A 144179-nucleotide genomic window follows, 5' to 3' on the forward strand; every position below is an offset into this window, starting at 1 on the left:
CTATTTCCAATTTTAATTGCTTCCCTCGAGATGTACAGACAACAGTTCAGAAAGGGAAGAATGATAAACAATGGAAACCATGGAACCTCTTCTCTGAATAATGACCTACTCTATGTGGAACAGGTAGCCAGGTGCTGGCAGGGGGAGCTGCAGGGCTGGGTCCTGTGGGATGCCGCCAGCGCTGCCCTGCAGGATGGTTTCAGACAGCTTCAAAATGGGCCCAGCACAGGACACAGCTGAGCACACACGGGCACAGCTGGTGGTACCTCTGTGGAAACATATTTAAGTTAGGGCACAGGCAAGAGGAGGGGACAGAAAGACTGAGAGGTAGCAGAGGAATGAGAGGAATAGCGGATTTGTCTTCATAAACAGGCTGTGGTTCTGCTGGTAGGTAAAACTGGGAGATAAAAGAAACAATGGGAAGGATTCCACTGATTGATGAATGGAAAAAGATATTTGCCTTTACAAATAAACAGTAAGTTTGCTGATAAATTAAATAAAACACTGAAAGATGAAAGAAACAATGGGGAAGAAAAACCCCTAAATTCTGTAAGAATTAAAAATTAAAAGGGAGGGTTATACATTAGAGGGAAATCTTTGGTATCAGGCATATTGGGAAGTCTGTACTCTCAAGTACCTCGGCCAATGGGGAAAGAGAAGGGAAATGCAGCTGGGAAATTAGGATAAAAAGGGAAGCTGCATCCTCCAAGAATTTGAGAGACCCCCAAAGGAATGCCCCATGGCTTCTCCCTTTATTCAAATAAAGCAAAAGGACTCCTCTGTCTCCTTTTTCGACATAAACCTCTGATGTTTGTGGATTCATTTTCCTAACAGGAACATCAAGGTTGGAGGAGGAGGAGGTGCTCCATTGTAGGGCAGCCCCCCCCCCCCCCTTCCCCAAAAGTCTGTTGTTTATTGTTATACAAATCAGTGCCCAAACGTTTATCTCAATTGGCAATAAATTAATTTCCCTGAGTAAAGTCTAGTTGTCTTCCAACAGTAATTGGGAATTGATCTCCCTGTCTTTATCTCTACTCATGAGCTTGTTTACTCTGGTCCTATTTATTTTCCCCCTATCCAGCTGGTTTCAGGGAAGAGAGTAGGAGTGAGCAAGCAGTTGGGTGGGAGTTTTTCTGCTCATCCAGGGTCAACCCACCACGCATTTTTAGTCTGAGATTATAAAATTTGCATGACTATTAGTCAATCCTAATTATTCTTGAGAGATAAGACTGTTTCTCACAAGAGGCATGAATTTCAAAGGAAGAGTAATAGGCATCTCAAAATCAAAACAAAGGTGTTCTGCCTAAAATAGGCACACTATAACTGCTGGATGTGTCATTACATGTATTTTCTCAAACATTGTGAAACTTTTTAGAAAAATACATCTACGGAGCTTGAAAATTGTGTTTAAAATTTTCTTTGAAATACGCCTGCAGCAATATGCTGTGTGAGAACTGAAAAGTAAACACGGTGATCTATTTAATGGACTAAGATAACTAAAATACAAGTCATTGCAATTAAAAATATGCAGTTGTCTAAAGTCTTCACTAGTTGTTATCTAGATATGACAAGTTGTTGAGTTTTTATTTCCCTTAGTCATATTCCTTTTAATACCAGTGGTATATTTAAGTTAATAAATGCCACTGGTAATTATTATTCCAAGTGCAGTTGGCCTTTGAAAACCAATAATCAGAGTGAAACACCATATAAAATGTTAATTTATATATAGGACAGGCAATCTAGTTATGCTCCCATTTCAATCTTCCCATTGCTCTCAGCGTGACAGTCGAGAGAAAAGCAGCCCAGCCATACCAAGAGGGACACAGAGCATGAACAGGTGTGATCAGCGTTCCTCTTTGTCTTCCTTGAAATCACCTCACAAGAGATTCTTCTTCAATTTTGATCAAAAGGGATTTTAAATCTTATTTTATTTTCTTGTCCTCACATCTCTTCAAAGTAGGATAGATGCAGGGAAGATTCATCTCCAAAGAGACAGCGAGAGAGTGATGAGTGTTTCTTGCTGCTGCTGTGAGGGTCAGGACTGCCAGCTGCAGCCAACTGTGTAGAGCTTTGTTCCTCCCAGCGATGACAAGAGCAGCTGCGGCTCCAAAGCCGCTGTCAGCTCAGAGATGATTTGTTATGGGTGATCTGTCATGGGCTGTCCCAGCTGTGCTTCTGTGCCACCTCTTCAAATAAACGAGAAGCTTTGCATCACAGTGAACACCGCCCTCCTGCCGAGCAGCGTCACCCTTCTGTCCCCAGCACGCTGCTGCGATCCTCTGCGTGCACAGCAAGGGCTGCGTGACAGCAGTTGAGTCACGTCATCGTCACATCGCTGGTTAGCTGTGACAAAGCAGTTTTCTGGCAGGAGAAGGCAGTCAAGCCATGATGGCCTGGGGCAAGACAAGGGTTATTCTCCTCCAGAGTTAAGGCAGAAGTGAACAACAGGGCAGGTGGACCAAAGTCACAAGTTTTCTGTGGGGCTCAGTATGGTTTCTACTCTGCGGTTTGGGGATACTCAGTGACAATGCCTGTATGTGGTGAGACTCAGGGGCATAAATGGAGCTGTGTAACAGCAGCACAGGTTCTCTTATCTTGGCCATCAGCGCAGATGTGTGCTTGTTTCTGTGTCATCTGATGTACCCATCCTTAATTGCACATGAAAGGAAAAAGGCAGTTGCTCCTTTCAGCCAGCAGCTGCCACTACTGCCTTTCTCTGTCTCAAAACAGTTTTGAGGGAGAAAGTGTTTGTTAAGCAGGAGGACTTCTGTTTGTTTGAAGGGTTTGTTCCTCTATTGGAATAAAAAAGGGGAAATAAGGGGACTTGAGCTGGCAGCATTTATTTCCTTAACTTCTCAGCTCCAGCTGCTATTGCTTCTGAAAGAGTCCAGAGCAATAACCCTGGTGCTTTTCCATGGACTGCTAAGCTTTGTATTTAAGCACTACCATAATAATACATGTGGCTGATGCTGCAAAAAGCTCACTATACACAGGGGGAGAACCAGGAAGAAAAATGAGAAAGGCGACTTCTGATAAGCTCCACCCTCAAAAATAAACTTTTTCCACATTATGTGATATGATGCAGTGCAGATGTTGATTACATCTTAGTCTTAGACTCCTGGGGCTTTTCTCTCCCTCATGAAGTCCAGAAGCACTCAGGAGATGAACTGAGTTCCAAATGCTTAAATTCTAATTGAGATTGTCAGACTCTCAGCAGTACTTTAGATCAGTTTGTTCTTAGATGTGGTTTGATGCTACCTCTCTTTTATCATGTGCTGTGAAGATCAGCAAAATCAGACAGAAGGTGCTGTGCTTGGATACATGAGCTGGGGTGCCCTGAAATGAGTGGGATAAGTCATGCCCCACTGCTGGTTATCTGCTGGTGACTCTTGCACCTTATTTGCAAATCTGTCTATGAAACCTTGGCCTCCCTTTGCTTTTACTTAAGTTGTGCTTCCTACAGAACCAAACACGTTTCTGTGCCAGCCCAGTCTGCGCTGTGACTGCACTGGACAGGAAAGATGGACAGCCAGTCATGGGAGAAGAATGATCTGTTAGGTCTGCAAGGCGGGGTAAGTGAGCAGCAAGCTGAAATGTTCCATCCATCAGATATCAGACCTTCACAGAAGAAAACAGATTGGCAGTTTTAATAGAAGTGTCTGTTCAATATTAAAAATATGTTTTAATGCTTCTCGTGTTTACTAAAATAAAGAAACCTGAAACTTCTTTGATGAAAAGGTTTTGATGCAAGCTAATTTTTTTTTTTTTACCTTAAAAATGTTACGTAGGAATTGCACACAACCCTTAGTACTGCTCTTTTGTTTATGCATTCTTGACCTCCTTAGAGTCTTTTGAGCATTTAATATGGACGACAATGTGAATATTGTGACACAATACACAGTTGCTTGTGTCTTCCCACAAGTTTTGCTATTCAGAAGCCTAATTTTAATCCTATAATATCTGATATTTGTTGGTTGAAACACTGGTCTTTTTGATAGCAGAAGTTGGTGGGTTAATATGTGGTCAATGCTAACACCTTCTCTGTGAATAACCTGCCAGCCTTCCATAGAAGGTGTGGAACTATCCCATGGCATTTGAGGTGTAGAGAGACAAACACCATTGGAAGCCAGCCTGGATAATGTTCAGCATAACAAAGAACATTGAGTGTCTGGAATGATGCTGCTCTGGGCTCTCAAAAAATGAACAAACCAACCAAAAAAACCCTTAGTCTCTGACTTAAATGTGCACATGGCTTTTATCTGCTGCTATGTCTTCTCAAGCTTAGAAATATTCATAGATAGGAAATACAAATTTTTGGTCAGAGATGAACCTTCCTTTCTCCCCCACCTGCTGGGAAAGATGAGTTGTCTGTCCCTCTCCCACTGCGCCACCAGGAGTAACCTTTTCCCAGCACACATTTGTGAGAGATCAAATTAAGTAAAAATGCATGTTCCAGTCTTAGTATGTGATAAAATACAGACTAAGGGCAAGGCTGGCAAATAACCCAGCCCAGCTTCCTGAATGTCAACAGGGAAGATATTTACATGAGAGGAGCAGTACAGAAGACTTTGATATTTATACCTTCTAGACACAATGATTGCATATCAAGAGTAACGGAATTTTTGCTTTTAATATGGATGTCATCACTGCCATTAGTTAGTAGAAATCAAGGCTTCAAGTGATTGAATAACTTAAATGAGTTTAAATGTGAATTTGTTTATGAAGGAAAGTTTAATATGAATGAAGCTAACATGGTGCTCAGTAAACTGACTAGAGTTTCAGTTCAGAGGTTCTAGATTTAGACAATGCAAACAGCATCATTCTTAGTTTTGGACCATTTACAGTGTCATGACCATGAAAAGTAGATTTAGCATAAGGCTTCTTTTACATACCTGCTACGTTGGGGAAAAGAAGCAATAAAAATCAGAGCATTTATTTTACATGGAGCTGGTATGTTTTTAAGGCAAAACCAGTTTTATTTAAAAAAAAGAAAAGAAAAAATAAAAGAGATATTTTTAGCAGAGGTAATGCGAGCTCGTTGCTTACTTCCCGGCACCGGCCGCCCCTCTCCGTGGTGCTGAAGCGCTCCCGCCGCCCCCGAGGGTGCGGGCCGCGCGCGGAGGGCCCGCCCTGCGTCCATCGCTCCTGCATCCCGCGCTGCTGCTGCATCCCCCATTCCTGCATCCTTCGTCCCTGCATCTCCCGCCCCTGCATCGGTGGCTCCTGCATTCGGCCCCTTCCCTGCATTCAGCCCCTTCCCTGCATCCCCCTTCCCTGCATCCCCCGCTCCTGCATCCGCTCCCCCCCGCATCCGCCGCCGCCGCTGCGGCTCCTGCGCCGCCCCCGCCCCGCGGCCGCGCAGCGCCGGGCGGGCTCCGGCGGGGCTCCATGGCGGAGCGCGGGGCCTGAGGCGGCGGCGTGGGCGGCATGGAGGCGGATTTCGCCGCTTTCGGGAGCCCGCTGTGCGGCGAGGTCAAGCGCTTCTGCCGGCGGGTGCGGGAGACGTACCGGGAGATCCAGGAGGACCTCACGCCCTACAAGGATGATCGCTACTACCGGTACTGCCGAGCGCGGCTCCGGCCGGCATCGGGGCCGAGCGGGGGGCGAGCGGGGGGTTGGGTGCCGGGCATCACACGAGGAGCCCCCGGGGCTGCTCCAGGCCCCGGGGCTGCTCCAGGCGAGCGCCCAGATCCCGCAGCCCGGCGGCGGAGGGGCCGCTGCTCCGCCCGGGAGATGTGCTCTGGCAGCGCCCCCCGATCTGACAGCCCCACGCCTCTCTTCCTGCCCTCACCTGTTAACACCCATACACAGGCAATTTCCATCTGCGTCCCTCCCGTGCTACCACTTTTCCACTGTCGTAGCAAGCAAGGATGTGTTGTAGAGGCAGCCGCGAAACAATCCTGAACGGGGTAAGAACAGATTAGGAAAATGAGAGTGGTTGGCAAAGGCTGAGGTCAGAAGGGACAGAGACACTGCGTGGGCTACACCCACATTTCTTCAGAACCTTGCCTTGTCTGCTGTTTCCGTGACTGACCAGTGATGGCTGGAGAGTATGGGTGGTTTGAGATTACACAAGGCTAGGAAGGGCTCCAAGGGTTGGATGCCTTGGTTATAAATGAAAGGAATTTTTGAATTGGAGGAAGTTTCTGAAAAAGTAGAATGAACATCAGGAGAAACAGGTGCCATTAATTTTGCAGAGAATGGATGCTGTTCAGCTACACAAATACAAGCTGGGGAACAGTTATATGACATTTTTGTCTTAAAAGGGTGTAGAAATTGTAATCTTTTATAAAATAGTCGCTTTCAACAATGACATTGTCTTATACACATGAGGAAGGTAAATGTACAGCAGAAGCATAAGATGTGAGAGTTACACCACCTACTTTAGTCAACACTCCAGACCTTAGTGCAACCTGTGTCCAGTTCTGAACACCATACTTCAAGGGCCTGTCAGTGGAAGAGAGGATAAGATAGGGATTTGGATAATCAGGAGACTTGAAAGCAGAGCTTTGAGGAAAATTTGAGATTACTCCCCCAAAAGAACAAACATTGAAGTTGGAGGAATATGAATTTCTGTAAAGAGAAACTTCATGTTCATCTTGGACAAAACAGTACAGAGTAATATTAACTGAAGCAATAAAAGTTCTTGTTAGACATCAAGAAGAAAAATCTGAATGGGAAGGATGGCAAAACACTACAAGAAAGGATTATCCAGAGAGACTCCAGCATCGCCATCATTGGAGGGTTTTAAAAACTTTTGACAAACATATCCCAGGAAAGTCTTAGATGTGGCAGATGCTGTCCTAAGACAGAGGGAAAGATGAGGTACCTTGTAAGGTCTCTTTCAGCTCTATTTTACTGTGCATCTGGGCAGTCTGCTTCTGCAAAGTACCCCAGCTGTTCTCCTGAAGTCATTTGACTTCACAATGTGTTTTTTCCCAGTGAAGGGGCAGGTGGTCCATTAGATTGAGTTTGTCTCATTATTCACAACATCAAAGACTACAAAGTAACAGAGCTTGGAAACACTGACAGCTTGGCCGAGTCTAATAAAACCATGGTCTTTCCTAGCAAAACAGTGGCTCCTTACACTTGAGCGTGGTGTGAGAAGCCATGGGAGGTGATAAAGAGTGATGGTGATGTACCTGTGTGCACCTGGCAGCGCAATGAGGAATACTGGCACTAGAATGGAGAAAGAGGGGTGGCATTAACTTGTTGAATTAACAAATAAGAGGTCCTGGGAGAGGCATTTGTTCAGCTTTATTTCTAGAAGAATCCTGAGCTCTCCAAGATAAACTATTATTAATTCATTTTTATGACCTTAAGAGTGTATGGAGGGACTTTCTGCATTGAAAAGAAAAGTTGCTACCTCAGTGAATCAAATGAGCTTGCAGAGTTAGTGCTAGATTACCCTTTCTTCAGTGACAATACCTGCAAGAGGTATCAGCTGCTGGTCATCTAGAATGAAATGGAGTAATACTGAACTCCTAACATGGAAATAATACTTTCTGACTTACAAGTTATGCTAGTAATTCTCTGCATTCACAAGATCTTAACCTAAGTGACCTGGTGTAAAGTGAGTTTCTGTTACTGCCACTGCATTCCTGCTGTTCTGGCGAGTGCTTCCCTTCAGTACTGTGGGTGGATGTAGCAATGGCACCTTGCTTTTTAGATTCCTGGTGTGGAGGAGGGTTCCTTGATGCTACCATGCATTCTTCTTACAGGCAACTCTCACTTATGGGAAGGAGAATTCGATTTTTGATCCTCTTGTCCCTCTTTGTTTTACTCAGGACATTTGGCCAGGTTATAAATGAGCACACTCTGGGATATAATGTAGATACTTACTGCTCTGACAGAAGATAACAACTCCCCTGCTTCTCTAAGCCATTTTGAGTACACTTTTGGTATGAAAAGAGCTTAGTACCAATTTTACTAAAACACATTTTTATCTCTTTGACATGCTAGCAGTGAGATACCAAAGCTTACCAGAAGACACCAGGCTTCCCAATCAGCTGACAGATATTTTTCAGTGGGAATTTCATAACTCTGTCACCTAGCTGGTGTTGAAGAGTTCAGCTTACTGGAAGCATTTTGATAGGAATTGAAGTGTCTATCTGATAGACAGAAGAGAGCAGAAGGATGGCCAAATTGTGGTCTGACATCAGAGTTGCATAACTGCAACATGACATTCCTGAAAAATCAATTTCTAGGTTAATGAATATGTACCACTGGCAAATCAGCTTCTACAGGGAAGCACAGTGTTGATGCTGAATTTAGTAATAATACCCAGACACTAAGATAAATGTCCTTCAATCTGCCCTGCTTTACACAAGGGATAAACTTTAAACTCCTATCATGTAATAATATGACATTTTGTACATCAAACGGAAAAGACTGTATATAGGACATCAGAAAAAATATTTTTTAACTTGCAGCTTTAATTAATGCTTGATGTTACATAGACAATCTTCAAACCATGTGGGGAAATTTCATTGACTGTGGTTCTGCTCCTCTGGCAAAAAGACCTGAGAATACTACATCATTTGACTCAGCAATAAAGAGAAGATGTTAATTTTTCCTTAGAGAACTGGTGCTTCTGAGGAGAAACCTGAAGTTGCCAGAGAAGGCTGTTATGATAAAATATACAATTCTTCACACCAATATGCATCTTCTACCCAGGCCAAAGTGCAAGTCTGTGAGAAGCCGTGGGGTCAACAAGACCTTGTTGGACATCTGCAGTCAAATTCCTGGAAGGTTCATACTGCCTTCGGCCTTGACCCAGGCAGGATCTTCAGGCTGATTTGATCACAGCTGGTACCCTTTTGTTCTTTCAGGGTCCTGGCAATTGGAAGAACCTGAATGCCCCCAATGGGAAGTATATAGCTAGGGCCAGAAGGCTTGAAACAGAAAGAAGAGGATGAGACTAATACTGTAGCTTTGTGATTGCTTTAAGCTGCCATAAGCTGGCTCTGTGGCTGGAAAAAGCCATCCTAGCTCTCATTTCCTTGGTCACACATTTCTGCTCTTTCCTCATCTGCCCCCAATTAATCCTTTATGTGCACACTGACTGAGCAACTAGTTCCTAAATGACCTTTAACTCGGATGATTTCCATTATTCCATTCACCAGTCCACTGCACTAACATGAGTGCTGGCAAAATTGGAAGAGCTCCAGCTAGAAAGAGGCTGGATTTCACCTGTTGTCACTGAAGGTGTGACTCTGTAGCTGTGAGCCATGAAAGTGTAAACTGGCCATGATTAGTGTGCTAAGGTGTTCAGTTTAAGTAGAATCCCAGCTGAGTGAGCATTCAGCCTCCTATTGATAGCTCAGTCTGGCTTCTCTTGCAAGCCTCATTCATCACACACTGTCCAGCTCCTATAACCGATGAGACAGACAGCAGCTTCTTGCACTATTTCATCCCAGAGCAGGTCAGACAAGGCACTCAGTGGCATCTTCTTGGAAGAAGCAGAGTGAGACTGACTGACTCTGTGAAGAGAGAGGAGTTTCACAGTGTCTTCCCTCCAAGTGTTTAGTTTGTGAACTCAAGTGCGAAAATTTTCACAAAAAATAGCACGAAATGTACATGTTTACAGTGTATTCACAACCCTTTGTAAATTGGTAGATGGCAAAGAGAAGTGTGGTCCCATGGCTAATTGAAGTGAGCTGGATTTCAAGCTCTGCCATCCTCACAGTTCCCCAAGCGACTTTTGGCAAGGCTCAGTCTCTCTGTGCTTCAAGTTTTCTACCTACCCAATGAGAAGAACATAGTTTTGGTTTGAGGATAATAAATGCACATTAGTGAGACACCTGAGTGACAGAAGGATTGGAACAGCTCAGTTGTGTGCGCATAAATACAGAGAGTCATAACTACACAACCACAGTTCCCAGAAGACTGGGAATGGTCACAGATGCTGTAAGTACCATTCCATCATCTTCTGGCCAGGGAGACTTGTTGGAGAAGCCAGAAGTGTGCTGGAAGCAACACAACGCATGTCATAGGCATCCATGACCTAATGGCCAATTGTGGCTCGGCAGTGATGATAACTTGTTCTGAGCAGATACACTTTGTTAAGTTGTCCTGATCACTCAAAGCTTTATTTTCTTTCCCCCAGTTAATTCTTGTCTACAGTTTTAACTCTCGTTGATTTAAAATGTGTGGACACCTTTTCTTCATCAGTTGGTACTATGTATTTCTCAAGGCAACTATTTTTATGAGATTACCAAGTGATCATCAGTGCTGTAAATCACTGATGGGATAAATACCAGTATCAATGACTAAATTAATTCCCAGCATGTTTTTAGGTTCAGTGTTGTTACGCAAAAGTGGTATACTGGGTCCCACAGGTCACAAGTAATGACATAACTGCCCCCAGAGTAATGGAATAAAATGAATAATATTATTAAACCTAAGTACTGTTAAAAAGGAAATGCAATAAGACCATTGTATCATTGAAGTAACCTCTTAATGAAATTATTTAACTGTTGAAGAGATAATTTTAAAATTATTTGTTGACTGATCTATCTAAGCATTTCTTTGGGGGTCATCCCGAAGTGGCTCTGCCTTCTGTATGTGACAAACACCAAAGCCAGCCAGTTACTCTGAATTTCATTCAAGATTACACATCAGGTATTCCCGCATGTTTTAGTAACTGCAGGGCTGACTTTCTATGAGCAGATGTTAGAACTATCAAAAATGAGTACAAAACATAGTTTGGCTAACCCCTATACCTTCCTACTCTTTACTATCACTACCCAGGTTGACAATCTTTGTTGCCCAGTCTTAGGACATTTAACAGAAATTCAGAACAGAAACTCAACTCTATGTTAAAATTGTGCAAGAACAGAACACTGTTGGGTGTGAACTAGACATTTTTATTACATAGTGTGTTTAAAGTAGTCGCTTACTCCTAGGATTTACTTTCTGTTGCTCGTGAGCTGACTCTGTTCTCTGCAAACATGATACATCAATCACATCCCTTGAATACCACAAAGCTTCGTGCAGATGACTGCAGTGACAGCATTTTAATTCCACTGAAAGAGCTGGTAAACAAATCATTTACGACCCAGGTGGCACTAAGCATGTGCGTGTTCAGCATGGATACGTCACACTGGGCCTTTTGCCTAAAATGGACGGGTTTAGACTGGATTCACAGCCACTTTTCTGTCCTAAGTATTTTCTGTTTATACCATTAAATTTCCCTCTGCTACCTGTGGTTGCTACTACTACAGCACAAGCTGATAAAACATACTAGAAATGTGGAAAATACTGCTGTTATCCTGGCACAATGACACATTTGGCCTTATAACCAACAGTATGAGGTTCAACTAGACCAAACGCTGGGCTCTACACTTTGGTCACAGCCCCAGGCAGTGCTACAGGCTGGGGAAGGGCAGCTGCAAAGTGTCCTGGCAGAAAAGGACCTGGGGGTGCTGGTCAGGAGCTGAACATGAGCCAGCTGTGCCCAGGTGGCCGAGAAGGCCGATGGCTCCCTGGCCTGGATCAGCAATGGTGTGGCCAGCAGGAGCAGGGCAGGGATGGCCTCCTGTCCTCAGCATGGGGAGGCTGCACCTCGAGGGCTGTGTCCAGCTCTGGGCCTGCACTGCAGGGAGGACTGAGGGGCTGGAGCGTGTCCAGAGAAGGGAGCTGGGGAAGGGTCTGGAGCAGCAGCAGTCCTGTGAGGAGCAGCTGAGGGAGCTGGGGGTGTTTAGTCTGGAGAAAAGGAGGCTCCGGGGAGACCTTGTCACTCTCTACAGCCAGGTGGGGTTCAGTCTCTTTTCCCAGGGAATACCAGGCACTGGACAAGAGGAAATGGCTTCACGCTGCAGAAGTTCAGGTTGGACATTAGGAGGAATATTTTCACAGAAAGGGTGATTCGGCATTGGAACGGGCTGTCCAGGGAGGTGGTGAAGTCACCATCTTTAAGGGTGTTTTAGGAAAGACTGACGTGGCACTGCGTGCCATGGTGTAGCAGACACGGTGGTGTTAGGTCAGAGGTTGGACGCGGTGATCTTGGGGATCTTTTCCAACCTAGCCTGTTCCCTGATTCAGTATAACTGGGATTTTGAACCCGCAGCGCTCGGCAGGCCAGGACCAGCTGTGTGCTGGCGCTGCAAGCCGGCTCACGACACATAAGCTGGCGCCGTATCGCACTCCCGCCCGAGAGGTCTCTCCCGCTCTCCCTCCCGCCGTCCCGGCGGAGCGCTGCCGCATGTCCCCTCGGGCTCGCCGTAGCTCCCCCGCCCTCCTCTCGCAGCTCCCCGGCGGCCGGGGCGCGGCGGGGCCCGTGACGTGTGTGGGGCCGCGTGGCGGCCGCGCGGTGACGCACGCGGAAGGCGCCGCGCGGCGCCGGCTGTGCCACGGCGGCGGCGCGCGGAGGAGGTGCCGGCAGCGCGCGCGCGGCGCCGCGATGGAGCCGTGAGTGGGGGCGGGGGGCGCGGGGGGTGCGTGAGCCTGAGGGGCGCCGGATCGCTGGGGTCCGGGTCCGGGAGAACAAACTCAACTCTGTGAGGGAGGAGCTGAGTGTTGTCATTGACAGAATCTCAGAACGGGCAGGCTTGGAACGGACCGCGGTCGTGGGGCGTGTGGTCCAGCCTGCCCGCTCCGGCAGGGTCAGTCCTAGAGCACGTGGCACGGGATTGTGTCCTGACGGGCCTTGAGTATCTCCAGGGAGAGAGACCCCTCGATCTGGAGGGGTCTCTCTCCCTGGGCGGTCTGAGTCTCATTCAGTTTATACGCCGGGTCCTCGTTAAGGAAATCAGCTCGCCGAGGGTTAAATGAATGTTTCTGAGGTTGTGGTTTGTCACTCAGGGCCCCGAGAGTGACTGTCCTTTTATTTAGGTGAACGCTGTGAGTTTGCCTTTTATATGGCGAATAAAACCTCCCCCCACCCCCGGTATCTTTACTCTCGGATTGTTTGTTAAAGGAAGAAATAAAACTTGTTTTCCCGGATGTTTCTTGGCATGGACAGAGCCATAGCCGTGATTAATTATTCAGACTTAAATGAATACAACGAACAACAACTAAAAAACCAAAAAAGCCAAGCCCACCCCGTGTACACATACAATGGTAAAGCATAGCCATGTTTATCTGTCAGTTGTCATGTTGAAGTTCAATATAGTACTGACAATGTTAATTTTATGCCTCTTTTTGTGTAGTCATGTGCTGCCTCATTAGCTGTTAACCCTTGGGGAATACATTTGCAAGAAGTTCAAGGTCTTCTGAGGGACACCAAAGCAGGCAATGTATTTAAACCATGAGCAAGTGCAGGGTGCATGGATAGCCCCAGTACTGTCAACGTAGGTAGAATATATAATTATTCAAATCAAAGTGGGTTTGATGGTTCTATTTAGGAGTGAGCCTAAAATAGAGAAGAGCAGTTGGAGGCAGAGATGTTAAGGCTGGGATTTCAGAAAAGCTGCTGTGCATAAAAGCGAGCTATTTCTGATTTTAATATCGACTCTGTGCCTGCATACTGCTTAATCTCAGTTTCACCACAGCTTTCCCTTCTTTAAAGTCAGTCTTTAGTGAAAACTTATATAACAGGCTCTGTTTTTCATGATGGTCTTCATTAAAGACTTTGTTGTGCAGTCATGAGAAGTGATTTGAAGATGAGGAATATCCTGAGGAACATTTTGCTGACCCTTTAGAGACAAAACTTTACTCCAAAAGCAAAACATAACCCACCTTTATATCTCATGTATGAATGGCTACTAAAAAATTGCAGTAGCTATGAGTGTGTGTTTCCAAAGTTAACTCTGTCACAGGCTGCACTAGAGCAGCTTAGTTTTACTGATTGCTGTTTGAGACGTGTAAGTATACTGTTTCTCTGTATCTCAGGGTTTTCTCCTCCTTTGCAGTCAGTTTCAGACATAAGTTAATTATAAACCACTCTGAATTAGGGTAAAGCTGAGTGTAGGTGGTAAAGGCTGCCTGAAATACCTGCAGACAGTTGGATGCCTAGTCTTGAGCTTTGGACTGCTGTGGTTGGGCTGATTAAAGTATCTTCCACTTTGTTTGGTAGAGGAAAGCACAGTTCTTGACTTGTCTGAACAGGTGCATCCGGAGGGAGTAATCTTTTTTGATTTTCCTATAAATGTGTTTACAACATTTCATTCTTTCTTGGGCCTTTCGAATGTAAGATAGAGGCTTCAGTGGGGCATCACCAACTTGCACTTACGTATATTCATAAACTTTATGTAATCTCTTTCCAAAAGACAGGTGTTGAACAATGAACTCAGGGGAAGGTGATTTTACCTGCTTTGTGTGTCAGCTGGTGGTAGGTGCAACAAGACACTTAAATCTACACAAGGAAGTTCTGTGGCTGTGGCGAGGGGCAGTGGAGCATGCATCACCTGATAGGAATGCTGTAAATTGTGGTTTGCCCTCATGAGAAATGCAGTTAAGATTTGGCTGAGTTCTTATATATGCTGTGAGTAAAAGTGTCCGTGTTGCTTTACTGACCTCTAAAGCAGCACATTCAGTCAGTGGCTTAGATGAGACTTGAGGGGTACAGGTGGGAATGAAAGGAAAACACGAAGTGTGTCCCTGCTCTCTGTGTCTCCACTCTTGGCTGGGTACAGCATCCCTGTTGGTAGGTAGGTGTACACCTACCCATTCCAACTACTAGGTGTTGCACCATCTGGAGAGCAGCTGGAATAAAGAATGAGCCAGTGTCTGGAATGTGTTCTTCAAAAGCTCACAAGCACATCTACTCTGGCCTATGTGTAAACCAAGGTGCTAGTTGCCAGTGGTTGTAGCAGTCTTGGCTGAGTGAGGAACTGGTGGCTTTCCTGCAAGGAGTGTGGGGAAGGAGCTGCTTGTCATGTCCACATCGTGCATTTTGCAATGTATGCAAAAACTTGGAAATTAGGAAACTTATCAAAAGAACCAAGAGCATGCACAGCAATTCAGAAGTATCCTGCAGCAGCCTGTAGCTGTGAAGTGGATGCCCAGATGTGAGCTGTTCAGACAGCACAAATGTTATGTTATGCTTTACTGCAAACATGATACCCTTCCACTTGTCAGCTATGCTCAAGCCATGGACTTTCCTGTGTTTGAGTGTTCCTCAGTATGTGCTCTGCCATGAAGCATTTGGTATCCACTTGAACTCCTACAGTTAATTTAGGCATCTCCACATTTTATGTACTGTTTTTATATGTCAGGGATTTTCTTGTTACGATTAATATTTTGGTATCTCAGGATAATATCCCATCTTGGTGTACTCAGGTAGACAGGGAATACCAGGTTATCTCTGGAACTGGAGGAGCCCCTGGAACTGATGGAAAAATGCACCTTAGTTAGCTGTTTTAGCACTAGTACAGATTTAATAGCTTTAACATGGTTTAAGTGCATGAATGCTGAGATTTTAAGACATTGATATAAGAAAAATCCCTGCAAAAGTTGAGCAGACAAGTTCTGGTTTGAAATGCTTCTATTAATTGGCACATTTAAAAGTCAGCTTAAAGCCCTATTTGTCTGTGAGCCTTCTGTGTGATGATCTGATATTGCTTCTTTGGTAATTACTTGGTTGTTTCATGTATGGTTTCCCTTTTTTGGCTGTACAGTCAGCTGTTCTGACCTCTAGACTGATGCAGAGTTTCTGCTGTGTGTAAAGGTGTGTGGCAAGTGTTTTGCAGGTGCTGTGCCTGGAGTCCTGCACAGCCAGTTTGTGCAGGCTCGTAACATTTGCAGCTACTTGCTTGCAGTTCTCATTACTTCAGTGGGGTTTTCCTCCCTTCCCCACCTCCTTTCTGTGTTAATAAATTAAGATTTGGATCTCTCAAACTTTACAGTAAAGAAATAATTCAAATTGGTTTTGGTAGTGCTTCATTTGGCGAAAATGCAGTGATTCTCAAAGAAAATAGAGGTTGTTATTATTAAATCCTTGTACTGGTTTAAAGTGAATTTTTTGCCTTGCTTTAAGGGCTGCCATGCGTGCAGCACATGGTACCTGGTCCCAGAGTTCAGGCTGGGCTTATGGGGAGGATTTCACCACCTCTTCTGCAATCCTTTGTTAATGTGGTGAACCAGTAAGAGCACCATTCAGCTGGTAAAAAGAAGAAAGAAGTTTTATTCCAAGCTAAAAGGGAGTGCTGTAATTCAAGTCTTAAGGTTTCATTTCTTTCCATGATGGTGCTCCTACAAATTTATTGGAAAACACCGCCATCAGCCCCCCAGTCCTGCAGCTTTCCCATATGAACTGTACAGATTCCTATGATCATACCTCCTGGAACAGCAGTAGAAAGTCAGGTATGTGGTGGCTCAGTTCTGGTGTATCTCAAGAGGAAATGTTTGCTGTATTTTGAAACGTGGTGGATTTGTCCACCTTATGTAAGATTAGTTACTTGCTCATATTTCCCTTAGGCTAACAGAACTGGAAGTTACCTGTTTTCCAGGGAATGCAGTTGGCATTTTCAATGCACACCCACCCCTACCCCCGTTTTGTCTTTAACCTAATGATAACCACCAATGCATAGTGCAGGAAATGTCATTGCTTGTATGTGTATTTTTATTTAGCAAACTTGAGTTCAGGTTTTTATTTCTCAAGCTTTGGTGGAGCTCAGACAAGAGTTCAAAGCCTGAGCATGCACATCTAGCAGATCTGGAGTTCTGCCCTACTCCTTGTTACGGATGCTCCTGCTAGGTTGAAATTTTTGTTTGCTGTATAGACAACTCATCAAGATCCCGTGCAGGTAGCTGAGTTGTTAGTGATGTCTGTCCCTTTTGATTAAGCTCTCATTGCAGGAGACATAGGGTCTTGGATGTTTAAGTTATTAATATATGAAATAACACAAACAACCTTTCCTCCCTTTAAGAAATGCTTTGTGTTGCACAAGTTTTAGGACAATAGAAAACCCTAACATTAAAAAATGGGCCAAGTTTATACATTTTGGAGCACAGATGTATGTGTATATACATGTGTTTAATAATTCCTGTTATCTTTGCTCTATGAAGCAGCATTAATATATTTTTTCTTAGTGTTACATGTTACCTCAGCATTTGGTTTAATTTTCTTTGTTGAAGAATGAATGGGGTTTATTTTCTGCCCCTTTAGAAATATGACAGACACTAATTCTGTGGTTTCTTTTGCTTCCTGTAGGCTGGCCCCGATGAGATTGTATACACTGTCCAAAAGGCATTTTGTTCTGGTCTTTGTAGTATTCTTTATTTGTTTTGGTCTGACAGTCTTCATAGGAATAGCAGGTAAGGATGTTCTCTTTTTAAAAGATTACAGTTTTCATATACTTTGTCTAAACCTGTTGATATTTACAGATGTATTTACATGCTAATGAGCTTACTGCTCCTGAGGTGTCTGAGGAGGCCTTTGTCTTGACAGGGAAGTTTTTCTTCCATGTCACTGTTTCATAAAAGTACTACCTACAAAAACTTGGTATTTGCAACTGCTTTGCAGGGGAGAGTTGATCAAATTAAACAAGCAGCTTCATTGTAACATAATTTTTCAGCATTATTTGGGGTTTTTTTCAACATTAATTGGGTTTTTTTGTACTTCTGTGTGCAAAATGGTAGTGCTAATACTTGATTTCCTGTGAGGAAACTCATAGCTGTATGTAAAGTCTTCTAAATGGTTGGGTGATAGATGCCACATAAATACAAAATATTTTAGTGTAAAAATATGAACTTCACTTGTCAAACGTATATGAGCTTAGGTCTCTGGTTTCAGAGATCTTTGTGAGACTCCTGACCTGACCTGGGAGGCTAAGCACATAAAGCCTGGGTACTCATCCTGGAGATCAGAGAGATTTGTGGTAGTCTGGTCAACAAAGATGCAGTGTCAATAGGGAGTTGAAAAGCATGGGACCCTTCTTTATTTTATTCCAGAGGGCTTTTCCAGGGCTAAAACATACTTGAAAAATAAGTCAGTGTGCTTTCCTAGCAGTGTTAAATATACTGATACTCTACTGTCAGAAGAGCTTTATCAATACAGAAGTCAAGTGACAGGGAGAAGGAAAGTGACTGATACTCATTAAGCAACCCACCCCCTATGTAAGAATTACTTTAGGTTGTTACCATCTTCCTCTGCTTTACTGCTGACTTCCACATCACTCGGCGTGTCCAGTGTGTTCTCCTGTGTCCCTCTCTGATGCCTTTTGACATGTTGGGTTGTCTCTACCTCTGCCCTGTCTTTCACCTCCTTTAGAGTGAGAAGGGCTCCCAGACCTTGGAGCCATCCAGTCCTCCCTGACTTGGAAAGAAGGGTGGGTTAATTGGATGCAGCTGTTCAGGCTTTTTATGCCCATCTGTGCCTTTTAGGCAGTACATTTTTCATAATAGCCTTCAATAATAAAATTTGTCTGTGAAATAAAACCTTCTTTCCTGCTGTTTGATTTATTATAGCAGCCAAAGGTCTAAACTGGCTTTGAGTTCATGAAGGTTAACCACTGATATTCCTGTGACTTGCTGCAGGATGCTGAAGGGCATTGGCCACTAAAATACTGCATCAACACGTTTGCAAAATTACATTTTATGATAAAGGGAGGAAAAATTGAATTATTTAATTTAATGTAATTGGGCTATTTGGTTTTAAAATTGAACTATATTTGTAGTTGTGTACTTACACTGCCAGGCTGCAAGAAATGAAAGAAAGTTGTTTTATGTAAGACTAGGCAAAGCTCCTGGAAGAGAAAACTGAGTGTATTGTTTCTAATCAGTATCAGAACCTGAGAGGGAGCTGTGGTGGTGTATTGTGTCTGCATGCAGAGTAATTTGGTGGTAGGGTTATATATATGTGAACACCTACTGAAACTCAGTTTTGCTTTTTAAAACAAAAAATGCCTTTCAAAAATCTGGTTTATATGTACTTGAGAGCTGAAAGGTTCAGTGTTGCAGAACTGACTTTATAGTGGGTGGCTGTTAGTGATGTTGCACTGCAATTCTGATATGAAATTCTGGCTGTGATGGCTGAAATTCTTAATTTTTCCTTTTAAGTATGGGTGGGATGGGTAGGGTGGGTGTAGGAGCCCAAGCAGTGCTGCATGTTTAGAGCTGTCATGACAGCTAACCTATCTTGGACAGAGTGATCCCTTGCTGCCCATTTATAAACTTCTTTTCCATTCTTCCTTTGTAGCAACTTTGAAATGCTTGGTCTGTGTGAGAAACTGCTTTTCTTGCATAATTTTATAGTACTGTGTTTGCAATTGAAAGAGCATATTTTGAGGGTTAAAAAATTCCATTAAATTGCCAGACCAAATATATACAGGGAGAGACCATTTGAACAGAAGGATCTTCCTGGCCCAAATACAGATGCGTATGTCTTGCTCATATCCCTACCTGCTGTACATCTTCTCTGTGTGTGTTCACAACCTGCTGTGTAGACACAGATGTTTTCCTACTCTTCCCTGTCAATTTCCTGGTTTAGTCGTTTTGTGTGCATCAAAACACAAACACACGTGCATTCCTCTTGTCCTCAGTACCCCATGCTCTTGCATGTCTAAAGAGAAATTGTACCGCTGTGTGGAACCACCTTATCAAGGATTATGCAGGAGATGGGGCTTTTCTCACAGGTGCAGCACAAGCTGGAGCAGAAGAAATTCCAGTTAGATATTAGGACATTTTTCTTTCTGTAATGGTGGTTAAATACTGGAACAGGTTTCCCAGACAGGTTGGGGGAGTCTTTGTCCTTAAAAGATGTTAGACTTAACTGGACATGGCCTTCAGCAGACTCATCTAATTAAACAAGGGGGTTCTGTAGCTGAGTGCTTTCATAACTGCATGCCCATAAAATCTTGGGAGATATATATACATATATAGATAGATAAAGGTAGAGGTATAGATGAGTAAAAAACTACTGCTAAAATTGTAGTAGTTTAGAGTACACATTCAGGGCTTTTGACGTGGAGTTCTTGATTTATAATTTACTTTATTTAATGATGTGTAGAAATACCATGGCAGAGATGCTTAAAGGAACATGAGATATCCAAGTGCTTTATCCTTTATCTGAAACAAAAGTGGAATACTATTTACCTGCTTTGCAGGGGGTATTTTGTACTATCTTTTGAAAACCTATATTTGCATCATCACTTATGTGTATACTTCAATATTATTTTTTTTCTTCCTTCTTATTTATTGTGTAGGTCCTAATGTAATTGAAACTTCTGTAGCAAGAACTGACTTAAATAACAGCCTAAAGGTAAGAGTTAATAAATATTGTTGGATTATATGAATGGCTTTATTTGATATTAGTAATGTTAAACATTTCTCTCCTTCTCCCCAGTTATTTTAAATATTTAAACTTTTACTGCAGAATGTCTTAGTGGTGCTTTCCAATTTGAAGCTGAACGTGCAGTATTGTACTACCACTGTGTTACTTCATGAATAGCCAGCAGCAATTTCTGGTCTCTTACTGTTGTGAGCAGGTCAGGCAGAGATTTCTAGGGTGTTTCTGCACAGCAGTTTCTGATAAAGAAGCACTTGAGTTTTTCCCTGGTGAATTAATGTTGGAGATTCTTGTAGGGGGTTCAGAAATAGAAATTGAGAACATACATTGAAAAACAATGCACTCAGTGGCAACTAATGCTATCCTTCTTGTGATTTCCCTTTCTGTCATCTGTAAAGAAATATTTCTTGTTAATTGTTCACTATCATGTGACCAAGACATGGGATCTGGCTTCCTAAGAGGAACATTCACATATTCTCAAGTGCTTTCAAATTTTGGTTCTTGGTTCTTGCATTTTTGTTTGTCTAGCTCTTCATTGTCAACCTAATATCCAAAGTATTTTTTGTGAAAGGGCTAAAAAGGTTTTGTTGTGGGTTTTTTCTTAAAGTGCATTTCCTTTAAATACAGTGGGACACTTTTTTTTAACCTACCAGTCACCTATATATATTTGGATTGATACAGTACTATGGGTGGGTTTTATTGTTTTTCAAGCACATCTTGATTTCAAATTAGAGAAGTCTTTCCTGCGTGTAGGTTTTATCTGTTAATGATACCTTTCATTCTTTTAAACTGAATGTGGAATTTTTAGAAAACCTAGTGGAAAACAGGGCTTTTTTGTAATTATAGTTAGAAAAGTTTAAAACTGTGTAGCAGATGAAGGCCCACAAATCTGACTTTTGATGTAAAGTGCTAAAAATTATTTCTTATATTCACGCTAGGCCTCAGGATTTTGTTTTTCACATCTGAACTTTTCTCTTTTATTGCTGCTGCTTTTATAAGGTTTAGGTAGTTGTACCTTTCCTTACTTCAGTGCTTTGCTAAACGCATGTGCTGTTTAAGCTACTTCTGTGGAAGACTTCTATGTGAGCTGCTTATCACGCTGTCCACAAAGTAGCACACACAAATCTCTTCTCAAAAACATTGTCCTAAACATAATTAACTTGCCTTTTATCGTTGTAACTACAGGTATGTCATGTAACAGTGTAAAGGCTGGTGCTAACCTTGTGGGGTTTTTTACAGCTGAAGCCATTTAATTTAAGTTCGCCACCACTATCAACTTACAACCAGCAGCTGTGGCTGACCTGTGTGGTTGAGTTGGATCAGCACGATGGTGAGAATCTGACCTAATTCTCAGAAAACTGCTATAGCAACCTGTCTATTGTACCTTTAATTCCATCTGTCACACACATGATCCTGTTGCTTTCTGGCTGTGCGTTTCTCCTCTGAGATGCTTTTCTTCCACCTCACCCCCCTCCCTTGGTAAAGACATGGACAGCACTGATTGAATTGTAAGCAACAGGAGTAGGGGACAAGTTGTTATTTTGTGAAAACAACAGTACGTAGATAATCTGTGTATTTCCTTCTTCATTTTGTGGGGAATTAGATGTGTAGCTTGTAATGATATTGATATTGATTTTTCAATACAGTTTCCCTGTATATATGTGAGAAATACTGTATTAGTAATTGTTAATCTGTCAAGATTCAGTACAGGGCTTGTGACTTACTGCCTGTGTATAAAAATACTGTGCCCTACTCCAGTAATGTATAGCTGGGTAAGTCTGAGTAGTATTTGGATAGCATATGTGTTTTAAATGATCTTGGAACTCTATTTGAGATTTAATTTCTGCACGTAGCAATAGCTTTCTGTTTTAATTCCAGTATCCCTCAAGAAGAATGTGACTATGACAGTCAAAGTGCTGGGAGTGGTGAAGGATGGAAGCACACCATACGTTAACAATCAAGTTCACAATCGGACGAGGTTACTCAGTTGTGCACAAGTGTGTACTTGTTTAAACAAAACTTTATTGTAGTGCATTTTCTTTAAATCTGTGTGCATGCTACTTTACATTGCAAATAAGAATGTACCTGTTAAACATGTCTCAGGAAAGACTGTATAGGATAGTTTTATTTATAATGGCAATGCAGGCAGTAATGCTGTCAAGACACCTTCCTGTCCATCATTTTTCTGTTTAGTTCTGTGACTTGTGTCTATTGCCTGTTAAAGACCCCTCTTGTATGAGTTGCTCTTTGTCAGGAAAGCAGTTGGTCCTGTTCAATCACCTAAACAGGTTTAGCAGTACTGAAGAAAGGGATGTTGTAGCAGAAGATTTGATATGGGGTTCCAGAGGAGAGAAAAATTCTTCTCCAACACCTTGCAGAATCTGCTTGAAATCAGCTGGCAACTGTGTTCTGAAAAAACCACATTTTTTGCCAGTGTGAAGAAACATTTGGAGATTCTAATGTAATTTTCACTGAAATTTTTAAGCTTGAAGACATTAAAAACAGCTTCTCCAGATGCAAATCCATTAGAAAGGACATAGCTGAAGTTTTTTATGATAAGCATGTATAGTAAATCAAGTGTTTTCTTTTTATGTAGATATATGCACATATCTATGAAATTTGCAGAAATAAATTAATACTGCTCCATTAGATTTAATTACACAGCCAAGAGAGCAATATATTTGGCTTTTCTCTTTTCTCCTGTTAACTTTTTAAATGGGTTAGTATAAGGTAGCCCCATCTCACCAGCTTGAGTTAGTGACAGAGTTATTTGTCCATCCTGGTGCTGCAAGCAGTTGCTGTCACTGGCTTAAGTGAAAAGCTGGCACTGTTTATTGTTCAGCCATTGATATACCTGACTGACTTTATCAGTTTCTTCTGCCCTCTCTAGTACCTTTCAAGAAAGTCTTGATTAGACTGACTGAGATTGGTGAGATATATAATAAATATAATCAATATTGGACCATTTAGGAATAAATTATCCAACCTATACTAACAGTGCATATTCTGGAATAATTTGAAGACTTCTGTGTTCTGTTCTCTGTGTGTGTTCACAGAAATGCAGTGAAATCATTGTTGCTCACCTGGGCTACCTGAACTACACTCAGTACAACATATTTGTTAGCTTTGAAGATCTGAACAAGTTAACATACACCATCCAGAATATTACTTTCACAGTAAGTATAAAGGTTTAGTCTAGTAAAAGAAGTCTCTTTAATGCTATAGAAGTGGGCTTTAACTGCAACAAAAAAGTATCAGATTTTTGAAGATAAATAAACAAATGCATCATAATTATTTGTTCTGTCACTACTGATGTCAGAGCTATTATAGCATTTAGTGTTGATAAGGGTCTAAACCAATCTTTTTAACTCTAAAAGGAAAAAAAAATCTCTCAGAACTACTGCTGCTGTATTCTGTAATAGATAAATGTAGTGTGAATGCTGGGAGATCTTTTTTACAATAGGCAAGCTGGATTAGAACATCCAGTTTTCTGCATGTGCTTATAGAGATACTGCCTGTCTGCAGGATGATATTTTTTTTCAGCCTCTCCAGGAGGTGAATTTGAATTAGCAAAATTTTCCAGACTTCATAAAAGTGTGAACTGGAAAGGTTTAAATAACTCAAAGGAAAATAAAGAGATTTTTTTGAGATTTTTTTTCCTCCCTGTGCTTATGAGGAAGAGAATTGGGTTTTTTTTCAGCTCACACAAGCAGGTTACTAAACTAATTCACTCAAATGCTCTCTAGTGGAATAACTATCTCAGTTAGCAGTGCTAAAGATTGCCTGTAAAGCACTGATATAATGTGTATTGATTGACTCAAGAGAGAAATTTAGAAATATTTGCACTGGGGAAAAAAAGGAACTAAACCATCTTTATAGTACAGGTTACTCTGGTATATTTACCTGTATACAGCATTCACTGTGTCAGAGCAGGTAGCAACCAAAAATCTTACTGTAAAGGAAAAAATATTTTTAATATACCAAATTAACTTTCTAAATATTAATATTTTTAATACTCCAGTGCATAAAGCATATAATTAAAAATAAGTTCTAAGGGGCAAAATCCCCTAGGCTTGCAAACCCTTTATTTAGTTCCAGATTTCAAACAGACCATAGTATTGGGGCATTTATAGTTGTACAGTTTTTATCTTCCTTTGCAGGCTGCCTTTAAGGCACACCTGTATGCAATCGCAAAAAAACTTCAACCCAAACTTTCCTGCAGCAACTAAAATTGTCACATTTATTTCATTATTGCAATTGTTTATGGTGATCTCAGTTGAAATCAATGGATTGCCTTTTGTATAATAGGTTTCTCTACATATAATTTTCGTTCTACATTTACAGTTTAAAAAGACAAGACAGAGGTTGACAGATTTAATACATTGAAAGGTAAAGCTTGTTCAGATGAGCAGAGCATGTGTTGTGCCAGGGAGCTTACATTTCAAAAATGGCTTCAGAAGCATGCCAGGTATGAGATAAATTGTCAACAGAGCAGAGTTTATGTAAACTGATATGTTATAATTAATATTTATGCCTTTTAATAATTAGAATAGAAGAAGGAGGCTTTCCCCCTTAACCTATGTAAAGATTTCTGTGTTTCTGGTAAGCTACTTATCCTTCCTTTACATGATTTCCTCTTTTTTAGCTTCTGAGATAAGTGAGTAAGCTTTAAGAAAATAGACTCCTGACAGGAAGTGCCCCTGTACCTTTCTGACTTCTTCATAATTTATGCATCTGATCCTGGTAGTACAGAACAACACACTGGATTTACTCATTTATTGGCAAACTTTGATTGAAAGTGCAGTTGAGATCAATGAAGACTATCCTATTTGTCCTGAGAGTGCTTTAACATATGACAGCAGTATGTTAGGAAGTGGCAGGATAAAAGAGAAGCAAGGCTATTAGGCTGCTTTTCTAATATTTTTATCAGATAGTCCTGTGATTACAAATTTGTCTTTAGTTTTCCATAGTGACACAGTGGAATTTTGTTATACCTTTAAATTTTGAAAAGGCACAGAACTTCTCAGTATCTGCAGTAAAGTGCTAATTATTGGTGTCATATGTAGTTTGTCAAAATATTACTCATTGGGCTCTTCTGTTTTCTTGTAGTGGAAGACCTATAATCCAACCTTTTCACAAGTGGAAATATGGTTCCGATTTGTCTTTGTAGTTCTTACCTTTATGGTCACGGTAAGATTTCTTTGCAGCTTTTCTGGAGTTTATTATGTAGGCAGCTGATAACAGTGCTCTGTAATGCTGTGTTGAGGAATTTAACCCCAGGCACCAAAGTTGACATGTCACTGAATGGGTGTAGAAATGTTTCTGAAATACTTATGTAGTTGCTGCTTTTATGTTTTTACAAGTGGTATTGAAGGGACATTAAGAAACTTGGATACATGGGAAAACTTGTTTTTCTAAACTCTGGGTTTGGAGTGATTAAACAGAAAAAAAAATTGCTTAGACAAAGGAAATTGTGATGAGATGCTAAAGAAAAGTATTATTTTGCAGTGTAGGTAGGCTCAGGAATAGGATGGCCGGAGTATGGGCTGCTTGACCTTGATCTAACATTAAAGATATCACTGCCTTGCATGTGAGCATGGGCCAGATGACCTCCTCCAGGGGTCCCTTGCAACCTAAATTATGCTATGATTTAGGTGATGTCTCCTCTCTAACCTGTCTTGGCTCCTGGAAAAGAAGCGTTTGGAAAAAAAGCCAACATAAAATCTAAAATCCTGAATTTTCAGAGTAGGGACACCAAAGTACTAGACGCTTCCATAGCATTTTTCTTGCAGATGGTGTTGCTCAGGTAATTGTGAATATAAAATGCAATCTGCTTTTTAAAAAAGTGAGTTCAAGTGGAAGTCATTGTTAGTGTGTGGCCAGTAATGAGGCAACATCTTTTTTTTCACATGTTGTTGATTTTCAGGTACTGGCTGATTTACTTCCCACTTTGCTTGAGAAATTAAGGAATTTGCATTGGAGTCAGCGAGCAAACTTGAAATAGAAACTAGGTGACCTGGTGCCCATTTTACAGCGTTCTCAGTGGCAAAGGCCTTGTGAAGTAGCCTCGGCAGTGTGCTGTGCTCTCTCTTAGCTCAGGTTAAACCATTGAAGGCTGTATTCCTTCCTTACAAATTGTTGTTGTTGTTTTATAGTGTCTGTTTGCACATTCCCTGCGGAAATTCTCCATGAGAGACTGGGGTATTGAACAGAAATGGATGTCCATCCTACTTCCTCTCTTGCTACTTTACAATGGTACTTGTATCCTTGAATTTTTGGAAAGGCACCTTTTTAAAATAGAAGTAGGAAAACAAAAGACAAAAAGAGAAGGCAAAATGGAATTTCTCCTTGAACTTAAAAGCAGTTGTTTATAAAGCTTCATAAACTAAATTAAAAAAAACCAAACAGCCCTTTCCAAGTGTAGCAAATTCAAGGGCATGAGTGGGTGGGTTTTGTTCTTCTCAGTCACGCGGATGTCAACTATTTATTGAAAGCTCTGATTGGAATAGGTGCCTGCCATACTTAACCTTTCAATTTCTGTTTGTCTGCTGTCTTCATTTTTCAGATATTCGCACTTTAGTTAAAAATGGAGGCTACTTTTAGTCCAGTAAAACGCAACAAATTCTAGCACTTTGTAGCAGTACCAAAAGAATATTTGCGTCTTAGTCATTATACTATAATTTTTTAGGTTGTCACCATTAATAGAGGTTTAGTAGAAAGTCCAATAAAACCAGAAATCCTCTAGAAATGTTGGCAACCATTCAAGATTATTCCTGCAGCAGAGTGGATTGCTGCTGGAGGCACTGGTTACTTTGTTAATTTATTTAAAATAAAGGAAGGTCCAGTTTCATTTGCTTGGGTAATTTGAAAAAAATCTAGGCTTTTTTTTTGTTCTGCTGAAGTTAGATTCTGCTTTGCTTTTCATACTGAAAGATTTTTTTCCTCTCTGTTTAACTTTTTTTTTTTCCTTGTTTTGTTACAGATCCATTTTTCCCCCTTTCTTTTCTGGTGAACAGCTGGTTTCCTGGAATGCTGGATGATCTATTCCAGTCTCTGTTTCTGTGTGCATTGTTGTTGTTCTGGCTTTGTGTTTACCATGGTATAAGAGTACAGGTAAGAGATGCAACAGTATCTTCTACTTACTGAGGAGATAGGACTTGTTTTGTTCAGTTCTCTCAAAAGGTGACAAAAATGAAATCAAATTCTTACAAAACAAACATTTATTTTATTCATAAAGTACAATGTGACATATGAAGCCTTGGAGTTAGAATGATTTATGTTGAAGTAGATTATTTTGAGTTAACCAAGCCTAAATGCAATAGATGGGACAGTCGTCAGGATTATGCTTCATTCTTGCTTGAAGGGTTTTGATGTGGTAATTGATTGGTTTTAACTACTTTAAAATACTGCATAAAAGAAATAGTAATTCTGAAGCCTATGCCTGTATTTGCATCATAAGTGAAATATGTGGGCCCTTATAAATAGAATGCTCCAACTCTACTTCATCTTATTAACACAAATGATGATACAACATAGTGTCTTCTCCAGTCACTTGTGCAGGATAAAAATGCAAAAGCTGAGTCTCTTAATCTGGTTCACGTTGAGTTAAACAAAGATGGCAGTTATTTTATTCTGTCAAGAACGAATGAAATCTCAAATGTGGATTTAACTCTTTCAACATACTATTGTTTTCTTAACAGGGGGAAAGGAAGTGCTTAACTTTCTATCTGCCCAAATTCTTTATTGTTGGACTGTTGTGGCTGGCCTCTGTTACACTGGGAATATGGCAAACGTAAGTAATTTTAAATGTATTGCACAGGTATGAGCTGAGAGTGTTCAAGAATACTGTGTGTACCTGGTGGTATCTATTTCTTAATGCTTGGATTGTGATACAGGAATGGAGTTAAAATTCTTAATCTTTCTGTTCTGCAAATTGTGACTGATTTGAAAACAGTTCTCCATGGACAACCTAGTAGTAAATAATTTCATAAATCTGAGTGTGATCTAGAAATCATTCTACTTTGTCAGTATGTTATGGCCCCCTACAAGAATCACTCTAGTGCTATGGCTCAATTAGCATTTAGTAGCTGAAGCAACAGTTTCTCTGTGGCCAATTATGACATAGTTTGACCAGACTTTCTTGACTATTAAACCTGCACAACTGGTACTGACATGGCTTAGTCAAGCTATGCTGTCTTAGAACTCTCTTATTTTGCTTGGTTTAGTGGTTCTCCTTTTTTTCCAGTTTGTTGTGTTAACATAAAGGTGTCACTCTTCCCCACCCAGAAAACTTCATCCATTTTAGTACATTTGTAGTTTTATGCTGTTTTAGTCTCAAGTCTTTGTCTCTTATTTTATCTCTCAGAGGGAAGATACCTTCTAGCCTTCTCCTTCTTGTTGTACACTTTTGAAAGCAGTGCAGTTGCAGGAAATGCTCATGCTATTAGGGAAGGGAATTGCTATGAGGGAAGGCCTCATGCCACAGTTTTCTAAGGATAAAATGTTGACACTTAATCATGAAGACTTGTAGGAATCCTGAAGGCTTGTAGGAATTTACATGATACACATCTAAAAAACAAGTGGGGAAATCAGATGTGATCCCAATTTAAATCCTCTGTGTTTCTTCAATTTTAGTTTGCTATATATGGTAAATTGTCATGACTCCATTGGAATTAATGGCATTGCACCAACTTACACAGCCAAACCCTTTTGTTATAAGCTGTACATTGTAACCTTAAACCTTTTCTTTGTGAGTGGGTTTCTTGGTCAGCATATCTTTTTAACCTTGTCTGGAATTGTGCATTTTTAATACCACTTCTTAATTTTGAATCTTTTCTAGCGTGAATGAAGTACATGATCCTACATATCAATACAGGGTTGACACAGGTAATTTCCAGGTAAGTCAAAAATTACTTCTTGCTGTCCAATTGTCAGGTACAGTTAGGCAATATAAGGAGATACAGGCCTGTTCTTTTATAAAAAGGTGTAATACAGTTTAGAAGACAGAAAATGCTGGTCAGACACTTGTTCTGATTAGACTACTTTTGTTTTTGCTTTAGATCAGAAATAGACCATATTATCTCTGTCCCATTGAGAAAAGTAAATTGTCTTGAAAATCTGGAGACTAGAGACCACAAGTTTGTTGGGATTGAAAGAAAAAATTTTTAGTCTGTTGTTCAGTTTTGTACATCTTAACATCCCGCCAAGGTCCCCTGCCCTAGTACATTTCAGACTTTCTTGTTGTAAAGGAATATTTGATGTACATGAGTCCTTGTATTGTTCTTGGGAGCTGGGTTTTTAGAGAATTACTGAGATTCAGCCAACTCTGAACTCGGTTAACAAAATCCTGGTTTCTGTTAAGCATCCTTTCTTGACATTCCCCAAAAACCTCCCTGAATGTATCACCATCCTTGTTTCATGAGCCTACTTCCCCTGTGTAAATGGATCATTCTGTGTTGTGCTTTTGGGAACTAATTATTTCTATTGACAGAAGAAGGAATAGATGAAATCTTATTAAATAATAAAACCTAACACTTTCCTTATAGGGAATGAAAATCTTCTTCCTTGTGGTGGCAACCACATACATTCTCTACCTTTTGTTCCTGATAGTGAGGGCATGCTCAGAACTTCGAAACATGCCTTATGTTGGTAAGGAATATTTCTTTTGATTCTTCCCAAACAGGCTTGCTTCTCCTAGATGTAGCTGTAAATTCACTGATAACCACTTTTCTTAATCTTTTTCAGATCTCAGGTTAAAATTCTTGACTGCATTAACCTTTGTAGTGCTTGTCATTAGGTAAGGCTTTTCAAAGTACTTTTGTCAGTACTCCAACTTTTCTAACCTTTTTTTCAGGGCTTTGAGTACATTTTGTTGTAATAAGTTAGTCAGTGAAACTGAAGAATGCCTTTTAATATTATGATGGCAAGCATTTCATAATTTTTTAACCCTTCTTGAGTCTTTTTGAGCTAACTGTATATTGTTTCGATTACCTGGCAATGCACAAGATTTAGAAGTCCACTTGGCAGAGCTCTTCTGGGGCTTTGTAGGCTTCACTTAGTCAAAGCAGAAATTCACTGTTAATTTCTTACATTACTGCTAATATTTGTTTTCCCCACACCAAGCTGTTATTTCAAATAGCTGTTGACTATTGGATTGTCTGCAGTGGATGAAATCTGAGGATTTCTGCTTTTCTCAGCTGAGTGCTAACTTTTAATCACAAAAGAATCATTCTTAATTTAGAACTAGCTAAGCAAATGTGTCTTAAAATAAATGGTCTGCATGTTAACATAATTACCCTCTCATATACTCTTCCATCAACCTACTGTTTCAATTTTGCAGCCTAAGGACACAATACACCTATATGCTTTATTTTTTTTCCCCGCAGCATTGTTATACTCTACCTACGCTTTGGAGCACAAGTTCTACAAGACAACTTTGTTGCTGAGCTGTCAACTCATTATCAGAACTATATCCTTGTGTTGTGATAGGGCTCAAGTAGGAATGTTAATCTGTTTTCATGCAGAAGGTGCTTTGAAGTGATATACCTAAGACTGAGACCTTGTACCTAAGACTGAGACCTTTGACTTCTAGGTGGACTCTTGTAGTTGAGTCTGTTTCATTTGGGATTTCCTGTTAGCATTTTGCCATGGCTCTTTGTAAAAGTTGTCTCAGTCTAGTGTGTCCACATCACAGGCATCACAACTGCTTGTGATACTCTCCAAGAGGAATGAAGTCTTAGATATGCATACCTTATGCATATCTAACTAATTTTAATGAGATATTGTGGCAAATTTTGCTGTATTTGCTACTTTAGTTGTTTGCTCTATACTCACCAGTTGTCATGGGGCATATTAAAATATGAGAAATTAATAGTTTTGATGTCAGTGAAAATGCATTTGTGTATTGGTCCAAGTGTACATGTGATACAGGTCACAACAGAGAATTCAAGTGGCTTGGGAGAGTTTATTTCTGATGTCTGTTGCCAGCAGGACTGTGACCTGTATTCCTAGCCCTGAACCATGAGATCCTTGCTCTGTGTGACTGCAGCTGCTCTGGTTGCTGATTAGCTTAGATATGAGTTGGGAGGTAGGAGAAAACAATATGTAAAACCTTTAGTATTCACCTAAAACAATGGCAAGAAACCATCTTCAGAATTCTATCCACATGTAGGCCTTTCTCCTTTCTTCTTCATCATTGTGCCAATGAAGAACTTTTTAAAAAATGAACCATACTAAACCCACCTGAACACCCAGCTTACTCTGCTTTCTTTCAGCATTCAAGGCAGAACTATTTGAGTGACCATGCACTCCACTGCTGAAGAGCAGACTGTGCCTCAGCAAATGTTACTTGTGTTAAAGCTGTTTCCAGTGGGAGCTTTACCTTGAAATAGGTTGAGTAGTAGTCATTAAATTTAGTAGCAGTAGTTATCATTGAATTTAAAACATGCAGTTTTATTTAGCCACTCATGCTCACAAACTTGAGTAACATTCTTTCAATTGAGACAGCCTGTGTATGGGTTGGGTCTTGTTTCCAAAGTTAATATGTATGGAACTATATTGAACAATATCCTTAACACTTAGTACCAGCAGAATTCTTATCATTCTATGGGTTATTGAACTTTTATCTCTACACATTAGCCTTTGTGTATTCCCCCTCGAAGAATGCACTGTATGGTAAGTGTGAGCCATTGTCTGGCAACATGCATGACAAAAGCTGCCATATTAGCAGATGCTGTGCAATGTCTTTGTATTCTCGTTGTCTCATTACTGTTCTGGTTTGCTTTGAGTTAACACAAGCAGAAGCTGCACTCACTGCTCCTGAGCAAATTAGTATTGGAAATATGAAGGAATGCATAAAATGTTATCAGCTGATCAGCTGGGCTTGAATTCTTGTGCACTTAGATCACAAGTGATTTACAGTCAGTATGATGTTTGCATGTAATGCACCAACCTTTGAAGTGACTCACAGACAACCCTTAAGGAACAACATCATTTGTACTTTGTTCTGACAAAAGTTAATACATCAGCATGCTGGCAAACTGGACTCTGAAATCCAAGTGGTGTTGGAAAAATAGGAGTGAAACTGATCTCTAATATGGGAGAAATTTTGGAGAGCTTGCTATGGGGAGGGCTGCACAACGCCCATGTAAGGAGGGACAAAGGATTGAGTCAGTGGCAATCCTGGTTTTGCTTTGTGATATAAAGGATACAGTCTGACTTACATGATGATTATGAAGCATTACCCCCACTAAAAGATAAAGATCATTAAAATAAATATTTTTACTGAGTAAATTCTCTGCTTTAACCATTCTGTTCAAGGTACAGAACCATAGAAGAGCCCAGGTTGAAAGAGACCTGGAAAGGTGATGTGGCCAAACCTTTCATGGGAAAGGAGGCCTAGCTGAGATTATCTAGCAACCTGTCCAGTCGTATTGTGTATGCTGAGAGCATGCTGGGGAAAGGCACTAAATAGTGGAGCTCCTTCTTTCTCTAATTTAGAGTTGAGATGGACAAAACTGTTCCAGGAAAATGCTATTTTTCCATCCAGAATGGAAAAATAACTGGCTGGATGCAGATAAAGTTGGAAGCCTTCTGCTGGGTTGCACAAGTATTTGTTTGTAGACAGAAGAAGGTAAAATGCTGCCAGGAAAAAGTTGCTATGACAAATTGCTAGATTGAATTTTACTTGCATATAATTATGAACTTGCAGCTAAGCAGCACAGATTATGCAAGAAATTAAGCCCTTAAAACAAGCTAGAGGGACTTGTCATTAATAGCAGTTGGTAAGTATGTGTTTCTTTTCATCTCACCATAAAGGTACAAGTTGTTCCTTCATTTCTTTCAAGAATAGAGAATAACTGGATAATCACCGACTTGCAGTCAAGGGATTCCAACTTTGGTCTACTATATTTTTAGTTTAGAAATAATCAAGAAGTCTGTGCTTTTTAAATACGTATGAAATTTTGATTAAGAATAATCAATTTATGTGCAGGTTGAAATACGACATAGGAAATTGCACAGGGGAGGAAATGAACTCAGACAACAGGGAGAATATCTAAAAATGAGATGTTGTCTCCTTAATTCTTAAGTACATTATGATTATGTGGCTGAAGGGTAGTGAATTTAAGGGAGAGAAATCCTGTTTAGATACAGTTTTGTTGAACTGTGGCTGTGACTGCCTTGGAAGGTTGTGTCTGTTGCTACAGTGTTGAGTTAGCACTACAGTCACATTTATTTAACACACTAAATTAACCCTTATTTGTGTTTTTCAGAATCACAGTTGAAAGACAATCCTGCTTTTTCTATGCTGAATGATTCAGATGACGATGTGATTTATGGGTAAGATTAAAAAATACCTATGGAGAATTACTTCTGATGTGTTATTTTTGTAACATTCTTTTACATATTAATTAAGTGAAGGGTTTGTTAGTGAAAGTTTTCTGCCTAAAGAATAGAAGTATAACCTTTTCTGAAACAGGAATACAATGAGAATGCGTGTTTTTTGGGTTTTTTTTGGTTTCTAAAAGGGATTGCCATGGCACTGAAACAAACAGGTAAAGTATTATGATGCTGGTAGCTCATGGAGTGAAGGCAGTAAGAGCTGTGAAGGGAAAGAGCTTCCTTTTTACATTGGGAAGGACTGCAGGAGTCAGATGGAATTAGCAAAGAACCATTTCATATGTAAATGCTTCAGGCAAGGAGAGTGGCCCATTTTAAGTCTCCAGCACTTACTGAACGAAGAATAATCAAGTCTAGCAAAACTTGACTTGGATGATTTTATGTAATATGAGAATTACAGTAGCACTTGACACCCATCCCAGTTAGGTGTCTCTGTGCTGGACACTGAAATACACCTCTGATGTTTTCACCTCTTACCAAAGATGCTGAAGTGGCTGGAGCAGTGAGGATGGGACCAACACTGCAGTAATCTGAACAAGTTCATGCTGGGATAGCTTGCTTTTGGTTAGTTAGATGAGTAGTGGTAGTGCCAGCTTGCTTCTTGCTATTCTGGGTGAAAAATGGCTTTCACTGGAATAACTTTTATTATGCATTATGCTCTGGAGAAAAATCATGTGCTGTTCATAGCTCCCACAAGGAAGAAAAACAGATACCAGCTTCTACCCAAGTAACAATTTGATGCCTCAATTCAGTTTAGAACTTTCCTCTTTATTTTCAACTTCCTCTCTGAACACCATGTTCAGAAGTTACAACACGTGTCTCTTTCACAGGAGTGACTATGAAGAGATGCCTCTTCAGAATGGCCAAGCTATTAGAGCCAAGTATAAAGAAGAGTCGGACAGTGATTGATTGACTGGTTTCAGTGCAGACAGACTTGTGCATCTGGAGTTCAGCCAGTTCTGAAGTTTTCCTAGGTGGACAACTTCTTTGGGTTCCTACAGTCTGCTGTCATCTGAACACCAACTCCCAGGGACATCCTGCTTCTGTTTCTGTTTACAAGGATAAAACTGAGAAAACAAATTATGGAAATGGTTGTGGTGAAAACTGAAGAAACCAAAATTTTTACATTTCTTATAAAATGCCTAAGAGCAAGATGTCTGTGGACTAAAATCTTCATCTATTTCCGTTTTAAAGTCTCACAGATTGTATACTGAGTTTCAAATTGCTTCCTTGCTGCTTGGTTTTGGTTTGTGTGTTTTTTGTGGTTGTTGTTGAGGTTTTTTTATTTGTTTGTTTGGTTGGGTTTTTTGTTTTTTTCTCTTTAGGCTGATGTACAGCATACTGCCATTCATCTGTTCCATTTTGCATTAGCTGTTTTGTATACTGTCCACCGTGGTATGAAGTGCCTCATTTCCCTTTCAATTTTCTACCTTAGCCTTTTGAGCTGGAGGCAGTGAATTAAGTGTTTTGTTTTGGTTTTTTTAATCAGTGCAAGAAGACACAAGCTTTCTATTCTTCCTTCAAATTAGTGATATAGACTTAAGGCCGTTTTTAAAATACATTTCAGTAAGTTTACCAGATTTGTAAGTGCAAGATACGGGCAAATAGGCAAGTTGTAGTGAGCTGAGCCAAAATAATCTCAGTGGTGCAAAATTATTTGTATAATTATGTGTTTCATGACATGCTTTACTGCCACAGCAGAAGTGTCGGTGTTGGTTTTTTTAAACAGCTCTTTCAAATGGAATTATTTCAGCCACAACAAATCTCAGAAGGAAGCCAGTATTGCCTTTTTACTGGTCTTCCTGTATGCTGGAGGAGATTGTTACTTGCAGAGAATAGAGTATGAAAGTTTTCTAAGGAATTACAGTTTTAAATTTCCAAACATTTCATTTTTAGAGTTTTTTTTCCTACATCAATTTTCCCTTAAGTTGTATTAATAGTTACTCTACATGCTAGGAACAGTTGTGGTTGCTCATGTGTTGAACGTGCCTGAGAGTCACGTTGTAAGCATGTTCTGTGCACAGTTCAGCTTCTTTGTCATACCAGTTGCCACCTGTATGATGGGAACTTTTACTAGCACATGTTGTGATTATCTGTATTCCAGTCTGTGCTGGAACAAAGTTATATGGGAATTAAGTATTCCTTGTACAATGCTGCTGCTTCTCTGTTTAGAAGTTGATTTTCTCCTACACCATTGTTCAGTTCTTTATTTAAGATGTTTGTTTGTAACTACTTTTGTTTTCAGATACTTGACCTGTCTAAAAGTATCTCCTTTTTTCATGTACTTACAACAGAGATTTACTCTTGTAAAATTTCTCTGCCCTGCTGTTTTAGAAGATTCCCAAAAGCACTGTTAATCTACTACATTATGGGTAGTGCTGGGTTGCACTAGGGAATTGTGTTCATCATTAAAGTAGTTTAAGCAGAATAGTGCAATGAAGTCCTGCTAGACTTGCTGAGTCATATTGGGGAAGAAGGAGATTTGTTCTGCTTTAATGCAGCAACTGCTCTAGACCGTGCCCATTGCCGTGACCTTCTGGTGGCTGTTCAAGATCATGAAGGGGAGGCTGCACAAGGCAGCAACTCGCTTAGAGAGGACCAAAGGAACTCCAGCTTCGTGTGGTTGTGTCCTTGCTGTCATAGCGTAGTTCAGATTAAATCAGTGCTCTGCCAAAGATGTGTTCTGAGGTTTTGTGTGCGTGTGAGAGAGAGAGGGAAAACTTTCTAAAATTATATGGAGCTGTGAAATTTTTGGAGAGTACCTGAAATTAGAACCTTTTTGTGCCAGGGATCATTTCTTTGTTAGAAGCCAAAGTACTGTTGTATGGCTAAAGCAAGGAAATTGCTGGGGAGGAAGAGCAGGTTTTCCCCTTTAACTTCTTAGTAGGTATTACTTTAGAAGAACATATAGGAAAACACTAAAGAAGTAATTCAAGTTAGTGCTGGTTTTCTTTCCAGAAAGTAAAATGTACTTTCAGCACTTCTTTTTAGACTATTTTGAAACAGTATGGGAGATACTCTTGTATCCTGAAATTGTAGAGTCCATTCTCATTTTTACTATTTCTGAGATAACTCTCCCTATCTGAATGTGCAGAATCAGACTTGGCAACCAATTTGGCATTGTTTACATAAGCCAAATCCTTTCAAATTCTGTTGGAGTAACAGTGGGTACAGAAATTAGGTTTTCAAAAACTGATATTTACATGATTCTTACATACTCAGATATTTTTCCTCTGATATTGTTTAATTCTCTCCTAAATTATATGAAAGATAAAATTTGACCAATGTGCAAAGTACACCAATGTTTCTTATCACAGTCTGAACTGATTGTTACAATTAACTGTCAAATAGTGTCATGCCTTGAGATTTCATTAACTAGAAGCATATTTTAATCTAACTTGGAGATTATTTTTTCTAAGCTGTTTTCAACCCATTTCTCTTGCTGTTTTGTTTGAATAAACTTCACTACATCCCTACATTCAAAGTGGAAATAGAAAAGCTAAGAATGGGAAATGTGTACTTGAAGTATCTCACTATGAAAATAGTGAGAAAATAATTTCTGTGGTCATTTTTAGAGATTATATTTAAGCAATGTTTGCCATGCAAAATAGCTTTCTATTTTGGAAGTGCTACAGTGTTATGGTAGCTTGGTTGAATCACTGTTGCATCAAATTCAATATACAGTAAGATGCCAAAAGCAGTGAAGCAGATGAGGAACTAGTTTTGCTAGCAAGACTCCTCTTATTTCCATGATTGGAGAGCAGAGACAGTATCTGAAGAATATTCCAATATGGGTTGTAAACAGCTGGGGCGTTCACCTCTGAGTAAAGTATTGAAATCTAAGGGTCAAACAGAAGAAATCTTTTTAAGAAGCTAGCCTGGCTTTCCTTTTATTACTGCTAAAGTAGCTATTTGCATCACTACTGCAACTGTACAAAACAAGAAATGTACACAGGAAGGCCCCACAGCAGACAGTGATCCTGGCTCTAAAGGAGACATCATCCATTAATAACTGCAAGACTTCCACAGTGATCACAAGGGACTTCTAAGAAATCAATAATTGAGTGCAAGCCAGTCATACCAACTACTTCTGTAGTTGCTTTACAAATACAGTTGGTGTTGAAATTGGTGCGAACTTTCCTAGGACGGGCAAAGAGGCAGCCTAAGGCTTAACACCAGTGAGAAACAGCTTGTGCATTGGATCTGTGGTACCGATATTGGGGAGAACAGTTCCAGCTAGGAAAGACTTTGATCTGTAGTCTTTCTCTGAGCCAAACATTTCATCCATAGTCACCTAATTTCCCCACCCATTTCCTTTTGCTTATGCCAGTAATAACTTTTGCATTACTGTAAAACTTTTTTTAGGAGTTTGTAAATATGTAAAATGAAAATATGGAAAAATTGTATACCAAAATGGTATAAAAATGTGTAAGATAAATGCTCTGTTTAATGAGAAGCTGTAATTAAATGCTACTTTGAGAAAGCGTGCATGAGGACATGTTAAATATTCTGTGTATCTGTAAGTTGTGCTAATAACAGCAAATTATCCATTTATGTTGTAAAGCTTCATGCTAATGTGGAATATGAAGGAAAACTGAATATTTTACTTCAAGGAAGTTTCTTGGAAGACTTTATGTGCATAATCATTGTTAAATATGTTCATAATAAAGTTTTATATCTTTATATTGTATCCTAGGTTTATTTTCCTTCTACTGAACTTTAGTTTCCTTCTCATAAACTGTTTTCATGACTTACACATATTTTCAGTTTACATACATTTTTAATGCATATTTAAGCTTGGTTAATTGCTTAAGGATGGGATCCAAGAAGCTGTGTCATCGCAGATGTTTTGTATTGTTGTTGGGGGGGGGGGGGGGGGGCGGGTTAATTACCTTGCCCAGACTTGAAGGTGGAAGGACAGGTTGCTAAGTTTTTTAAATACGCCAGCCAGCTTACATAAGGGACCTAGCATTTTCAAATGATTTCACAGTGGCTTTGCAAAGTGTGCTGTGGCCATGTTGGCAGTGAGAATTCTCCCGGTGAATGCTAATACCAGTAAAAAAATACAGGTTTAGAGAGAGTGAAGATGCTGATGTCATTTATCAACTTCTTACAACTCTATCTTCCAAAAGTCTGTTCATAGCTGGTAGACTGCAAAAGCGATCAGCACATCACGTGCTGTTTGGGGTGATGCCATTTCTTATAACAACTTGAGGGGAGACTGAAATCTGTGCTGAACATAATGGCCACCAGCTTCCCTGTACAAATGGATATGCAGTTTACTCGTGGCTGTAGTATCTGATAGGGTGGTGCTCTTTTAGCAGCAGCAGTTAATCCTGGAGCCATTTCCTTAGGTTTTAGTTAACACAGGTCAGACTCCTCTGTGGCAGCGACAGTAAAAGGCTTCCCCCCTCCTCCTCCCCTGCAGACTGGTGTTGCCATGCCCCCCATTTCTGTAGCTGTAATCATATGAAGAGCTATGGCAATAAGCAAGAGACAGCAGAGACTGACTGTATAATTAGCTTGAATGCTCCATCCACAGTTGGGTTTGGTTTTTTTTTTAAGGCAAATTAATTACCTAGAGCCAGGACTCTGCCAGCTCATCACCCAAATGCTTTATTTTGGCTGGAAAAAGTGCTTAAAACTAAGGTAATGAAAATTTAAAAATCAGTTACTGTAGAACACCAAAATAGTAATTGCTATGCAATTTCAAAGAAGAGCACTGTTTGAATCATGGGAGTGGGAAATGATCACCCAAAAATCCACAGCCTCTAAACCCCTTTCTGTAGTCCTAGAACTTACATTGGAAGTACTGGTTATTGCTCACATTTAAAACCATCTATAAAACTGTACCTGCCTTTCTGTAATGCAACTCCTGTTTTAATGCAACAGGGGTTTCTCCTCCCATGCAGCCTTTACACTGACAAGCATCTCAAACATTTGTTGGTTTTTTTTTTGCAGCTCAGCATATGCATGAACCAAAAAACACCAAAAGATCAAGGGATTTGCTATTATTAACATGAACAAAGGACAAGGAATGTCTGGATGGCTTGACCAAGAAGCAAACAGAGACTCAAAGTGCACAAAACTGTTTCTTTTAAGTGTAAAGAAATAGTTCAGTAGGTACTACACTGCCAGCATCATTCTGGCATGATGGAAAGGAGAAAAAGTATCTAAGCATCCAGATTAAAAACTTCCTTAGCAACTCAAGAGAGCAAAGATTTATTCTTTTCATGACAAGTTTCTCTCTGACCCTGATGACTGTTTCAGGCATGTTTTTCAATCTGCTTTTTATATTTTCTTTTTACAGGTGTTGTATCATTTCTGACTGAAGACTGGATCTGTACTAAAGCTCTCTTACAGCAACGTAAGGGATGTGCTCCTCAGGCTAAGGTATATACACAGTGTATAGCCTGTAGCACTCACTAGAACATATGTGAAAAGAATGAAGTGGCTTGTCATGAAGGGGATGCATTTACAGAGCTGTCAGTGGAAGGGAATGTCAGCACAAATACGGAAGCCTTACAGCTCTGTTAGAAGTCTCAAATGCACCAAGCCCAAAGCTGCTGATACATACACCTGGTTTGCTCTTCTGACAGCAGATACAGATTGGGAGGAAGAGGCTCAAAACCTTGCCTAGCACATGGCTTTCCACAGTCTGACTACACTGAGCAGAGTTAGCACAGAGCACATAACACTATGGCAAACAAATCCTCTCCTGCCATTTGAATGTGTAGTATTACGTCTCTCCAGACTGTGGAATCATACTGTTGTATTAGCAACCATCTCTCTCTTAAACAGCTCTACCTGAGAGCCAGATTCTGAATACATTAGACAAAGCAGCAAATCACAGATTGCTCAAACTGACTCCAGCCCAGGGGTGCTCTCCCACATGGCTCTGTAACTCTTTCAGCTTTATTAGCACAGAGCTACTACTTGCAGAAGCAGCACAGCTGCTGGTAGAGGTTTTCTGAAGTATGCTCCCATTTCTTTAATTAGCTGACAAAACATTATCCAAGACTATGCTGAACATTTATTTACTTGTTATTCTTTTGCAACTTTACTCTAGAAGGCAGGAGACTTACTCAATGTTTAGTCACATTGCCTCAAGGCAGCTTTTTCCCCTTTCAGAAAGGATCCTGTTTCATCAGCTACCAGAACTCATCACCCTCACTATCAGCAAAATTAACAGGGCCTGTAGCAAATAAGTTCAAGACCTACTTAACACATGTAACTGACTGCAGGAGCCAATGATTACCCAGGTATAGCTTGCTGAGCACTTCCAGAATGTGAAAAATTTCTTACCTCTCTTTGTTCAATGAAGATAGTTATTGTTCCATGCTCTAAATACCATACAAAAAGATTAAATGGGTCCCAAGAATGCCAGGTTACTTTTTGTTAAACATAATCTCATTTTCTTGCAACTTTGTAGTGACTTTGGCAAAATTATGAGAGTGCTTTGCACTGTGGTATGTACCTCAACTATCTTGAAGAGAATTGAAAAAACTGAAACTTCCCCCCCAGTAACAAAAGATTTAAGTTTAAATGAATCACACCAATGGTTATGAATTTCAATAATTTAATGCTAACCAAAAGTACAAAGTGTGAAAGTCAGTGTCTCATTTATATTGGTCTAAGAAAAGAAATCTAGAGAAAGTGTTTACACTGCAGCAGATTTCAGTATTAGCACCTTGAAGAGAAGTTTTTAAGTGATAAAAAAGTATAGAAAACACTGATATGGTACTAGGTACAAACATAAAACAGGTAACAGAATGTTTTCAAATTTCTACCTTTGAAGAAAAGTTACTAAAAAAATGCATTAAAAACAAGTTCCGGTATTCACAGTTTGAGTGGAGATGGAATCAAGTGCTGGAATAGAAAAGAGAAGAATGAACAAGGCAATTATAATGCAAGTCCAAAGGCACTGACAATACAGTACATGGTCTTATTCTCCCATCTCACAGTGCAGGTTCCTGCAAATACAAAAATAAGGGTTTCAGAAACAGAAGGAAGTGAAAGTGATTACATGTATGCCCCATATGCATTTTTATGCTTGTTTCCTTTAAGAATCTTAATAATGAAGTTTTCACAACAGCCAAGCATTTAATATACAGCCCAGTTAGCATCACAGCCAAATGGAAAAAATACCTAACAGTATTCTATTACTCCAAAACTACAGACTTGGGGGGGTGGGGGGAAGTATACTGCCTAGTCTTAAAGAGACTGGCATTAGGCTGCTAGTTGGAAAATCCAGGAGTTGTTTTCCTTACCATCACTGGAGTTGTCCCAGAAGCAAGAGCTTGCTGTATGTAGCCCAGCACCATTCTTTTGCATAATCACACAGGTCACTGTTAGTCAGCAGAGAAGCTTTGATTAATTTCTCACTAACATTAATTAACATTTAGCTCAATTTTTGCTCAGCTTAGCACACCCATACACATACATAAACAAGCATGCATGCTTGTGAGCAGTTTACAGACAAGGTTCTTCCTAAGATCTTCCCCCATCCCCTGCCCTACTGGTGCACGTGACTGTCCCAGCTTTCAGAGAAAAGGGGAAGCTGAGCTCACCGATGTACTTGAAGGGCTTCCCCAGCTTTGTGAGCTGGCTCAGGGTTTGTTCCACCACGCTTGTTGTCCACTGGTTCACTTTGCTGTGCTGGTAGGCATTGCCACCGATAGCACCCTCTATGGCCTGTGGGGGACAACAGGTGAAGGAGCTGCCCTGCTGTCAACTGCAAGGCACACATTAACCCTTTCCAACATGGACCCCATACCCACAGAAAAATCCCAAATACTGCTGGTCCACACTGGCTGTTGGAAGTGTTTTCAATTATTAAAAACATGCAGGTCACAGTCCAAGCCAGACATAGGAGAAATCATCATAGATCCCAACCTCTGTTCATTTTGTGATATTTAAGATTATTTTTTAAGTCCTACAGCCATAGTTATGAAATGGGCCCTGCATTTAAACAGTCCTGAAGAGAATTGAAAAAGGCACAGTAGTACAACAACTCATTCACACATATTCTTCTACGGAAATTAAATTCCAGTTTTAGAGCAGAATAATTTTTGGGAAACAAACCCCCAGACTAAAACAGAAGACCCATGTAGTTGCTGATGACTAACAGAGCATAAGCCTCCAGCCAAATAATCCATTTTACTTATGAGGATAGTTTGCCTTTTAAGATATAAATAAAAGTACACTAAACCTACATGTTTTTCATTGGCACATTTTTTATCACAGAAATTATTTTTAAAATAACCACAAAATTGAATTCAGAAGAGACAGGAGCATGTATTAAAGCATGTGTATTCAATTTACAGAGTTTGACCAAAACAGTTATTTTGCAACAACAAAAAGACTGCACTAGTCTACAAGAGGAATTCCAAATCCTGCTAGAAAATTTCTAGAGAGAAAATTCATGTTTCTTAGCAACAAGAATGTTCAATCATTCCAAACAAACAAGAATTCACTTTGGAGAAAAGCATCTTGAATGAACACAGTAGCACACATATGCAGACAGTCTACAAAAAACTCCTGTATTTTACTAAAACATAAAACCTATTTCTACAGTGTTTAACATAAAACATCCCCCTAGAAATTCTAATAGGGATGCACTTCAACCAGAGGAGTGTATGAAATTACTTGGATTTGCAATATGTATCACAGATAAAGCTTGGTTATCATTTCCACTGAAGTCCATACACTGGTTAAATCCACAGTTACCTGTACTTTGACAGCAACCTCTCTAGGAATCTATTACGTACCAGTTATCACATTTTACTGAATGGCATTTAGTACACAGCATACAACATATGAAATTTCCACACTAACAAAGTGAAAATGTTTGTATTACCTCTTTAATGATGCTGCTGACTTCATCAACAAGAAAGGCAGCCTACAAAAGCAAAAGAAGAATTTTAAATAATGAGTGGAGACATTCTTCTGTTCATGATGTTCGAGCTCTGTTAAGAACATGCACTAGAAATTGAATTTATCCTTGTCACATTTCTGGCAAGTCAAAAGATACCAAGTCTGCTTTTATTTGCATATATATGTACTTTAGCTCCTTCAGCCCAGTCAAGTTAATATTCTTAGAAATGTAATGAAATGTAAGAGATGAACTGATATTGGCAGGCCTTTTGAGTCAAGAAAACTTTCAAATTTTAACTTGGAAGTATTTTTAAATAACAAGTATAGCACTTATGTTCACATGTATTCCCCCTTCCCAACAAGCACTAATGTCACACATCACAGGGGGCTCATGGAGATAACCTCAGCTGGCAGTTAAACAGAACCGACATCTCCAGGGCACCGATGTGGACAAGATATCAGTTCAGAGCTGAAGGAAAAACTGTCCTGACAGTCTCAGCCTAGGATAGGAAAGCTGGCCCTTGGAAACCAAAGGGGAAATGTAGCTCACTGGACCTTTAGAGAGCAGAGATTAAGCACATGGAATCAGACATTGAAGGCCCCAGCATTTTACTGATCTTAAAACCCATTTGCATGTATGGTTAGTAGTTTATGTTTTCTTGTTTTATTCTCTCTGCTCCTACTGCCTCCCATGTCAAGGGGGTAGAAGAAGCTGCCCCTTCTGCTGGGGCAGCCACTCTCAGGGCCAGGGAGCACTGACCAGGGACACACGCTGCAGCAGCGACTCACACCCCACCCTGTCACTGCTGCTGTCTCACAGCCTCACCTCACAAACCAGGACAAAAGAAGAGCAGTAAAGACAAACTGATTCCAAAAGACCAAGTAAGAATGTAAAGATGAACCCAACCAGGTGTTAACTGTTGACTGGATTTTCACTGGGAGGTCAGTCAGCTTCCCCAGCTGACAGAAATAAACAACACTGTAACTGAGGTGTGCAGGCAGGACACAGTTACACCAGTCTAGCCAGCTACAATGACATGTGACATTCAGAAAGATGAAATTGATCATTCCCCATGACAAAAGGAACAGCACATCCTGGGAGACAAGCTGGGCAGTTCCTTTTCTGCATCTATCTAGAGGTACAGTTCAACATTTTTAAAAGCTTTTAATGTGCTGTGGCAAATTGTTTTTTATTTTCAGCATCTTGACTTGCATTTAATTTTAACACACCTCATTTATTTTCATGGTACTGCATTTTACAGGTGCTTACATTTTAAGGTGCACCAGTGTATTTAACCAAGTAAGAGCTACAATTATCAAAAAATACTCTCTCCCACAGAGCTTAATATGCATGGCAGACGTGCTATGCTGGCAGACATGAAGACTGCTGTCAAGCAAGATGGTAAGCCACATACAGTTTTCTTCTTCACAAAATCTGCTCAGAAATGCCTGAGTGAGTACAAACATGGTTCACACCAAAGTAAAATTACTTAAATCCAACCCAAGTTCTCAAAGGTATTTTGAAATCTAATTTGTACTGAAACAACAGAGAGATCTGAGAATTCACTTCTAGGATTGATGTTACTTTTCAACCATCTTCCTTTCTTGGAATGACACAAATGAACATAAATTTCTGATATCCAGATTTGGGATATATGTGCTCTAACTCGACTGTGAAATAACACAACACTACCCGTTTCATCATTATGTCATCTTTTAATAAGAAAATATTTTCTTATGTCGTCTTTTAATAAGATAAAAACTTTTTTGTATTAAAAAATAAAGGAGGAAAGAATCAGTTACTTTGCAGTTTCCCTGCCCTACCTCTCTGGCACAAAGCAAGCAGACAATGTTTCCAACGCTTTGTTTAAAAAGGGTGCTCCCAAGCAACACATGCAAACTGCAGAGCAGTACTACAGCTTTAATAATTCTGAAGATGTTTTTGAAAACAGCTGTAAGAATTATGTTCAAGTATGTTAATTATATATTTTAAAAAAAAACCAGTCTGTGACTTTAACACAGGCCAGGCCCTGGACGAGGCTTTTAGAAAACAGGACAAACCTGACACACCTTCGCCCACCTCGCTGCTCCGCTATTGTGTCACATCGCGGCTGTTTAATAGTGTCACAGCTCAGTGACACTGTCCCTCTGCAAAAGCAGCACTGGCTGCTTCCTCCTCCTTAGCGGGGGGACATCAGGGGCTCATCTGGCACGATAACAGATTGAGACCCTTGATTTATCCCATTCACTATCTTGTGAATGGGGTGTGACGCCCCACCAATGTGCCTGTAAGACGCAGACGAGAGGCTTGGACTCCTCTTTCCGCACAGAAACAGCTTGGCCGAGTTTTGCCCTGGCCCAAACAGCAGCGGCCACCGTCCCACTGTCCCACTCGGCTGCTCCTGCGGGGCCAGCCCGAGGCCACCACACGCCTCACGCCTTTTCCCCGACGGCAGAAGCCAGAGTCGAGGAGCCCAGTGAACACCCGAACAGGGGCCGGCTCCTGGGGGCGGCAGAACAAAGGCTGGGCCCGTCTGCCGCTGGTGCCGGGACACGCGGCCCCACCCCGGGGGAGGGCGACGGTGGGGAGGGCCGAAGGGTGGGATCCGGGGAGGACGGGCACCGCCAGAGACCCTCCGCTGGCCCTGAAAGGAGACGCCAGGGGGAAGGCTGTGCTCCACCTGTTCCCCATCCCGTTACCTCCTCTGCCGCCTGGAACTCCTCCATCTTCCCGGCGGAGCCCCTCACGCCGCCACCAACCCCGGCACCGGCACCGCCCCCGCGCCGCTGCGCCCCTCGCCGGCCACCGCCCGCACTGCGCCTGCGCGCCAGCGGCCGCCGCGGCTGGGCCCGGCCCGGCGCCCTCCAAGATGGCGCCGTTGCCACAGCGACAGCGGCCGGGAGTCGGGCGGGAGATGGCGCTGGGCGGGCGGGTGTGGTGTGGTGCTGTCACACGTCCCAAAGCCTGTGGCTGAGAGAGGCAGGGGGGCCGCTTGTCACGGCTGTGCTTCTCCTACCGATAGATTGGCATTAGTGTTCAGCCATGCAAGAGGTCCTTCTCTGGGAAGTCCTTCCCTGAGTGATCCTCATCTGCTCCCCAAGGAGGGAAGGGGGATCTGCTTCTTGGTTCTGGAAGCAGCTTAGAAAGAAGGCCTAGGTCACAAGCTGAAAAAATTAAAAAGCAGAAAAACTCCCTCTTTCTTTTCATTATATTCCATTATATTCCATTTCCCCGCCCAGCCAGAGGGAAATGAGAGGGTGGCTTTGGTGGGCATCGGACATCCAGACAGGGTCAGCCCACCACAGAAGAATATCTGAATTCTTAGAGTTCTGAGCAGATCACAAGATTTTTAGCAGACACGGCAAGAACCAGGAGAATGAAATTAAAGGGCATTCTTGTCACAGCTCCTGCATATTGTGTGTGTGCAGTGTTTGCAGGTTGTCCAAATCACTGATGCTCCCAGCCCCTGAGAGCTGCTCCAGGCAGTGGGAGATGCCGGTCAGGCTCAGAGGGGCCTGGATGAGCTGCAGAAAGAGTCTGGATGGAGGAAGAAATAACACAGTTGGCACAAGTGCAAAGGGCTGCATGGAGGCAGGAATAACCAGCTCTACAAGTGCAGGACCAGCTCACTCAGTAGCTGTTCCATAGACATGAGGAGTAGGGAGGTGTTTAGGTACAATTTATCTCAATTTCTCATATGGTGCTGTTAAAAAAAAAGGAAAAAAATTAAAAAGAGGACATAGAGCCTGGAAGCAGTTTGCCCTCTCTGCAGTAAGGCGGCACAAGGAATACCATGTCCAGTTTTAGGCGTTATATTTCAAGAAGGTTGAGGGAGTTACAGCTCCTGAGTGTGCTGACTGAGCAGTTTTGGTCCTGTCTCCAGTCCTTTGTCAGGCTCTGCCTGCTGTTTTTCCTGAAAAAGGAGACCCTGACCAGCCGCCTGACTTTGGGGCTCTGTGGTCCCCCTGTGGGCAGCACCAGCTCCACTCGCTCCAGAGGGATACAGTGGGACTGCAGCTGGGTGCTGAGCACATCCCCAGCCTCATTCCAAGTCTTGTGCTTGCTGCTTCCAAAAAACAGAGACAAAAAGCGAGGACTATGGGAAGAGTGAACAAGTGGTGCTTGTTTGAACAAAAGCATGAACGGCTGTATATTTGGTTATATTCTTAGCATGTATAAAATATTGCAGCAGTTTTCCAGGTCCAGGAATGTGAGGGAAAAAATACAATGAGTTAAATATGTGGCAATTAAGGCTTTAATTAATTATTAGGGGGAGATTGGTAGTAGGGCTAATGTTCCACAGCCTGGATTAAGGATACAACTAATCTGCCGCTGTGGGTAGTTAGAATCCTCAGGTTACTTTTGGCATCTCATTCAGTTCAAGTTTTGCCTAAAATTAAGGCCCAAATTATCCAAATATGGTACATACATGCATAGCTCTATGCCCCACTAACAGCTGCTTTCTCTTCCATGATGCAGTTGAAGAAGGTAATTAAACTTGACACACACATGTGGAAATGTTTGAACCTATTTAGCTTGATGAGGGTATAAAAATGCAGGCTCCTCAACTTTGCCATGTGAGTAGAATTGCTGTGCTTTGTTTCATTTTAACTAGAAATCACAACTCTTAAAACATCTGAAACAGTTAAGAAGGGTTTCTGTCTCATACACACAGTTTGGTAGAGCCAGGAACAAGAAAGGAGCTTGAACTGTAAGAATAGCCATTTTTTTTCTCCAGGCTTAGAAATAATTGGGTTGTAATTTTGAACTTTGTTGCCCACACTTAATTCTGTGATAGACTTGACTTAAGCTGTCTAATCTGAATAGTGTTTTAACTTTCAGTTGTTACCTGAGATCAGATTTCCAGTTGTGAGGTAAAATAATTTTCTTCTTCTTACAGATGCATAAAATCTGAATTCTCTTGGATTTTTATCTATGCTAATTGTTTTATCTTATAGACCTTAGTAGAAAACTCTTTTGTTTCCAGGAAAGAACTGTTTATGATACAAACCAAGCTTTCTGTGCAAGTCCTGGAGACCTTGAGGTTAGAAGCATTTTCACATTTACGGTGTCAGAAAAAGAAATATGTATAACTCAAAGCCACTTCTCTTCCTGTGTGTGGCTTGAACACTGAGCATATTTTGGTGTATCAGTCACTCTTGTAGTCTCTTGTGCTGAGGCTCCTTTTAACATTAGAAAAACAAATATCTTTACTTGTTGCTGGTAACAAAACCAGAGACCTGGCAAAAGGTGTTGTAACACTGGAGCTCTTTGTTGAGTGCACTTGCTTTCAGCTGTTTTGGGGTGCTCCTCTGAACATCCATCAGTGGTTTTGGTGCCCAAAGGAAGGAAAGGGGGTGGAGAACAGCCCCAGTTTTCTTTAAAGAGAGATGATTAAATAGTGAGACTGCTTCTCATCTTTTATAAGCAGTTTACTTCCTGGTGTCTCTCTTTGATGGCTGCTGAAGAGGTAAGGACATTATTTTACTCTATTCTGTATCACATAGCACAGGGGCTTGCATTTTTATTTACTGGCATATTTTTTTTTTCAGATTGGAAAAGGTTTAATGGAAAAACCACACCTGCAACTTAATTGTTTCTGTTGGGTTTAGTTATTTGGTTTTATTTTTACTCTGAATTCTGGGGTGGGATGTTAATATCACAGACTTAGTTTTGGTAAAGCATTATCAAAGAACTTAATTTTCACGTGTTTATGTAGGAATGTGAAAGCTAAACTGTTGCAGCCAGGTAGTACAAAATAACACTTGTAATTTTCTTAACTAAGAATGAATTTATGTGATTGGTCTCAGCAGAATACAAAATAGCAACAAATTGCAGTAGCTTTTGAGATTAGTTTTACTCTAAACCTTCTTAATCTGTTCCTCACTACTGATGTGTCACAGCCATTTCTGGGTTAATGGATAAAGGAATCCAATTATCTCAAGTAAATGAAGACTGTGACTTTAAAAAATATGTTAATTTATAATTATTCAATTTTCATTGTTTTGCTGATGCTTAAGGATCTGAAAGGAGATCAAGTAATACATTACTTGTAAAATTGCTTTGAGGAAAATCTTGCTAAGCCAGTCATTTTTAAGTTTAAAAGCTTAGGAAAGAAGCTGTTTTTGCGAACTTAATCTACTGTAAGGTAGGCTCTTTCCTTGATCTTCAGTAACAGAACTACATACTGACAGAAAAAAACATGTTTTTTTGAGGTTGTACTCTGTGCATGCATGAATTTATCTCGAAAAGTAGCCACATTTGTCGTCCCTTCTCCCTTACAATGGCTTTGGGACTTATGGTATTTTCAAGAAGTTACTGATCAATCTGCAAGGTGCCTGACCCTGCATTAATTTAAATACCAAATGTAATAATAAATAATGATAAATATATAATTTAATAAATACTTGAACAGAATGTTTTTGTGAACATTGTGCTGAAAAGGAAGAAATGTTTTGGTATTTACTAAAGTTGCTGCTACTTTTGGTTTTACGTAGAAGATGTTCAGCTCTGAGGTTAGCTGACTGTGTAAAGCAGATAGCTAGCTGGATTTGATGGCTGAACATGAAAGGAGGGCATCTCTGAAGGTTTATGAGGTTTTTCCTGTCAAAGAGGGTCATTACTGAAAACACTTCTTTATTGCTGCCAAAAAACTACTCTAGTGCAGACAGCTTTGGTGTAAGAGAAAAGTTCTTATTTCACAATGGTAGAGAACTTTTCAATCCAATTTGAACGCCTCTGTGAAATAATTACAAGTTCAAGTTTGTTGTGGGGCCAAGGATTTTTACTGTGGCACATTCTTAATAGCTCTATAAGACAATTATGTATTTTCTATAAGATCACCAGAGCAGTTTTATTGGATCCACTTAGTATTGTCTGTCATGCAGTCAATTGCTGCTTTACTGGGATTTTCTGGCGGTGTTCTGGATACACCCAAAATCTTACAAGTTTATGGCAAGTGTAGCTTACCCTGGAATGGATGTTTTGGTGCCCTGTGTAGGGCAGAGACACCAGAGTTTGTACTAGCTCCTCTTTAGATTATGTTGACTTAAACTGAGTTGATGGTTTCAAACATGCTCATCAATCCCAGGAGGTATTCATAAGGTAAAAGATGAAAGCAAGTGAAGGATGCAGGGGCCTTTGAAAATGACCTATATTGTGTAAAAAAAAAAAAAAAAAATATTGCTCAGGGTTTTTATGTTTCAAATGAGTAATTTCCTGTGAAATTGCAGTTGGTAAGGAAATAAAACATGATTATGCCTATCTCTGTCTCTTTTGTTTCCACAGGAAACCAATTTTTTTTTTTTTTTCTTGAACACAAGCTTCTGTGGAATGCTTTGTTCTTTTGGTGTCTGTTGAAAGGTGTCATGAAAAAATCCCCATAGACAAATGGAATGCAACCTGTTTATGTATATGTATTATCACCCTCTGCTTTTTCTGGTGGAAAATTAAGTAACTTAATTGGGGCAAGCTGTAGGCAAAGTAATTCCCTGCACTGACAGAAATGCATTTTCACTATATATCTGAAGTTTTAGTGTGTTCTTTTGGTAGTTTAGCTGTTTGTTTTAAATTTAAAACTTAGTATTTGAAAATAATGATCCACCAATGCAGATAGTTGGTCAGATTCTCAGCTGAGGTCCATCAGTGAAGTGTCAGTAACTGCTTTGGGAAAGCTTTGCCCTTCTGTCCCAGTGTCTACACCTGCCTAGAGCCTGACCTTGTGTATCCACTTCAGATTAAGTCTGAAACACTTAAACCAGTTTTTATATACACATCTTTAATATTGGTGTACCATAAGTGAACTTGCTTTATATTTCTAGTAATATGCACTAAATGTTAGGCAGTAATATCTAAAATTAATGTGATATGTAAACTGGTTTAGGTTGAATAATAATGTTGTTTCTTGACTCTGCTGTGAAATATATTAAAATAACTTCTTATTCTAGTGGAATTTTGCAAAAGTGAAGGTCACTAAGTATATACAAGCTGAAGTTGTGGTTCTGTTTCAACTTTATACTTGTATATATTTATACTTTATCAGTTTGGGAAAATCATTAGTGCACTGAGCTGGAAATAGTATATATCTTAACTTTTTAATGTCTCTGTGTATTAGCAAAGATAATAACATTATTTGGTATCAAACTGTTTATGTAGACTTAACAGACACAGGTAATTGATGGAAATTACTTAGATGTCTTTTCTTTTTTCCTCTTAGTCTTGTGATGTCTTTTCAACAAAATGAGATTATAAAGGGGCATTTTTTCCTCAAAATTTTTGTCTCAAGCAGTATGACAGTCATGGGACCTGTAGACCTGTATTCAAAACTAACTTCAACTTTATCGGTTGGTCTATGTTGACTGTAAAAAAAATGTGAAGGTATGTGCCTGAGAGCTATGGACAGTATGGTGAGCCTCTCTGAAGAACAGAGAGGCTCTCTGTTCTTAAAACCTCTTCTGTGTCTGAATTACTGCATGAAAGGTTTGAGTATAACAAAATGTCTCCTTCACATTATTTGAAATGTCTTGAAGAGGTGACAAGGGGTAATGTTTGGTGGGGTTTTTTTTCCCCTTAGGCCCAGAAATCCCGAATCTACAGAACCAAATAAAGAAACCCAAACCATTTCTGCCACTCCTTTACACCATCTCTTCACAAATTGTCCCTCTATCTGGTGCCAGTTCAAGCCCTATCTGGAGCATTGCTGCAAGTTCTCATCTTTTTTGGAACTGCTTTCAGTGGAAAAAAGAAAAGAAAAGGAAGTTAAAGGATGTATGAAAAAGTCAAGACTGCTGTGACCTTGATAACTGTTGATATTCCCTGTGTAGCAGAGATACTTAAATGATGATCTGTGTGAAGACAGACAAAGTTATTTTTCTTTTTAAGGGTATGACACAGTGAAACTCATCAAGAAAGAGTACAGGCATTGAGGAAACACCCTGACCAGCACTCTGGGCGTAGTGGAAACCATAGGACAGGAGTCTACAAAACAAGCAAAATAGTGAAATTTGGCAAAAATGGCATGTGAATTTAATCTGAACTTCCTTAAGGAATTGGAAAGAGAAGCTGTTCTGGAAGTCCTATACCGTGACCAGATGGTGAGAAAAATGGAGGAGGAAAGAATAAGGTAATGCTGTTCCCCTATTCCTGTTTTCTGTTGTTTTTTGTTTTGTTTTTTTCCTTCTAAATTACTCTTCTTCCGCTTGTTGTCCTAAATGCACTCCTTTTATAACTTCTTGTTAACTAATGCCTTTGTATTCCTTGGGAAATCTAAGGTTATCCAGAGCCTCTTGTTTTTGCCATTCTATTGACTCTACATTAAAGATCAGCAAATCCTGTTCACTGAATAATATACTTGGTGAATTTTACTTCCAGTTTTCATAGAAAGTTCAGCTGCTGGCTGCATTTTTTATTTGAAGGCTTTATGGCATTTTCATCATGTTCCTATGTATGCATATGTGTAGTCTTGGTAACATGGAACATGTTCAGATCTTAGGCTGGCTTGTTTAGCTTACCTTGTGCCAAGAATGGAGTTTAGAATCATTGGATAATACCTGCTCATTGTGCAGAATCCATCACTGCTCCTCCTCACACACAACAGGCAGCAAGCACAGCACTCTGCCTGGGAGGTTGTTACTTGTGTCATTGGTTAGGAAAGGATTTTATTTACTAATTTCACATTCTGCCAGTATCTCACCTGGCGAGGATGCAAGGGATAATTCTCCAGCACTTTATTTGCTTTATGTCCCTGGTCCTAGCCAAGACACAAAGCAAATAAAGTGCTGGAGAATTATCCCTTGTATCCTGCTTTGTGATATTGCATCCCCCTGTAAAACTAGGTATTGGTGTGGGTAAGATATAAATTTTTAGTCCCTTAAATGTGGTAATTTAAACTTTGTTTACACCAAACATTTATGTAAGTAGTATGGAATGTATTAAACATAAAACAATAGTAATTATGTGGAGGGCTATATAGAAAGTCTGAATTGGTTAGAAAATCCTTTTCAACGGCTGATGATGTTACTATCAATCAAATACATAGATCTTGCTTATTGGTACATAAATATGGTTTAAGAATATAAATGAAAGGGAGCACCATCTAGTCTGTTTTTGGAGGTGAATGCATAATCACTTGCATACAATGATTTTTTCAGTGTGGAAAGTGGGCCTGAATGAACAATACCCCATTTATATTAAACAATTTCTCTGTTACTATGCACTGTTTTGGTCACACTGTAGAAATGCTGTGTATGCACCTTTTTAAACAGTGCTCAGCAGAGGTCGCACTGGAGGGCATATCTCCCACTAGAAATGGTATTACACAACCAGGGTATTATTAACTTGTGCTTTAAATGAGGATTTTGTCCACTGTAATTTTTTTCTTTTTTTTCCTTTTTACCTGTGGAATTAGGAAAATGAAACTGCAGCTGCAGCAACTTCGGTGGAAGGGGGCAAAAAATGCAAGGCGTGAGTACCAGGAGAGGTGCTGTGCTCGCTGCCAGAAGTCGCTGGGGCTGTTGGTGAACAGAGGCGCCGTGTGCAATGGCTGCAGCCACCGGGTGTGCTCGGAGTGCCGGGTCTGCCTGAACCCCTGCCTTTGGAAATGCACCATTTGTTATGCTCATGGGTAAGGGATTTTGCCTTGCTGTAAAGCCACTGGTGAGGTGAAAATGTTGGCCAAGGTCCTGGTAGCGATGAAATGGATGGAAATGTCATGTTGTTCTTCACATAGCTGATATTCCCTTTCCTGTGTTTGGCAAAATGGAGCCTCGGTGTAGGCCAGAGATACTGTGAGTGTGACAAAGATGATGATAGCAAAGCATGGAAACAGTCATGAGTTTCTGAGCCACAGAGAGAGCTCCTTCCCCTACTCAGTATTGAACCAGTGCATCCTCACAACCTGCTGAAGTTGCCGTGCTTTGATGTAGCATAGCAAACTTCTTGACAATTTCCTCATCGTTATTTTCTGCCTCTTACCACTGGAGCAAGAAATCTGATTGACAAATAATTTGAAGTCATGCTTTATAAAATTTTAAAGGGCAAACCCAATTAATAACATTACTGGGATTTGTTCAAGTATGGTCAGAAACACAAATTTGTTTACTTTGAATTAGTTGATTTTTTTTCTTTTACTGCATCACATTTTTGTATTTCAGAATGCAGGAAACAGTCTTTCTTTTACTGTAACGATACATCTTTTTAATATCAAAATATTCCTTCATAGTCCATTCTACTAATTGCAATCTTTCTAAGCAAAATGCTTTAGATATATTTCTACATTTGATGAAAAATATATAGGTGCAGAATGATAGTTTGGGAAATTATTCAAAAGCTCTGCTGGATGATAAATATCCCTGTAGAAAGGGCGAGGATTTGGATGAAAATTTGCTTTATGCCAACACAAGATGAATTTGAGCCATCCTGAGTTCTGCTTGGGAGCAATGGCCAGAGTAGCATGTATTACTTTCCATTCAACTCCCTCTGAGGGTGCCAAAATGAGATTAAAACAGAGGGAAATACAAGGCAAAGTGTTGGTCTCAAGTCAAACAAATTTGTACTAGTTTGAAGTAACTTTTTATAGTTTGGAAGAGTTGTAAACCATTGCAAACAAGATATTCTCTGAATCTTCAGTTTATTTAGCAACTAATATGCAAAATAGGTAGTTCAGCTGTATTTATACTTGATACAAAATAGTTACTAGATTTTGGTTTGTGTGTTTTGCTGTGTTTCAAGCTATATGCACTAAACGGAAAATTCAAAAGTTAACTTTCCATATCCTTGTCTAGATAACCCTCCCCACTTCCTCTTGTTTTAAATGAGTTTCCAGTTATTTGGTGGCCACTGTGGAAACCCCCTATAGAGAGTCCTTGGTTGTTAAGCTGCTTTGTGTACTGCTACACATCCTTAATTATTTAATTAGCTTGTCCAGCTATTTAATGGTAAAACCAAGAAAACGTTTAGATTAAAAGAACTCTTTATTTTCATTCAGGAAATTACCTTTTTTTTTATCTTGCTAATACAGATGGATATGCCAGCTGTCATTGAATTTCTCTTTATGTAAAGGGAGAGTACATTTGGTCTTTAGTAATAATGTAAAATCAAATAAATTTAGTCAGACTTCTTCCATTGCCTTTAGTGAGCTTTACATCAAAGCTGCAAATCTCAAGAAGGGTAGGGAGTGCAGCAGTGTGGTAAATGGTTCTCAGCCCCTTTTGTTTATCCTGGTGAGAGGAAAATAGGATGGCTAAAAAAGGCAAGAGCTAATTTTCAAGTCCCAACTAACTGTAATTTTGGGTCTTGCTTATCATTAGATTAATTTTTTCCTGAACCGAACAGCAGCAGCAGCACTATGGAGGTTCTGCCCTAGACACTGGGATCATGTTTATAAGGAATGCGCTTAAACACCTTAGTGAAAGAGCATGTAGGGATAGGCAAATTTTGTATTTCTTACAAAATAAGAAATTTTGAAAACCTTGTGAATGGAAAAAGTTTGTATCTTTCACCTGGAAGAGGCATCTTTTATGTGAAGGGAGTTGGTATAGCATTTTCAGAGTCATCTGTGTTTAGTTGTGCACAAGGGCCTACAGTTAGGTATGTATGAAAATGTATAGTCTATGTGGGTGCTGATTTTTTTAATAGTCTGCATTGCTACTTATGAAGATATCATTAAAATACCTTAAAGGCTTTAAAGTCAAGTGACAGAACCAAAAGTAGCCTACCTATAGTTTGTTTTGATGCAGAATAAGGTGAGGTGAAATGGCAGACCCAGAGGTTTTGTTGCCTTGCCCATTTGTGGATATCACTTTAGCTCTTGTATTTATAGATTTGCTTTCTTAAGAAGGTAAGCCCTACATGAATTTACTGTTTGTATGCTGTTGCCAGTTTAAAGCAATTTTGGCAGAGAGAATGGTAGTAAAGAGGTTAATTTTATAGAAGGAAAATCAACAACTGGGTAGAGAAAAAGTTTAGCAGGCACTGAGAAATCTTTGCAGTGAGACTTCATTTTACAGTAAGCATAACAAAATTGACAAGGAAGGGAGATATTATATATGCCCTAAAGATTAGTAAAACAGATGAGAATTTGGAATCTAAAGGATCCAGAGAATCCTATTCTCTGTTAATTTTTTTTTTTGTTTCTTTAATAATGGGTGAGTTTAAATTGCAGGCTTCAGGAAGAGTAAGATTTGTTGAAAATCTGATAATGACAGAGCTGTTTAATCTGGTATAATCTTGTACTTGCTAATCATTACTTTTCTGTTCCTGTGATCCTGGTGCCTTTGTAAGACATTGATGTAACTGATGGTAGTCTCCTGAAAATGGAGAGATGGGCCATGAAGCCGCTGTGCTGCCAGGGCTGTGGAGCTCAGTGCTCCCTGGCAGCCATCCGGAGTTCTGCTTGGGAGCAATGGCCAGAGCAGCATGTAGTACTTTCCATGGCCAGTCCTACATGCAAAAAGGAAAACAAGCTACCAAACACCCTCTCCCCCCACCAAAACAAATGTCCCCAAAGGATTCCTCCCCTCCACGTTGTTTTCAGATGCACAGCAAAACCAGTCAATAGATTGAGTAGTCATGAAATCTTAGTTTTACAGTAGGATTTATAAAGGATGTTGGATTGTTACATGGTAACTGAACATTAGAAGAAATGCACTTGTAAACATTTTGGTTTGACTCTCTTTAAATTGTTTTTCAGAGATGTGAAAGTGAAGGCTGGTGAATGGTTCTTTGAGGAACGAGCAAAGAAATATCCAGGTGAAGGTAATCACTGGAACAGATCATAAACTGCTATGTAATGTGTAGTTGTCATCTAAGTCAAATGCAGAATGTAGTCTGACACTGTATCCAAAGTTTCTTCCATTGTCTGTGAAAACAAGTCTCACAGTCCATCTGTCTGTGCAGTAAATAAAATATGAACACAAATTAGCAAAATGCATTTGAAAGTATAACTTATTTTGTTGAAGTAATAAAAAAAATAATATTCTGGCCATGTAAATTTAAATTAATGAGCATGTAAGACTTCTAAGAAATACAATGATGCAAAATTAATATAGAAATGTTATATGTATGGAAGAAAATGATCTTGCATTCATCCTTTGTCAAAATTTAAACTTCAGTTGCTTTTGCTGAGGAAGTCCTAAAGCTTAAAGAAATTATAGAATAGAATAAAAACCCCCATGTGTAGCTATAAATCAGCAGAGAGCTAAGCACTGTTTTGTTACCTTCAGCCAGTTGTCTGTGCCATTGCCTTGTGCTGGGTCTTTTCAGTGCCATTAAAAGTACAAAGTTCTAAAAGAAATTATAGGGGATGTGGATGGAATGCTCTATGGAGAATGTGTTTTGCCAGCAAAGGAGCTGTTTGTGTTTGTTTTCACCTACAATAACTAGCAAGGTGGAGAAGATTTGTTTCCTCTTTCCCTTGAAGTGCCACTTCAGGTAGGCATCTACTTAATATTGTGCCTGACTGTAGTTAAATGATACAGCTTCACTTCCAGTATCTGCACCTATGTTTGAGAGTAGTTGGTAAAAAGGAAAGAGCTAGGCCTTAAATCTCTATTGGGAAGCTTGAATAGGAACAATTTTATAAAAGGAAGAGCGTAATCAGGCTAATTTTGGGTGGTAGGTGTTTGTGAAAGGCAGCAGCATATTAAGAAACTAAACTGAAGTTTAGTTTCCTGTTAAAGTTTTGTTTTCCTGTTAAAACAATTCATTTAAAATTTGAAATATTTCACTAAAGTCCATTCTAGCTAACACAATTTCTGATTTTAGAGTTAGTTGATTGATCTTTTTAAAGCACAATTTCATCTGATAACCATTGATAATAATTTCCCCTCATTCTTATCAATGAGTATGAAGCTGGAAGTTTTATCAATCTATTATTAATATATTATTATTGGAAAATGTTGTTCTTGGATATCGAATCTCATAATGCAAGCTACTGACTGTCCCTTTTTCCAGCAAAATAAATCAGTTCTCACTTTGAATTATGAAGGCTTTGTGGATTCTTGAAGCATTTTGCTTAGTTGGTCTAATGGTAATGCTGTTGACATGACAAAGATCTAAGGGCATGCAGAAGATAAACCTGCAGGGATAAATATGTTTTGTTTAGTTCCTTTGATTAGACCAACTGATATATTTAAAGGAGTTTAAAAAGCGGCAAATTTTGAAACTCAGCAGTCTTTATGCAATCTTCAATCCTGGCAGGACAGTGCCCTCTTTTGGTTTGAAAATATAACTGAAGTAATCACTAGAAAGTAAGTTGAAATGAAAAAATATTTTACAGTGAAGGTTTCTCATGTTGTGTAGTAAAAAAGCTCCAAGACATTGTTGTGTTTTTTGTTAATTTTTTTGTATCTTCTACCTTAAGAATGAGATTAATGTTGTCATTAAAGTGGTAGATTACTTTTCCTGACCAATCAATTTAAAATCTAAGATAGCAAATGTGATATCAATAAGAGAGAATTCTGGAGTTCTGGTTGAAAATTCTAACATCCATGAGCTGATTATTGTTTCTACCACTGCTAAGGTCTATTACTTTCATGTAGGTAATGTTATAATTAGTGACATCTTCAGCAAAACATGATCACATGTTGATTTCTGTATCAGGAATTACTAGTGCTTAAAGTCACCCCAGATAATTTCAGTTCACCATTTGTTATATTTGTGATCCCCCAGGACCAAACAACAGTTTTATCAGTCTTCATTGTTCATGCCTGATGGAGCTCTTGCTCCTTGGCGTCTTCACGTCCTGTGGCTGCTCAGCTCAGGGATGTGCCGTGGTTGCTATTTCCCTGCAGGGATGCTCTTAGCAAAGGCTCTCACTCATGTTTGCGAGCTAGTCAAGCTTTTTTGTCAGTGCTCAGGTCTCTAGTAGGAAGAGTGAAAAAAATTTCCCTGAGGTGCAGGAGTTGACCATGTGCCTGCTCTTGTAAGAGTTTTCAAGCTTCCCTTAGTGTTTGAGTTTTGTGGCTGAAGTGTGCTTTAGCGCAGTGGGCCCATGCACTGCCTGCCTCCTGAATCCTTGGGAGGTTTTCAGCTCTCAGCAACCTAGGAATGGGTGTGTTGGCATCTCTGTGGGTGATTGTCCTTAGCATTTATGAGGAGCTCATCTGAATGTGTCACCTGCAACAGGGAAGTGTGAAATCATGGTATGGTGTGAGATGCAGGAGAGACTCTTGTGTGTTGTTTGGCATGTGTGCTGATACATTAGTTGGGAATTTACTTCATTCCTGACTTGCATGTCCATGAGCATCTGTAAACACAGGCCAGTTCCTGAAAGGCACTGCTTTTAAAAAGTGTTTTACAGGCATAAGTAACTGATGTTGCTACTAAATGATCTGTGGGTTTTTTCCCTCCTTCATAGGCAGACATGAAACAGTTGGTGCAAAGCTCTTAGAATCTTACCAGAATCTGAGGTAAGACTCATAAAAGGACAGACAGTTCTGGGACACTGAATTTGTATGGGTGATATTTTTTATGTCATAAACCAACCAGTAGTTTTTATTCCTTTATTATGAAAAAGAATCAATGCTTTTGGAGTTCAAATGATAAAAGCATAGAAAAATTTTCACTTTTAGCTGTCAGCAACCGCAGAATAGATCTCACATACAGCAGAGAGTAAGTACCATGTTTGGAGTAATAGTATCTTACTTGAAATGGAGGGACATGCATTATCTTTGTTTTATCTGCTTATCTTTTTTACATAACTATTTATAGAATTATCTGTCAAATTTGCAAAATACTTTTAAATGATTGTAAAGGAAAGTTATTTACTAGGTGTCATAACAGCATCATTATTTGTTCAATGGGAGATATTGCTGATATGATAGTTTTACAATAAATAGTAGACACTTCCACTTACCAAACTTAAAATAAATTAAAATCTAGTTTACAGTGAATAAATACTTTGACTGGAGGGCAATACATGACCATACTTAAGTTATTACCAGTGATATATTATGAAGTAAAAGTCTGCTCATTATGTTATTTAAGGCGGCCTCTGCCTTAAAATAAACCAAACAAAAAAAAAATACAACACCAAACAGCAGCAACAACAGCAAGTACTACCAAAATCCAAACCAACCAAGAAAAACCCCAAAAGCCCTGTGTAAAATAAGATATGAAGAGATGGCTTCAATTTAATATAATTGTCTGACAAGGCACCCCTGCATAAGAAAAACTTGTATTCAGCTGGATAAGATCCTAACCAAGGCTTGCTCTTACCTGGGTGTGGTAAAAATGAAAAAAGAATCAAGAAGGAAGTTCACCAGCTACCTTAGGATCTGTGATTGTGCTGTAATAACAGAATCTTTTCTTTTTTTTTTTTTTTTTTTCACAAACCAGGACTATTTACCTCAGATGGAATGACAGGAATGTTTAAAGGGTCTTTAACAGCTCTGAACTCAGGCAAGGAAGGGTCCTTTTAGTATTGTAAATAAAGATGACTGAGTTTTGAAAACATCTCTGAACAAGACATGGGGTGCATTTTACAGCAATTGTGTTTTAGAATTCAGGACATGGACTGTGATACTCCCAGCCATTTAGAAGTCTAGGGAGTTTATCCTAAATTTGGTCTTCCTGATAGTTCTAATTTAATAATTTTACCTGGAGCACCCCAAGATTGAGAGGGTAGAAAGAACAGGCAATAAACCTGTGCTGCAACATGCACAGTATCTTCATCTGTTGGCATCATATATTAATTATTGCAATGTTTATCTCTTAAATTTCTAGCAAAATTTCTGTCGTACCTCCAACTCCACCTCCTTTCGCAGAATCGCCAGCAGGAGCCAATGTGATGGGTAATGTATGTATCTGCAAAATATACATATAAGTGCACCCTCTAGAGTGTCATTCATATGAAAAGATCAGCCACAGAAATGTGGTAAATAACTGCTGTAACATCCCTCGGCAATATAAATGCAGCCTTTTGCTTCTTTGTCATTATTTTTATGCTGCATGGGTACTGGGAGAGAAAGTTTAGAGGCTATGAGGGCTGTTTTCAATTATTTTTCAGTTTTTGAGGGAAGTGGTTAACCACTCTACTTGAGATTAGAATGTTGCATCTGGTTTTGGTGCCTCATCACAGGAAGACTGGACAGAGATATGAGTTCCAGTCAAACCTGAAGGATCCTGTGTTTCTGTGACTTTCAGTAGTCACGTATCACTTTCATTACTGAGTGAGAAACAGTGAATTTGATAGCTGCCTTTGCAATCCAGTTTCTAGTGAGTAGAATAGTAAAACATGGCTTGAAACTCACAGAAATTGCACTAAATACTGTTTTGTTTAATTTTGGACTGGATCCTCAGGGCCTGGTTTTGAAGACCATTGCAGTTCTGTAAACATTCTTATGTACTTACCTAGAGTTTGATGAGAACTCTTTCTTCTGTAATAGATAAAAGTATTAAATACCTTACCACAAATCAGTGATGTAATTAGCTGTATTTGTGAACTTATGATGTGATCTTTCTGTGAGGAGTTCTGCTTATATGTGAAAGACCATGGAACTGAAAAGATGACTTTCCATACATCAATGTATGTCCTCAGATGTATTTGTCCCCAGAAGTGAGCAAAGGGCTGCAGCTTTACCAACCGATTGTTATGTGGTCTCTAGATATATAATCCTGGGGAACTTTAAAATTACAAATCTTTTGTGTTTTCTTACTTGTTGCATCTCCCATTTGCAGGAACTTGGAGAGTCTAAAAGGTTTAATAAATCTGTGGAAAACTTGTTTTTGTCTCTCACAACACATATAAAAAGTAAGTAGCTTTCACTGTCTTGTCATTCCAGGATAATGTAGTCAAATGTTTTGATTTTTTTGGCCACAGTGTTAGCCAAGAAGTTGTTATAAAAAAAGGCTATTGAGTAATGGCTGAAACTATTAATGCCAAGGTTGTGCCAACCTGAAAAATAATACAGGAAATCTAGTTCTACTTAAGTATTCTGCCAGTTGTTAAATAAACTGGTTATATCAAACCAGAACACCTTTCTTGTAAAGATATGAATAGACTGTATGATTTTTCTTCTCATTTACCAGGTGTTTAGATGCAGTATATTTAATTCATGTTAGAGTAATAACCAATTTCTGATCTTCATGTTAGCTGGCCAAACCCCAGCTGACCCGGTTTAAGAGTCTGTCATTTAACAGGAGTTTAATATTTTCATTCACTAGCAGTATTTATGAGGACTTCCTTCCTCTTTCTCAGTCTAGTTGTGTGGAATTTTTCAGTGCACATTTCTAAGTGCTTTCCAGTCCTAACAACTCCTGTTCCATTCTGATGCTTTTGGTTCCTTCCATTCTCTTACACTGTCTGCTTTTCCTAGGGATGCAGACTGTGGGTGCACCTCTAAGGCTAACTACACTGAGGACAGTCAGCCTTTGTGAAAAACAAATTAAAGGCATCAGTGACCAGAGGAAAACAACTTCTGAGCCTTAAGAAGATTACAGGGGCTTGCAAATTTGCATGGATTTGAACAAACTGTAGTGTTTTCTTACTAGCTTCAACTTATACAACCCCACATGTGAGATTAGACCTGAACAAATCTGGCTCCAGTGCCTTTCTGCCTTTCCTCCTAAGTCTTGTTTTATTTCTTGTTTGGTCTTTCCTTTAGCTTCTTCCACCCATCTTAAAGACCTGTTCTCCTTGAACTATGCATATTTAATGTTGTGAGAACACATATTAAAGCTATGCAGAGATGTGGTGATCTGCTCCTAAAGAGAAGCATACAGTGGTGTAAGACCCTGGAAAGAGTAATAGTGGCAGCACAGAACTGGATGCAAAGTAATTTATTCAGCTTTCTGTTGGTTTTAAGCCTGGCTGTATCCCAGAGTTACTGGTAAAAACTGTCAGGACTGCAAACTAACTTATTTCCCTGCTACCAAAAGGAAGGTTCTACTCCACTCACATCTTTTCTCTCTCTTTTGAGCATTATGCTGCTTAATTAGCATCTGGAACCCTCTGGAAACTGGTTTAGCTCTTTTAAAGGGCAGAGCATTAACCTAGACAAAACACATAGGTACTTTTCTGCTGTTTTAGTGAGTTAAATGGGATCAAGGTAAGATATATGTTGGAACATCTACAACAGAGGGTGCTGGTCCACATGATCTAGTCCACATGATCAGGAGCCATATCAGGGATGGAGAAGAGCAGAGCAGGCATTCCAGAGGGAGATGGAAACAAGTTGTTAGTTCAGTTCAGCTACAGGTGAAACCCCACTGAGGTGCTCTCATCCCCAGGTAATGTGGAGCAGTTTAATTTGGGAGAAAATAACAGGCTGTTGCAATCATTGAAGTCAGTAATTCAAAAGTGTAGGAAGTATGACAGAGAGAAAGACTTGAGTTTCTTAAGAGAGCAGCTTTTTCAGATTGTATGGCTTCTCAATGAAACCTGCTACTGTGCTGATAAATGTTTTTGATCATGAGTGTCTAAAGTTAGTGCTCTGTATCTTATCTAGATAAAAGTGTCCTGGTTTCCAGAGGTATTTAATACACCCAGCTCTTGTGTGCTGCAGTAAATAAACCTGGAGAAGCTCGTTGTGCCTCTGACTCTCTCACTGGAGGCAGTGTGTGTGCATGTCTGAGAGCAGCAGGAACGAGGGATCGGCGCGTGCAGCACAAAGCTGCCGTTGTACAGTCTGCTCCTTTATGCTGCTGCCTCCTGTTCCAGTGGGGCTTGGCAGCAAGAGGAGATTGTAATCCAATGGTGGCCTTTTGGTGAATGTAAAATGAATTACTGGTTGTAGTTTTATTTGCAGTGAAAAATTGCCCTTGGCACTAGAGAGAGTGCAAGCCTTAACGATATTTGGGTAGAGAAGCCAAAAGAAGAATAGATATGAAAACTGAACATTTGTCTTTTCTCACACAATAACCTGTTCTATATCCTGTTCCTTGTAAGAGTGTGAGACAAGGCTGGTGTTTCTGCCTTTGCTGCTGGTCAAGCTACTCAGATTGTATCTATTCCATTAGAACTCTCAATTCCAGTCTCTTTTATGATCTCTGATTTCATTGTGTATGTTAAAAACCTGGTTTCGTTTACAGAGATGGCTTAATTGAGCCTGCCTTTGAATGGGTCACATGGTGCCTTAATGGTGTACACAGAGTACAGTAAACATCTGAGGACTGATTGCTGCTAAGAACAAAACTAACCCAGAGCGTCTTTAAAAATCACACTTGAGTGCTATTGTTTTTGAATACTATAATGTTGTATTGTCTGCTGTTTGAGGTTCCTCCACAGAGGTTCATGTTGTGAGAGAAGTGTTTATTTCTTCTGTATGAATTAAACATATGATAGCTATTTCATGTGCTACTTATAAATTTTTAATTCTTCAGAGAGTCTATCTGGGATTGACAACAAAGTATCTGCAGTTAAGCCTGCTCATATTCAACTTCAGAAATGGATGAGTGCTGCCCTTCCCTTTAAGCAAAATTCTGAGTGTACACTAAGGAATAAGAAATGAAAAGTGGGGCATCAGATGTTCAGTCATCCTGTAGATTTATTTGCTGATAAACTAAATGTTACTGAAGTGCTAGTTCAATGAGATACTTAAGTATGGACATAAGCTTATCCATATGAGTAGTGCTATTGAAGTCAGTGTGGGCTATTCAGGTTCTTAAAATTATATGTAGTTTGGGACCAGAGTATGTAACATCCTTCCTTTCATCCATATTTTGGGATACATTTCTAAGTATTTTCCAATATGATCTTCTTTCTACTTGTCATTGTCATGTTGCTTTATGTTGTAATGATTTTGCTTTTATCCTGAACCAAACCAAACTGCTTTACAAATCAAACTATACATAGGAGCTGTAGTAGCTGCTTCTGAGAGGAAACTCTATTTGATGGCTCACCACTCCTTGCAGCAGCTATAATGATAGGCAGCAAGGAGTATAATTTCCAGTTGAAACAGCATGAAAGATTTAGGCAGGCAAAATATAATTATATACAATATGACAACCACTTGTCTTTCCAGCTGTTTCTTACTCTTTGGAGATCAATTCTAAAGGTACAGGATGACAGTTTGAAGGCTACAGAATTAGCCTATAAATCTATAGGATTGCTTGCAAAGTTTGTTATAGTGACTTTTCTCTTTATTCTATCTTCAGAAATATCAAAGTCCCAGAATGATATGGCTGACAGATGTGTCCTAACCACAGATTGTGGGAAGAATGTGGAAAGAAGAAAGCAAAGAAGGAGCCAGTCTGACACTGCAATCAACGTTACAAGCAGGGTATCCATATTATTATACACAGTCTCTAACTGTAAGAGCTGTCTCAGAGTGAAATACGTTTGTGAGAGCAATCATGTGCACAGTGGAATTTTTCTTTTATTTTATGAACATAGCTGATATTCACTGACTGTGGTCAGAACTCTGATTCTTCTCAAGGTTTTGCACAGATTCTGCACAACAGAGATGAGATGTTAGACTGGGATTTTTAACAAGGGAGGGAAGGATGGCAAGGGATGGGACGTTTTGCTCTCAGGTGGTCACAGATTCTCTTGAGGTTGAATTGATACCTGCTCTATGTGATTGTAAGACTGCAGAGAGATGCTCTATCTTGTCTTCTTCCTGCCCCTTTTGCTGCTGACCAGGACAATCTATGACCATCCCAGACTCATTCTGATGTTTTCTGAGCATTTTTTAACTTGTCAGGGAGAAATTGCATTGCTGTTAGTTGCTATGCAACCTCCCTTTCTGTTTTGCTTTGGTTACAGTCTCTAATTTTCAGTGTTTTCTTGAGAAGCTTGAGAAAAATCCAGTCAAATCTCTTCCTATAAATTGTGTAGGGCTCAAGATGATCTCACATTTTTGTTTTAGAGTTACACTGAAGATTTTATTTTGTACACTTTCAGCTCTCAAGTGACTGCACTTTGTCCATACTCAGTTTTCCACATTGTGGTTACTTACTGAATTGCCTTGTTAGTCTGAGTGAGGTCAGTGTGGTTTGCTAAGTGCCTGGATTAGATGCTGAGAAAAGCCCTTGCTTTGAGCCAGATCTTGTGGCACACATTGCTCACAGCTCCCTTGAGCTCTTTTTCCTTTTCCTCAGAAGTGTTAGGTGCTGATAAATGGAAGAGACAGGATGCCAAATTGCACAGACTGGGCAGTTTGAATTGGCCCAACAACATCTGAGAACTCTGTGAAATTAGTTATGGTATTTGTTTATGCAATTAAATTATCAATAGAATTGGCAACAATTATTGGTTACCTGAGTGCTGCTTTCACTGTGGCAAGCCACAGTATTAGCTTTATTCCACAGGCAGAGAACTGCACCTCTAAGGCATTGAAAAACATCACAGTTGGGGGCAATGTGAATTCAGACTATGCTTCACTGCATGCTGGTCACAATCAATCTGCCACATTTAAAAGATGGATATGCATTCTTTGGCTTAAGAAATTAATTAGTAGGAGAATACAAATTATTTGTGTGGGTTTTTAATTGCCTGTTTAAAAATTTAGAACTTATGTCCGCACTTTGCATTGCAGGTTTTGAAAAATAGATTTCAGTGTTTCTGTGCCAGAGTGCTATTTCTCTGAGTCATTTGATCTCTGGACTATATTTAAGATAAAATTTTAGTTGTGTGAGAAGTAATGTTGATTTTTTTTTTTTTAAATTGTGAATGTCCTTCAGCTTTGTTTTCCTTTAGAAAGGGTAGCTGTTTACATCCTTACTTGAACTATGCCTTAAGTTACCGGACGGAACCTGTTTTAAATTACACTTGCCAAACAACTAATTATACTTATAGAAAATATCATCTTGAAATCTCTACTTGTTATGATTTCCACCCAGAAGAACTTTTGTTTTCAGAGCATGAATCAGAAGAGTGGCTTTTCCCCCTAGAAACTGTATTTTTCTCTAAGGCGTGACTGTGGAGTAGTAACTGTAACCACAAGTTTGAATGTGCAGTGTGGAAGACCGGGGCACTATTTAAGCCTCAAGGACACTATCTGTTTCTTAAGTTTGTTTTCTAAATTTGTGATGTGTGCAGAGCTTGCTTCCTTTGGATTAAAGTTGAAAGAGATTATACTTAAACTCAGTATTAGTGAAACAATCAAATCCAACGACAAGAAGTACCAGCCAGTGTAAAACTTGGATTTTGAGGGCCTCTTATCTTTAGAATCCCTAAGTTTACTAAGGGAAGTGCAGTTGTCCCTGCCTTACTGGGGGAGCAAGCAGGCATGTGCCACGTCTGGGAGCTCTTTGTGGTGCGTTGGTAGCTCTGGGATACCTCTCCTGTGGCAACAGCAGCAGACACTAGAGCTGGGCTGGGCTTGTATGACCTGCTGCTGAATTTAGCACTGGTAGCTGTGTTGCCTTGTCAGCCTCTTCTGTACTGCACAATAGCAAAGTCTTTCTGATCCATGTAGAAGCTAAAATGCAGTGTATTTAGCTTGTTTTGGTTAGCAAGTGAAAATCGCTTGTGTTTCAGGTTTTATAAAGCAGAAGACAGTTTCTCTGCTAGGAAATACTATTTTGGGTTTAGTTAGGGGTTTTTTGAGACTGTATTCTGAATGCATTTTCTGTCTGTTTCCTTCTCACAAGGTAACTTCATTCTTGCATCTGTTCTTAAAGCAGGGCACTTAATAGACACCAAAATTTCTGTGTGTTGTTATAATAGCAGACTGGTTAAGGTTTTGCACAACCTGTTTTTTTCAGAAGTAATCTCACTGTATTATCTTACCTCTTGTCCTCATTTTCTAGTGCTGTCTGCAGGAGGGATTCTTTCACGTTTCCTGTTTCCTTTGTGCAAATAAGTCCTAATCCTTGCTATTGATTCAGTCACACTATATTCTTTTTAATATTTTGGGTAATCTGTTACACAATTTTTAAAAATAACTTATTTTCTTAGATCCTAACCATGTAAAATTTCTTACCTTGCTTTTTTTCCTATCCATTGAGGTGTCAACATACTTTTCATAGATTGTATTATCCCCAGGAAGTGGTGTGCCCCAAACACCAATATTTTGAGCATATTTCCCGCCCTATGTATTTGTATTTCAGCACTTCATTCTATTAGCTGTTGTACTTGGTGACAGAGGTGGCTGAAGACAAATCTCAGGGAGTTTTGATTTAGATATATATCAGAAATTATCAGGGTTTTCATGGGAAAATTGGAAAGGTGAATGGACTTAGTCAAAGCAAAGTCAAGAACACCTTGGAATTTTAAACTTTTTCTATAAACAAAGGGAAAGGAACTTGTCAGTCTGTTTCTATTTTCATATCTCTTTCAACTTATGTTCATTCTTGCATAGGTAAACATGGGCATGTGTCATGCATATTGCAAAATACAGTTTTTAATTTCCTAGAGGCAAGATTATATTTTCTTCCAAAATTACTGTTTTGTTAAGGTCTAATAAGGGCTTTTATTAATATATTGCTACTTTTGGTGTGTTATTAGTAGACTGATGTTAGTAATTGCTGTGGTTGTGACTCTTAGATTAGCTGGTGGTGTGTTGATTTTAAAAAATTATTAATATAATGAGTGTACCACTAACTGGGTTGAAAGAGTTATAAATCAACATTTAAATTAAGTTGCTACATTATTTTTGAAGGTGTGCCATCTGCATGACCTTAATCAGAGTCAGTTGTAGATACTTACTGACTTTTCTTGATAATATTCTAGAATCAGGACATTTTTCTTAAATTTAAAAAACAAAAAAACTTTCTGAATTTCTTACAGATGAAAAGTACACCCAGTCTGCAACAGCTAATCACTGGGGCCAAAAATGACAGCGAAACTCAGAGCAAAAGTAGTTGCAAGGAAGAAGACATAACAACCAGTCCCACAAGTGATACAGTTTTCTGTGATGGCAAAAAACACGTAAGTTAAAGGTGAAACACAACAGAAGAGGTGTTTAAAGGGAACTAATATAAAAGCTTTTGCAGAATGTTGGTGTATTTTGGGTTATGTTACAAAATGAAGGAAGTATTGCACTTGAGTTTGTATCTGCTGAAAGATTGATGCTTTTGGCACAGTCCTCACAGTAACACTGTGAACCTTTTGAAGCATAAGGCAAATTAATAATGGATAATTGATGGATATATCATCCACTGATAATGAATAATTGATAGAATAACTTCTTCTGAATTTTGCAAATGCAGCTAACATTCTTCCCATTTGATTATTAGGATTGGGATTATGAATGTGCTACTTTCTCACCTAGTATCTCTGGCTTTTTCTCTTCAAGCTTCATTTACCAGAAGGGTTTTGTCAGTCTGCAAGAACTGTGGTATTGGAAATGTCAGTGGAAATTCAAATGTCAGAATGTCAGTGAATGAAGAGGAAACTGACAGTGATGGAAGCCAAGGGAGCAGTTCATAGGCTTAGGGGATGACATTGAATCATCTTCTGTTGGATGGCATTTTGAATACTGCAAATGAGAGAGAAGAAAGCTGGTTATAAATGAATTCAGCACAGTGCTTTAAAGCCTCTGTGATTAACTGTGGAAGCTAATTTCTATCTATTAGTGATGAGGTTAAGCAAGGTGAAGTATCCAAAGAATTCCTGACTGATCTTGTAAAGAAGGGAACTCAAATGACTTGGGGACTCAAACCAGGCTGCTCACTTGACAGAGAAGCAGAAACACACAGAGGGACCTAGGTGCTCTCTTGTAGTTCATTGTACTGGGGAGTCTGAGGTGTTAAGCTGACAAATGGAAAACAGTTTTGTATTACTGGTTTGGTTTTTTTTTTGTGATTCCAATGACAACCATTTGAACTGGGCTGCAGAAAGCTCAGTTTTAAAACTGAAATATTTTCTGCTATCTTATAAAGGCGGAGGTCAAAATCCATTAAAATTCTCTTTATGGATAATTGTTGGATGTTGAAGGCCACTCCATTAAAAAAATGATCTTCCAGAACATCAGATGGCATCAACAGAAGTACAATATGTTAAGTCATTGCTAAATCCCTGCTCACTGAACCAAAAGTGGTGACTTGTACATAAAATGTATGGGATACCTGATCAGGTGGGAGACATATTTAGTGATATTCAGTCCAAACATCATTAATCATAACACCTATCCAGCCTTCCTAAATAAATAGGGTGTTCTGTGGAATACACATGAGGTACTTTCACAGAATTTTGTTTGGGGACGTAGGAGCTTAGGACAAAACTCTGTGTGCCTTCCATTGCCATAATAGATTTTGGTGGCAAATAAACATTTTCTGGTCTGGTGAATAAAAATATGTTAGTGAATGAAAGTGCAGAGCTGAACAAAGCTGCAAGTTAGACTGATTACACTGATACACTTCTTGTGAAGGGAGCAAGATTATTTGCAAGCATCAGGTCAAAACAGTCCTTACCCTTCTTTTGACTTTCTCAGTAAGCACTCTGACCCTTCTTGTGACACGTGTGTGTGTTGCTTAGAGCTGAAAAGAGAGAGCAGGTAGCCTCTTTAGTCTAATAAATCCCTTGGTGTGAAATGAGTATTTGGCATGCTGTACAAAGGAAGAAAAGCATCTCCACAGAAGAGAGATATGATCTTGCAAACACTGCTTTGCACTTGTAGCTGCTGGGTTGTGCAATGCAGAACTCCTTGGACAACCAGTCCTGTGTGGGTTGGTGTTTATTTTCAGGGGGAGGAGTGATCTAACACAGATATCTTAGCAATCTAGGGCAGTGTTGCTGAGAGACTGATCACAACAGCGGTGCCTTCGTGACAAATGCTGTGTAAAAAGTTTCTAGGGCTCACCTTAAAGAATATCATTATAAATGAATGGAGATCAAACTGTTCTGAGTTGATAATTTGTTGCAGTGAAGGCAAGATAGCACCCTTGAGTTACATGTCTGGGCTGGGCCCCCCAAAGGATTGATCTCTTTGCAGTGTCCTGCCTTCTGTCAATGCTAGACACAAGTGCTCTTTATATATGGTCACATCATATATACACATATAAAGCATCCAAACCTTTGACCCAAAGGTGGAAGTAAATGAAAGGAGAGCAAAGTGGCTGAGCTTAGCTAGGGAACATCTTTATGCATGTACGTACAACAGCTGGAAGTATTCATGCTTTAATCTCTCCTGAATGGTCTGCAAGGCAGAATACATAATTTTTATATGGAATTGGGGCATCTTGTAAAGCATTTACTGAATGTACAGGCCACTTTGGTATTTCCTCTAATACATGGTAGAACCAAATGTCTTGGTATTGTACCCTACTATGAGCTATGGATTAAAACCAGTCTAATTCAATGTGGTTTTTTCATGTTTTTAGATTTCAGAGGACTTTTTACTCTCTTTCAGATACTTAGCCCATTTTTCTCATGGGAAGCAACATAGCAATTTTATTCAGAAACAGTTTCTAGATCCAGAAGTTACTTAAGGCATTTTCTCAGCCTAGAAAGTTTACCGAAGAGAAGAGAGCAAAGGCAGTAGAATTGCAATTGCAGTTGTGATTTTTTGGAGATGTTATGGAAGCAATGGAATGTTTTATACAGATTACCCTAAATTTCATGATTTGCAGTAGCTTTCCAGTGATATCTGTAAAAACACTGATTGCTGAGGGAAATAAATTTTTTGTCCTGTTTGGTCTGAAGCTGCTTTTACCAAACATTTGTCTTTTTTTAGGGGAGTTTGTATAGTCTTAGCAGCACTTGCACTGAGTCTGGCAATTTTGGCAAGGCTAACATCACAGGAGAAATAGAGTTTGCCCTAAAGTACAACTTCAGAGCTTGCATCTTGGAAATCTGTATCAAGGGGTGCAAGAACCTGGCTTATGGAGAGGAGAAGAAGAAGAAGTGTAACCCGTAAGTATATCTGTAGAGAAGAAGGAACATAAGGAAAACGTTCTGGTTTTTACAGTACTTATACATGTTATGAGTGAAATGGGTTGATATGTTTGTGTGCAATACTGGCACCTTCAGAACATGCAACACAGACACCAACCCTTTGTACACATACACACTGCAAGACAAATGGGTTTTGTACCAGTTCTGATTCCATTATGACCATTTTCTGCTAGGAGTTCTTTCCCTGCCTGTGAGCAGGCAGTTGGGTATGTGTGTTGCTGGTGAGTACCTTTGGGCCTCAGGAGTAGCTGTTCAGTTCTTAAGCTATGGCTGAAACATGAGATGTCCTGTTTCTAATTCATCTGCTGACCCATTGTGGGTCACTGAGTGGGTGCTATACTACTTAGGTGCTTCCATCTTACGTGATAACATTTCTTCCGTCTTCTGTAAACATTTCAGCTGCTACAACATATTTTAAAATCTAAAGCTGTTTAATAATTATGTGCCATTGTAGAGGAAGAAGTAGATATTTCTGGCATAAAACATGCCATAGAAAATCTTGGTTGGATAATTAAGCCTTGGTGATTTCTCTCTTTATCACTTGAGTCCTCTCTGACCATGCAGTAACCCCTGACAGAAAATCACCAGGCAGAATCCCTGACTACATGTTCTTGCTCCTGCTGTCTCACCCTGTTTGAGCATTCGAGGGCCCACATTGGAATCATGGACTTGCAGTCACCTTCACCTAGAAGGATGATGGATTTTGTGCAGATCTTGCAGAGAATATTCATAAAGACAAGCTTGGTGATGAGCAGTGCCTTGCTGGAAGAGCAGCCTGTGGAGAAGGGCTGTTTGGAGCACTTCAGAAGTGGGTCAAGGTTCTCTAAGTCCCCTGGTAATTAAGGCAGGCAAACAGTTGCAGGAAGCCTGAAAGGCAATGTGGGAAGTGCTGTGTAGTAAACATTATGTTCTCTATGGATATATATTTATATACTTCTGTTGGTTTCCAAGCCGGATGAAAAAGTACAGCACACTAATTTGACATGCTTGCTGAAAAGCAGGCTTTTAACTGATGTTTAAAACCTGATTAATTATTTAGCTTATTTGCTGGTTTGAAGTCTGGCTGGCTATGTTTTAATTAAAATTATCTGGGCTCATAGAACAAGGAGCTAATCTTCTAGTACTTGTATATTCTAAAACATGGGTTTACCTATGGATCAGTTTGGAAAAAATAGGGAATATGTATAAATTCTGCATTGATGATATGAAATACAGCTGATTTTATTTGTCCAGTAAATTAATCAAGAGGCTCTTTTAAAATTCATTTAAAACATAATGTCTGAAATATGTTTAAGTACAGTTTAAAAATGCTTTGTAGTGTGTAAACAGCTGCTCCTTTCCCTGACAGGCTAGAAGCACTCTCTATTACTGAAATTCTTTAGTTTCAAAGCCATAACACAAGTACAGCCCAGTGAACTGATATTAAAGGAAATATTTAAGTATTAGTGTTCACTTGACCATTTGAGAAACTTTGGGTATGAATCATTGGTGCTTGATATTGGTCCAACTCAGCTTCCAGAAATTTTTTTGGCTGGTTTTTCTTGAATCAATGTTAGGACAATTTTGAACCCTTGAGGCAATCTCCCATTTTTGTTCTAGTGGCTGTTAGAATAATTAGCATTTGTAAGACCTCTGAGTTATTCTTATTATTTACCTGATGTTGTGAAGATGAGATTATCTTCATGGATGTTGGGGGACAAGTAGCAGTGATTCTAAAGTTGATGGAGTATGTATATATTTTTTTTCTTCTTTGAGCACATAATATGCTGTTTACTTTTATCATAAAGCTGTCACTACAACTGACAAGGTGACTTCTTTGGGGGACTGTTTTATCAGAGGCCAAGACCATAAAAACAGGATTCCTATTCAGATCTTAATCCCTCCCCAACTACAATGGAATTGAAACACATTAGCTGAATGGTACACAAAGATAACTGAAAATCCACAAGAATATTGAAAAAATATATAAATAATATTTTGCCATTTTATTGCTTGGGAACTGATGAAGTCAATAAAAATGTTTAAGAATTAAGAAAAATCTCCTCTCGTCTAATTGGTTTTTTCATTTGATCCTCCCTGCTCCTTCTGATCACTTTCCATGTATCTTTATCTCCAAGGTATGTGAAGGTTTATTTACTTCCTGATAAATCTCCTTGGAGTAAGAGGAAGACAGCTGTCAAAAAGAGCACGGTGGATCCAGAATTTGATGAGACTTTGAAGGTATGGTTTGCAATCCCATGCTGCTAAGTGTGCATTTCCATGGTACAATCCTGCAAGTTCTGAACTGACCTGATGGGACAAATTTAGGAATCACTGAAAATAGTAAAAAAAATTGTGTAAAAAATTAAGTAAAAATTATGGGTTTTCAGTATAAATAAGAGAGAGTTGCTTTTGGAGCTGCAACAGTAAATTGCAAACCATTAGAGAAGTCTACCTTTGTCCAAGAAAGTACTTTTAGTGAATACCAGTAGTGGTCTGATTTACCAGGTCTCAAAAGCAAAGTGTCTACCAAAGATGGTTTTTCTTGTGCATTCAGAAACTGGTGTATTGGAGAACAGCTGGAATTTTGCACAAATATCAAGTGACACCCTTTGGTCAGAGCCCCTGGAAGTGTCTCTCTACAGTTAACTGTGTCCCAGCTGAAATCCACCCTCTCCAAAACATTGTCTCCTTCCTTTTCCCTCTGCAACTGATGCCAGGCTGTTTCTTTGTGCTGTCTAATTTCAAACATTAATTATCCCAGCAGAGAAGAGTAGTTATGATTTGAACTCCTTAATGCCTTTCAGTATTGCTTCTTGCATCCTTGTTAAAATTGTGTATGGGAAAGAGGAATCATTATTCTTACTTCCCAGACACTTCATTAAATATGAAGCTGAGTACTGTCAGCCAGGAGAGCCTGCCTTAGTTTGGTCGTTCCCAGCTTTCCCATCTCCACTTCTGTACTCAGATCACTGTAAACCATTTCTGTGTGTGTGTGCTTTGGCAAGCTGCAGTAGGACATATGATGAGTTCTTCAGTAATATATTGTCTTGGAAGAGATAAGACACGAAGTTAGTGAAGAGGCAAACTTGTGTTGCTTCTTAAACTACACAAAAGTTTCAGTGTTATCCCCAGCTCTTGGTGTGACTGAACATCAAGAATCAACAGTGAGTGAAACAAGCAAAATATTTGTAAAGACAATAGTTGAGGCTTGATAATATCATAAAAGGATTTTTGTAACGTATGTGATTCTTATACAGCCCAAAGCCTGTCTATAGGGTTTAAATTGGCAGAAAAAAATGGCCAAAGTTGAAATCACTGGTCCTAATTTTATAGTTGTTTTTCAATGCCAGTCATGCAGAAGTGATTAAGCAGAGTGAGAGCCATGAGCTGGCTGCATAAACTCTAAAGGTGTTCACTTAGAAATACTTAAAAATAGTTTAATTATTAGTTTATCCAAAGTAGCAGAAGCGGTCAAAAGTGCATAGCACTACTGCAGGTTAGCTCCATCATGATGCTGACATCCAACTGGGTGGGATTCAGCTGCAGGTTAAGGCACCTGCATTTGGAGGCAGCTGCATGTGGGAGCCCAGGGTGACTCAGGGTGATGAGCCACAGAGCCCACACCCAGCTTGTGATTCAGCAGCTTAAATATGGGTACTGATTTCCTTGCCTGTGCCATTGCTCCCAGCTTTCCATACAGGCCACCTGTGGGCTGGGTTTGGCAGTCTCAGGGGTGTATTAGATACCCAGCAATGTCTCAAAGGGCTCTAACTATGTTTGGAGAGTGGATCAAGGCTTTCATTAGTCATCAGCTGAATTACTTCTTTGCCCCTGCTGACTGCATTAAGTAGATGTCCACTGACCAGAAAGGGAATTTAAGAGCCATCATTAGGTGTGACTTCCAGAGGAGCCACATTCTGCTGGGAGTGTAAACAGAAATATATATAAATATAGATATATGTATATTAACAAAACATGCAAACAAAAAAGCCCCCAAAACCAAAAAAAAAAAAAAACCCAAGCAAACCCAAAACTCACAACCCCCAAGACCCCCCCCAAAACCAAAAAAGGAAAAAAAAAACCAAACAAAACTCCAAAACCCCAGCAAAAATGGTCTAGAGTTATTTAAAGTTCTGAATTTATAATCAAAAACTTTAGCAAGGCAGGTCAAGGTATTCCTGGAATGTTGTTTCCTGTTTGAATGAGCATTATTCAGCATGTATAATACATAGGTAGTTGGGTTTTTTTCAGATTGCAAAGCACAGTCAGACAGCATGGTTCTGTCTGCATCCAGAGGCCTTCAGTCATGCTGTGGCTGGGCTTCCTGGGAGCAGGTCATGAGCTTGGGCCTGCATTTATCCTGTGCATTGCTCTGCAGAGGCTGTTTGTCTTTCTAGTACGAGATTGAACACTCCCAGCTGAGAAGTCGGCAGCTTCAGATCTCTGTGTGGCATGCAGGAGCTCTCAAATACAGGGTGTTTTTGGGGGAAGTGGTGATTCCCCTGGCAGCATGGAATTTCGAGGAGGACTCGATGCAGTTTGACTGGTACCCACTGAAACCCAAGGTGATTCTACGTTTTTGTGCTTCATTGTACCTTAAGAACAAGATGTGGTAAAGGTTGTGAGAAAGATCACCCCATGAGATCATTGAGGGGAAGGTGCTGTCAATCCAGCCCATTAGCAAGGCATGTTGGAAACACAAATAAACTGTGAGGTGGATGTGAGAATAAGCTGTGAGCATGATTGCAGTAATGCAGACTTGTGTATGTCCCTTTCTTCAGCTTGAGAAGCCTGAAGATCTTATCCAGTACAGTGCTGAGCTCCTCGTGTCTGCAAGGCTGTCGGTACCAACCCAGTATCAAAACCTCCAGTTTGAAGGTATAAAATATGTTGGCATGCACAACTGCTTAAAAATTACTCTATGATCCTAATGCTTTAGTTGCTCAAGATCCTAATTAACAGATCCTCTAATGATCTTAGAGGTCTTTTCCAACATAAATGATTCTGTGAATTCCTTGACTAGAAAAGAATTGACATCAATGAAGGACTGGCACAAAGTGTCCATGTAGTATTCCTGTATGGGTTTTTTAACAGCTACAGCAAATGGTGCTTTGTGGTGTTTTATATCTTAGATTATTTAAAATCAAAACATTTTCAAGCTTTGTATATTTGTTCTTTTTAATGCCAACAAAAGTTGTACATTATAATGGCAGCAGTATGTTGCATCCAGCTGTTTTCCAAACTTGTACCTGTCATGATGTTACTAGCAGAGGTTATTCTGGAGGTGAAACAATAGTTCTGCTGTCCAAGGCAGAGACTGCCAGTTTGGGGGAAATTTGGAAGGGAAGTATCTGCAAGGATACCAGACCAGCACCCTTGGGTTCCTCCAGTGGTGTCATAGGGAGATTGTTTCACTTGAAAGGTGTTAGGTTCAAAATGTATAGTCAGGATTCAGTTTCTAGTAACGAAAACTTGTAAGGTACACTAAGTATTGCTATAGTATGTCAGAGCAAGCACTTGCTGCTGGAGTGAAATAAACACTTTGGGAGGGAGGGATAGGAGAACCTCCTTTTCTTTACCTCCCTAGACCCTAGTGAGGTGTACAGACATTCAGAGTTCCAGTAGTGCTCTGTGTCAGGACCACAGCAACAGGTAGAGACCAATGGGAATCTCTAATTACCTATTTTGTTATTTTTGTTCCCTTTTCTTTCCAAATGACCCCAAAGTTACCAACTCTGTATCTTCTGGTTTTCCTCCCTGTGCAGGCCTGTGTTTTGGGTCTGCTCTGTGCCTTGAGCTGTGAGCAGAGCAGTACCACACCATTGCTTTGGCTCTCTCCACTGCTTCTGACTGTCCCAGAGAAATGCTTCTGTGTGTACTGCCCTGTATTTGCTTTTCAGAAACACAACAGAGAGCTTTGTCTTTGGAACAGGGATCACAAAGCAGCCTGCTACTCACTGCTTGGTTTGCTTTTTGTGTGAATCATTCACTGTACAAACATTCAAATCTTTGAAATGTTCCTAGTCCAGCCTTATGACTCCTTATCTCAGTAGTGCCACTTAGGCATTCCCCTGCTTACTTTTAGCAGCATCTTAAGCTATGAGCTGAACTAACTGGGCATTTCATGTGATAAGTGCTCCTTTTTCAGGAAACAAAGACCAAGGAGTTCTCAACTGCCAGCTTCAGGTTATGATATTTGGGGCCAAGAACTTGCCCATGCTGAGATCTGCTGGAATGCTGAACTCCTTTGTTAAAGGGTATGTCTGAGACCTAGCACTTCAAATAGAGACTGTCACATGTGTCCCATGCAAATGTACATATTAACTTGTTTTCAGCAGAAGACTGGCATGGGAAAGTGGCATTGCCCACACTCTTAGTCAGACTTCCTAGAAATGGTGACACTTGGGTGTCTGCAGAGCAGCAGCAGTTTGCAGGGTAGTGAGTAGAAAAAAGGTGCAAATAAAGAGGCTGTTGTCACAGTTTCAGCTGTGCTTTGCAGAATTAAGTATTGCTCTGGATACATTGAAAACTTTTATCCTCTTCTTGACATTTCCAAGGCAAAGGAACAGAATTTTTCTTTAGTGTGCTGGATAGCTTGTATGTGGGATTATTTTATTTCCTTGCTGTCAGGCATCATATGCCACTGGAAAGATGATACTGGGGTAAACTTACATCTCATAAAGCTGTTTCACCTGTTGCAGCCCCCACCTTTGGTGAAATAGGTGGGCATTTCATCTCCCAAAAGTTTGGTTTGAGGCACTGTTGAGTAGCAGCATGTGACTCCTTCAACAGTCAGTCACAGCAGAGTCAAAGTAGACTACAAGAGCCTATTTGCATCTGCACTAAAGGCTGGCAGGAAAAGGTGCAGGTCCCAAAATCAACACAAGAGCACCATGTTCTACCTTTCACTAAAGCTGAACTTTTTTGCTATTTAGGGCAAAGCAACGGGCCTTAGTTAAGCCCTCTAACCTCTATTTGGTTATCAAAATGTTCTATTTTCTGGTTGAGAACCAGTAACCTTGCTGAGCTCTTTTTTGTTGGGGTGGGAAGTTGTCTTATTCTTCCAGACCAAGCAGAGGTAAAGCAAAAGTCTCCTGTCCTGAAGAAAGAGGCCTGTCCACAGTGGAAACACTTGTTTGTCTTTGATGGTGTGACCCCAGCTCAGCTACAGCAATCATGTCTACACCTGACTGTCTGGCACAAATCAATTTTCAGCTCAAGTGATCAGTTCCTAGGAGGAGCCAAGCTTGGTGCCAGTAAGTTCTCTATCACTGAAAGTTGAATGTAATTTGGGGAAAAGTGCATTTAGTTTACATCCCAAGCAATAAAAAAATATACTGTGTTATTTATTACCTGCTTTCATGTGCCTACACATGCAGTTCCAGCCTCTGTCCTAAGCAACTTTCAGTCTTGGGCTCATGCAAGAATTTGACACGGGTGCTTCTGTTCAGGTCTGTGCAGAAGGTCAAGGTTGTCAGTGGAAATTTTCAGGAAAGCCATTTGTTAGCATGGTCATTTTTATGAGTCAGAGCCATGCTAAGACAAGCACAGAAATTGTGTGCTCTAACTCACACAGAGCTCTACACGTTTTTAAAGACTTATTCCTTTAGTTGTTTTCTATGAATTGGCTTATTTTAAGTAACTTCTCATCAAAAGGAAGCAGAAGAACTAATCATCTCATAGACTCCAACCTTGCTCATGTCTGTGCTTATTACTTTATATCCACAAATCAATCCAATCAATGAAATATGGGTGGGTAACACTTTCTCCAAAGGGGCTATGGGATGGTTGAAGATTTGGGCTCTGCTCTAACCTAAGAGTGAGCTTTCCTTCTCTGGGCTGAGCCATGTCTGAGGAACCCTCTGCTCACTAAACAGGCCTGTTTCACTGGTAGTTGAGCAGGGAAGCATTGTCCCTTGAAGGCTAGTCAAAATTGTTCTCCCAGTGAATTAAGGGCCCTGGGTTTCAGGATTTGAGAGGAGAAGGTCAAATGTTTTGGTATCAGCATGCAGTTTACAGGAGTATTATCACTCGTGGTAGCTCAGTGTCATGCAGGCTTCCTCATGAAGTTGTTTTGCTTATCCTAGCCAGCATTTGCCTTTCTGCTAGAGCAAGGACTATCTGCTTGTAAGTGATCCAAGTCCTAAACATGGAATGAACTGAAGCAGGAGGCCTAGTGCCCTTCTGCTATTATGAGTGTGCACACTTGCTCTTCTGCTTTTAGTCATGCTGCCAAAAACTTTTTCTTCGCTGCAGGTTGCACTCTTCAGAAAGTGCTCCCAGTTTAACAGGTTGTAAATAATAGTTCAAAAGTATAAATCCCACTTATTGCAATTAGTGCCTCAGGAGCTACAGAGCAGTTGAAATTACTGAAGTGGGTTAAAGGGTTGGTCAAGAGTTGGATAAGGCCGAGTGAAAAGTAACTCAGATTTTTCCTTTTGCTTTTTTGCAGAGGAATTCTTTGGCTCTATGGACCTTGCTTCTCAGGGAGTGCTCCAATGGCAGGAAGTGCTCCACAACCCAAACACATGGATGGACTTCACACTTGTACTGCATTCAAATAAGGAAAACTTTAAATCATGAGAGCTTCTCACACAACAACCTTTCCTTTCCCATGTCCGATGTTTTAAACTGAAGTGGTACATATGCTTCAGTTCTGGAAAAGGTACACTGCAATAGCACCTATTCCAGTTTTTTTGGGAATTGAATTACGTATTTGAATGTGTGTGACATTCTGAATGTTTTACTTCTTCAGAAGTCAAGGCTTTAGCCTGTGTCTCTAGCTGGAGTGTAAGCATAATATTGTTTCTTCAGGAGTGACAGCCTCAGTTTGAGATGCTTTTTGTTGTCAAAGCAACAGGGCCCAGACAATGTGCATTTTCCATTTGCAGGCCTAGCAGAACTGTTACTATTTAAATCACAACTAGGACTACTTCTGAGAAAATAACTGTTATAACAAGAAAGTTACATTGTTTCACTCTTACATTGATGTTTTAGCCACAGAATGCAAAACCAGTTTATCTTTGTCTGCTTGCTGCAAATGGGTGATGCAATGCCTCTGCTTCAGCATTAAATACACTGCCACTTCATTTCACCGGATCCTAAAAAGCTTTGGCCTGTGGCCACGTCTCAAATTTGTGGTATTGCCTGGTGCTTAGAAAGTTAAATGTATAAAGTCCCTGTCAGTAGCAGGGTGGGACTACAGCCAATGGAATATGGGTGGGTGTAACAAGTCCCTTCTTATCAGCTGCCACTGTAAGACGGAATTAACAACTCTGATCCATAGGGTTTACAGCACATGACAAAAGTTTATCATTTCTTCATGTGGACAAGCTTAGGGCCAAACTCCTGTGTCAGTTGGCCTTGCATTGGATGTAGCTTTACAGTCAGCAGAAACTTCTTGTGTACAGCTGTAACTTGTGTTATACTTTTAGTCCTTACTTTAAGTACTCCCCCTTCCTTTCTTGGTCATTGTGGCTTTTAAGGATTTGAGATTTAAAACCACAGGGACTCAGAAGCTAAGCTCAGGAACTAAAAGAGCAAAAACACAACTTACTCAAAATACACCCCACACAAGAAACACTTCACCCCATTGCCTTTGTTACTTTGCAGATCTTTTATTTAGATGGTTGCTGCTGCAAATAAAAAAACCCCACACAAGATTCAACTCAAGTATAACGCAGCATAGATATTGTAAATGAAGAGGTGACAACATACTGTATCTCACTTTCTAACAGATTTTCAAGGAAAAAAGGGGAGAGTGGGGGAAGGATAGTCACAGAAATGCTCTCTACTAGAGAGAATACAACTGTGATATAAACAAGCAGTCCCTTCATCTTTGGAGTCTGAAACTTTAAATCAAACATTTAAAAAAATTAGAAAATTTGTTAGAAAAATAGGTGCAGTAAAATTGTATATATTGGATCATGTGTACATATAACAGTTTTCATTAAGTAAAAAAAATGATCTTTACAAATAATGCTTTATAGTAAATAATCAGCTGCACTGTATCAGACTACAGTCTTGCTTATGCATTTTTACAGATGCAAGTCTTATTAAATCTGAAAAGTAACAAAATATACAGAGCAAACTATTTCCCTTTAGCTAGTACTGCAATTCACATATTGCATGTTTTATATATATATTTATAAATACTACACTACAACTGATCAGTAATGAAGCTGGAATGCAAACATGGTGTTGTAGATTCCAGGAGTATTTGCTACGTGTTACATGAAGAGGGTACCAGTGTCCCTATGCCACTTCTGCACCATCACTGCACCATTTCTCCAGCTGAGAACAGCAACTAGAAAATATCTAATTTCTACAAAAAGAAGTTCTGAGGTGTTGTCAGTTCTTTTGTGTGGGGGGGCAGGGAAGGGGGAACAGGGGCATCGAGACGAAGGAAAAAACAGGATCTACAAGCACCTGTGTGTGGATGTATGACACACATACAGGTGCTTGACAATCCTGAGTTCCCCAACCTGTCTTCTCATCTGTTACACTTTACACTGTAGCTAATAATACAAAGACATATGGCACAAAATTCACCCACAGATGCTAATCTTTTAGACCAGGCTGAATCCAGCACCTGCACAGGATGCACATTTTAAGTAGAAGCAGAGCCTGTTAAAATTTGTCTTGCTTAAAGAGAGATGTGACATAAGGCCTTTTGGCACTAAGTAAAGGCATGAGCAAGTTACCAGGATCTGTGGTACAATAAGTTTTAAACTATACCAAATCTCACAGAAGGTTCAGGATAAAGGGAAGATTCAAACACATCTGGGTTTAGAGGACATTGGTTAAGTGTCATACAGTGACCCCTCCTCAGAAAAAAAAAAACAAACCAAAAAACCAATACAACAAAAACCCCAAAACAAGAACACAGCATTAAGATCTGCCTTTCCCACAGTCCTGCCTTCTTCGTATGAGCATCTTTACATTGCCTCAAACTCATCGATTCTCTGCTTGGTGTTGCCCTGCCGGATCTGCCGCAGCGTCTTGTACTTGTCCCGTCCCTGGCGCATGTTCTCCGAGTGGATGATGTCGTTTTGGGTCCTCTTGTCCTCGTGTCGAGCCTGGGCCAGCTCATCTGTCAGTGCCTGCAGTATGCAGAACAATAAATACAGGTTATTGTGAGAAGCTCTCAGCTCCTGTCAGTCGTGTTCTCTGGGGAGAGCTGATACTTGTTAATGCTTGGACAGAGAAGAGACGAGGATAGACCTGGCCTTTCCAAAACTACTATGGATGATTTAAGCAATCTCAAAGCTTGAGCAATGAGAGTAATTTTTCTATACCTTGCCTTTTTTTCAAACTTCCTATAGCAACTGTAAACAAAGAGAAACTGTCATGCTTTATGTGTTTAACTGAGTAATTAAATGACCTGTTGTCCAGGACTGTTTCAATTCCTCTGCCTCCTCCCGGCAGTGCCTTACCCTCAGCTGGCTCTGCACGCGTGCGTTCTTCTCTGCCTCGGTGATGCGCTTCTCCTCGTTGCGGTCGTTCCTGATGCCCTCGCTGGAGAACTCAGCGCTGTAGGCAGAGTACTCAGAGCCCTCATCGTGCAGGTTGTCATGGACGTGGTAATTCACTGGCTCGTAGACAGGGGGTGGGGGTGGAGGTGGAGCAGTCATTACCAGGTGTAACTCCTCCTTGGTCTTTACCAGATCCTCCTGTGCTTCCCTCGCCTTTGAGAAAAGAGTGGAAAATATTTTAAATGTGTTTCTTGCTTTAAATCAGCTTAATGAACACTTAAATGCTTATTTTCCTAGTTTTTTCCATCTACTATAAAGAGCAAGAGAGAATGAAATGTCTGCAGCTGATGGTACTCCACTATTAGAGAACTTTCTTTTTTTTTTTGCTAGGGATGCTATCGTCATCAGCCATTGTGTAATGTGCAGGGGGTCTGAACAAACAATAGTCTTCCAATAAAACAACCCAGGAAAAAGTTCTATGGAAAGCTACAGTTATCATCATTCTGTTCTCCATTTGAAGAGCTGTAGGCTGGAGACACACCAGTTCCACAGAGCAAGAATCTGGGAATCTAATTTGGCATTTTTAGTGCAATTACACACCAGGCAGTCACCTTCCCTGCTGCTGCAGTGGTTCTGCCCTCCCATGTGTCTTGCAGTGCACTGGGAGCAGCAGCACTCTGAGCCCTGTGTGGTTTTAGTGCAGCAGTCTATTAAAGTCTCCTGATCCAGGTACTAGGAAGCCACCAAAAACAACACATGCCCCTCAAAACAGGCACCTGCAGTGTGGCTGCATTTGCAGCATCTTCTCTTGACTCATGTAATGTTTTCATGGGTTACATGCATCATTTATTCATGTGCCCCTCTCTCTCCAAGGCTCCAAGACAATGATTACATTTTTAGGTTTTATACAGGTTTTCATTCTGACTTTTGACTGAAGGGTTGGTGGAAGAAAGGTGTTTTTGCAGAGATATTGCACATTCATGACAAGTTTGGTCTTTTTCACTGCTGTACAGATGTTTGCTTCCACATGTTTGAGAAGTCACATCAGGCTAAGAACCACAGTATGCTCTGCTTAAGCACAGAATTTTAGAGCAACTGGTAAAGCAGATACTCACTCTGATTTGCCACTCTTCAACCTCACTCTCTTTACGCTTCCTTGCCTCTTCAAGAAGTGCTATCTTGGCTGTATACTCTGCAAGCTCTGTAGCCTGTTGAATAATGAAATGGGAATTACAGGGACTCTTAGGAAAAACACCAACCCAACCAAAAAAACAAACACAATAAAAAATACTGTTAACTCTCATGGAGACTGAATAGGAAAATGAAGAACTAAAAGATTGCTTATGATAGAAACCAGTGCCACAATGACGGCCCAGTACCTCACTACACTGTTTTTCCCTGGACATGATGGCTTTGCCTTACTCCAGGGCACAGTAATATGCCTGTGGATCTTGTTCTCAAAGTAACTGAGTCTTACCAGCTGTTCCTGGCTCTTTATCTGGTCCATATTTTGTCTCTCCAGCTCTTCCTTGGCCTGCAGAGCTGCCAAACGTTCCGCTTCCAGGCGTTCTGCCTCCTCCTGGGCCCGTTTCCTCTCCTCTTCCAGCTGAATGGCTCTTTGGATCTGATCTGACAGCTCTGCAAAGAGACAGATCAATGTGGTTAGTCCACAAGTCTGGTCAAAGTTAAGAAACTTCAGTCTCTTAGGTAACTGCAGAAGTCATGACAGGACTTTATTCCAGCTTGCAATACTCCCTTCACTGTGCTCCTCAAAGTAATTATTTGCATAATACACCAAGTAACTGAATTCAGAAGTTGTCAGATGGACATTGTAATTAAATCTTCTGCAAGATGTTTGCATTGAAGTCTGTAACACTGACATGACTCTGCTGCTGTTAATTGACAGTTTGCTGCATGGACCAGTTGCTGTTGCCTCCAATGTGTTTTTCTGTGCATTGAAACAGAAGCTTCTGTTTCACTGGAAAGATTTGTTTCCAAAGTACTTTTTCTGTTAGGAATGAGTAAAAAGTACTTGAGGGCTGAACTCTTGTTCACTGCTGGAAGAGGCTGTGCTACTTAAATCCTCCTGGCAACAGGAGAAAACAGAGTTCCTGCCCTTTACTTTCCAAATAAAATCTGCAGATTTTATGCAACTTTCATCCTTGGGATGCACATTTGTACATTTAGCTGTATCAGCAGACAGACATTAGTAAGTCTTGCCAAGCAATCCCAGTGTCACCAGATTTAGGAAAGGCATGGGCAATCCCCATACAACCCCTCTGTGGAACACAATAGGTGGTCTGCTCAGCCAGGACAAATACTTTACCTTTCTCTGCTTTCTGAGTCTTCACTTCGAACTCTTGTAGCCTCACCAGCAGCTCCTCCTTCTCCCTCAGCATTTGTTCTTTCTCCCTCTCAATTGTCTCTCTCCTCTTCTTTTCATCTTCTAGTTGTTTCCTGTTAGAAACACATTTCATGCTGGAAGCTCACTTTCAGACCCAAGCTGCTGCCAGACAAGAAAGCTGGCTGGGAATCTCTCCAGGCAGCTCAATGGGAAAGTGACTGCCACGAAACAGGAGCCAGAAGACAGAAATAGGCTGTTCCTTCATCTCTTTAGAATTTTTGCTCTGCTTAAGATACCCCATTTCATAAAAGCATTTGTATTTTTGTTGGTTGCCGCAGAAATTTAGAATACCAAGCAGCTGCTAGACCCAGAGAGGAAAAAGTCTTGTACTGCAAGGCAGAAGAGGTGTAACTTTGTTACTTCTGCCATATGGAAAGTAAAGTAGGTGTGAAAACAACAGCACTGAGAGAAGAGAGACAAACAATCCACAAGTTCAGGAGAAAAGCAGCATGATTTCTTGGATCATAAGCAACCTGCAGCCAGTGGTAGAATTGCTATTCCCGTTTCCTTGCCTGTAAGAGATCTCCCAGTTCCTCCTGTCTTTACAGTGTACACATATGTGCTCCCTGTGAAGGCTTCTCCTTATTCCCAAACATCCCGTGGCCCAGCACATAAACCAGATGCCAACATTCCAGAGTCAGGAAAACCCTTCTCTAGGTGCACACCACCACACCAGAGCCTGCTGTGCCTTTACTTGCACATTTTCCTGCAGCTCCTGAGGCCGCAGCCAGGACAGCTGACTGTGGGCACAGGGCCAAGCAGGAAGGGTAAAATGGTCCCACTGCAGGACACCCCGAGTCCCTGCCCATACTCCAGAGCTCCAGGGCCACACGTGCTCCTCCTGAGCCTGGGATAGCTCAGAGCCTCGCCCACATTACTGACCCCTGCCCAGGGATACAGCTGCTTGCTGAACCCTGGCACTTGGGTGTCATTTACTTCTGCCATGCCACATCAGCTGCCCGTATCCAAGCCCACCTTTCCAGCTGCTTCTGGTGCTTCTCCTCCCGGGCCTGGGCTTTCATCTGCTGCACCTCAATGGTGTCGGGCTTCCTGCGCCGCATGTACAGCTCATGGTTGCCCATGCAGAGCTGCAGGATCCTCTTGTTAATTCTCAGACGAGGGGCATAAAACACAAAGTCCTAGGAGAGACACTCCACAGTCAGTTTTTTCCAAACACTCCTTCTCCTCCCAGCTAACTGCAGACAGAACATCTTGTCGCTAATTTAATTCTAATCCAGACATAAATGCAAGACCATTTAAACAGCAACAGGGAATGCAAATATCATCTGAATCCAAAACTATTGTGATTTATACTCTCCATTTAAAGTCTGCATAGAATGTGCAAATTGCTCTTCTAGATAAAGCATCTTTTAGAGACAATCCCAGATAGATGAAGTCTCATTTAAATGGAGATTGTTAGATGTTGCAGAATGTTCTGAGTTGACAGGTAAACATCTGGGCAACACACAGACCTCTAGTGTTGAGTAGTTTTTCAGTTTGCAGTTTTGTGACTGAAAGACAAAGCACAAACTACAAATTTGTAGAATTTCTCAATCTGAATCAACATTCAAGGCCCCATGTGTTTTTTCAGAGAAAAATACCTTTCATCATTCTTGTCCATTCCATGGCATTTCCTAGTTAAGCTGACCTAGGCTATTAGAAGAGTGTCAAATGAAAACTAATTTTTTAACCACCAACCACATGGGCTATCTGGAATATCAGGTTGCAGGCAGTGACAAAACAAATTATATTCTGAAATTTCTGATTCAGTAAAAAGGACATTCCCAAATTTCTTATTACCTGTCCTATAATCAGACTTATACAGAAATCATAAATTAGACTAGCTATTCTAGAAGAAAACCAGCTAAGGAAGGGATACAGAGAGCCCAAGTTCACCACCTCCCTGATAATTTTTCTGAGTCCACAACCACACACATCTACAACAGTCTAAACTTACACAGTGGATAAACATCCTTGTGCTTTGTCTGTGTACTACATGGATAGTGGGCAAGCTGCCACATTACCACCATAAGCCAGTGCCCATTCCTTGGAATTACTCTCCTATGGATTGCCTTAATGTTAGCAAGAGATGGAACCAGGTATGGAGGCATTGACCATGTTTTTAATTGCCTGAGCTCAGAAGCACAACTGTGGCTATCTCTGGGAAAATTGGAAGTCACACTAAGCAATTAAAAGCTCCCTAAGTGGCATTAAGATGAATATGCTGACAAAGACTGATTTTCTCCAATGCATTTTCCTAATGCACACTGGCTGCAGAGGCAATCAGGGCAGTGTGCTGTGTTCTCCCACTAAATCCTGTCGGAGCCATTCAGAGGCTCACAGGTCTGATCCTGATAATTGTGACTGTAAGCTGCTCATCCACCCCCCTACTTCTGACAAGTAATTGTAAAAAGAAACAGTTTGTGCACATTGTGATGAACAGGTCCTGTGCTGAGGCAAAGCTCGTTTCCATGGAAGTAAATACTGAGGGTATGGATGGTGCTTGCATTTGTCATTTAAGGCCATAATCAAGGGACACAACATTCAAATACAAATATAGAAAAATTCCTTTCTTTCCTCATCCCCAGCCTACTCCAGATCTCACACAACTGCAAGAATTGCACCTCGATATTTTAAAGATAATGTGCTGAAGATCTTGGAGTATATGGGCAGACAAAGCCCAAAAATTAAAAAGCTTACCCTGGGCAAGGTGCCACAGGACTCTGCCCTTTACATTACTGTAAATTTAAACACAGGCATATAGAATCCTCCAAATTAAAAGAGACCTTCCAACCTACAACTTGAGTGGACTGAGTGTTTTGCTGTAGTTATGATGCCTGCCTTTTTAAAAGGAGGCACAAGCACACAAAAAGACCCAGACAACTTCCTGAATACTCAAAATTAGTGCCCAGGTAAATTCTTATTTTAGGCATAGCTTTAAACATACCATCAGCCAGAGGGAAAATAATAATTGACAGGGAAGGAGGAAACATAACTGAGGTTTTCAATGCTAACACCTTTCTGTACCAGCCTTTTGCAAGCCTTCCATTTCAAACTCAGATTTACTCTTTGGGGAGTGGGTGGAAAGCTGTGATCTGTGTTTTGTAATTATGTACAACACATGCAAGAGGCTCTTCTATTGAGAAAAGCATGCCTGACAGACCAGCTTTCTGTCTCTGGGGAGTTCTGTTGTTTTCACTAACAGCATTACAGAAAAAAAGCTCCTCTCCCCCAGGTTCTTATCTGGAGGAAGGAAGAAATCCCTGGAGCACACAGTGCATTAGTGTCCTTTAAATTACTGGGAGGATCTTTGGTTGTTAGAGATATTTATAAGCCATCATCCTTTGCCAAAGCCAGGCCACTTATTATTTCTCTGAGCTGCACTTATCCACCAAGGCCAAGTACAGGGGTGGGGGAAGAGCAGAGGAGATCTTTCTCAACTACTCCAATAATTTCACAAGACTGACTGAATGACATCCACCTATACCAGTTATTCCACCTTATGTTCTCAACAGGTCAAAGTAAGTTTCTAATTCCTCACTAAAATAACTCTGAAAACATACTTTGAAGTATTGAAAAGCAATATTCACAGGTAGCTATATTTCAGCTCTCCACCAAAGTCATATCCCTGAAATTTACCTTGGTGCTCAAGAAAGTGAATGAACACCACATTTTACTCTGTCAGAAATGTGGAAGTGGGCAGTGATGGATGGGAACCCATATGTATCCATGTGGCTTTGCAGTAGTATTTGAACTACTTCTGTAATTTTTTTAATGTTTGGGTATTTTTAAATGAAAAAACAAAATTAAAATTAACCTATCAGCTTGCATGCAGTGAAAGATATGCAGAGAAGACTCACAGAACTAGCAAACTAGCAAAGAATCTCAAATTTGAGCATGAAGTAACCCAGTTTGCTACAAAAAAGGACTCTGCATTTGTAAAATCTTTATCTTTTTCCACGTTAGCTATCACTATCAGCCCTTCATTTATGCTGCACAGAAAAAACAGCAGCTCTAAATACAAATGCTTATTTTACATCTAGAATACCTGTGGCTTTCTACTCTCCCAAGACTACTTTATTTTGAGATGAAACAGTACCAGTTGTTCATATGCAGGAGTCCCTTCTAGATATACTTACTGGTGCCTTCTTGTCAATGGGTTTTATAACAAACTTCTTGTCATTGAAAGAGATGTTTCTGATTTCGCTCCAGGGGAACCCAATCTTCGGGGTTAGTCTGGAAAGAAGAAAAACTTGTTTTAAGGGACGATGCAATAAACATTTTTCACCCATATTGCTTCCAACACACAGACCTGGTGGAATGCAATACTTCACAAAGCTTTCCCAAAAGAGAGAAGACAGTAATTGAACCAGAATACCACAGGGAGTGGGAAAAAAAGCCCAGTAACCTCTCTTACTGAGTCTCTTCTCATTCTCATCAGCCACCCTACCAACCTTTGGCTATGTAAATAGGAATAGACTCTACTGAAGCCACATGCTCAGTTGCTTTTGAGCTTATTTCTTTTAATTCTGGTCCCAAAATCCACGGCATGCAGACTTTATGTGCAGTGCTGCCCTGCACAGGCCTCTCACACACCATGGAGGCATAAGCCAAAGTTACTGAGCTGCTCCCCACACCTTACAGCACTCACAGGCAAACCTACCCTGCTGTGCTACAGCTAGCCCAGTCACCTCCATGCTGCCTGCACTCTGAAGTGCTAGACAGGCACCATTAGTAGGAGAAGATTTATTTTCTTTTGTTTCACAGAATGGGTCCTGTTGGAAGGGACCACAGTGGATCATTTGGTCCAACCTCCCTGCTCTAGCCCCATGGCACAGGAATGCATCCTGAATACCTCCAGTCAGGGAGACTACAGCCTCTCTGGGCAATCTGTTCTAGTGCATGGTCACCTGCACAGCAAAGAAGTTCTTCCTCATATTCAGGTGGAACTTCCTGTGCATCAGTGCCTGCTCCTTGCCCCACTGCTCAGCAGCACTGAGAGGAGCCTGGCTCCATCCTCTTGACACCCTCCCTTCAGATATCTCCTCCCCTGGATTACAGGCAAGGTTGGTAACAAAGGCTCTGTTCTTTCCTTCCATACAAACTGCTCTTTGAGCCCATCCCATGAGTCACCGAGGGGAACTTTACTCTCTGGTCATGCAGAGAGCTGTGCCACGTGGCTCCCCACTGGTGAAAAGCTCCCCTATGAAGCAAAGGGCAAGATTCAGACTCCCAGCTCTTTCTTGCTGCTGAGGAGTCCAGGTCTATTGATTTGTTTGAAATTTTTCTATATGACTCACTAAACACTTGATATTTTCCTCTGCCTTAATTTCTCCAGCATCTTGCATATAAAAAGCATCCAGTTTGTCATGAGATCAAATGTTTCTGAGCCATTCCAATACATCAGCTTCACACACCTGATCAGCTCTGCATCGAGTTCTAGCATTGCAAGGACTTGTGCATTTGACTATAATAAAGTCCTTTAATTAGCCCAACCAAACATTTTACTTTTATATTTAATATCACATTATTATTCTTTTATTCTTCTCTTAGCAAGGGAGGGTATATTCTTTAGAGATAGCTGTTAATGATTAAGAATTTTAATAATTGTAATAATTGTGTCTTACATAAAAAATAATGACAATAAGCAATCTTCTTGTTATTCTCTAACCCCTCCAACATATGGGTCTCTGTCACAATTATTCTTGCAAATTATTTGAAGACACAAGTATTTAATGTTTAGCACTTACAGAAATGTTTAATCATCACAGTGGACCACTCAAATTCTGTAAGAATTTTATGGAACACATTGATTAAAGAAAAAAAGAGCAATTTTGGGAGGAATTTCCATCATTGTCAAAGAGATGGAAAGCTACGACATCAAAAAATTTTGCTGGGTCCAAGCACAAAAAACCCCTTGCTTCATTTAAATTCAGACATTGAGAATAAAATTCACCCTCTTCAGAACTATCCACTCCCTAACCTCTAACTCAACTGCAAGATTATGCAACAGTGTGTGTGTGTGTGTGTGTGTGTGCGTGTGTAACATTAAGAACTGTAAAGAAAATGATTTGATTAGACTAAGAGTAACTAATTACTCCAGCCTCCATCATATTAGTACAAGTGCTTAAATCCTAGATAACACAGTATGACAGACAACTAAAATAATTCACTCATTAGTAAGTTCTACTGCAGATTCTTCCCTTTACTGCAGGAAAAAAAAAAGCTTGAATATACCCAGAAACAGGACATTGACATGCACTACAGTACAGAGGCTCACACACCTACAGCACAGCCTCTTTTTCCTTGTGTTACACTCCAACAATGAAATCTCTGCTGCTTCATCTTTGCACCCAAACTTTGCACCTACAAACCAGAGGTTCCATACACATTACTATTTTTCTAGTCCCCACATCTGTTGGAAAGACTTAATTATATAGCGGCAAGAGCTGCAGCAGAAATAAGCAGTTTATTCCAGCACTGTATTTGTTTTGCAAATGCTCTCGATAGGTCTTCACAGTCAATGGCTACACTCTGATTTCTGCAGCTCGAAAAACCTGTTTGTGTGACCATGGTTACATAGCAAGACCAGTCATTCAAGACTGAAGTATTACATGAGCGAAACTACTTTTCTTTCAAGTGACACTCCTTGTTTTCTGGGTGACAGCACATATTAGCATTGCAGAAAAGACTGCCTTTCTCTTTGCCTTATCAACAGAAGATGCAGAGAGATCCAATTAATATTTGGGTTGCATTCAAACCTTTTTGGAGGCAAAGATGTAGAACAGGTGAAATCCATTCTGTATTTCAATGATAGTCTGTTACAGATTAGTGACATGAAACAAAGATTTGAAACATCGGGGAGAGGAAAAGAAAGCAGTCTAGACAGCAATGCTCCATCTAAAAAATATCTATTTTAACTCCCTTCAATCCTTCAGTTGCAGAGTATTAGAAGAGACTAGCAGGCTTAGACACAGCTGTTCTCACCTTCTTATTATGTTTATTTATAGATGTAGTCTATCATTTCCCACCTACTATCCAATTAATAATGGCTCTGCCTTTACCAGAAGGGCTGATTAAAACTGTGTGTACTTCAGTAAGCCCTCATTTCATTCCTTGTTCACAATAACTATATAGGTTAGCCTCTCCCTGGGTTCTGGGTGTCACCCAGCCTTGCTTTTGTGTCCACCCCATTTTCAGAACCAGGCAGCTACACACACATCCCTCATTAACTTCAGGACAGGAGTTTCCTCAGGTGTCTGCAGATACCTTAGCCTAGCCAGGTTCTCGTTGTGGCCACTGATGGCAAACTGGTGACCTGACTCAAGGAAAAGCCTGATAAACTCCTCAGTTTAGGATTCAGCTCCAGCACTGTGCACAAGTACGAAGATGGCATCGTACAACTGACATCTCTCTCTATACAGCAGGTAGTGTTAGCAGCTCAGGAAAGACATAAAAGCACAGGGGATGTGAAAGCCCATTTCCTGGCTTCACCCACTGATCTAAAATGGGAACACAAGCATTCCTGTGAATGAGAAATGTCCCATACCAACCCTCTCTTGCAAGATCAGAGGCAAAAACAAGAGCCTTACTTATCGTCCTTTTCATAGATGTTGAGCCCCAAGGCATCGACTCCCAACCAAAGATCAGTTCCTTTCTTATTCTTGATTTCAAAGTAGTTGATTCCATACATCTCCAGGTCTTGGGCAATCTTCAGGTATTCCAGCATGGCATTCTCTCTGATTGAGACAAGAAAAAAAATCAGATAAATAAGAAACCAACATCAGCTCTATCTCAGAAAACACGAACACATCAGAAGAAAAAAAACTTTTCCTAAGCCTCAATTCAAACATAAGTTAAAACTGAACGTTCACCATTTAGGATTCACTTTAGAAGTTATGATATCACATCTGTGAACACACAAAGAGAATATTTCCATATGCCAATCCCTAGTACTTCCAGGCAGAAAATCAGCAACATTCACCTCTCTCAGCACTCATCCTTGTCTCAGGGTACAGTGAGTAGGAAAGGTATGGGATCTGAGCTTTCCCCATCTGTCCATGCAAATGCTTCAATGACTGTAAGGTTTGACAGCACCTTTACTCTTTTTCCCCACTCAAAGCTATCACTAACAAAATGTGCACAGGTCCAAGATCTTCAGGAATCCACACTGTTCTCAGCACCAGCATAAAATATCCTACTGTGCTTTACCATGGGATTCAATACTGAACTAAAAAATATACACCAGGAGTCAGCTGACACAGGCAACCCAGATTCTAAACCACAGATGAACAAAACCATGTTGTAGAACTGCAAACTTAAGGTAATCAAACAAGCAGCAAGGTGATCAGCCCAAGGACCAGCACAAAACACTCACTTGAGCATGCCACTGTGCTCAGCATGCCACACCTGGATCCGCTCTTCCCACTGCTCTCTGGAGAGTTTATGCTGGTCCATCACCCTACAGAAGGAAACAGACATCAGCAAGATTAGAGGTTCTGCAATATCCACTGATGGGGATCTTTGCTATAGTCTTACTCTCACTCTGGTGGAAGGCTTACTGCAGCCAAAAGGAAAACCCTACTCAGCCCAAAGATGTTCTCTGTGAAGGAGAGCAATTCAGAATGAGCAATAACCCTCTGCAAAGCCTTTCTGGTCACTGACCAGACACATGAGAGGGATAAGCAAAACTCTGCAAACAAATCACACATGTACTGTAGACACTAGGGGATTACAGCAAAGCAAAAGTTGGTGCAATCCCTGGAAATAGACATTGCTGCAGTGTCATCAGGAAGGACAAACAGAAGCCATTGGTCTGATAACATCCACTGATCCCGTGTGGGGATGGATGGTCTGTGAAGCCACAAGACATGCTTTCCACATACAAGCTTTTTAGGACTGTACATTTGGATTAAGGACACACAACCCAACCTTCTTCAAGAATTTCATATTCTTGACTTAATGCTGCTCTTTTCTTCTTAAAGAGAAAACATTCATACTGCCACAGTTACCAGCATGGCAGCAGTGTTTAAGAAATAAAAGCTGAATACAAAACTATATTTCCTCTCTAACCAACCCAAGGAGAAGCAAAAATATACTCAAATATGACAGATAGAAATAAAATAAGGGGAAAACCCAATTATATGAAATTCAATTTAAAAAAACAAAACCAAAGATGCTTTTAAATGAAACTCTTTGCATTAAAAAAAAATCCAAACAAACAAAGACTGCATCAGCCAATTCCTTCACCTTTGGGGGATCAGACGCTCTGAATTGAGGTATCCAGGCTTGTGCACCTCTTTGTTGTAATCTCCAAATTTGGCCTGCACAGCATAGGAACCAAGAAGTACTGCTGTTTCAGGAGGACAGTAGATCTCATCACTGAGGATCCCTTCCTTCACCTGCAGGAAGAACAGCTTCTGCGTGATGTCCTGAATCAGCTCTTCAGACACATCCTCTGGAAAGAACTTGGCACGGAATCTGAACTGGAGGGGATTCTCCTTCCTGATTTCTTGAGCAGAAACCTGAGGACAGAGGTAACACCACAACTGAGCAGGTGGTTTTTTGCAAACAATAGAAAAGATTGCTTTAAGACAGAAAAAGGAATTTGGGGCATTTGCCATGAGAGGTGAGTGACTGGCAACTCTTTAGTGAAATTCCTTAATTCTGGCTGCTTGCTGATAGGAGAGAACACGGAGGAGATGCATTATGTTTCCAACTAAGCCAGTTAAATCCTGTTTGTACAGCAAACACTGGTCACTGGAGAATGATTTACTGTGCTGTATCAGATGGCAAACCCACCCTGTATTGTGTGTGTTTGACAGAGAACAGCCCCCTGACATTAAACAGGTGTGTCACCGACTGCCCCACCAAGAAAAGCAGTTCATGCCCTCAATAAGAGCTGGGAATACAAAAACAGGAGCACATCAGAGGCATCAGCACCTGGCTGCCCAGCTTGGAAGTGCCTCTTCTCCAGTTAGGACACAACTGATGCTGCACAAGCAGGGCCTAAGCCCATTGTCAGCCAAGTTCTCCTCCAGCCACAGAAAGTGCAGTTGCCTTCTCCCAACAAAGTACAGTATCCAGGTGCTGCTGCACATGTGGCAAATGCTTCCTGCAACTCAGAGTGAAAGGGCTTCTACCATGTCACACCTCACCCATGGAGATCACAATGTTATCTCTAAAAACAATCCTGGCATTATGAAAATTAGGGCACAATCAACAGCAGGCACAAGGTGTGTAAAGTTGCAGCCAATAACACATCAGGAAACATAAAGGCTTTAACCTTTGGCCAGCAATTAGCCCAAAGTCTGTTACCTTTTTATCGAGCTTCAGCCAAGTTTGGAATCCTTTGTTGTCCACATACTGAAGACCAAAGTACCACACTTCTCGCAAACCTATGGTTTTAACCACCTGCAACAGAAAGGCAAAAAAGAAAAAGCTATTGCAGGAAAAACTTCACGTGAGGTCCAGGCATCCTTTCGAGTCCCACATCACCTGTGATGGGTGCAGGCAGGAGCCTAAACTTACTCATCTCTTAATTTCACCTTGCAGACAAGTATATACAGCTGCCATTGTAGATGATGATGACAGCTCAGGCTAAGATACTTGTCCCACCCAGTTTCTAGAAGATGATGATCTTGGGGAAAGCAGGTGAGACAAACAGCAAGAGACAGGCCACCAACTGCTAGACTGATACCCTGGCAGCGGGTGGGGCTTCTGCTCGCTTTTATCTACTGGCCCATCTTAAAACTACACTCAGTGAAGCAGATGAGATATGTACCAGAGTTTTTGGTGGGATGGTCTCTAATGGTATTAGTAACAACTACAACTAGTTAGCAGTACTAATGGCTCAAGTGACCTTGTCTGCCAGTCACCAGAGACTATTCCTTCTAGAAGAAGCAATTGAGAGGTGCTTCATACCCCTGCTGTGAGTCTCTGAGAGTTAAAATAAAATGCAATTATTCTCAGTCAAGGTTATTATTTTTTTTAATTCCCCAAAAGCCTGAGTTTATGAAGGACAAAAATACGTTGATGCCCCCATATTAGGACAAGTTTAATTTCATATATTATAAACACTAACCAGCTGAAAGACACAGAAACACCAGCCATTGACTGGATGGTGCAGTTACTAGAAAAGCAGTCCTGTTTGGACATGTTACATTTCCTCAGTGGAGGACAGAGCGAACAAGTCCCTGACCTTCACCTACTCTTGACAGCTTGTTCTGATAGCCAAGGGCTTGGCTGCCAGCTCATCTACCTGTAAAGCTGTGCTCTAGACACAGCCAAAATCTGCAAAGATCAACCATGTACATAGCTGGATCACTTCCATTATGTTATTTGCAGAGTAGCCTCTCAAAAAGCGATGTAGGCATCGCTACAGGGAGCTCAACTGAATGGAAGGCAAGAATTTAAAATCACTTAGTGAGTTAGGGAAGTGTGACAGACTTGGGAATGTGTAGTTACATGGGCTTCAACAAGTCTAAGACCTCAACCAAGGATCTGTTTCACCTCCACATTTATGGTATTGCTGGAGACACTCTGGCTGGAGAGCAGACTTGAGAGAAACAATGTCACCTTAGCTAAGACTAACTAGAGTTTATCAAAAAGACAATAAACCCCACCAATCCAAACAAACAAAAAACCCAAACCCCATGTCCTTTTAAAAGGAGAGCTGGGCTCTGTAAATAATTCAGCTTTTACTTGACTAAAATTCCTTTTCCCTCCTCCCTCAAAGTGGCTTGTTTCATCATGGAAGAGACAAGTTTTCTGACAGCTGGATGCATTTTTACGAAGTCTAACAGAAAACCACTGTTGAATGTGGTACTTCCTGTTGCACAAAAGAATGTTGCAACTTTGTTAAAATAAAAAGTTACATAAATCAAGCAGTTATCAGGTCATTATCTCTGAATGTCTCTTACAAGAAAAAAAGTAAACTTTCTATAAATAGAGTTAGAACGCTTTCAGAAATCATGACCCCTCAAATTCTTCCCAAAACCTAAAAGCAAGGAAGAAGAAAGTATTAAGCTAAACTTCATAATTTGACTGTTTGAGTTTCAATACAAAGAGCAAAGAAGGTTTTGGCCTGTACTGGGAAATGCTCTATAAACTTCCTCCATGGCAAAACAAGGAAGAAATAAGGAACGAGGCATTATATACGAGATGGGAGACACCTCCTCTGCTTCCTCAAATGCATGAAGCCGCAAATCTTGAGTCTTCCCATTCCATCCAGCTATGCATTCACTTCCAGAGAATGCCAGTTGCACTCTCCTCCATTTGAATTTCTTTTACACATGGTCAGGAGGGCACATGACTACCTGGGAGATACTCCAGCCAGCTCAGACCTCACTGCAGCATAAACTCTGCACAGGACTGGCTTGAGTGGAGAGGAACTTAATATTCACAGGTTTCCTTATCTTCCCTCTCCTGTAAAAGGAGCTATAGAACACCTTACATGCATGATACAGACATGCTAGCAAAGCCTAGCTCTGGTTTCTGACAAGCAGACCAAGAAATCACCTTGTAGTTTTTAAAAATAGCTTGCTTCTTCAAAACCCTCACAGTGGTTCTGCAGTTCCAGTTGGGCCACTCCCCATACCTGTGAAAACCTGTTGCCTCCACAGGCTCTATCTGAGTGTAAACTCCACCCGAGATAAGGGCCAAGTGAAAGGCTTGCTCAACAGAACTGAAGAGAGAATGTATGGTCTTCACCTTTTCTGGTTTTGTGCTGCTCAATTCTACCCCAGCCTTCCCTTGATATGGAGAAATATCCCCCAACAAGGCATGAAATACAGATAAGAATTTCCAATCACAGGTTTTGAACCTATGCCACTGGAGGTAAGGAGCAAATCTCCACGAGGAGTAGGTCTATCCCAATTGTGCACTAAGAGCTGCAGTAAGCATTCTCCAGAAATCCCAAAGTATCCAGTCAGCAAGCTAAAATAGGAGTATCTTGAATCTGAAACATCCTGCCTTTTCCATGTTCTCAGGATTTTGAACTCCTCAGCTGAAAGCAGAGAAAGTAGTTTCCCTTCTGCCAGAGAGATGACCCTGACTCTGAAGAGATGCAAGCATTAGTTAATATATATGGAGGAGGGAAGTACTTGCTGAATGCTTTTAAAAACCTGGCTTTCAGTAATTTGGATTTTCGTACTGATTGAGATAAAATCCAATTTCTCTGTTTTGGATCAACATGAAAAGGCCGGGGGAAGAAGTTGCTCTGATGCCATGGTGATCGGCATGAACGGAATCATAGAATCACAGAATGGCCTGGGTTGGAAGGGACCTTAAAGATCATCCAGTTCCACCCCCCTGCCACACACAGGGACTCCTTCCACTAGACCAGATTGCTCAGAGTTCCATCCAAGCAGGCCTTAAACACTTCCAGGATTAAGGCATCCCCAGCTTCTCGGGACAACCAGTGCTTCACCACCATCACAGTAAAGAATATCTTCCTTATGTCTAATCTAAAGATGCTTCTTTCAGTTTGAATCCATTCCCCTCTGCCCTTGTAAATAGTCTCTCTCCAGCTTTTTTTAGGGTTCCTTTCAGGTACTGGAAGGCTGCAATTAGGTCACCCTAAAGCCTTCTCTTCTCCAGGCTGAGTAATCCCAATTCTCAGCCTTTCCTCATAGGAGAGGTGATCCATCTCCCTAATCCACTTGGTGACTCCTCCGGAAGATCAAGCAGCAGGTACTGTTTCCATAAAAATGCAGGTTTCAAATGCCCTTCAGCAAATCTCCAGTCACAGCATCATAGAATATTCTGAGGAAAGGGAGCAACAAGAATCATCAAGCTCAACTCTAATATGAATGAACCATGTGGGGATTGAACCCTTGGCCTCTGTGTTTAATGAATACTCGATGTTTATCCCACATCAGTAGTAATCAAAAGGAATTAAAGTCAGATTTAATGCTAAACACAAGCTGGACTACTCAGATTTGTACTGTGAAGTTCTGCAGTGATCAGTATTTGATTTCCTTCTTTCATTCCTTTCAAGAACTCATTAAAAGCTTTTTTCCTGTTTGTTTGCTGGGTGTTTGTAATTTTGTTTATTTTTTAACTGATTTGTGGGTTGTTTGTTTGGGGGCTTTTTTCTGGGTTTTCTTTTTAAGTACTTCTCAATGCACAATTGCCATAAGGCCTAGCAAGTTCTAGTTAACTCACTGAAACACAAAATTGTACCAACAATACCCCAGAAGGAACGGACATTGTTTGGCCAATACTGCCTGCTTGAATAGCAGTAGCTACTCAAGTACAACCACCCTTAGCTGTCAAGGTTAGTGGGTACAAGGGAAGAAGTACAAATAACAGTTTGTGAACATGTGAAAATGTGTGACTGAAGTCTGCATAGACCAATTCGTATTTTTCATGTCTACAGCAGAAATGGCTAGAAGCAATTATGAAGCAATTATTTTCTTTTTTTAAATTTTTTTGACTTGCAGAGCAGTAAGTAAATTTTTATCTGCTCAAATCTAGGCCTTGATTCAGTTTTATAACAGCAAGCTACTTAAGTCGATAATAACAAAGTTTCACAAATAGCACACAGTTTATTTTAGTTGTCTTTATCTGATCTTTGCAGGTCCATCTTCAAATAGACCTGAATATTGTTAAAGCAGTAACAGGAAGAATAATAGTACAGGAGGACAGTCTTGGCCACTCAAGCTCTCCCTTTCCCTGGGAATCCCTGAAGGCAGGCTGCACCAATCTCTGCTCCATCCTGCTGCACAGGGGCTTCCTACAAGGCATACTGTCTGTAAATGCTGCAGAGATCACAAACTCTTCTGATACTCCAGACACACTCAAACACCTGTGCTAACTCAAACCCAGCATTTGAATGAATGCAGCCATGCCAATGCCCTCATCAGCCACCTGCAGACCTGATTCTGAACAGTTTTATGCACAACAGCAACATTTCAACCTTAGAAGTTAAGAACTATGTAAGAGCTAAGCAGTATTTCAAAGCAAGAGGTACATTTTTACATGCTAGCTATGCTGTCTAAATATTTTAGATCCCTTGTGACTGTTCATCATCCAACATGCTAGGAAGACAGGTTTCACTGGAACATAGCATACCTGCAAGGCTTTTTGCTTTTTTCTTTTACTGTGATGGAATTTAGAGATCTCAGTTCAGACTGGGGCCATTTGATTAGGAGGCAGAGAGAAGAAAGATAGGTTTGGAATCCAGTCTTAAGAAAACACTATAGCCCAAGACATACTCCAAAATCAAACAGGAGCCCACACCAACCCTTCACTGACCTGGTCAAACAGCTGTTTGCCTGTAGTGTTTGGCTGGATGGCAAACTCCAGCTCTGCATCCATAGTAACAACTCGAACGTTGATCTAAGGAAAAAAACAAAAAGCATTGTTTAAGATGCATTGCAAGTTACTTCTAGGTGTTAACACAGTCCTTTGTGTACAAGAGTCTCCATGCTTTGATGCACTCCTGTAACCTCTATAATAAACACACTTAAGCCTCAATTAGAATCTTGTTATCACACCACCAAACTTAATTGGGGCACTCATTCTGCTGTTTTAACCAAATTGCTCCACAGGTTTTCTTACTCAACACAGGATTGGACAGATCTTCTGGTTCAACAGGAGGGTATTTTAGACCAGACCCTTTCCAGGTCTAAACCCTCTTGGACTAAGAGCTACTGTGGGTGCATATTATAGCTGCCTGCCGGCCATCCCTTGGATTACGAAAGGCCCTAATGACTAAATTAAATTTAAGACTTATAATTTAACTTCCATTTATATTAGAGCTGGAATTAATCTGAGGTTTTAAAGGCAAAAGGCTGCAGATTATTCTTATAAAGCAATCAGCATTAACCTGATAAATGTTCATTCTTTCCCTCATAAAAATCTATTCATAAAAACATAAAAACAGCAGTAACAGGTACTGAATGATTCCACAGGGCAGGAGTTCAATAAGCTCTTGCTGTCAGTGAAGAAACAACATAACTAGATTTACTGCAATGGCACTAGACTGCAAGAGAGGTTGCTACTAAATGCAGAAGGCAAGAGTGTTTAATGACTAGAAAAAAGTCTATTAGCAGTTAATCAGGATGCAAAAGCAGCAACTAATCTTGCAGGGAATGGCATAAGGACCACTAAAATGGCAAATCGGGAAAGGATTATCTCCAACTGTTCTGAATACAGCTTGTAATATTAGACTACTTCTCAAAAAACCCAACAATCCCCAAACAAATCTAAAAATCCCAAACATGTATGATTGTGTAGTATAGTTATGCTACAAGGCCAGACAATATGTAAGGTACAGGCAGATGAGATTTCATGACAATTTCCCAACAATTTGTAAATGCCACATTACAGAAAGCCAAGGCTAAGAGACCAGGAGAGCCTAGCCCACATCTGAAGAAATGAGAGGTAAAAGAGGTAGGAGAGGAATAGAAACACTCACTACAAAGCTCTGGCCTTCAGCAGTTCCTAGCAACTTAATCATGTATGTTTAAAGTCTAGGATAAATGTCAGGTGTAACAATGTTACAATTAACACTCAACTGTGACTAAAACTAGTCGCTTCAGCTTGTTTTAGTAATAAATTATATTACAAAGGTTTGCACTCCTTTTTCAGTGAGACACTGAATGATGAACCAACCTTCTTCAGTTTAATAGTGGACCTGGCAATGTTAGGTTAGTGGCTGAGCTTGATTTTAGAGAAATTTTCCAAACTAAATGATTCTACAAAGGCATCAAGTATCTTTATAGAGTTGTTTCTTTTCTTCAGCTGCCACATGATAGAGTATCCTCCCTAAGAAAGATAACTGAAGGCACTTTCCAAGTCACAGGACCCCAGGACTGAACCAGAGAAGATGAATTAGTGACACCAAATTCAAGCTGTATTTTTAAAGCACTGTCCTTTAAATTAGGACTTTAAAAATCTCTTTAAATGCAAGATGGAAGAACAAGCAAGAAGGTAAATGGAGTTCTTGGAAAACCTAATGGTAACATTTGAGATCATAACAGAGCACGGAATTATGCTTAAGGTTTTCTTCCCGTGCCTTAAGAATCAAAGGTTTCCCTCCCACACCTTAAGAATCAAAGGATCCCCAAGAAAAGAACCAAAGGTTTCCCAAGAAATGTTTCCAGTATAGGAATGGAAGGGAAGTTCAGATATCAAATTCTCTGGAACAGCAAGTCTGCAATTCAAAGATGTGACCTTAAAAAACACCTGTTGCTTAATCCCTCTCAACAATAAATCCCTAATCATATTCTAATCCCTTTCTACCCACTTCAAGAAAACATATGCTCATCGTCTTAGTTTTGTGCTGAGCAAGTTATTTGTACTCCTGGCTGAAACATCATAGAAGTGTAAAATGAGTATCACTTTACAAGCTAAAGAACTTAAAAGGAGGTGCTTCTTACTCCTTACCAGAAAACCTGCAGAATGCTGGCTGAGTACAAAATTCCAGCTCATACCAGTATGCATTTTCCTCTATCTCTCCTTAGTGGTTATCTGCTGGTAAAGAAAGATAAACTCCCTAGTCTTGTTTTACTACAGCCCTCAAAGACTGTAGGATCAGCTATAGAGTGAGCTATTTCGTGCATTCAGCTGCTACATATTTCATGAATTATTTTAGTATTAAGACCAAAACTTGTAGTCATCTGCTTTTCCACTTCAATCATTTAAAGTTAGAAGCATGCGGGAACATGACTACTTGGTTATCCAAAAAGCTTCCAAGGACACTTGTGGCCTGCAGTAAAGGTTAATTTCTGTGTTCTTTAAGGGCTGCATAACTATCAGGACAAAGAGGAATTTCCCTGGTGCCCTCAGACAAACTGCCAGCCACATGACAGAGCAAGAAGAGACCTTGTGTCTCTTCAATGAGTTGATGACTGCCTGAGTCTCCTTCCTGCCCTATTAAGCCCTCCCACTTTTCACCTCCAAACCTTAGCCTTGACTTCAAGAACATAATGATTTTAACAGTGTTTCTAAATGGATGTCCTACAACCACTCCATACAAGCTTTTAGCCACAGAGAAACTCTCAGTAAAGCAGCAAACAGAGCTTCACCCACATGAAACCCTGGTTTAGACAGCCTGAAGAAACCTCGATGTCTGCCACACTGAGAGTTGATCAGTTTGGCACTCAGCTCAGACCAGATGGAACTCCCCACAGTGCCAAGATGATTAAATCAACACCTGATGTGCTAACCAATTCAGGTATTGTTGGGGAGGAAAACAACCAAGAACTCAAACTAATTTCCATGAGCAACAAAAAGAGGAAGACACAGTTAGGACGACTTTCACAAGTGAAGTTCTGCTCACCCTGTCTAGGCAAAGCACGTCCTTTATAAGATCCTACCAAATCCTGGCAGCAATCCAGGACAACGTTGAACCCACAACCAAAATGAAAACAGCTTTCCATTTTTAAGAGCACAAGGGTGTGGAGAGAACAGCACAAGGCTGTTATACATGAAATAAGGGTTATATTAAAAAATATGTGCTTTTATGCACAAAACACATTAAAAATCCTGGACAGTAAGATGTAACTTCTTTCTTGATAGCCCAATGTCATAACACTTTATTATTCTGGGGGTTGGAAATAGATTATATTTAAGGTCCTTTCCAACCTTAACTATTCAATAATTCTACTTTTATATCTGAGGCTAACACACCTAAAATGACCAATAGGGCCTTTTAAGGTTTGCTTGTGCATACAAAAACATTACAGAACAAAAGTTTTTCTTCTTCCCCTGTCTTAGGATGCATAAAATTTCTAACAAATTTGATCCAGAAGGGAAAAAGCATGCTGTTGTAAAGGCAATGCCATTTACATGAAAAGGAAAAACTCTTCATGAAGCTGAAGAATTTAGTGCACCGAAAGACTGAACACCAGTTCCATGATTTCATACTGGACTGTATCGTGTTAGCTACCTTACCAACTCCAACAAGAGAATAGAAGATGAAGGCCAGAGCGAGACAGAACTTCAGAGTACAGTTTAAATGACTGTAACACTGTGGAAAGCAATGGTAGTTAGAATGGAATCTTCTGTGCTTTAGCAGTGCCCTTAAGTCATGCATTTGTTCCTTCTGTTGCCGATAAAATAGCATCTTTTCTAATGCTAAGGCGGTAGATCAATCTATGGGGCAGGTGCAGCCTTTCAGAGTCCAGGCATATCAGTAGAGCAACTTGAAAAATTAAAGTCCCATTTGAAAAACATTCAGAGAACACTCTCTTAAGGAGGCAACACACTGCCAAGCAGCTGAGTGGCACCATGTCTGTGGAAGAATCACGACCTAGATAGGAACCCAAGAAGACATTGCCTCTTCAGCCCCATCCTCTCACAAACACCCAGTTTTCAGGTGCGTTGGACACTCAGCACACAGCTGTAGTTTTTTCTAGCATTGGATTCTTGAGCACCTCGGTGCAGAACCAGTACCTGATTGCAGGCAACACGGTATCTTTGAAGTTGACCATCCCTCTGCTGATACTGCAGCTCCACTGAAAAACATCCCACACTAAAGGGAAAAGAGCAGGGAGAACAGGATAAAAAACCCACAGCTCTCACACACACCATGCTGTTGTGGATATTTTGCACCCTGATGCATGTAATCGAATAGTTCACTTGCATAATAAAATCGTTTAGTGAAACCACGAAGTTGTGCAAGTCATTTAAATAAGAACATACAATTTCATTTCAGTAAATAGGTATGATAAAGGGCACTAAATACCAACTTTTACCCATTAACACAGGACAAACCGGTACTTAACTGTGTCACTTATCATTGTCATTAGGCAGGTCTAAATGCCTTAGACAATGCTCAGGAATGTTTTCTTCCCCTTTCCAAGGAGGAAGAAAGACCAGAGTCTCCTAAACAGCAGGTTTCCAAGCACGGTATCTTTCCAAGTGGTGGCAATTGGCAGTGGAGAAATCTAGACAGACATGCCTTGTTTCTTCAGTCACTGGATGTCTGGAAATCCCAGGAGTCACCGGTACATTTAAGCAAATCAGCCACATTTTGAACTGCTGCACTGCACACACAGCACATGCTATGAAAACCAGCGTGCAGAGCAGTTAAGCCTTTTTGCACACACACTGACTGTATGGATATGCACTTGCTTGTGCTGAAGGAGTACAGAGGTCTTAACAAGGAGGATGCAGTGGCATTAATAATAGTATTAAGAAAGTAGTAGCATTAATCCTCACTTCTGCAGCTCTACTCTTTCACCAGGCAAGCAGCAACTACTAATGGAATAAATAACAGGCAAGCTTCTTGGCCTGGGCTGCAATGCATCTGCAAGGACAAAGTAATCTCATTTTGACCTTAGCAACCAGAGCCGTTCACAGACGCGTGGAGTGATTAAGTATCTGGTAATAGGAAAAACAACTTCATGCAGCAGCATCAGAAGAGCAACGAAACTGCTCTCTATTCTTCCACATTCCATTCAGTAGTGTTCACTGGTTCCAGGTCCAGCAACAAAGAAAGATATTGTCCTAACTGATGGAGTAACTGTTGTCCCAGCTCCTAGAAACTGTTATGGGAAAATTTTCAACTTTGAGGAGGGAAAAAAAATCCTAGCAGCTTCAGAGCTCAGAGCTAATCTGCTAACACTTCAGTATCTGCATTCCTCTGTCCTCCCCAAGTTACTTAAATCAACAGGTAATGGTTCAGAGACTGTGCAGAGAAGACAACTCTGAGAAGGTAAGTAGCACAAATAACATAGAAGCAACTGCAGAAATATTAGTTCAATTTATGGTGTACTTCTTCAGAAAGTACTTTATGAACACCAGCATATCAAGAACACAACACCTGGAGACAATTCTGTTTCTTCCCCAACAAAATAACCTGCCTGATGGATCAAATAAAATCTAATAATATATTTGATGTGGTGCCATACAACACAGACTAGGCATACAACAAATCTGAGCCATGTGAAATTACAACCAAATGACAAGCTGTGTACCTACATACATCCATAGCTTCTTTCAGAGCAGAAGACAAATGTTATGAATATCAATGATCAATTCCATTCCCTGCTGCAGGATTGCCAAAACACAGCTTCCCTCTCAGCTGGGCTCAGCACCTTTATCTTGCTGGAACTGCAGCAAGTACACATATTCTGACCTTCTCCTGTCAAGTCAAGGTCTTGAAAAGGGGATGTGAGTGTGGTGGGACTGAGGGAATAAGAAAACTAAGTTTTCTCACAATCCCTGGGAGATGGAGTGCATTTACAAGATCATGAACCACACCTAGTCAAGAACAAATAAATCTTTCGGGAGGACAGCGCTGGAATTCAAGGATGCTGGTAGGTCTGAAAAATAGCTACAAGTGTTACACTCGGAGAGGTGAGAATGGATGAGAGGCAAGGATGAACAAATTACAGGCTTGCAAACAATGGGCTGCAGCAGGACTGTAGACAAGGATGTGGTTTATTATAATCCTCAGAAAAACACCACATTTCCTGGTGTGATGCTATTACATAGAGGGGAAAATTACATTCTTGAGTGTATTTGTCACCGGAAGCATTACAGCAGGTGACTATTCTGTTCTGCCTGCCTTGATGACTTGCTAGATGGAATGCTGTCACCCAAATCTGAATGCTTCTTTTACAAGGGGGCAAGTTAATCAAGGAAAGTCTACGCTGACCTACAGGTCAAGTGTTTCTGGGTTGGTTCCCAGTTGGGGTTTTTTTAATCTGTGTGTGTTTGGGGCTTTTTATTTGTTTGTGGGGGTTTCCTGTTTGTTTCAAACTAGATTTTATTTTTAAACATGTCAGTGTGATCGCTTTCCAAATGGGAGTTGTCTGAAACATGACATGTTTTATATAGAAGACTATAAAAACTTCTAAACCCACATGGAAGAAACCAGCAAAAAGCCCTCTTATTGCAGGCTGGGTAACATGACAAGAAACAATAATTGCTGGAGCGGTAAGATATGATGATATTATGTAGCCACTTCCATGCACCCTTCCGAAAACACACATCCAAGTCCTTCCCAGTGCTACATTTTTGTGATTTAAAGGATGCCCAAGAACCTGAAATGAGAAGGCAAATGACAGACCCACCATTTCTCTTCTGGGGGAAGGAGAATCTGATTCCTATGAGAATGGGAAAGAACTGCACAGCCTAACAATGAAGAAAGCCTTCCACGGGCTCCTCCCCACTCCCACGGCAGACCCTTTCATGCCTAACAGGAGCATTTCAGAGAGGGCAGCACAGCACAGCACAGCAGCCACGAGCCCTGCCTTGCACACTGGGGAGCAGTTTGCTGACAGGGAAGAACAGAGCCTCAGCTGCTCACAAAATGTGAATTGGAGGCGGCCTCACTGGCATCCCCTGGGCTGACAAGGCAAGCTGGTTGCGCCCATTTGACCGACCCAGTTTCCCAGCGCACCACGCCAAAGCAAAATACCCCTCTGTGAACTGAAGGACGTGTTCCATTTCAGATCTCATTGTGTTAAACATTGCTTCCTCATTGCAAATAAATGGGAACATTAAGTCACGTTCCAATGGAATTCCTCAGAGTCTATGAAGCAGTTAGGTATTGCTGCATTTGCAACAGGTAAAATTAGAGCCCAGTAGGCTGGTCTTTGTTCCTCAAAACCTTGCTTACCTTCCCAGGAGAGGGAGAAATACCGCTGAGGTTAAATTGAGTTGTGTATAACAATCTATAATCTAGTAGTTACTTTAAAATTGTCCACTACTATTGTTAGCATTCACTACTAGTCAGCTTTAATGCAACAGCTTGCAGAATCATATTTTTGGGGGTACTAGTCCTCAGCATTTAAGGAGCAATAGCTATATCAGTTATACTTAACTGAAATTTCTTAAGTTTAGCCAAGGCAATAAGAGCCCAGGTATTTGCTCTCATGTATGGTGAAAAACATAACTTCTTTTGTGGCAGTTTTTCGGAAGAGAAATAAAGTACTTTGAGGGGAAGCCAAGAAAAATTTTGGAGTGAAATCTGAAAGCTAGACTTCTGGATGAAGTGGAGGGAGGGGGTTCATGCGAGCAGGAAAACCTTCAATACCCAGATGTGGGGAGTCATCCAGAAATTCCAGTTTTAACAAAGTGGGTAGAATTTTCAGAACGAACTTTCCCCTCCCTGCCTACAAACACAAACAGGTCACAAGACAGCAAATCCATGGAGTTCAGTATTGCAGCCATGCCACTTAACTCTTCTTTGTAATATAGCATGAAATTGTCCTTATAATTAAACATGAACATAATCCTAGAATGCAAATTCAAACTTTTTAATGTTTAAATGTGCAGAAGATGCCAAACTAAATTACATGCCTATCTGAGTTCCCTTAATGAAGGCCTACTATCTCTTCTGTCAGCATGTAATAACTGCATAGTAGGCATCTGCGTGAAAAATCAAGAAGCAGCCATGGCTGCAATTCAGTTCTTTATCTTAGGTCGAGCAATGACACTTTGCATGCCAAAAGATCATGCAGATTTCATGCAGGTGTGGCAAGTGCAAGTGACAGTACATCTCTGATAGCCCTGGCTCCCAAGACAGACTTACAGCATTCTCCACCTCTGGTCAACTCTGTACAGTTAACAATAACTGCTCAGTGAAACAGTAAAACCAAGCAAACACTCTTCCCAGAAAAAAATTAAAAAAAAAAAAAAAATTAAGAATCTTTCTTCAGTCACTGAAGATCCCCCTCATCTCTTTCCAGACAAGCAAACAGCATCATTCTGTCTCAAGCCAGGAACAAGTTGAAAAACTGAGAGACAGAGGCTTATCTAAAACTTTAAAATTCAGTTTATTTTTTTTTAATGTGAAATTACCTAGGCACAGCTCTATGTTCTGGCAAGACATAAAGCAATGCAAAGCCTGAAAGGCCCCAGGACACTGCCCTTGAACAAAGCCCTGTACACTCAAGGAGCCCAGGTGTTTTTCATGCAAAACACTTGCCCTCACTCTATGTGAGGGATGTAAGAATGATTTACTTTGAACACAATATTATGAAGAAGCAGGAGGGTTTATGGTGTTTCATTGAAATACATTAATGTTCACTTTAAAGACTCTCTGATGCTGTATAATACTCCATTAGCATTTTTAGAATATCTGTGTACAAGCAGCAGTCTGCTCTTTAAAGGAGGAACGCACAGCCAGTGACAACAGGCTCAACATAGCACCACTGCCTGGATGTGTCACTTGCCCTCAATGGATGCTAGGATGGATTTAGGAACACAGAGTGCAGCAACAATGGCTCCTTTGTACATAAAGAATAAATACAGAGGAAAGCTAGAGGCCACTGGATCCAACTCCTGCATACACAGACTGTTTTATCATGACAGCTGTTGCATCTAATTAAACATAATGAAGTTGTGAGACTAAGGCTTTACACATGAAGTTTACAGCAAGTCCCACAAACAATCCTCAAATAAGCTTTATCTCAAGAAGTTGTTCAGAATCCAGAATGGATCAGATATTCTGCTGTCTTCCATCAGAAAAATATGCATGGGGCCAAGTGCTGATAATATGGAGTTTATCAAGTTTCATCATAATTTCAGAGTCTTCTAAATAATTTAACATCTCCAATATTTACACTACATAAAGCAATATCATCCTTCTGCAATCCCTTTGAGAGAACAGAAAAAAATAAAATAGTATCTTACAGTCTTGATCTGGAACACAAACATCATTTTATGCCTCTGCTTGGATTTTTCACTTGGAAGCAACACATAATTTCTACAAAAGGTGAACTCCACAGTACAAACTCCCAACAACCAGGGCAGGATCTGAAGCGGCGCATAATCTAAATAAAAGCCACAATAGCCTTAGAGCTTCCCCTGAATCCGAGCACCAATATTTATTTTATTCCAATGCTTATGCAGAGATCTATTTTCTAGAGGGCAATGTGCATGGAAAACCCAGTGCCATTACAGAGTGAGAAGTCTGACAGCAGCAACACAGCTTGACAGCTCTCAACACTTTCAATAGACCCTGTGGTGGTTCTTCTGGGGTGGAAGAGCAGCACACTACAATGGAACAGGGTGAACACAAGCATTACCTGTGACTTACTACCTCGCAGGACTATGACCTGGGAGTTTAAGGCATCCAAGAAACAACTACTGGAGAAATGTTCTCAGTAACTGTACTCTTCCCAGATAGAGACATCACAGGATGCAAAGCTGTATTTTCATCAGATGTGAACTGGAAGAAGATCAAGGATGCTCAAATAATTACCACGCAAGGATCAACTAAGCCAGCTAGGACTTCTCAGTTTGGAAGAAAATTAACTGAGGCAAAGACATAAGAGCTTATAAACTCCTGAGCTACATGAACAGACTAGACAAGGAACACGTGTTCATGTAGCACTGTAGCAAGGAGGTTTGTAGATAACTTTCCAAACAATGTGAAGGTTATCTAGGACAGCCTTTGTTAAAGTATACTATGGATGCTGGAGTTCACAGGGTTTTGAAGCAAGACTGGACAAGTTCACAGAAATCCATTTAGTAACTCATTATATAGGACTTTTCAACCTCCAATACCTCAGAGGAAAGCAATAGCGCATATCTTTGAAATACTCTTCCTCAGGCATCAGCTTTTGGCCAACATCAGAGGTGTACTATTAGGCTACAAGGGCATCTGCCTGACCTACAAGGCCAGCCATGTTCATACAGACATCAAAGTGCAGAAGGAAAATGAACTCCCTTTACTTAGGGAGAAATAGCAGTGCAACAAGTCACACAAGGCCCAGTAATGATGTTTGTTCATTCTGCATTCTAGTTTCAAAACCTTTTGCCAGAAAGATTTTTGTTTCATATTCCACCCTTCTGTTTTACCTGTTCCATATCAGCCTCCTTCATTTTACTCACAGACTTCAGTGGAAAACACTCTTCATGGCATTTGTGAAATTTCTTAGTGGGGTTATGTGACGTGATCACCTCTGACAGCTCGATAATGTGATCTATGTGCAATACACTACAATGCTTCCACTTCTCAAGCAGGTACTTCAAACAGCATGCAACAGGTACTATTTGCTCCCAGATAAAGGTAGGTCATGGCAAGTCCTGGAATGTCACCTAAGCACAAAGGTATTGCTCTTGACCAGTTACAAATCATAAAGGAAAAGTGATTGCAAGGAGTGTCAAAGTACCAAAGTGCCCCTTCGTAACCCGTAAAACAGCTTAAGGGCTGCTGAGATGAACTCTTCCCACTCCCCTCGCTAGCGATGTGTGATGGCAAACAAATATGCTCCAGGGGTTCCCAAAGTGTACTTTGAGCACAGTGACAGCAGACAAAGTACCTTTCAAGAGTTTGTCTGCACAGCTGTGACAGCTGTTATGGAGGAAGATCTTTTCACTCCCACACTGAGATCACCGAGTATCAATTATGCAAATCACCCCACCACACACCACAGTTTGTGCAGCAGGAACTCTGTACAATCACTTATCTCTGCAGAGACAAAAAGTTAAGCCAGCTAAATGTACTCAGCTAGGTGTTGAAGAACAACTTCAGCTCCCACAAATAACTCTGATGACCAGAACTTGCGGTACAGGCGTGAAGTCATCTCCTGGGCTACACAGGCTAAATTCAGGTGCCTGAGTTCAAAAGTGAGATTTTTTTTTTAGTCTCTGCTTCTTCAGGTAGCAGACAGCTCACAGACCTGCTCTCTGCATCTACACAGCAGTGGTGTCTTGGCAGAACTGAGCCACTCTAGAGTTTTGTAAGCCTGCTCAAGATTCAGCAACAGGACATCCATCCACTCATTCCCAGAGAATTCTCTCTCACACTCATTTCACATTGCGGTTAGAACAACTACAGCAAGCACGGACTTCTTCAAGCAAAACCAAGAAGAGATGGTGATAGTAACACCTCAGAGTTTTACACAATAGCTACAGCACTTGCTTGTGAGAGGGAGAAGTAAATGCACACAAACCAACCAGGGCAGTCACACACTCCCCTCTCCAAGGAAGCAAAAGGCTACAGGCCTTGTGGAGGGGAGCGAGTATCTCCTCCACTGAGCCTACCCAGTAGGTAGCCAGATACAACACCATGGTTATCAGCAAGAGTTTTTATTATTTACTCAATCAGAAAGCAGAGTCCTGCATGTTAATTCTTAGAGTCAGGATTTTTCCTTAAGGGACAGCTGTTACTATGAGGTGTCCATCAGCCTCAGATGAGCACCTCAAAGATGAGAGCAGATGCAGAGAAGGCAAGTGAATTTCCCCACCGTGAAGTAGGAACTAGAAAGAGAAACAAAATCTGAAACTGAACAGATGAGCAATAGAAGGCAGCATGGTTAGTTGTTACACTGAGCTATGCCTTGTTTCCAGCCTCATACAAGAACAGTTTTCCCCTCTCCTAGGTGCATACACTGCTGTTTTTCCTACTTCTCAGCTCACAGGGTAAATGTTATTTGTTGCAGAAACCAGGCTTCAAAGCAAGCACACAACACAGCTAAAGCACATTACTTAACAGTGTGCAGCGTGGTTCAGTGATCCTGCCGCACTGCCTTCCATCAAGGTCAATCGAGTGATTATGGGATTTACAGCGCATGTAAAGCTCTCTGGGCACAGGGTGCCAAACGAGAATGACACTGATGTGGGAATCTTCAGTGGTCATCAAGAAGTCTTATTCTCAAAAAGTCCTGACATATCACAGCTTTTTTTCATGGACAAAGGAAGATGTTCATGTGGGTGGAGGAAGAGAACAGAACAGGAAGGCTTATCTCCCTCCTTTTGACCTTTAAGAAGGTTAAGAAATTCTTTAATTAGTGACTAACATAACAGTTAACACCCTTGGTTTCTCTGTAGCAGCTAACATCCCACAACAAACTGCCCTCAGAAATGCTTACTCAGCTCACACAGTAAATAAGGGTTTTGGCAAACTGTGAACTCATTCTCTTATAACTTTATTCATCTCCTTAAATTTACTACTCATAGAATCCTCCACCTTTCTTTTGCAGCAATGAGTAATGCATTTGGCAAATGTAAGGGACTTGTGGCATTTGGCAAATGGAAGCTTCCTTGGGTTTCCATTTTGCCCCAGAGTGAGTATACATCTCCTGGTGTCAAATACACCATGCACTGTATTACCTGATGGACTGCAATTGGTGCTTACAAGGGTAATATTTTATTCTTGACTAAATCTATAGCCATCCATAAGCTAAGAGTATTTTAATTGATTGTGAACACTTAAAGATATGAAAAAATATTTTTATTTCAGTCCACTTACAGGAATCTGCTGTAAAGAGCTCTGAGATAAAACCACAATGTGTAGTTAGAAGACGCATAGTCAAGAATAAATTGAGAAGATCTTGGAACAATTAATAATAGTAATTGTTTATATTTAGAAATAAATTCCTGTCACTACACTTGCATATTTTTTTTGGCCAGCTTATCGAAAACTTGTTAAATTTTAATGCCACAGTCTGCTCACAGACAGATAAAGGTTTGGCAGAAGACCTGTACTCTGAAAAAACAGCTTGAAGACAGCATGCATGCATATTCAACATCAAACAGGTATGGAGGACTTGTCTAACCACTTAATGCCTAGCACACACCAGCCCATTATTAACAACACGGGGCTGGGAAAACCCTTTTGAGACATCAGTTCCAGTTCCCCACTCCTACAGGCAGCAGCATTAAATTGTGTACTGTCAAATTTTATCTTAAGGATGTTAGGCCTTGGAATAGCCTTCTAATAAGATCAACAAGGAAGGGAAAAAAAAAATCCTAACCCCTCACAACCCCCTCCCCCCCCCATACATGCTTAATTGTTCTAAAAGTTTAAAGTCACTTAAACCACAAATTGTGCTTAAAGCAATTCTTTCTCCTCTTTGGCATTTAAATTCCTTACATTTTACTACACAGGTGAAGGAAGAGATAACTCCTTGAATTCTACCAGGCTGAAAAAGCCAAGCACCCCCTTATCTTAAGGCAGAATTTTGTCTGAGGTCATCCCAAACCCACTTTCTAGGTTTTGCTTTGAATTTGTCTGTTCTGGGCACAGGTAAGTACCTACCATAAAGGAAAGCTCTCACTAGAACCTTCTATTAATGCCTTCTGTTAGAGAAGCCCTACACATTGCAGATGACATGCACAACAGGACAGTTATACTACCACTGATTAATCCATCTCCTTCTAACCTATTCAGTGAGGGACCTTCTTTCCCCACCCCTCCAAGTTTAACTATATGCAAAGGAAGCTTATTACCCCAGTCCTTCAATCCCCTTTATATGCTGGCCCTCTACATCAATAATACCTCCCCCCAAGCAGCATGACAGATTTCATTACTACGCTCAGTTTTCTGACCACAGGCCATTAATAAAGGTATTAAAAAAAGGTGCCTCTGGATATTATTCACTTGTATTTTCTCTTTAGGACCAAAAGCTGCTAGACTGCATTTACTGCTGTCCTCTCTTTACACAGTTTTATGCACATTCACACAAGTATTAGAAGTTCTTGGGTGACACCACATTAATCAAATGCTATGCTGCAAAGCTAACTTAATTTCTTGTGAAGTTTTACATTTTGTTTTTTTCCCCCAAGAGGAAACAAAAAGAACCCAAACCCAAACCAACCAAACAAAAAAATCCACCTTCAATAAAGTAACCAAGAATGCTGGTAGATCAGGTCAAATTAACAGCTCTATAGACCCAAGATCACATTTCCTTCTCCTTCAGTAAGCACTGTTCATTAGCCCGCAGCCATGCTGTTCTAGCCACAATTTAGAAGATTGGTTTGTTTTGCAAGAGGATAGAATCCACCTAAAAGACCATCAGAAATAAACTAGAACCTTGAATCTAGGAAAAATGCACAGAGCACACAAACACTCCAGTAATGAAAGGAAACGAGGCTGAGTAAGTTTTTTTAACATTTCACTAATTTCCAGATAACTCAGCAAGATTTGGACAAGATGACACCTTTTGCATTTCCTTACAAAATAATTCAGTACCTGTAAAGCCTAATGAACCTCTGTACAGACTAGATAGAAATCACGCATCTGAACTGTTGATGAACTCCCAGCCATAAACCCTCACGAACTGGGTATAGGTTATATATTTATAGCTTACCTTGGAGAGATCTCATTACTTTGTAACTGTTACACATGGCAGAATGGCTGTGTTAAATTACATATTAACAAATATACTCATTTCAGTATTATTTTCTGGACTTTTACTAAAATTTATTTTGAGCACGGTAAACATACCTCAGATACAACTAACTGTGACCAAATGTTACCACAGACTCAGGAAGTCAGCTTTCTAGCACTTCACTTTGGTACTCAATTAAGATACTAAATTACTAATGTCCTACTGTTAATGGATTCACTAGCTGCTCACTGTGAAATAATAAATTACAAAGTTTTGTAATTTGTAATTTGTAAGTTTTGTGGGCACATTTATAATTTTTGTTAAAACAATAGTTTCATATAAAGGTTTAGATCTTATTGGGTTGTGGGTGGAGGGGCCAGAGGGGAAGGTGTTGCCAAAATTTTGCTTTCTGTCACGCACTGGTCACCAGTTATTTACAAGTAAATAAGTGATGACCAGTGTGTGAGACTTCACACAGCAGCAGGAGTCTGCCAAGCAATACCATATTTACTTATGCCATGTAGACAAGACACATGCAAACAAGCACAGGTAATAAATATTTAGCATCCATGCTAAATACCCAGCAGAAACACACTGCTTCCCTGTGCATCCCAAAAGGTCGTGCTATCATTCCTCACACATGCCAAAGGCTGTTGTCACATTCGTCCTGAGCACAGTTCTGCCTCTGGAGTGACAGCTTTACATCCTCTCTCCATGCAAACTGACACGAATCCTATTTAGCTGCATTAAGATTAAATGAGCTGAGTTGGGAAGGATCCAAATCCAGTCTCAGTCTAAAGCAGACAGAGTGAACAGTGTGTTTTACTAAAATAGCCTCTGCAAAATTCCTCTTTTCCATTTACAATGAGGTGGCAGTTAGCCCCACTGAACAGCAGATTAAATAAGAAAAAAGCTTATATTTACAAAGTATTGACACAGAGTCTTGTCCATAAATCCCAGCCAGCAGGTCACATCTCAGAAGTCTTTACTGTACTACTGTCCTTCCTCAGTGGATGCTGGTTTACACCATCCACCTTTGTTATTCAATGGCTACTCAGCTAAGAAACAAAGAAAAATCACCATCTCTGAGGGAATACAAACCTAGCACTGCCAAGCAAAAGGATAAACACAGCTGTATTTTTTTAAGAGATTAAAGAGTTTTTGTACACCTATCCATGGCTTCCAGTGCGACTTAGTCCTAAACCAGGATTTCAGATTATTCTAACCAGGATATTTCAAGAAAGCACTCTGTAATTAGCAAACAGCTAACAAGGCAGAAAGAGATTATTCACACACAACCTTTTATATCCATACTTTATAAATTATATATTTGCTTCCCCAGTTACAGAAGGGCCCTCTCAGTTAGTTGTTATTATATGCAACAATATATCACCTCTGACTGATGAAATACAACCAGAGAGACTGAAGATTTATCAGTTCTTAGGACTGAGCACAGTTTGGTTTTGGTGTGTTTTTGTCTTTTGTTGGGTTGGCTTTTTTTTTTTTTTTTTGGTAGGTTTATAGAAACTGCTATGTAAGTTAACTGAAATGGTTAAAAAAAAAAAGTTCAACTAACTTTAACGTTATGGTGATAAAACATCAATTACTTATTACCACAAAGATAAGCTTGTTTGCTCTTATTTCACATTTCATTTAAGTGAGCTAATACTCACACAAGTCCTTCACTGCATTGCAATTTAAGAAATATTGCCTCTATTGAAAATAGATAGTAACAACAATCTGTCCTGATTATGCTCTTCAAAGTTCAAAAGTGCGTCTGCTCCAACGACTGCTCAAAGCTCCGCATTAGGCAGTTGGCTCCCCAAGGGAATTACCGTCTCTAACCGGCACAGTAGCACAGACTTTAAAATAAAACAAACAAACCCACTAGAAGGTCGGAGGAGGAGGCGGTGAGGAGGTGGTGGTGTCAAGAGAAAGAAGGAGGGATAAAAAAGACCGTTCCGTTGGAAAAAAAAAAAATCCAACCAAAAAAGGAAACAGGTCTTCGATAATGACTGGCAAAGACCACTGCAGAGAACTTTTATTAAGAGTCCCTAGCCTTTAGTTTTTAGATCGCAAAACAAGGAGGGAAAAAGCTTTTTCCTATGTTTACAGATGCATACATGCTTCCTGTAGATAAATGCATAGGCCACAAGCATACTAAATGGCAGCCGGCGCAGTTGTATCATCTCTCGTTAAGCGGGAGCGTGATGAAAGCTCTTCTTTCGAGAGTTACTCGGGAGCTCTGTGCGTGTCTAGCACGGAAGCGCTACAAGACGGAGCAATCCACCGCCTGATCTCTGGAGCACGGAGATCCGGGGCTCCGCGCTCCCTTTCCCGGCGGCGGGACGGCGAGGAGATCCTCCAGCCCACCCGAGGCGCCTCCGTCCCGCCCGCGGCCCTGCGCCCGCCGGCAGCCGCCCTAGCGATCCCTCCCGCTCCGAGCAGCCGCTGATGTGGCTCCCGAGCGCGGTGCCCGCCGCTCCCTCCCGGCGCCGCGCAGAACTTCCCCGGGCGCTGGAGGCGAAACGCCCCGTCCAGTCGCGGGGAGCAGGGACCGGGACTCAGCCCTTCCAGCCCGGCAAAAGCCCGCGCCGCGACACCCGGGGGTGACCGCCCCGCCGAGCGCCCGGGCTCGGGCGAGCCCCCGACGCCCAGCGCCGGGCGGGCGGGCCCCGGTGCGGCCCCGCGGAGCGCCTCCCTCCCACCGCGCCCCGCTCACCGGCTTCGGCATTTTGAGGGCTGCTGGTGCTTCTGCTGCTCCCGACACAAACGTTCATGCAGCGCCTGCCTCGCCTCTGCCGAGCGCCCCGTGCGGAGGAGGTGAGGAGGAAGGAGCCGCTCCCGGCCACGGCGGCAGCGCAGCCCGCGAGTGCGGCGCCGGCCGCCCGGCGGCGGGTTAAGTACGGCAGGTGGGGCCCGGCGGTGACTCACCGCCGCCGGCCATTGCCCGCCGCTCCCCCCGGCGCCTGCCGAGCGCGGCACCGGCCTCGCCCAACCGCGGGGCACCCCCGCCGGCTTCGCTTCGACGTCCCCGGCGCGCAGGGGGCACCGCGGCCCGCAGCCTCCGGCAGCCCCCGAGCCCCTCGCCTCGAGGGGCGGGCGGGAGACAGGTGCGGGGACGGGGGCGGCGCCGCCCCGATCCCCGGGCACGGCCGGGCCCCGCGGCGCCTGTGCGGCCCCTCCGCGCACGGCCCCGGCCCCGCGGAAGACCCCCGGCCCGCCGCCCTGCCCTGCCCTGCCCTGCCCTGCACCTGCCCGGGCCGCGCCGGGGTCGGCGCTTCCCAAGCCGGTGGATGCCAGCGGGAAAGCGTGCGTCCGGCACAGAGGTGATGCCTTAGGGATGGCCTGTAATAGTTGCTGTTTCTTGAAGTGTGAGGTCAGAAAATATGAGCACTTAACAAAACACAGGCTTGCTTTGTGTAGTAAAGCATATTTTCAGCAATGTCAGCAAAAGAGAAAACTTTGAAAATCCATCTAAGCTCAGAAACGATAGAGTATACTTCAGGTGGTTCAGACTTTTTGTAAGGCCCAAAAAAGTTTATGCAAGTAGCATAACAACTGATAAACATACACAGATAACAAAGTTTGTGTCTCTGCCCCTTGTTCTTTCTCCCTCCTCAGCCATGAGTGTAATGCACTTCTGTGGTTAGCTTTTGCCAGGACTGCTGGCCTCCCACTGCATCTCCTTGCCTGGCTGGTCACAAGAGCACATTGATTTACATAGTCATGGGCAACGAACAGCCTGTAGGACACAGCTCTTCCACTGTGCCAGCAATGGCACGTAGTTGAGCTGTGAGATTGAGGAAATTGTGCAGCCTGTCCCCAAGCCGCTGTCTGCAACACCCCACTTCAACCACTGTCTGTCAGTTTCGCAGAGGACACAGGATGGGAACAGGGAGGCACAGAACAAGGAGAATAACACCCACTACATGGAAAATATACAGGGCAGGAGAGAGCCTGGGAAATATCAAGGGATGGTGACAAAAAGGATAGCCCAAACAATACAAGTCTTGCTTTGGCAGAGTTCCAAATGGTATCTTCCCCCACAGAGTCCACCAAGCAGCATTTGGTTGTGCCACATTAAAATAAAAGAATCATTACTGTGTCAGGTCTGTGAAAGAAAGGGGAGGGAACCCAGTTGGAGGCTGAGAGAATTCATGGTAATATTCCTTTCCTGTTGCATGATCCTAGGAGATTAGAGGCGGCTTTAGCATCAAAACAGAGCCATGGGGGTGGCAGCTTGCAACAGCAGGTGAGAAGAAATAGTCTAAGCTGAACAGCTTCCAAGACAAGGGCCATGGGATCAAACATCCTTGGGAAACAGATATGGCCTCCTTTTTCAGTTGAAATAATTCCAATGAGATTTACTTGGGTCAGGTTAATTTAACAAAATAGGGTGACACTCAGTTGGATTGGGTTAATTTAAGAAATATATGATTTGTGAAGACACTTTCTATGCTCTTCTGTTAAGCAATAATTTTATTGTGGGATTCATACTTAATTCAGCAGGATGACACTGGAAATGAACCAGACCAAATTATCACAGTGTTTTGGGTAGGTTGCCAAGCACAAGGAACAACTGTTCCAAGTAAGAAGTGCTGTAAGAACCCAGCTTCTGCAGCTCTCACTCAGAACCTTAAGTGACATTCTTAGAAATTTTGCAGGGGGACTATTTTGGGGGGGGGAAAGGATAGAGATGAGATATTTTCATGCCATAGTTTTAAAATCCAGATTTTGGCTGTGACTGGAAACAGAAAAGTCAAAACAAGTATGTGTGTGTGTGTCTGCATCCCCTTGAAACAAAGCATTGCACGGATCTAATGGGAAACCCATTTCCATTCTGGGAGATTTTCATCCCCAAAATCCTTTCCTGTCCATAGCTCAACATGGGCTCAGAGACCATCACCCTGGGGTTTCATGCTGAAGAAACTCCATGTCAGAGAGATGTCTCATTTAATACATCGTATTTAGTCAGGTAAGTATTTGTTTCCATATGTTAGTTACATATCCAAGCTTAAACCCCTGTTTTTGTTGGGTTTTTGTTGTTTTGGTTTGTTTTTTTCCTAACACCACTGCTTCCTAAACACACAAACCTAGGGGCAAAAGGAATTTAGGTGACTAATAATTAAGTGTGGCAACGTACAATCTCTAGGTTCCTGTTTGCCACAGCACATAAACTTGTGCCATTCTCCCACAGTCACCTGCAATACGTGGGGAAAGGTAGATACCTCAATGGCATCCATAACTACCAGCTTGCCCAATACCGCTCCACCCAAAACCAGCCACTGTGAACGTACTGAGCTTACACAGGAAGAATTGTCTTCAGTGGAAGGAACCAGAACAATTGCCAGCTTGGAGTGTTTGTTAGACACCCTTTGCTTCCTTCCTGGGCTTTTGCCTCGTGCTAGGTGTGTTTTCAAACCCTCCTGCCTGCAGAGCTCCGTACCTTATTGAAGACTTGGCTAGGTAGGTGTCTTTGTGACAGTATGGCTCAGCTTCTGCAGCTGGGTCACTCAGCTCCTTCCTTTTTATTTCTCTCCCCACCTCCCCCCCTAGAAGTATGGGAACGTATATAATGCAAGCCTGTTCTTCCCTTTTATACAGAAGCCTTCTCATCCTTTCCAGTCACAAACCAGATCCCCCCTGTTCCAGAGTGGGGGTAAAAGCCCTCAGTTCTCTGGATTTCCTGAGAGTACCCTGAAAATCAGCATATTGAATTTTGAGAGTATGGACATCCTGTATAATACTGATAAGGATTGTCTAAGAATGCTTAGAGACTGGATCCCCTTTGGAGTGTGTGTGAGGGAATTCTGGAGAAGGCATGAAATGGGCACAAAACAATCAACCCACATCAAGACATCCTGGGGCAGAAGTACAAATATAGAAAAAACAGATACAAATATGCAATCTGGGAAAATTCCACATTAAAACTCTATGGAACTTGGTTACTTCTAGATGTAGGCATTAGCTAAGAAAGAGAGATCTTTTACGGCCACCCTAACCACATCATCTTGGGTCAGACCTCACAATTAAGCATAAGACCCAAATCAAAATGAAGCCTTTAAGTCACAGGATTAAGATCTGCTCTGATCCACCACTTACTCTTAACCTGCTTTATTAAGAGGATAGCATTACCAACCATTTACAGGAATTAATAAGGCAGAGGAGGTGACGAAAGAATCCCGATTGCTCAGCAGGTCAGTAGCAGAACCCAGTTTCTGTCTTCTTCCCTGTAACAGTTCCTGTGACTTACTGACCCCTAGCCAGACTGTGTCATCCTCATCAAGTGTGCCTTCCCTGTTTTAGAGAGAAGACCAATTTGATTTTCCTGTTATACTTTAAGCTGTAATAACATTTAAACTTGATGTGGATCATTTATGAATTCCAAGTACTTGCCTGGGTTTGCTCAAGCAAGTCCTATCGCTCTAATGTGGCATTTGTTTAACAGGCTTCGTGCCAGCCAATTTTTAGTCAACATAAAACTTCCTTAGTCAAATCATCCTGGAACTGGGAAACATGGAATCTTATGCCCTAAATCCATCATTCTTTGTTGCTCATGCAGAATCAATAGTCTCAAGAACAGACAGACCTAAACTCCCTGTTTCTCTGAATAGAAAGCTTCATCCAGGTTAGGCAAGGCATAGCTGGAAGAGTTTTGCAGATTCTCTGCTGGTTTGTCTTTACTAACAAAAACCTATAGTAGCTAACTCATAGACTATACATCCAGTACAGCAGCTGGAAGAAAGGACATTCATCAGAGTAGTTAATGGAAAGGATGCCACATTCTGAGACATATATAGATTTAAGGAGATTTGCTGTCATGTAGGACAGTCAAGAGTCTTTGATTTTCTTTGTGAATTGGAAGAGCTGTAAAAGGAAAAAGAACCACATGGGATTACTGACAATAGTTTCTTTTTCCTTGTGCATAACTGAATAAGCAGCTTATTACCCATTGCACATTCTGAAATTTTGGCATTATAATGCCTGAAACGTCAGACTTCAGGAAGAGTGACCAAGGACATGGTGAGTTGTAGTTCTGCACTGAGAGCTACTTCCCCAGTACCCACACTGAGCTTACTGAAAACCTGACAGAATGAGGTCACAGTGGACCAGCATCTATTGGCAAAGCCTCTTGAGACATTTTCTGGGTTTCTTATGAAGGGGATAAATGGTGTAAAAGAGCGCAAGGCTTGTGCCTCATTTTTGCTTGTTCCTACGAGAAGCTGCTGCCAAGTTCAGTTGCTTGTTGTTCCTACATGAAAAGCTGCTGTTGCCAGGTTCAGTCGTTCGTTGTTTTGCTATTTTTTTTCAGAAAGCATAGATTGGGTTTTTTTTTTCCTACACCAACAAGAGGTTAGGCGCATTCAGGCCTGGAAATAAACCTCATTCAATGATCCAATGGTTACAAGCTGGGAAATCCTTATTTTTGCCTTCCTAATTGATGATCTTAATCACCAATTTGTCTTCCAGCAGCACCCCCAAGTAGTCCTTGGGATTATTTGACTCTTTGATTTACCATCATGGAGCCCTATGAGGAGAAAAGTCATTTATGAAGGATTATTTTAAAATGTAAGAAGGAAAAATAATCAGACGAGACTTCGGGCTTTTATCTGGTTGATTCTTACCCATCATAAAAGGAGAGAAAAGCTTAGAGGGAGATTATGTTTCTTCTCAATAAGTTTTAAGAAGTCCCAAACACAGTTTGCTTTCAGTTCCCATGAGAACTGTATTAGTAACCTCTCTAGTAACACATTCTTCTTCCACAGGAAGCTTTCACAGGGAGTGATAAAAAGTGTGCAATAAAATCTTCTTTTCAACTGAGACAAAATATAATTTGGCATTTACATTTTGTGTACACTGAGACTGAGAAATTATTTACGATGGATGGGGAAGGCAAGACTTAGTGGTAGGCAAAATAGAGATAAAATATTACTCAAAGTAGAGGCAGGTTTAAACATGAAAGTGACCAGGGAAGGAAAGTCTATGGTAATCATCTTTGTAACTGAAATACACAATGCATTATTGATTTACCAACAAATAAACAAATAGAAAAAAGCACTGAGAGTTTTCAGAATCTATTGAATGCGAACAATCATGTCACAAACCATTGTTTAAAAATGTGTGAAATGACGAATGAAGTTCATGACATACTGAATTTGTAGAGATTATACCACATGTGTAAATCCAGCCATGTTTGTCCAAGGCTCAAAGCAAATGGAAACTAGGGCCAACACAGCTTTTACGTCTTAAAATGAAATTATGATCTTAATGCTTAAGATAAGAAAGGAAAGAGGAAGGGAGTTCCCCTGGTTAAGTAATCTCTATTTCACCTTGATATCTTCCTTTGTGCTTTCTATTTGAAATCTGATTAAAAGCAGAGCTGAGTGCCATATACTGCAAATACCCCCTGCACATCTAAGCACCTTCTATGGGACCAGCTCTTTTAGTGGCTTTTTCCTCTTTTTTTTTTTTTTTTTTTGCTGGTGGTTTGTTTTGTCGCATTTTTTTCATTTGATTGGTTTTGCTTTTTAACATCAAAGTAGAGATATGGTGCTGACAAAAACTGCATGTCAAATAACATTAACTAACTTGGTTCATGTGCTTCATAGACAGAGCACAGATTTGTGTTTAGAGCAGGTGAGAGTGGTAAGGAAGGTGGAGGCAAAACAAATGCCATTGGTTGATAGAGGGAAGAATAGTTCATAGTCTATGTACAGTTGTTATTTTTACTCCAAGTTGTTTTATAATTACATATATTGCTGACATTTGTATTGCTCTGACTGTGGGAATGAGGATGTAAGAGTTCAAAACCACAATAAGCTATTTCAAATTAACTAAGAGTGTCCAAACTCAGAATTTCAGGGCTAAGAGTGCAAAGTTCAATGTACAATTTATAGACAGGGTACCTTTTCTTTTCCTGCGATATGATACTGACTCATACCTTTTAAAATCAGTTTTAAAGTCACATTGTTTGACTTTCAGCATAAACTAAGCTCTTGAGTTTCACCTAGTGATTCTCAAATCCAGTGTGTAACGTTAGAAAGGCCTTAAACCCCGGTCTCAAGACTGAATGGCAGTGATTCTGCCTCCTGATCAGTTCTCTCCAGAGCCAAGTGCTCTTTCAGTGTAAGCTTTGAAAATTGTTTGCATTGAGTAGTACTTGTATTTCTCATTCAATTTCAGAAACTGCATTATCTATAAGGCAATTCACAGTTAAATACTCAGCAAAAATAAAACATCTAGCATGGATCTTGCCTTGGTTAAGTCAGTAATATAAGCTGGGCATTACTGTGCAATTTGGTGCCAGACCACTTTCTCGTATTTTTCTCTAATTGAAACAGAAAAAAATTTTTATGCAGAGGTTACTAGGTAAAGTTCAGAAGTCCCAAATATCACTCTGGCCTATTTTGCCATTCAGGACTAGCTCTCTGGATGAGATATCTTCTCATATTTTGCCTAGCCTGATTTAAGTGCTCTATGCAACAAGGTTCTCTCCCTTTGAACATTAGAGACCAGGTTTATTTTGTGGTGTAAGACTAGTGAACCTTTTGTAGTGTAAGACTGGTGAAAGACTGCATCTAATAGCGAGAGAAACAGAAAATATGTCATATTGGGCATGCAGTTGATTACTGGTCCATACATGATCTCTCCTGCTCTGCATCACTTGTGTCTGTTGCAGACATGAACATTTCCAGGTGCCATTAGGAGATGAAGTGGTTTGTTCTCTCCTCAGATGGCAGCTTCCCAACAGCAGTGCAGGCTGCACAGCTCTCAGCACTGAGTAAGGAGAGAATATACTAATGGAGATTCTTCACACAGATAAAGGAGCGTAGTTTTGACCTCAGTGTATCATGAGTAAGACACCAAGCTGGAGTCTGAAGTACAAGTATCCACCTGTCTCTTGGGAAATCCTCTGTTTGCTCTGTGATAACAATAATGCTGAAAACAGGCGGGCACTGATGAAGACGTAAGACCAAGTACAAGGGAGGTACAAGCAGGGTGACATTTCTAAACAAAGTAGAACACTGCCTACTTTCACCAGACCTGAATTTTAACTCTGAGAGTTTGCAAGGGCTTACCTGGAACTGTACCTCAATTAAATATTCATTCGTGAGAAAAAAATATTTGTGTTTCATAGCAAACAGCTCATATACAATTTACAAATGGCTACATATATCCTTAATTGGTTTTCAACCACCCTGCTAAACAGTGAGGGCAAACTAAATCCATTTTATGTCAAGGCTGCAGATACACAGTCACCTTATCTAATCAGCCCCAGCTGCCTTAAAGGCAGTAACTCAGAAACAAAGAGGCTACCAAACCAAATAACTTCTGTGAGGCCTTGCTGGAGGAGAAGGGGATCAGGTTGATTACTGTTCACCTGCCACACTGAGGCATGCAGGTAACCTGAAACAAAGGGAGTTTTCAGTGCTTCCCAATGACACACCTACCCTGTGAAGTAATTACCTCTGACGCATGACACAAAAGATAAACAACAAGTCTTGTAGCATGTTGGCTAGCAACTCACCAAAACACTTCGGAAAATATCGGTGTGCCTCCTTTAAAATACTGGGTGAATTTCCCCTGTTTACAGCAGGTAACTCAGGACCTGGGTATTTACTGAGTAGCACTCAAGCCTTCAAAATAAAGCTGACATGCTGCCTGGGATGTAACCAGGATGTCAAACAGACTTGATTTGTTCCTAGGAAGAACACAGCTCAGCAGTTCATTTATTTAATAAGCTGGTTATCTTCTACGGTTGGCATGACGAATTCTTTGGTCTCTGTTAATAAAAGAGAAATGCCAAGATGAGAGGGGGAAATCTGTCATATGTAACCTTATGAACACCTTCTGTACTATGGTTTCATTTTTGTGACGTCTCAGCATTCACCAGCAGCACCTTTGGAGACTTTTGGAGCTGTTTTTAGCTTCAAGTGCTTCTAGTGTGGGAGGAGAAGGGTGAGGTGCTGCTGGACTCCAGAAGTAGGGTGTTGTGTCCCTCCACCTGGTATCAGTTGAGCGTGAGGATTAGGTGACTCCAGAGCTGCTGCTTCACGAGCTAATTGTTCAGTATGTTTAATTATCTTGGGATGGTAAAAACGTTGTTGCAGCAATCAGAAATGAAGCAGAATTTCTGTACCCAAGAAGACTGGCTGGTTTTCCTAGCCATGCTATTTGGCCTTACAGACCTTGATTTTTGGCCTTATGGACTTTGCTTTGGGTAATTTAGTACAAACATATATCCATTAGAAATCTTCATAGTCGTACCTTGGATCATCTCCAAAGCCAGGCCCAGTTTGTTCCCGAGTGAGACCAGGAGCACAGGAGCTGGGAACACCTTGTAGTCCTGGATGAACCATGTTGTCCCTAAGGCACGCTACGCAGTTACATGCCACATTTTCCTGTGAGAAAGTGGGTTGTCCTTTGTTGTTCTCCGTGGCTGTGTTCTGCCTGCCCGGCAGATGAAGAGAGAGGGGGAAGTACAGCATCAAGCTGTGGCCTCCTTTTGCAGCGTTCTGATGTAGGGCCACTGCTGTGAGCACAGGGGCTGCTGTCACAGCAAGGGCCCTGCCAGGTATCAAGGCTTGCTTCTGACCCAGCGTGTTGAAGTGCCCAGGACAGACTCACTTCAGAGTGTCCGAGTGCTCTGGATCGTGGGATGCAAGTGGCTTCTTGCCTGCCACCCATAGGGAATGTGGTCTGCAAGAAGGGCTCAGCTGTCTCCATGTCTACACGGCAGTGGTTTCCCTGCCCTGTCCTGCATGACTGCTCTGCTAGGCAGGACAGCAGCACAGAATGGGAAAACTGAGAGTTCTGGCCACTGGCCTGGTTTCCCCTTACCTATTTGACATGGTGAGGCAGGAAAACACCAAAAGGGCCTTAGAGATGACAGCAAAACAGGGTGTGCATGTACAGCTGATTCACAGGGTGGAGTAACAGCTGGACACGCTGGCAAAGCAAGACACTGGTCTCACAGGTGGAGACTCTCCGTAGAGAAGATGTGCCTGGGAGGGTTCAGGGACCTCCTGGAGAACTGCACCTAAGGTGCTCCCAGAAAGTCACATGGACAGGACTAACAAAAGCACTTCACACACTTTATTTCTCTCCAAGTGCAATCATCTCTAATAACACACAATTTTTTCCCTTTGTGTTTGAAGTTATGGGAACTCTCCTGATCCCACAAGCAAGAAATCTAACAGCAAGGAATAATCTTCTAATGTATTATCTTTCCAGATATCTAAATGTACTCCTTCCCTGCATTCCTCTCAATGCCCTCCACCCCTGTCGCCTGAAATAAGTGCTCACTCATCACTAAAGTTTAGCCATGCTGTGCTGTACAAATCCAGAGAGATAAGAAACAATATTCTTTAGATAACAGCACAGAGTATTGCACAATGTTCTTTCTTGTCTCAGAGTTCAGTCTGCACCCTTAGTTAAAAAAAAAAAAGGAATGTCAAAGCAAAAAACCAACCCCTCTTTACAAAAATTGCCTTAAAATGCAGCGTGCAATATAGTTAGTGCAGTGCTAAGGACATTCGAAATAGTGGTGTTGTTTCAAGGAAGACTGTGGCCACCATTTTCCCCAAGGTTTCCAATGTGTAGTATTTGAAATTATGTCTTTTTCTGTGCTTCAAGTAGCAATTAAGTATTGTGTTTCAAATGCCACCACACATCAATGGTGAGTAAATAATGGCTTAAATAAGAACTAAAAAAAAGGTTTGTTTGCTTTTGCAGGTGTTAAATTTCAGCAGGACAATCTAGCTCAAACAAAAAGTCCTAAACAAAAGTTACTGGAATTCCTGACAACCTGAGTTTCATGTTAGACAAGGCAGGTAATCAAAATAATCTCTGCTGCCTCTAAAATCTCTAACCACTGATTCTTATTGTGGCTGTAAATTTCTGAGATTGAGTTTTTTAACTTTAGTCAAAACAATTTTGTTTAAATTGCTATTGCATGGGAAAATGACTACACAAAATGCACGGGGTTAAAAGATTTATTTTGTAATGACTGTCCTTAAAAAAATCCAAGCAGTAAAACGCCCACTGAGAAGTACATGCAAGATTTAAATGTGGATTTAAGTTATTTTCTTGTTCTTTTGGTAACTTGCTTATTTCTCCCTTGAGAAGAAATGTATCCAGTACCCCCATGGATTCAAACTGACATCCTGTAAACTATGGCAGAATATCAGGAAAAATATTAGGAAAAAGGTAATGGAATAATTTTAGACACAGTAATTAATGCTGTGTAACACTTTTATGGTAAACTCAGCTGCAGTGAAACCCTGCTTGTGGAGAAGAGAATGAAAGCCTGTAAGTGAGCCCCTTCCCACAGGACTCAAGCTTGCAATCCTGCCAGGGCCCTTCAGTCAAGACAGTGGGATCAGGCTGTAACCAAAAGGTTTGGTGGAGAAAATTCCATGACTTCACTATGACAGGCTTCCATGGTAATTCTTAATTGGTTACTTTAGATTAGCCTCTCAGCCAACCCTTGTTAATGTGAAATGATAACATTGAACTGTGTTCATGGTTTAAGTATAATCCAAAGACCTGCATGAAGTGCACAGGGACAAAGTCAGAAATTATTTTGCGCTTGTGTGAGGACAGAATCAGGCTGATTCTGTCAACACAATCACAGGATCACAGCAATCCAACTGTTTATGGGCTTTATCAAACACCAGATTAAGACTCCATGTCTGTGCCAGTCATCTGTTACCAGCCTGATTCTGCTACTTTTAGCCATGGTGCTATTACCTGATTTCTTATGCAATTTTATTTAAACATGTGTAGAGGTGAGTTCTATGTTTCTTAGAAAACTTGACATGAATGGAACAAATTAGTTGTTCAGCAATTATAAAAATCTGAGGTAATCAGGGAAAATTGAAATGGCCCTGGTCAGTACAGTTGTTTGTCTTCAACTCAAACTAAATGTCCATGCCTGTTTTTTTGTCCCAGACAGAGACAGAAGGTCTTTAAAATAATAGATTCCTTTTAATCATTACATAACATAATATGTTATGTAATGATTCTCTGGCTGACACCAGGTGCTCTGTGCTAGAAACAGGCTGCTGTAGGTTCTGCCAGGGCCTTCACTAGAGCATGTGTGCAGGGCGCTACATGCAGGATGCAAAAGGGTGTGCTACAGCAGTCAATAAACTTTAAATTATCCTAAAAGTATAACAAGTTGGTTTAACTATTCTTCATGTCTTTTTTTTTTCATTAATTCTGAATATTCAGTTAATACAGCAGTGAGCAGAATGTACCCACAGATCTATCTATAGAGGAAGTAATTTACTGTCTCCTTTACAACAGTGTTGTGTAAACACTTGAGATGCATTGAGTACTGCATTTCTGTGGGAGTAGTGGCACATTTGGGTGAGCAAACACAACACTTTAGAGAAAATCAGGCACTTTCAGTCCTGCCCCAGACTACACTGCTACCAGCTGCAACAGCGTAAAAATAAATCAATGTTACTAATTAAAAAGACTGAGGAAGTGAAAATTACCCCAGCTCTTTAAAATTCAATGTTTGTCTTAGTTCCACAGCACTTCCGCTCGGTGCAGCTTGAATACAGCATTAGAGAGACCCTGGTCTTACCCCAAACACTCATGGATTTCATTCAGTCAGGGTCAGGTCCAGGATGGGTAGTTGAACAGACAAGGTGAGGAAGGAAGCCCAAGGGACAATCATTACTTCCCATCATCAGGGTGGTTTCTTACAAATGCCTTAAAATACTCTTCAGAGTTACAAGTACTAATAAATAAATAATTCTACAACCCCGGTATTGTCCTGTTACAACTACCTCTGTATGAGAAGGTGATCTAGATTGCTCTGTTCTTGAGCCCTCAGATCACAGTTCAGGTTTCAAATGTCATTATTCAATTGTTTCTTTCTTGACAGATGTAATGCTGTTTCTCACAGTGCAGTTTCAGTGCTGAGCAGCGAATGGAACTGACTCACATGGAGGATCTGCAGGTTCCTCCTCAGATTTGCAGCATTCCATGCCTTAATGTGCATATCTAAACAGTCTCTGGGACCCATTGGCAAGGTTGTGTGGCTACTGACTTCAGCCTTGCTGGCATTCTCCAGGATTCAGTGAAATGACTTGTTTAACCCTGTGCATGTCCTTTAAAAGTCTTGCTGAACTGGAGCTTGAGTAAAGCCCAGGCCCAGCAGGCATTCCTGTACATGCTCAAGGATAATAGTTGACTAATGAGTTCAGGGAGAGCTGATGGACAAGTTATAGTGACTGTGATCTTCAGGACAGCTAATTTACATCCTTAACATTTTTAGAATTTCAGTATGGTGCCTGTACATCAGAAGTCACTGTGGCATACATACTGCCCTGTTTCTTGCAGACATAGGAGTTTCGAATTCTTACTCTCAACCCTCCTACATTCCAATGCAATTCCTTTCCTTAATGAGCATGCACCCAAAATGACCTCGTGTTCCATTCTGCAAAATGGTGCACTGTTTCCCTGAGTGCTGGAGCTCACGCTTTCACAACAAAAGTTGCAATTATTTTTCTGTGCAGCAAGATTTGCAACAAGACAGGCTTTGCAAACATATTTTTGGCCTCTCATTGGGCTGACAAGAATTTGGTCAGCCTGGTAAGAAATCTTTTACATATGGCAAATCAAATTTATTGAAGCACCCCTTTACATTAGTCTTTTAAAAGAGCCTCCTGAATGCAAAGGAACATACTACTCCCCAGTCTGCCCTTCCCTGTGCTTTACAAATTTTTTATGAATGAGGCAGGTAGAATCTGACTTCGTGCAATTGATCATGACATTGTGTTAACAACTGTAATATAAAATTAGCTCCTTTCATGCCTGTAATATTATTTCCAAACTTCTCTCCATCACACGCTGTTCCTTATTTGTTAGAGTTCATTCTTTGTCATTTTGGAGTCTCAGAAAACTGTGTGCTGTGGAACTGGCAAGGAACTGGCAAGGCAGAAACTGGATCTATCTAATCATTAAGCACTACTCAGCCTTTTCCTCCCACAGTAGATGACATTCAGTGAGCACAAAACCTCACTGACATTCCCTGATGATACTTTTGATTTGTGGTGGTGGCAACCTACAATTACTACATAAAACTGATAAAACACAAATCAACATTTCCACCAACAAAGCAGCTTCACTATTTTATAATGTTGCAGAACTACTTGCATTTTACTTTTGGCACAGGTTCTGATTTAATTTTCAGTTAAGTCAATGGGAGCTTCAAGAATCCTTCTTTTTGCTTCAGTGATAGGAAATAAGCCCAGCAGTCAAGGTTTATTCTCCAAATATTAGCAGAAATGCTCAGCTTATCAGGCAGTTGATACTGTTAGCTCAAAGGCAATAAAATCTTTGCATCCAAACATAAGCTTTTGTTAGATCTTAGTTGACAGATGGATTTATAAGTTGATAATACAATCTTGAATTTCTTCTTAAACTTTGTGAAATTGAAGCATTTGGGAAGTGTGGATCTTTCCAAAATAGCTCTTTGAGGAACAATACTGAAATTGTGATGCCAGTGAACCTTGACTTTCCAATCATTGTAAAGTGTCATTAAAAGACTATTATAAACTGGAATCTAGTTTTATTTTTGTTTGGATAAAACAACTGAAGACACGTGGACAAGGGCAGAGCTAACCAGATATGAGATAGATCTCTACTAAACCTGCAAACTTAACTTTCTGCTCCCTTCTAAGCTTTTTCCCCAGTAAAGACAACTTAGCAGTGGGGTCTATAAAAGATTCCATGGACTTTTATGTGCTGAGCTCAGGTCCTCAAGCACTGTGAAATTCCTGAAAAGACTCTCATAGACTACAAAGGACTTGCAATCCAGCTCTGAATGTGAGCATGAAGAAATTCCCCAATTTTAGTTTCTAGATATGGTTAACAGTGGTGGAAGTGCCCAGCTTTGCGAAATGTGTAATTTCATAGTACGCTGTTGTATGTGGCTCAATAGTGGTCCCGAAGTGGCAGCTTGGGAACACTTCTAGAATAGTACATGTTAATTCCTGAGTGAACAGCTTTTTGGAAGTAGATTTTATTTTAATGAATTAATGAGCAGCAGCTCTTGGGAGGAATGCATTTATCTCTCTTTCAACAGTGCTTCATATGTAGAACAAGCACACATAATTTGTACAAGAATGATACACTTCTAAATATATGGACAAAAGACATAGCCAAGTGTTCTTTAGACATTACAAAGCACTGCCAGGCAAACAGTAGCATAATCTTTAGTTTAAACAATTCAGTACACCTGGAAATAACTTTAAAGCCATAACATAAATGGGTTCTGAAACCCTACAACAGGACATGGACAAACAGAAACAGCTTCTGCAAAGTTTATGTATTGCACTCTACTTGCCAGAAATGTAGTCTAAGTCAGGAAAAGGTGTGAAACAAATTGTTCAAAGGGCAACTAATTGATTATTTACTATAGCTGCTAGCAGACAAGGAATGTAAAATGTCATTCCTCGTCTGTGTGCTTAGCACGTGATAGACCTATGATCTGGGAGAAACTGCCCAGGAGTCTTTTGGCTCAGGCTCCAGATTAACACAGATCTTGCCTGCGCAGACAAAATCCCGTGGGCGATGAAGGGCTTACACAAATGACTATTTCAGGGCTAAGCCAATATGTTGCTGCTTTTCCAACCTGTACTGCTCTGAGAAGATACTAGGAGCATTTTTTTCTACTGGCTGTAGAAAACTGGGAATTTCAGACACCCAGCTCCATGTGGTTTCTATATTCTATGTTTTTTCTATATTCTCCTGAGAGTTACATCCAAGAACTTCAGGGATGATGACTCCTGTAAGACTTAAGGAAGGTAATTTGCACAGCTTGTTCCATCCCATACTATATTTGCCAAGCCAATAATTGCACCTTTCCTGAAGCGCTGTCTTAGCTGAGCAGTTTGGTGGACTGGAGAAACTTCCACATTCGTGTAGCAATACTAGGCAGCTGGATCTTGACACTACTTACTGTGCAGCTCTTCAACCACATGAAAGGCAGTCTGCTCTTTCACCTTTCCCCATGGAGTTTTCTGACCCTCCTCTCATGTGTGCACTGCAGTATCCACCAGGCCTGGAGACTTGAGGGACTGCAGCTGCCAAACATATATCCCACACATCATCACACACTGTCTATATAAATGGAGCATGAAAGTCACACATGGCTTTTATGGGCGAGGTGTTCTGGAGGCTATTTTTGAATGGCACTGAGTCCTGGTAACATTCAGCCATTCAGCCCATTTGTTAAATGTTTACAAAGTACTCATGCTATATGCAAAAAAAAAAAAAAAAAAAAAAAATATTCTGCAGTGACCTGAGTCATTGGACTCTGTGTCATTCTGTCATGGAGGACTGGGGATGTGAGGATGCTCCTATCTAGAGCTCCAAATCAGCAAAACTGAATTAAGCTATTTTAAGGTCCAGAAAAGGGCGATGAAGCTGGTGAAGGGTCTGTATCAAAAGTCCTGTGAGGAATGGCTGAGGGAGGTGGGGTTGTTTAGCCTGGAGAAGATGAGGCTCAGAGGAAGCCTTATCGCTCACTGTGTTGTCCTGAAAGGAGGTTGTAGCCAGATGAAAGTTTGTTGCCTTGATTTTTTAAGATTTTGTAAGCCTTCTGATGGTGACATTTTTGTAGCGAACTTTCTCACACACTTTCTGTAAATAACTCATTGTTTTGCATTCTTTTATGGCGGAGGAGAAATTTGATGGACTGTTGGTTTGTCCAGTGTCATTGGAGAGGTGGCACTGTCACCCTCCAATCCACTATCACTTTTGGAAAACTATAAATGTTGGAGTCAGAAAATAAACTTCCCTTTTCTCTTCACCTTGAGAACAGCGGTGTGTGCTTGTGTTCTTTCGTGTCCTATAGTGACAGGGGTTGGTCTCTTCTCCCAGACCCTAGTGACAGGACAAGAGGACAGTCTTAAACTGTGCCAGAGGAGGTTTAGGATGGACATTAGGAGGAATTTCTTCACAGAAGGGGTGATTAGACACTGGAATAGGCTGCCCAGGGAGGTTGGTGGAGTCACCATCCCTGAAGGCATTTCAAGGAAAGACTGGAGGTGGCACTTAGCGCCATGGACTAGTTGACAAGGTGGTGTTTGGTCATAGGCTGTGCTCAATGACCTCAGAGGTCTTTTCCAACTTAGTTGATTCTGTGAAGGTAGCCTGTACACCTAGAGATGGACCCAGCCCGGCCGCTCCAGGCCTGTTCCTTTAGCTGGTGTCAGGGGTACGCAGGTGCCATAGCACACTTTCACAGTTAGACCAACACCAAAGGCAGCTGTGCCTGGTGTCACTGCTCCCTCGCACGCAGCTCCCACCACACTCACACCTGAGCCCAGCTGCCCCTGCCAGCCTTCCAGCGCTGCGCTGACCGACACACGGACATGCAGCTGCCGACGTTCTCCCGCTCTGCAGGCCTGCCTAAGGATGCACGGCCTGAAGCACGCCTCTGGCCCCCTGCCTATCCCACCCTCGGGCTCTGCTCCCCTCCCCAGCAGCAGCGGGCGGGAGCTCCCCCAGCCGCGCCATCCCGAGCAGGCAGCACCAGCGCCCGGAGGCGGCAGAGGGGCTCGGCCAGGGACGGGCCGCGCGTCCCCCGCTCCAGCGGGCCAGGAGGCGGCAGGGGACCCCTCGGGGCTGTTCGGAGGAGCCCCCGGCCCGCTGCCGGTGCCCGGGCATGCGCGCAGAGCCCGCGGGGCGCCGCCCGTGCCCCCCCGGCGGCGGCAGCGGCGGGACTTTGCCCCGGGCGCGGCGGTGCCGTCACGCGGCGGCGCCCAATGGCCCCGCGCGCCCGAAATAGCGCGCTATAAATGGCGCCGCCCGCCCGCCCGGCCGGCCCAGGTGAGGCGCTGCCCGAGCGCGGGGGCCGCCGCCCCGGGCCCCGCCGCCACCGCCCGGCCCTCCCCTGGTCGCGGCTCACCCACGCCCCGAGCGGCCGGCTGGGCGCGGTCCCGGCCCGCGGGAGAAGCCCCGGGGCAGGGTGTGACGCCCTCAGGGCCGTTGGTGCCTGGCTTAGTCACTTTGTCCTCCCTCAAGGACTCGCTGACTCTTCCTGCAGCTCTTGGTTCGTTCCTCCCTTCAAAGCGTGCGCTTCACCTGCCTCTACAGCAACCGAGGAGAGCCGGTGCCACGCCATCCTGAAAAACCCAAACCTGTCCTGGCAGCCGTGACCTGTGTGTGCTTTTAAAACAGCATCTGTTTGAGACCTGAGACTGCCTGTTCCCAGTGAAGGAAGCGGGCTGATAAAGCTTATCGCCTTGGCCCGTGCTGTTCCATCTCTCCTGCATTAGTCTGAGCCCTGGTGCCACGGGAGAAGGCTGCAGAGATAGCACAGGGCCAGGCCCTTTCTGGGCAGGATGCTGCGGGGAGGACACAACACGGGCCTGCCCTGCCGGCGGCTCACAGCTCGGGGCAGCCGATACACACAGGCACCATGAATGCATAAACCCAAACCCACCCTTGAAAAAACCTACTGTGGGATTTTCTTTCTATCCCCTTTCCAGCTGGGAAAGATGGGGATGCATCAGGTAAGGACGTACGGAGAGCAGAACTGTGAAAACTGAAATGACTCAGAATGAAAGCAAGCAGTCTCCTATTTGAAAATGTCTGCCTTTTTTAAAAACACATGATAAGGAAAATGTTAAAAATATACCAAGTTCCTGACTATACTCAAGACTGCAAGGGCTGTAAGTGCAGTGGACCCCTTCAAAGATGTGTCCCTACTTGCTTGAGCTGTGCTGGTTTTGTGGACATGCTCCCAACACGTGTTCTCAGTCTGCGCTGTGCAATTGCACCTGTTCTTACCCTACTGCTTGGACATAGTCCTTTGCTACTCTCAGATAAGGTATCTGCTGTAGGATCACTGGGTTTGGATTTCGGATTGGTTTTTTTTGTTGTTGTGTGTTTGTTTGGTTTTGTGGTTCTTTGCTTGTTTGTTTTTTGGTCGTTTTTTGGTGGTTTTTTTGCCTTTTTTTTTGTGAGACCTTGGTAAGATAATAAAGAATATGCATTTTCTGTTGGGGTAGAGTATCTTACATAATTTTTATACACACACATACACACACATATATATATATATGATTTCTTACAGCTGAATTCTCTAAATAGGAAGTTTGTTCTCTTGTTGCCACTGGATTCAAGGAGAGGTATTTACTGAAATGCTTAGCATAACAGCTGGGGAAGAAGAGTGATCATCAAATGAAATTATGAGGTGGCAAGTTCAGAAGAAGGTGCCTCTGCACACAAAACAGATCTTGGAAGTTACTGCTACAGGATGTCAGGAAGCAGTTTAAAGAGCAATTAAACATGATCACGGAAGAAAAATCTGCACAGGGATGTTCAGCACAAACACCTCTGATTCAGGAACTCTTTGAGGTGCAAATCCTCATCCTGCGGAAGCATTTTGGGGAGCAGCCTCCCCTGTGCTCACGCTGTCATTAGGCAATTGCTCTTGGCTGCTCTGGAGATAGTCTGAACTGGACTTGAAGTGCTGCTGTTCTGACCCCGCACAGTCATCCCTACATTTAACTGACATTTCATTCAGCATGGGGTTTTTTCTACAATCTTTAGTAAGTCATAGACAGCAATTCTTGCAGTAAATCTTTGTGACACAGACATGCTCTTTCTTTATGTTCTGTACCTCTCTTGTTCTTTCCTGCCTGTTACTTCAGTTGAGGGATGGAAGGTTGCTTTGCTGTGTGTTTGTATAACACCACATTATCAAGCTGAGCGCTGGTCCGTGCCTGTATTTCCTAGTTAATTATTTGATATAAATAAATATTAATAATCTGTATTTCTGAAGGTGGCCACAAGCCAAAAGTCTTGCTGCTTGTTTAAACACTTGAAGTAAGAAACTGTAGAGCTCCAGTCCTGTGTGCTGGCAGAATGAGACAGATGGGCCATTTGAGAAAGTGATTAAAATACCAGCAATACCTGCCTAAACAGTTACAAATTCCACACTCCACATCTGCAAGGGCTTGTATTTATTATCTGGGGCACGGGAGCAGGCCTTGTGAGCCTGCTGACGCTGAAGGGTGAGAGCAAGGATGAGGTGCCAGCGGTGTGGAGGGGCTGAGTGATGCCAGCCCCCACCTCTGCCCTGAGCTGTCCGGGGCAGAGGTGGGGGCTGAGCTGAGGGCCCACAGGGAGGTCCTCTTCCAGCCTTGCTGCTGGAAGAAGGTGGATTGCCACCTACACTTTCTGTTGAAGAATCAGTTTTGGCATGTGAATTTTTGCACGGGCTTTTTTCCAAAAACCAGAAAAATTTTAGTGCTCAGGAGTGGAAGTGCCCTCAGATCACATGGAGAAAGGGAGCATGATCATCCCATGGTATTGAACAATATTCAGGCATGGGTCTCATGAAAAAGATTCCTTTCCTGTCAAGGCTGGAGAACCTCTACAGACTCTCATGTGCTATTGTAAACATAGTAGAAATCCATAAGGCAGGGGGGAATTATCTGAGGGAAGGCTGTTTCCCTAAGGAGAAGTGAAAAGAGGACCTGTTTCTGCTGAGGAGTATCCTTGCCATATGGATTGGATAGCAGCGTACGGCTCTTGGGTTGGAGGCACAGCTTCCCACATGTACAAGGATCCAGCTCAGGATGGATGTGGGCAAAAGCCAAATGGTGGAGCTGTTCTTCTTCCTGTTTGTCTCACCTGTGTTCCCATTGCTCTGCTGATTGACGGCGGATCAGCGAGAGGCTGCATATGGAATGGGAGACAGAAGCTGCTCACAGAGATTGACCATGCAAGCCCATTGGGCTGAGAAGTCATGTTTCTTTTACATGACTGCCATCTCTGTTGCTGATAACCATGCAGACTGGGGCTTTAGCAGCCCCTCAGAGACAGCTGTTTCATGAGGATGAGGAGTTCCTCAAAAGCTGCTTAAACATGAAACTACCTTGGGCTTTGTATAGCACTTTTCTCCAGAATTGACTTAGCATATACTGTAAACAAAGACAGTAAAACTTAATTTATTCTTTAGTTGGAGGACACAGGCCTGGAAGGGATGGAATAAGGAGCTCAGTCCCACAGAACCAGCAACAGGGATTGGGCTTCAGCCCAAAAAAAAGGGCTTCAGAATTATTCCACCCACCCCACACTCAACATACATTTATACCACATTGTCTGCACTTCCATAGCAACCGTCTGTACTTCCCAGTAACTTTTTAATGAACCTCGGTTTGCTAGTAGGTGTCCAAAAGTCCCAAGTCTGAAGTCACACAGGAAGAATGGAGAGGTCAGGGACATTGGCACTGCATCCCTGTGGTTGATGGGTTTTCCAGTCTCAAGTCCCACACTGCTGTGGCACCTCCTAAGCTCATGTAAAGTTTTCAGAGTACTAGGGAAGAGCTCTCCTGATTCCTGTGAGTTTCAGCTCCTGAGCAACGCCTGACTTAGATTCCCTTTTAGTTTTCCTTCAGCTCATCCAGTCTATTCCCACAGACACTGCTTCAGCCCTGTACTGTCTGCAAGGCTGGGCAGCTCCTGCAGCCCAGGCACGGGTGTAGGTGTGTTCCCACGGAGCAGTTCATCAGCACTTCTGTAGGGACTGTAAGTCACCTGTGACTGGGATGGCAGGAGATCTTGTGTCTCAATAGCATTTGGAGGGCAACAAAGTTTTCTTGGAGTGGGGCAGTAGCTGAGACTCTTTGGAAGAGGAAATCAAATTGCCAAAGGTACAGAGGTGGTGCCACACAGGCTATAAGGAAAGAAAAAGAAATTATTTTTTTTTTAATTTTCCAGGAGAAAGGCTTATCTTTATTCACTGGTATGTCTCCAGACAGTGTGGATTTACAGGCACATATATAACATTTTCATTCAGTCTGTGTTTTCCACTAACCAGAACTAGACAGTGCCTATCATTTGGGCAGTTATATACATGAAAATACATTAATTTGGATTTGTAATTTTTACATTTAGTAAATTATATTTTTGCTCTTCATTTGGTGTGTCAAATCTGCCAGGGGACCTCAGGCACAAGCACTGTGCTGTAAGAAGAAGAATATTGGCAGAGGTGGCTCCCCAGCCCCATGGAGAGCATGGGCCCATGGGGATCAGGTAAACCTGTGCTGGAGCTTTCTCTTCTTCCTTAACCTTTGGCCATATGAGGGTTTTGGCAGGTAGCTTGCAAGGCTGGTCACCCTGGAGTAAGCTCACTTCTCCAGCCTCAGGACATTCACTTGCCTCTGCTGCCCAGCAGAGTGCCCAGGGCCAGCTGTCACCTGTCAGGCACAACTCTTGTACCCTTCAGTGCCCCCCAGCTCCCTGCCCTTTGTCAGCTTGTCCCTGCTGCACCATTCTAACGCTGCTTTGTGCAAATGTTTTGGGGCAAGTGGAAGGAAATGCAGCAGAACCTGCCCAACCACTGATCTGTCTACTAGCAAGATGCCCTCTCTGGGTCAGTGCAGTGCAATTTTATTGGCATAGGAGCCTGTCTGGCTCCTAAGTAAATTCTGTTGCCACTGCTATCTTTAAGTTAGAGCAAACTTAAATAATTCCCACTCAGTCAAAGGAATGTGACTGCCAGGCTGACTGCAGAGCGCAGTCATGTCCTTTCACCAAGAGTCACTTGCAAAAGGTGTCTTGGGAATGGCCATTATAATATTTTTCTTTTAAACTTGGGTACACCTTATCCATGTGAAGAAATATTTTTCATCAAATAAGCATTCTTGGTGCCCATGCTGCTGTTATCATTAAACAAATATTTCATTTAGGGGGTATGGAAACAGATTTATGAGTTTTTTTATCAAACACAACCATTAGCTGTTGACAGAAGAACACAGATTGCACCATATTTTAGGGTTAAGAGAATTGGCTCTCCTATTCTAATATATTCTGCAAATTTATTGCAAGGTAATTTTTACAGTGTAGTAATGTTTTCATGACACTTTTTTTTGTTTCTTCAGTACAGATTTTGAAGTGTGGGTATTATTTACAGGCTTGGATGTATTTGTAAATTCTAGTGATGTAAAAATGGCACTCATATGAATGATGCTAGAAGAAAAATATCTACATGTAAGTTTTCACAAAACTCTCCACAAGTGCCCTCCACCCATACTACAGCAGGTGGGGGGTGAAATCCCAAGCAACATTAACCGTAACACCTTAGGCTGACCTTGTAGTCTCTTGACAATTTCCACAACATAAAAATCCAAACAAGCTCTTCACATTCTACTTTAAAAAAAAAGAAAGTGATATGAAGTCAGGAGCCTATCTTTCTAGATATAACCAAACTTTGCTTTCTTTTCTCTACTTGTGAGTTGTTCATATCACTTCAGGTAGGTGAGGACAGGGATTCTCTGAAAAACACTTCTAATATTATGTGAAGATTAGAAGTGATGTACAAACTTTGGAATTTCTCTTCAGAGTGTTCTTGACCTTTCATGAACCAATATTACCGAATTATTGCAATTGGTATAAATAATTAATTTTTCTTACAACAATTTAAGAATAAAAATAACATCACAGATAATCTAAATACTACAACTCAACACCCTCTAATTAAATTTTCCAGACAATAAAACACAAGGTAGAAATGGCAGAAATTAAAATCTTCTGGTTGACAATTGTCCCTTGGATAATTCCTAAAATAAATATTAAAGTCAGCATTCAGTGGCTTGAATCTTTTTGCAAATATCCACAGCAATCTTCCTAGTGATGCTAAGTCTCTTGTAAAGGTACGAGAGGACATCCAGTAATGAATAATCCCTAAAACTGATATTTAATATCCCACTAAAGAAGCTAACATATTTACAGTTCTCACATGCCACACCTTAAAGTCCTTTTTATTTATTTTAAGCCAGATAAAATAAGCCATAATAAGACTGATTTATATGAAGTCATGATAAGAGTCTCCATTCTCATGAAACAAAACCATTGTAAAGCCCTGGTCCCATTGACTTCAACATCTTAAACAAATTTTCACTGCCAGCCTTTGACTCCCATCTTGTGTGCCACCAAAAGAAACAGAGCAGTTGTTCTCAAATACTAGCAAGCAGGTGGGGTGAGCATGGAAGGTTCTAGTTTCAGAGAGGTGACATCTATTAGAATACTTTAGGAATTAATGATAAATGAAACATATAGTACAGTATGTTGAATTACTGTGACATAAACCCCAGAGTTTACAGAGGAACATTTCACCTTTAGAACATGCTAGCTTAATTTTGACCTCAAACCATCTGACTATAGACACTCAGTTTAACACATTCCATTCAAACCTGTTGCTCCTCAAACCGCCAGGTGGATTTGTTGGTGGTTACATCTCATCACTTCTGATTTTTAGCCACCCACAGAGAGGGTGACACCTTCCAAGGGAGCTTTTCTGTCTAAGCAAGAGCTGCCCTGATTATCACTGAATAGTTCTAGCCCAGGATGAGTGGAATGCAGGGCCTGCCTTTGAGGTCACATATCTAGGTGGTCCAGTGAGGTCCAGTGAATTCTTTGGAGGGTATGGGGTGTGGATCAAGTCCTTGAATGGTGTCATTCCTGACACTCCACTCTCAGAGTGGGATCTACCCTGCTGGGTCAGCACACATGGCAGACAACACTCTGAAGACCTTTAGGAACAGTAGCCTTTGCTCCATTGTCTGCTGAGGCACCTGTGGGAGACTCTGTCAGGGCTGAAGAGGCAGATGTGATGATAGCTTTCCTGTTAGTGATTTCTCAGCTTCCTGACAGTAAATTCTCAGCTCCCTGTCAGCCCCCAGGCCCATCCTATCTGGGTCTGTCTGTTCCGTCTGCCCTGGGCAAAGGGGAGAGAGTGGCTGCTGGCAGCCCCACAGTAGCAGCCACATCAATCTCCTTGATTGACTCTCTAAAGATTATCCTAATCCTCTGTCGCTCATTTGAAACATTTTGGTCCAAGCCCAACGGTAGAATTTTATTACCATTTCAGTTTTCAGATTTTTGATTTTTATCTTAAACTAAGGAAAACTTGTTTTTTGGTACCTTGCCAGGTTGCATCAGTAAGCCTGACACTGGTCTCCTGGTCACTGCCACAGCTGTACATTTAGGGAAGCCCCGTCCCTAAGCCTGGAGAGATCTGGAGAGAAATATTATACAACCCAAAGTGTGTGATAAGCAGGATGGATGCTATAAGAGTTTTACACTGAATAACCTCTGCATGACAAATGCTAAAATAATGTCTGCAATGTCAACCACCCACGGCCATGGTGCAGACTGTGGGCAATAAATATGTGGGTGTGCAAGCCTGCCTTTGAGGGAAGGCTCTAATCACAGGTAAAGGTGCTTTGCTTAGTGTTATCAGTGACATCTGGTGGCGACAGAAGTAAAGTAATTTCAAATCTTTTTAAAGGTTGTGTAGGAGTTTATCCCAAATGAAGCATTTTTGACACAGATGTATTTCCCAAAGTGTATTTCTTTCTGACAAAATCACATGGTGACCATGCTCCATGCCAGGAGCAAATCTGTATATAGCATGGGATCTTTTGGTGGTGGGAAACACTGGAACCAAGGAAGCCACCAAAATATTTAGTGTGCCTGAAAAGCAGTTGAAAAATACCTGCTCTTTGTCACTGTTAGCTACACAGAGCCTTTTAAGTGTTCCAGATCTCACGGCCCTTCTGAGTCAATGCACATGGCAGCAATTCAGCACTGTGGGTGGGGGACCAGTGTCAGCTAAGGCAGAGAGAATCATGAGTGCTGCTGGGGGTTAAGTGGTGAGTGGGCTGGACTGAGACACCACACAGCCTCCCACAGCCCCTGTGGGGACTGCCAGGGAGAAGCTGAGCACTTATCTGGACCCTCTTTCTGTCTTCCCAGCCCCTTCTTGGGCTGGACACCTTTTGTAGAGGACAGCATTTCTCAGTGATGTGGTTCTTAGCTGAAAGCAGCAGAACCAGTGCACATAGAGACACATCTTCCTTAATTTTTCACTTAACCTCGTGGCGTAAATTGAAGACTTTTTTGTTTCAATACCTTCTGTGAGGAGAAGTTCCTTCCTGATTTTTGCCCAATTTTGCATCAGGAGCTTTGTTCATACAGGAGACTTGTCTTGACAGTAGTTAGGGAGCTGCGCCTCTCCTTTTCCAATTTGCA

At 41.1% G+C, this 144179-nt stretch overlaps 4 protein-coding genes across 4 annotated transcripts; 2 read left to right on the forward strand and 2 right to left on the reverse strand.

Moving 5' to 3' along the window:
• Positions 1–5427: 5427 nt before the first annotated feature.
• TMEM181 (transmembrane protein 181) lies at positions 5428–38111 on the forward strand (the record flags this gene model as incomplete). Its single annotated transcript, XM_084202333.1, has 17 exons — positions 5428–5558; positions 17096–17199; positions 20088–20143; positions 21410–21500; positions 22049–22167; positions 23227–23346; positions 25280–25360; positions 26326–26425; positions 27153–27283; positions 27871–27962; positions 29010–29067; positions 29716–29818; positions 29915–29966; positions 30556–30638; positions 31751–31843; positions 33442–33508; positions 34399–38111. The coding sequence occupies 17 exons, from the start codon at positions 5428–5430 to the stop codon at positions 34475–34477; spliced, it is 1560 nt and encodes a 519-aa protein (XP_084058459.1). The 3' UTR covers positions 34478–38111.
• Positions 38112–41178: 3067 nt separating this feature from the next.
• DYNLT1 (dynein light chain Tctex-type 1) lies at positions 41179–46251 on the reverse strand. The gene is made up of 5 exons (XM_084202304.1): positions 46145–46251; positions 43428–43469; positions 42139–42262; positions 41839–41916; positions 41179–41541 (listed from the first exon to the last, which is right to left on the reverse strand). The coding sequence occupies exons 1-5, from the start codon at positions 46169–46171 to the stop codon at positions 41471–41473; spliced, it is 342 nt and encodes a 113-aa protein (XP_084058430.1). The 5' UTR covers positions 46172–46251; the 3' UTR covers positions 41179–41470.
• A 6205-nt stretch (positions 46252–52456) lies between these two features.
• SYTL3 (synaptotagmin like 3) lies at positions 52457–80787 on the forward strand (the record flags this gene model as incomplete). Its single annotated transcript, XM_084202578.1, has 15 exons — positions 52457–52566; positions 53851–54066; positions 57133–57197; positions 59800–59851; positions 61167–61239; positions 62121–62193; positions 65538–65662; positions 69115–69255; positions 72002–72180; positions 74340–74442; positions 76602–76769; positions 76986–77082; positions 78353–78461; positions 79255–79460; positions 80657–80787. The coding sequence occupies 15 exons, from the start codon at positions 52457–52459 to the stop codon at positions 80785–80787; spliced, it is 1848 nt and encodes a 615-aa protein (XP_084058704.1).
• A 1129-nt stretch (positions 80788–81916) lies between these two features.
• On the reverse strand, positions 81917–95368 carry EZR (ezrin). The gene is made up of 10 exons (XM_084203183.1): positions 95332–95368; positions 94460–94543; positions 93675–93821; positions 90222–90318; positions 87058–87221; positions 86005–86135; positions 85156–85316; positions 84794–84886; positions 83640–83891; positions 81917–83306 (listed from the first exon to the last, which is right to left on the reverse strand). Exons 2-10 carry the CDS (start codon positions 94537–94539, stop codon positions 83142–83144), a joined length of 1290 nt encoding a protein of 429 aa, XP_084059309.1. The 5' UTR covers positions 94540–94543; positions 95332–95368; the 3' UTR covers positions 81917–83141.
• Positions 95369–144179: the final 48811 nt, after the last annotated feature.

This window comes from Fringilla coelebs (assembly GCF_963513975.1).
Source record: "Fringilla coelebs genome assembly, chromosome: 3".
NCBI classification, from domain to species: domain Eukaryota; kingdom Metazoa; phylum Chordata; class Aves; order Passeriformes; family Fringillidae; genus Fringilla; species Fringilla coelebs.

Coding starts and splice junctions, on each gene's coding strand:
- DYNLT1 (XM_084202304.1), bottom strand. CDS start 46,171: ATGGAGGAGTTCCAGGCGGCAGAGGAG. Junction 42,263..43,427: donor TCAGCAGCATCATTAAAGAG/GTAATACAAACA, acceptor TGTCCCCCACAG/GCCATAGAGGGTGCTATCGG. Junction 41,917..42,138: donor GAAGCCCTTCAAGTACATCG/GTGAGCTCAGCT, acceptor GCTGACTAACAG/TGACCTGTGTGATTATGCAA.
- EZR (XM_084203183.1), bottom strand. CDS start 94,539: ATGGACCAGCATAAACTCTCCAGAGAGCAGTGGGAAGAGCGGATCCAG. Junction 90,319..93,674: donor ATCTATGAAAAGGACGATAA/GTAAGGCTCTTG, acceptor TCTTCTTTCCAG/ACTAACCCCGAAGATTGGGT. Junction 83,892..84,793: donor TTGAAGAGTGGCAAATCAGA/GTGAGTATCTGC, acceptor CTTTTCTCAAAG/GCGAGGGAAGCACAGGAGGA.